Here is a 144179-nt window from a genome sequence, read left to right on the forward strand (position 1 = left end):
GTGACGTCATCCACAGACATGGGGTAAATTTCCATATGTATGCATGCGGATGACACCCAACTCTACCTCTCTGCCTCCACCCTTAACTCCAGGACTACTGTCGTCCTGACCGACTGCCTGTCCGACATCAAGTCCTGGACGAGGGCCAACTTTCTCCAACTCAACGTCAGCAAGGCCGAGTCCCTCCTGATTGGCTTGTGCCAACGCCTCCACACTTCGGGCGCTGGCAGCCTCAGCCTCCATAGCTGCACACTCAACCTCTGTAAGCCAGTCAGGAACTTGGGTGTCTTGTTTGACCCTGAACTGTCCTTTCTCCCCCACATCCGCGCCATGACTGGCACTGCCTACCACCACCTCTGCAACATTGCCAGACTCTGCTACTGCCTCACCCCTCAGGCTGCTGAAACTCACATCCACGCATTTGTCACCTCAAGGCTTGATTACGGGAACTCCCTCTTCATCAGCCTTCCCAACTCTTCCCTTCACAAGCTGCAGATCATTCAAAACTCTGTAGCTCATGTACTTTCACGCACCAGGCTTCGTGACTCCATCACTCCCACCCTCGCCTGACTCCACTGGCTCCCCATCCCCCAGAGGATCGAGTTCAAGATCCTCGTCCTCACCTTTAAGGCCTCCTACCTCTCTGACCTGCTGACTCCATACGAGCCTGCCCGCTCCCTCCGTTCATCGGGCTCCGGTCTGCTCCATGTCTCCCACCTGACCTGCCCTACGATCGGTGGCCGGGCTTTCAGCCTCTCTACCCTCACACTCTGGAACTCCATCCCATGGTCCCTTCTCATCGCTTGCTCCCTTGCCTCCTTCAAGGTCGGTCTCAAGACCTTTCTCTTCGACCGTACTTTGGTCTCCCTCCCACCTCTCTGCCTTCCCTCACCCCTTCCCAAATACGTTCCTACAAAGGGGAATGGTAGGGTATCCAAACCTCCCTGGATGACTAAGGAAATTGGGATTAAAATAAAACAGAAAATGGAGCCTTATGATAAATGTCAGTGTCCAAAATACAGAAGATAATCAAATAGAATATAGAAAGTACAGAGGAAATAAAGGAAATTAAAAAAAAGGAAATAAAAGGGGCAAAGAGATTGTATGAGAAAAGATTAGTGGGTAACATAAAAGGGAACCTTAAGGTATTTTATAAGCATATAAAGAATAAAAGGTTAGTCATAGGTAGGGTGGGGCCAATTAGGGACCAAAGAGGAAATCTCCTTGTGGAGGCAGCAGGCTGAATGAGTACTTTGCATCCGTCTTCACAAAAGAAAAGGATGCAGCCAATGCCACAGTATCGGAGAAGAGGGTAGAGAAATTGGATAAGAATAAACCAAGAGGTGGTACTGAAAAGGGTGTCGGTGCTCAAGGTAGATAAGTCACCCTGTCTGGAAGGGATACATCCTAGGTTACTGAGGGAAGTAAGGCTGGAAAAAAGGAGGCTTTGGTCACAATCTTTCAATCCTCCTTGGACACCGGGATGGTGCCAGAGAACTGGAGGGTTGCAAATTTTACTCCCCTGTACAAAAAGGGGCAGAAGGATAAACCCGGGATCTATTCACATTTTCAAGACTGAGGTGGATAGATATTTGTTAGGTCAGGGTATCAAGGGATATGGGGCAAAGGTGGGTAATTGGAGTTGAGGTAGAGATCAGCCATGATCTTATAGAATGGTGGGACAGGCTCGAGGGGCGGAATGGCCTATTCCTGTTGCTATGAGATCCCTCATCTTAATATAAACAAAATAAAGTTTTCTTATTTTTAAAACTTATTTCAAAATGGGATGAACTGTTCAGTCCATCACACGCGATTTTTTGAATATCAATGGCAGGAGTCAGTCTTTCAGAGCAGGCTGGTTCTTATACGGTCTGATGCATCGCTAATACTCACCTCATCGCAGATATAAATATTTGCTTGGTTCGTCCTCGTAAGTGACTTGTATCTTTATGAGTGACGTGCAGTGTACTTACCCTCTCCTTCCTCTGAGCTCAGCACCCAGCCTGCTACTGTGAAACGATTTGAGACATCATCCTATGTGAGGATGCTGTCTAAATGCAATATGTTGTAAACTCAGTAAATCTGCTTTGCTGCTGAGGTCTTCTGTACGATTGATGAAGACTACAATATTTGGTGATTTTCCTATCTCACATTATGCAGAGCTTGTCGGCTTTGAGAGCGTGGGAGGGACTGAGGGAGGATGATAAAGCTTTTTATATTTTAGTCGTTGAGTCAATTTATTGCTCTAATAGGATATATATACGGCAGGAGGAGAGGTGCAACACCACCACCAAAATGACATTTGTATAGTGCCTTTCACATTGGGAGGATGTCAGTGTTTCGGATCTGGGGTTCAGGATTGGGGAGGGCAGGGAGGGAAGTAGGGAGATCAAAAGCACGGTCAAAGAGGAGGGTCTTGAGAGGGTCTTGAAGGAGGCAAGGGAGGGGGCAAGGCAGATGGACAGCGGAATGGAGTTCTAGAGGGTGGGGGCGGAGTGGTAGAAGGCCCGCCCGCTAATGGTGGGACGGGCGAGGTGGGGGACGTGAAGCAGGCCAGAGCTGAGCGGAAGGGAGCAGGCAGGATGCTAGGGGGGTTAGGAGGTCACACAGGTAGGGGGGAGCAAGGCCATGGAGGGCTTTGAAGGTAAGGATCAGGATCTTAAACTGTATCCTCTGTGTGATGGGAAGCCAGTGGAGTCGGGTGAGGATGGGAGTGATGAGTCATGGAGCCTGGTGCGGAAGAGGTCTCGGGCTGCAGAGTTCTGGATGATGCCTATGGAGGGAGAAGTTTGGGAGGCCGACAAGGCTGTAATACAATCAATTTGTTCTTATGACTTCCTAAAGAGAGTAAAGTTGGATTGGGTTAAACTCAGCCCTGACCTGCAACCATTTTAAATCCTGTTATAGAAGGGATGGATTAAAACCATGCTAAATTTGTACGTGATTTGATCAGGAACCAAAGGTGCTTTGTAAGTCCAGATATGGGGCTTGAACCCACAATCTTCTGACTTACAGAGGCGAGAGCACTACCACCTCACCAGGATTGACAGCCTGCTTGGTACATCAAAGGGACTTAAAGAGGTAGACATGTCACTAGTCACTAGCCTGGGTTCCTCCCACCCGGCTTCCTGATAAACTGGCAGGACGACTGAGTTACTGAGCAGTCATGAATCAGAATCCAGAAAATAGAGAAAGTTCAAGGGGTCAAATGGTCAGAGGAACAATGGGATCATTTAAACTTTATTAAATTAAATCGCTGCCTGAAGATAATAATAATAATAATAATCCTTGCATTTGATATAGCGCTTTTCACGTCGGGAGGACGTCCCAAAGCGCTTCACAGAATAGACTTGTCAGCTTGGCTCAGTGGATCAAAAATATGTGTTTTCCAGAAGAAAGAGAATTTCTCTTGGTGTCCATTCTGACAACCCTACAGATTAACTGGTCATTTACTTCATGGATACCAGCACAAGTAACTACAATAAAAACATATTACTCTTGTATAGTGCTCTTCACATCAGAAAGACGTCCCGGGGTGCTGGACAGTCAGGGTTTTTGGACCTGAGCTGGGAGTTGGGGTCCGGAGGGATGGAGGGTAAGGGGTGGTAAGTGGCCAAAGGCATATAATAATAATAATAATAATCCTTGCATTTGATATAGCGCTTTTCACGTCGGGAGGACGTCCAAAAGCACTTCACAGAACACACTGTAAGGTGAATTGACTGTATATTTGTGGGCGAACGCGGCAGCCAATTGCGCACAGCAATGTCCCACAAACAGTCGTAGATTGAAAATGACCAATTTATTATTGTTTTTGGTTTTGGAGGGATTATTATTAGGCTCTGTGTGGAGTAAGGAAACTTGCCCAAGGTTTCGCCCTCTGCCTGGAATTGAACTCAGGTCTCTCGCTTGCAAAGTGAGTGCTCTAACCACTGAGCTACAGGACTCCATGGCATGGTCGAAGAGGAAGGACTTGAAGGAGGCAAGAGAGGGGTGAGGCAGAGGGATTGCGAGATGGAGTTCCAGATTGTGGGGGCAGAGAAACTACCACATTTGTCAATAGAAACAATAAAATTTATATTGATTCAGCACCTGTCACGTTGGGAGCAAGTCTGAAAGCACTTCCCATTGTTAGGTGGGCACCGAAGCTGGGTGTCAGACCAAGTTGGAGGGACTCTGGGATAGCCTTCCATTCCACTTGACCGCATTGGGTAATGTTGTGAGATAGCCACCAGGGGGCTCAACAACAACAACAACATTACATTTGTATAGTGCCTTTCACGTCAGGAGGATGGCCCCAGGCGCTGGACAGTGTACAGCATTTCAGACCTTAGCTGGGGTCAGGGGGGAGAGGGGAGGGGAAGGGGGCTGATCAATGGCATGGTCGAAGAGGAGGGTTTTGAGGTGGGACTTGAAGGAGGTTAAGGAGGGGGCGAGGCAGAGTGATTGGGGGATGAAGTTCCAGAGGTTGGAAGCAGAGTGGCTGAAGGCTCTCCCGCCAATGGTGGGGTGGGTGGGTTGGGGGACGTGGAGCAGGCTGAGCGGAGAGAGCGGGTGGGTTGGTAGGGGGTTAGGAGGTCACAGAGATCCTGCATCACTTTAACACTGCAAGATTGAGGTGACACCAGCATGTGGAAGTGACTGGCCACTGCTTGGTGTGACTGAGCAGATAGCTCCTGCTGCACCTCAACTGACCATGAACTCAGTGTTATCGGGGAAGTAGTTAAAATTATTATCCACCACATTGGTGTTATAGTGAGAAACAATGGTGTTATTTTGGTTTTCAAATACACACGGTCACTTAGATGTATTTTTTCTGGTTCGGAGTAATCTTAGTAAGTGTGAACTTTACAATGAAAAGGTGAACACTTTGAACACTATGAGCACTTCCACTTCCTTTCATGGTTTCTTAAAAGAGCTGTGCAAAAATGGTTTCAAAATGAACACTCATTTAAAGATTCAGCCAAAATTTCCCACTGCTAAATTTGGAGTGCTCTGGAATGCTACCCTTCATAAGGGGCGCTATATCAATTCAAGTAGTTGTAGTTGTTGTTGAAGACAATGGCCTTAAGGCTAAGAATATGCAACACCACATGCCCCAGTTTACCTTGTGTAGGAAATGGAAATACATGGTTTACAAGGTACTTGATGTAAACTTCAGGAGTACAGTACTGTTGCGGAAGCTTTACTGTAAATCAAACCTGCTTTATACCTTGGCTCGGAGCACTTGATACTGAGAAAAATTGCAAATGAATCACAAATTTCATTTCTTCATCATACAGATGCCTCATATTAACCCAAATATATGCATCAAAATACTTATTAAAACTAAGTGGAGGTGTGAGCTTGGCTCAGTTGGTACTCTCACCTCTGAATCGGAAGGCTGTGGGTTCAAACCTCATATTGAGACTCATATATAGTCTAGGCTGACACTCCAGTGAAATGCTGGGCGAGCCCTGCATTTTTGGAGGTGCTATCCTTTGGATTAGATGTCAAAACTGAGGTCCCTTCTGTTCTTGTTCAGATGGAAATCAAAGATCTCATGGCGCTATTTGAAGACATAAGTTTATCCCTGTGTTCTAGTCAATAGGCTGCCAGATAAAAATGGTCATTTACTTCATGACTGTTTGAGACATTGCTGTGTGTAAATTGGCTGCCGTGTAGTCCTGTAGCTCAGTGGTTAGAGCACTCGCTTTGCAAGTGAGAGACCTGAGTTCAATTCCAGGCAGGGGGCGAAACCTTGGGCAAGTTTCCTTACTCCACACAGAGCCTAATAATAATCCCTCCAAAAAAACAAAACAATAATAAATTGGTCATTTTCAATCCATATGACTGTTTGTGGGACATTACTGTGCGCAATTGGCTGCAGCGTTCGCCCACAAATATACAGTCAATTCACTTTACAGTGTGTTCTGTGAAGCGCTTTGGGACGTCCTCCCGACGTGTAAAGCGCTATATCAAATGCAAGGATTATTATTATTATGTTTGTCTACAAGTACAGTCATTACACTCAAAGCAGTTTGAGATGACCTCCCGAAAGACTCAGTCAAAGTTAAGAATTATTATTTATTATTATGTGGTCAGTGTGCCATGGGCTAACAAGAAAGATGTGAAAGTGGAGCTCAATCTGCAAACCAAATAAATAACCAGTCACAACCATATTTTGAATAAAAGAAATTGAATTCAAGCTTTCTGCTCAATGATTCTGTTTAACAGAAAATGCTATTTCTGCAAAGTAATTAGTAAGCCAATTATATCAGTACTTTACAGATCAAACAGCATGTCAGTAACAGAGAGCATACTAGTGTAATTCAATAGTAAAGTGGATTAGAGTGTTCTTTGTTTCACAAAGGAGTTTCTTTGCTAAAAGCGCTGAGTTTTTCACTCAAGCTTTCAGACACCTTTGTGCCCGCTCTCTAGAACTCTCTTGTGAAATCGTTCCTTCTCTTGCTTTAGAAAACAAGTATAGAGCTTCTGTGTTTGACTGCATTATCAGTCACCTCCGCACACCCGCCACCCACCCAACCACCATCTCCCACCCAGCTACTGCTCTAATAAACACTTTGAGGCATTGACCTACGTGAAGCAACATAACTGCACATTTTGCTGCACAGTATGGTTAGGATGTCGATTCAATGGTACAATTACGCATGTGCATTACAGGATTCCACTCAGGAAAAGGCTAGCTCATGCAAGTGAAACACTCACAAAACCAAGTCCAAATGATTTATTGTTCTTTTAAGCTAATGTCACATTAGCTCACTGATTTATTTTCAAGTTTATTCAAAATACTCAAAATCAAATAATAAATAGATTAAAAGCACGTACTGTTCAGAGCTCAGGAGTCTGATATTCCTTGTGGTTTTTGCCATTCTCTTCACATTTAAGACTGATGAATTTGGAAATTTCTTAAATTCTATCTTAATTTGGAAGCCAGTATTTATTAGTTCTAAAGAAATCTTCTCACCCAGCTCCTGACAAACCAGCAAATCAAAAAACTTAATGAGCAGGATCTTTGTTTGACAAGCACAAGCAGCGAGAAGCTTGTTGTATAGGAATGACAAGCTGCATAGTTTCAGCCACGTATGCAGTTTGCCGTTCAGTTAGGATCACCCTAAGCAAAAGCTGGTGTCCTCCAGAACCCCCAGGTACCGATAAGTATTAAGAATCAACAATTGGGACTTCCAATCGATACCTTCAATGTCACCTCTTGAGCCGAACGTAACCATGATTCTGCATTTGGAGGTTCCCACCATCATGTCCCACCGGGTAGCCCAGTGTGAAGATGGTGGGTGCAACGCAAGAGGTTCCCCAGGTTAGGCTGTCAGCAGCACAATATTGTCTACAAACAGAGGTGCTGCAATCCTGTCAGAGCAGCATAGAACAGAAACACCAAGGCCCTTCCCCTCGATGCATTCTAACACATAATTGACGAACATGTTGAATAGGGTGGGTGACAATGGGTGGACTTGCCTTACTCCCACCCCCATCAAGAAGGATGGGCTTATACCTTAGTCACCCGACCAAACCAGAAACTCATTCATAATGTTCTAACAGCTAACACCAGTTTTGCTTTTATGAAGGGATTTAAAACATAAAATAATGTAAACAGAACTGGTATTATACATACACCATTTGCCCTTTCTTTCACTAACCAATCTTATCAGACGCATTGGCATTCATTCAAGGCTAATACAGCTTCACGACTGAATCAGACAATTTCCATGAAGACCATCTGTAGCCTTTGAGCAGTTTTTGGATCATTATCCACTGAATTCCTTTTGGCACCAGTTGTGTAAAAGCAGCAAACGGTCAGTCTCTTCCATGCGTGTTAAGCAGATTTTATTAAGTAAATATTCTTCTTCATCCAGAAGACAGGAAGTCCCTTGACATCTTGGTATGGGGTCTCCAACAAGCTCTGGGTAGCTTCTATTCTCCATGGTGCATTTATATCACCAGGTATATTAGATGGCTCAGGAGAGTGGGGGAACTGTGATGAAGGGGTTGATATTAATTCAGGCAAAAGTGGAGGTGCTGGAAGCCCTGTTATTGAATCTGAGAGAGAGTTGGGAAGCTGAAGTGATGAAGATAGGGGATGTGACTGGGATGGTGAAAAGGTAGGTGTCAGGGGAAGACAGTATAAATTGGGAGAAAGAGCAGGTCTGTGTAACTGTGAAGAGAAAATGTGGGAAGGTGGTGGGGGAGGGGGAGGTGGCAGAGGGCATTTCCATAATTGGGAAGAGGCTGTGAAACAAAGATTTGAAGCCTGAATCTGATTGTGCAATTGGGAAGAACGTGACCCAGGAGATGAGAATGGAAACACCATTGATCCATGTGACTGGGATGGTGGTGAGGGAAGGCAGGAGGATGATGGATGGTTAAGTCCATTTTCCGGGGATAATGAGAAAAGTGAACGAGGCAGTGATGGTGAAAGGGACGATGGTGGAAGAAGTGGTGGTCGTGAAGGAAAACTAAGAGATTGTGAAAGAGATGGAGTAGGTAGTGGAGGCAATGTGGTCCATCCATGTAACGTGGAAGATGAGGGGTTAGAAGGGTTGCAGTGTGTGGTAGAACAAGAGCATACAAGCCCAGAACAATCAATCACTCTTCCTATTGATTTTGAAGGACTGGAACTAATAGTATTTGGCTGAGTAGATGTTAGAGACAGTCTTTCAAGCATTTCCATGGACACAAATGTGGTCATAGATCCTGCATTCTGCACTGGTTTACACAGTGTGTACCCTAAGTGAAAGTAGAAATATTGCTTATCGTGAGTAGTAAGATACAGAGTCTTGAACCCACGGAACTTGGCATACGCCTCTGTGGATTCCATTAACTTTCTACCATAACCTTTGCCCCGGTACTCCTTCGCAACAACCACTGTCTCCACAAATAGACCACTGGCTTGGCCAACTACACGGGAGAGCTTGCTGTGACCCACCAACTGACTTTTGGTTTTACTCCCGGTGCCGTCCGCTATCTTCAGAGGCCTAAGCAAGACAAGGCAAACTGGGAAATTGTTTGAGGATTTCTGGAGAGAGTGAATCCGAGATGCTTTACTCCTCTTCCACTCTTCATTGATGAGATCAGCACAGGTCTCCATCAGCTCGGGGCAAAGATGCAAGGGAACTATCCTCAGCTCTTCAGAAAAGGTCTTCTCACACTAGCAGCAATAAAACGTCAGAATTTAATGAACAGTGCTCATCACAGGCTCAGAAAAAGTATGTCTGCTTCAGGAGAAAGACAGATCATTTAACAACGAACAACCCAACTACATATTGTTCCACTTTTCATTAATCATATAGGCCCTGATACATCTGCCATATAACACTCTTCTATTCAACAAATAATAAATAATAATAATCCTTGCATTTGATATAATGCTTTTCACGTCTTCTAGACGTCTGAAAGCGCTTCACAGAATATACTGTAAAGTGAATTGACTGCATATATTGTGGACGAAACGCGGCAACCAATTGCGCACAGCAGTGTCCCACAAACAGTCGTGGATTGAAGTGACCAATTTATTATTGTTTTTTTTGAGGGATTATTATCAGGCGTGTGATGTAAGAAAACTTGCCCAAGGTTTCACCCTGCCGGGAATCAAACCCAGGTTTTTCGCTTGCAAAGCTGTACGATTCTATGATACTATGAGTGCTCTAACCACTGAGCTACAGGACTCCACTACAGGACTCCACAAAGGTTGAATCCTAATTCTCGCCAGGCTCCCTGTCTCTCAATGAACAAATTCAAGGTTCTCACCCTCAAGTATAAATCCCTTCATAGCCTCGTACCTCCCCATCTCTCTGATCTTTTCAAACCATTCCTCTGCTTGCCCCTCTGTTCAGCTAACACAGGTCTGCTATATTCACAGATCTCCCCCACGGTGGTCAAGTGTTCAGTCACTACGTTCCCAATGTCCAGAATTTCCTGCCTCTACTCTTCTGCCTTGCGCTCTCTCGGTCTTAAAATCTCACCTTAAAGCCTACCTGTTCAACCATACCTATGGTTATCTTCCCCTCCCCCTTGCTAGGCGAACTGCCATTGTGCAGTAATTGGACACATTTTTCTATGTAAAGGGCAGAATATAATTGCAACTTGTTGCTGAAAGTAATATAAACTGCTCCAAAATGTGCCAAGTGTGCAGTAGGATAATGGCCAACTGACTAGATTTGCTCTATTAAGTTACACCTTGGGTCTACTTTTAAATTCCCTTGTAATATATGAAACTGATGTATAGGAAGCTTTGGTGCATCAAATTGTTGTGTCATTTTATTATGTGATCACCCTCCGTTCTTTCAAAAAGTTTAATATCTTTGATTAGTTTCCTGCAACTGGTAGCCGATTGCTCAGGATTACACTCGGTATCTGGAAAGTGCTTGAAGACGTCTAGCCTATGTGAAAGGGCTCCATAAGTGCAAGTTGTTGTCACAGGTCTCTGGGTGGTCAGTTTGAGAGACACTGATTACTTTACATAAAGCATAATAGTCTGTGATTTTGCAGTGTTGTATTGACAAACACACAGTTGCTCCCGTCCCAATAAGGTTTGTAAAGTCAGTCAGTCACACAACACGGCACACACACACAAACACAGTGTAACACCTGAAACTGTCTTTCATTTCCGTACCGTGTTGTGTGACTGACTGGCTTTACAAACCTCACTGGGATGGGAGCAACCGTAAACCGACCTCATGTCAATCGAGGACAACCCTCACTGACTGTCCCCTCCCCCATTCACAAAACACCGTGTTACACCGTCAACCAACTGTTCCAGACATCTGTGCAAATTTGCACTGTAAGACTGACACCACCCGCTACATACACTAACAATACCCTTCCAGAACCACCAACCGTCCCATGGAGTCCTGTAGCTCAGTGGTTAGAGCACTCGCTTTGCAAGCGAGAGACCTGAGTTTATTTCCAGGCAGGTCAGGGCGAAACCTTGGGCAAGTTTCCTTACTCCACACGCCTAATAATAATCCCTCCAAATCCAAAAACAATAATAAATTGGTCATTTTCAATCTACGACTGTTTGTGGGACATTGCTGTGCACAATTGGCTGCCGCGTTCGCCCACAAATATACAGTCAATTCACTTTACAGTGTGTTCTGTGAAGCGCTTTGGGACGTCCTCCTGACGTGAAAAGCGCTATATCAAATGCAAGGATTATTATTATTATTATTATTAATACATGTCCACACAACGCAGCGGACTGACCTGCCACTAAAGTGAACATCTGCTGCTGTGTACAGACAGCCAGATGTGCAGGCACAAGCTTACTCACAGTGCTACAGAGTAAAAGATAAAATAAAAACTGGGTGCTTTGCAGACAATAATATTGATCAACTCCATTGAAAACACACATTATGTAATGTACAACATGGATAAGGATGAAAGGCTGAAGAGGCTGATTACAGACTATTGGAATGAAATTCCGTATTATGTGTAGTGATGTTGTCAGCTGTTAAAGGATTTCACATTTATAACTGCGATCACCAAAGGAGCTCTGCATACCTTAAAATGTCAGTCCTTGTGGTACTTCACAGGAGACCATTAAGACTGCTGATTATGTCAGCCTGGCTCAGTGGTGGAACTCTTGCTTTTGAGTCAGAAGGGTGTGGGTTTAAGCCCTATGTTGGAACGTTTCACTCACAGTCTAAGATGACACTCCAATGCAGTGTTGGGGGTGTGTTGCATTGTCAGAAGTGCCATCCTTCAGATGAGGCGTTAAACTGAGGCCCAGTTTGCCTGTTCAGGTGGACGCTAAAGATCCCGTGGCACTATTCGAAAGAGAAGTGAGTTTCTCCTGGTGTCCTAGCCAGCAATCCCCAGATAAAACTGGTTATTCGCTTCATGGCTGGTTTACAGACATTGCTGTGTGTGAATTGATTGCTTAAACAGTCACTACACTTTACAGTATATCCTTTGAAGCGCTGTGAAACATCCTCCCAACATGTAAGGCGCTGTACAGCTCGGTAGCTCAGTGGTTGGAGCACTCGCATGACAAGCGAGAGACTTGGGTTTGATTCCCGGCAGGGCGAAACCTCGGGCAAGTTTTCTTACCCCGCACGCCTGATAATAATCTCTCAAGAAAAGAAAACAATAAAAATTGGTCACATCAATCTACAACTGTTTGTGGGACACTGCTGTGCGCAATTGGCTGCCACGTTTTCGCTCACAAATATACAGTCAATTCACTTTCCAGTATATTCTGTGAAGTGCTTTGAGACGTCTAGAAGACATGAAAAACTCTACATGAAATGCAAGGATTATTATTATTACCTAATGTAAAGATTATTATTGGTATTCTGGTACTGACTGTTTCTTTCACACAGAAGGAAAATGTGGCATTTCGAAGGCTCTGAGAAAGCTGCTCTGCTCTTGGCTGACGTGATTGTTAACAATCCCATGGCACTATTCGAAGAGAACGGAATATCTACCAGAGTACTGGCCAACAATCCCCCAAATAAACAATGGTTATTCACATTGTGGCTGTTTGTGTACAAATTAGCTGCTGCATTCACCTACAAAATAGAAGTGTAAAGTGCTTTGAGACGTCCTCCCAATTTGAAAGGCGCAATAGCAAATGTAAGGATTATTATCATCATCATCATGCTCTGGTCTGCCTTTTTCCTTCAAACCTCCCAACAAAACCAATTTTACACATCATCAAATGTTTAATTAAAAAATACAAGAAACCTTACCTAAAAATGTGAATCTAAGAGTTTCAACCACTCACCCAGTCTTGAAATTCAAACGGAGCCCAGAATTCAGCAACAAAGCTGCAAAGTGTATGGTAAGCACCTCACACCACAGGCAAGAGGAAGTGAGAACTCTGGTGTAACTGTCAGGCTCGACACAGCCCTGTGCTCTCCCTCCTCCCTGCACTCTCCTTCCCCTCCTCCCCCCTTTCACCACTCTCTTTCAGTAATTCATTCTGGTTTTTGACATTGTTATACTTTAGATAATAATAAATAATAATATAGCTGATGTCCTTATCATGTCTTCCCAGCACCTTGGGACATCTTCCTGATGTGAAAGGCGCTATACAAATATAATTTTTCTTACGGCTCAAAGCGCTTCACAGATTATACTGTGAAGCAAATTGACTATATTTTGTGGGCGAAACGCGGCAGCCAATTGCACACAGCAGTGTCCCACAATCAGTCGTGGATTGAATAACCAAATTATTATATATATTTTTTTTGAAGGGATTATTACCCCCAGAAAGGCGATCCGCCAGTCGTCTAATAACAAAGTTCCTACTTACTGCTAGATAAACAGAGACATGTGGAGTAAGAAAACTTGCCCACCATTTCACCCTGCCTGGGAATCAAACCCAGATTCTGAAATGCACTTCATTGGGACCAAAAGCAATAAGTTCCCTGGGTCTTAATATTTGTAAAATTATACTGATAATCCTTACATTTGTATAGCACTTTTCACATCAGGAGGATATCTCAAAGAGCGGAATGACAGTGTATTCTGTTGGCCACAATATGTATTATTGAAAGAAACAGAAATCACTCACTTTAAAGGCTCTGCATCAAAATCCTTTAAAAAGCAAACAATCAGGACTTTGTTTCTCTTTTTCATTCCCTTTTCTACCTGCTGCGATGCGGCTCATCAAAGTGATTTGTGCTCGAGGTCTGGCAGTGAGCAATAGCAGCGTGGAAACCCAATCTCGAATACACACATATGCACACACACACACACAGTCCAGTAGGGGGTGCAGATAGTGATCGGGAGCAGGGAAGCTGGTTACATGTCCTGACCAAGGGGCGCTGAGGGCAACTGGCATCCTGATTACTGCCCCAGCTGAGGTCACACGCAAGTTTGAACCTGTGTCTGACCTCCAAGATATGCAACCTTGTTTGAATCAGCAATCTTCAGTATGAATGGCTCTTCAATTATATTTTAAAATACTTTAGTTCTGTTATTTATAGAGCTGATGATACAAGGATTTCTCGATCTGAAGACATACGTGTGATGGATTAGGAAATCATAGAAATGTAACAATAATCCTTATATTTGATACAGCGACTTATCACATCGTCAAGACGTCGCAAAGCGCTTCCCCGGATATACTGTAGAAAGTGGAGTGACTATGCTTTGTGGCTGAAATGTACAGCATAGGTCACTCACACCGCTGTGCCCAGGCTGTGAAGAGCTATCCGTTTATTTTCACTTCCTTGCTCTTTTCCCGCAGCCTTTCTACCCCACCCTCTGGAACTCCATCCCAGAGCTCCGCCGCCTCTCTCTTTCTTGCCTCATTCAAGGCCCTTCTCAAGACCTGCCTCTGTGACCGTGACTTCGGACACCCTCTCATCCCTCTTGATTCCAACCCCAGCTCGGGTGCAAATCCTTGTAGTGTTTCAATCAATGTAGGGTTTTACTTCTGGATTTGGCTTGTGCCAAAATGCTACCAGTGTAGATTTGCTATCTGTGACAACAATCACAAAGATCAATTAACTGATAATATTAATACAGATTTATTGAGATTTTTTTCTTTTGGTCAGCTGGGTGTCTCACGCAGAAAACTTTCACCATGCTTAAGAGTATCCAAAGCAGACACAGTTCTGCATATGTAAGCTTCCTTCACATGGGAATTTCCCTGCACCTCGAATGGAATGTGCATTCTCTCCCTGAAGGATTTGCACTGTGCCTACCTAACTCCGAGGACAACTTTGTCACGCTAGGACTTAGGAACTCCCTATTAGTGCGTTTTTTAGCTTGCAGGGTTATTGAGAAATAATCTACGGGGCTAGAGCAGGAAATTGTGCTATCTGCCTTTTCAGTTGAAGAGTGAGTGTTACGATTTCCTTCTTAAACAGTTCCCGAGACCATCTTAAACTTCTACATCCTCCTGTTTATTTCTGTCGTACTGTTGGCACTTTGAAAATGGGACATTGATGAGAGGCCTGGGTTCTGCTCAATGATAGACACCACGAGGGTGTGAATTTCCAGCGCAGTAATGCCCAAAATTCCACTCAGTGTTGACTTGGTAAAAGCCCTTATGTCATGAAAGTTAAAATGGCACAGAATTGTGAAGGATCCCTAACGTCGGTCTTAAATTGTAAGATAGATATTTTGAATAACTGCAGACTACGAGCATCAAATTAAGACTTAATGTACAGTAAACCCCTAGTAACTCTACCCTGGCTTAACTTAAGTAAGTCACCATGCTGTCAATATCCCGACCATGCTTATTTATGAATTTATACATGTGCCTAACTCACTACTCCTGATAACTCATCATTTAAGAACCCTTTTCCCTTTGGAGTAATGAGTTATCAGGAATTTACTGTAAGAATTTTCCACAATTTAGTTCACCCTTGTATTTTAAGATAAACCGGTCTTACAGGTTAAAACTGGGTGGAATTCTGAGCTTTTAGACATGTTTGCATTTAGAAATGTAGAGTTGGTTATATTACCTCAATCGTTTCTGTACTGGGCTCTGTGCAGTCTCCATCAGCCTGGGCAGGCTGGGCAGGCCTGGTGCCAGCCATTCCCACAGCTATAGTCAGCAAACTCTCAGCCATGGGCAAGCCTGCAGCAGGGTAAGACAAACAACTGGGCGTTAATTAACATGCCCTGCAACACAGACAGTCCACACCCTAAGACAAGAAATGTAGGAGTGCAGAGGGCCAGCATGTCACTGCCCCGTTGCTCTGATCCTGAGTTTCACATGATTGTACAGGTCACTCATTAATGCTGCACAGTCCTACATTTCTTGTTTTTCTCCATGTCACAGCAGAACAATGAAAGATTCCAGTCCTTAAAACAAAATTAGAGAAAGAGAATTCAATAATTTTAAAGAGAACAAGAATTAAGAAGGCAGACAATAAATGACTCTCCTAAAGACATATCTGGCATAAGGAAAGGAAGTCCAAACCAAGCTGAGCAAACATGAAATAGAAACAATTTCTTCACAAGGCTTATGAAACTGCAGTGCACTGTTTCATAAAGATCCCATCAGCTGATATGTTGAAGAGATAGACAGCAAAATATGGGGATTAGATTACCTGTTGGAAAAGAAGATAAATGGGGTTGATTATACGTTAGATATACCAGTAGAAATTGGTTGGGCAATTGAAATAATACATCCAGTTTTAGCCTCATTGCATACATGGAACATTGCTGTGTGCAAAAACTGCCACGTTCACCACTAATAATAGTCATGTCACATTGCAGTATATCCTGTGAAGCACTAGGAAATATGTTGACGACATGATAAGATGCTATATTAAATGCAAGGATTATCATATAGGAGGACAGTGGAGATTCACTAGGATAAGAAGTCCAAACACACTCCTTGGCAGTCTCTCTAGTTCTACCATCCATAAACTCAAGCTGATTGAAAGCTTTGCTGCCTGCATCCTCACCAGTACCAAACTCTGCATCACCCAGTTATCACCAGAGTCTACTGGCTCCCAACCTACTGGTCCTCAAACTTCAAGTATGAAGTCTTCACCCCCTAGAAACCCCCTATCTGCGACCTTCTCCTACCCCATCTTGTTGGCCTCCACCGCTCAGCGAAGCCGGGCTGTTGTGTTCCCCTGCCCCCTCTGCACCACCACTGGTGCCAAGCCTTCAACTACTCCCTCTAACCAATGGACCTCCCTCCCTCTAACCCTCCACCTCAACCCTATCCATCTATTACTAAAGCCTTGATTGTTCCTATGGTAACCTCCCCCTTGTTCAGCATCTTTATGAAGGCCTATAGGACAATATCCTACGAGTGCTATATAAATGTTATGGTTATGAAAAGTTGGATTGAAAAGTTGGATCTATGTTTATGAGGGAATATGATACAGGTTTTGGAAATAATGAATGTTTTTGATAGGTAAATATCAGAAGACAACTTTCACTGATCAGCAAGTTAAGTGAAGAGAGTACAAATTAGGGATTGGTCACCAGAAGAGAAAAAGGTCAGAAATCAGTTCAACCAGAGGCTGTTAGATCGTAGAGAGCCTCACCAAAAAGAACTGCTGTAGCCGAGTTTGTAACACCATTTACTGAGGAAAAAAACAGGGAAATGGGATTAGAGTTGAGGGAATAATAATAATCATTGTATTTGATTTAACGCTGTCTCATGCTGAGACATCTTAAAGCGCTTCACAGAATATACTGTAAAGTCGATTGACGGTATATTTTGTGGACAAAAAGTGGCAGCCAATTGTGTACAGCAATGTACCACAAACAGGGGTGGATTAAGTCACCAAACTATTATGTTTTTTTTAAAAAAGGATTACCCCCAGAAAAGCAATCTGCTATCAATTAACAACAGGGTTCCTACTTATTGCTAGGTAAACAGAAGCATGTGAACTTAGGAAACTTGCCCAACATTTCGCCTTGCCCAGGAATTGAACCCAGGTCCTCCCGCTTGTGAGGCTAATACTCTAACAATTACACTACTGAACACTAAGAAAGAGCAGGGGATTGGGATTAAAGGGGATGAACAAGCAGCAGTGCCAATACAATGAGCCAAAGGGGATCTCTCTCTGTGCTGTCACCATTCTATGATTGATTGTAACTAATGAAATGGTGAGAGCAGGATTGATGGGCTGAATGGAGCATTCCATTCCTTTATGGTTACATTGAACTTGGTTTTCTAGCAAATTAGATAAATTATTTAAATAAATATGCAAATGTTATTATTTATTTATTTAATCTATTTCCCTCCCGCTCAGTCTCCACAGCTGAACATTGTGAACGGGGATTAGCACACAGCACCTTGCAAAAGTTTCATCCACAAAGCTGCGAGTCAATATCCTGGGCAACAAAGCGGTTTATCCAGCCTAAGCCACAACACATCCGACCGAGGATTAAGAAACATCTGGATTTCAAAATGAAGCAGGTTACTGTACAGAGCAATACAGGAAGAGGAGAGGGGTGGAGCGTAAACATCGGCACGCACCAGCTAGCCCATATGGCCCGTACTTTAACTATGTAAATGGTGCATCCTGAAGGTGTCTCAGACAGACCCGCACGGGTTCCAGTCAGACTCTGATATAGGGCCAACCACAGCGGTGCCGGACTGCAGTCATCCCAGTATCTGCTGGATTGCCATTTACAAATTTATGGTGAATCTTACAAATTAGACTTCAATAGCCCTCTCGTCTTAGTTACTGAGAAAACACGAGAGAAAATAAGGCAGAGGAATAATTATCCTTAAATTGAATACAAGCACTGGGAGGGCATCTCAAAGCACTTCACAGGATTTTACTGTAGTTTAGTGACTATATTTGTAGGCAAACATGGCAGCTAATTTGCGCACAGCAAGCAGCAGTGGCAGGCCTTCTTAAAATCTTAAACCAGTTTGAAAGATTTGAGCATAACACAAAACAGTGAAAAACAGAAGCCTAAATGGCTGAAGCTTTCAATAGCTGTGAGAATGTATGAAAGGGCTGTCGGGCTTCAGGAGCGCTGTGCGCTTTCTTAGTTGCTGTTTTCAGATTTCTTTAGAAAGTCACTCACACCCTGAACAACCTGAAGCACAAACATTTAACTGCCAACCACTGTGGTCAAGTGGAGCAAACCTGTCAGTTCCAATAGTCACACCAACTTCATGGATTTTTATTTCTAAATGTTTTCACTATTTCAGTGTTAATGTACAATCAGGAATGAGATTAATAGACCTCTTACAGTGGGACCTGTTTCAACTCTCCAACACCAGCCATTTTGATGCGATTCTAAGCCTGGGATTGCTGGAGAGATACCCCCACTCCCTCACACACATACCCACAGACACCCCCCACCCGCACCACACCCGCTCCCCCCGCCCCACCACACTCCCCCCGCCCACGCCCCGGTGCCACATCCACACTCCCTCTCCCGCCCCCCGATCCACCCCCGCGCGGACTGACATGTTGAAGCTTTTACCCTGCGCCCGGCCCGCGCCCGGCCCGAGACAGTGACATCCTCCCGCGGCCAGGAGCCTCCACACACAGCGCCCTCTGTGGCCAGGAGCCTCCACACACAGCGCCCTCTGTGGCCAGGAGCCTCCACACACAGCGCCCTCTGTGGCCAGGAGCCTCCACACACAGCGCCCTCTGTGGCCAGGACATGCTATTTTTTGTCTATGCGCAGCTGTCAGTCATATTTGGGGCTGTTGAGGCGGCAGTGCTGCCGGGGCGGGGCGGCACCCGACCCCCAGCACTGAGGCTGCGCGCGGCTGAAGAGAAACGGAGACGGGCAAAGAGTCCAATGGGAGCGCGAGACGGGGTGATGGGCAGGTGGATGGTCCAATGGGATGGTCCCCGCGAGCCGTGAGGCCTCTATGGTAAGAAACTAAAATCCACCTGTTTATTGAGAGCTGCTTTTGAGCTCCTTACAATCGTAGGATCGTTCAGCTCAGAAAGAGGCCATTCGGCCAATCATGTCTGTGGCCGCTCTTTGAACAGAGCTTCCAAATCAATCCCACTCCCCCACTCTCTCAGCGAGACACGTGGGCTCAATTCCCTGCAGAGCGAGTCCTTGGGCAGTTTCCTTTCCCCACACACCTAATAATCCCTCCAAAAACAATAATAAATTGGTCATTTTCAACCCACGACTGTTTGTGGGACATTGCTGTGCGCAATTGGCTGCCGCGTTCGCCCACACATATACAGTCAATTCACTTTACAGTATATTCTGTGAAGCGCTTTGAGACGTCGAGAAGACGTGAAAAGTGCTATATCAAATGCAAGGATTATTATTATTATTTTTTTAACAGGTTTATCTACCTGTTCTGCCACCTTCAAAGATTTACTTATATGAACCTCCAAGTCTCTCTGTTCCTTCACCCCCTTTTGGATTGTAGCATCAGTTTATATTGCCTCTCCTCATTCTTCCTCCCAAAATCCATTACTTCGCATTTCTCAACCTTAAATTTCATCTGCCACGTGTCTGCCCGTTTCACCAGTGACTACTACTCTCTGCTTTCTGTCCCCCAGACAGTTTTGTATCCATCCTACCACTGTACCTTTAAAACCATGGGCAATTTTTCTAACAGATCTATTATGTGGTACTTTATGAAAAGCCTTTTGAAAATCCATATAAACTACATAAACTGCACTACCTTCATCCACGCTCTCCGTTAATTCATGAAAAACCTCTATTAGGTTTGTCAGACACAATCTGCCTTTAACAAATCCGTGTTGGATGTCCTTTATTAACCCATATTTTTCTAAGTGAAAATTAATTTTGTCCCGGATTATAGTCTCTTGAAGTTTCCCTCCTACTGATGTTAGGCTGATAGGCAACAGAATATTAATAACAAATCTTGTTATTTAATATAGTGCCTCATCACATCGTTGAGATATCCCAAAGTGCTTCAAATGATATACTGTAAAGACTGTGTATTTATATTGGCCTAATTTTGGGCTGTTGGTTGACTTTCGGTTACATATTTTAATTCTGGCAGTATTCTGACGGTAATGTTTGGGGTGTAGGTTGGGGCTGGGTTTGGGCGGTGTTGGCAGGCACTGTGATGGTTCTGACCCCAGGTTGGTTAACAGGAGCTGTACAACTGTGAACCATGTTGTGTCAACAAGCATGCAATCACACAGGGGACACGGGGTCATAACTCAGAACTCCCTCAAACACCCACTCATTCTTTCACCTTCTCTCCCTCGCTACACCATCAGCCTCAATATACTTTCAAGGTCCAGCTCACCCAAAATTCTCATCCGCATCATCCCATCCTTGCCTTCCAATGCTCCATTACTCAATACAATACAAATGTAGTCTAACCCATTTCGATAGGCTCAGCAATCAAAGCAGGCAGCAGCCTGCTTTATGCCCCCTGTCATAATCACCCACCATCGACGAGTGGGATTCCAGTCTTTCTGTCCCTACTCCATCCTGGAGGCCCACTGACTCGCTTAGGACCTGTCTCTTTAACTGTGCTTTTGGTCATCTTTCCCCTCCCCTTCACTGCATTTAGTTCCTGCCCCCAGTTCGGGTGCCCTGCCAGCAGTGAATTTTAAGAATTTCAAGATGTCCTCCCATTGTGTAAGGCACTGTGTAAGTAGAAATTGTATAAATTGCAATTTGTTGCTACGTACATTGTAAACGAAAACATTTTAATTGTAACATAATCGTGTGTTTCATTACAAGTGTCAATTCTCTATGCTGTGGCTCTCCTGGCAGTGTGTGCCCTTCCAGCCCCAATAACACTGGCATTGGAAACTGTCCTGCATTCTTTTCAGGTCCTCCTCTGCCAGGTTGCCCCACAGCAGGAAGTGGGGTCCCCCTGGTTCCAGGTTCCTCCTCACGGTGAAGGTCTCAGGGTTCAGGTGCAGATAAATTCTGGCGCCCTCATCTTTTCTCACGCACCGGCCGTGACTGGAGCACAGTGCCCGAGCGCACAGTGCCGCAGCACTTGTCACATTGACAATGTAGTGACCCAGGACACCACTGATGTACGCTTTCACCACTTCACAGGACTCCTAGAGAACAGGCAAACCGTAAATGTCACTCTTCCCATCTCCCATGTCAGGACTTTGAGCTCACAGCATGATGCTCCAGTATTCAACATAGGCCAACCAGTGTTGGTACCTTAGCCATTACTTCAAGAGCCTGACCAACTAGTCTGGCTAATCAGTAGGACTGAATGGTCACAGTGGGCAGGAACTCTTCCCACTCAGCTCCCGGTAACCCTGCAAGCCAAAGCTCTAGCAGTAGGGTAGTCCTAGGGGCAAGCTGTGTGATTTTAATTGACTAAACTCCTGCAGTACTCCAATGCACATGACCCCAAGCCTTGATTCTTGCCTACCTGCTTGTAATATATTTTTTAGGATTAGGTGAGTGGGGTGCTGAAAATGTGTATTCCATTCCAGAAAGAATTTTTCATACAAATGTGGATCTCTCAGTGTCAATTATGGTGATGGAGTGTGACCCAAAACAATCTCTGAATTGCAATTTTTTGTTTGGACTGAAACAAAATAATATTCATCCTTACATTTGGTACAGCGCACATCACACTTTCACAACAGGAGGACACCTTAAAGTGCTTCACAGAATTTACTGTGAAGTGCAGTGACTGTGGATTTGTAGGTGAATGTGGCAGCCAAATTGTACAGCAATGTCCTACAAACAGCCATGAAACAAATTACCAATTTTATTTGGGAGATTGTTGGCCAGGATACTGGGAGGGAGAAACACTTCTCTTTTCTTCATAGCACTCTCGCCTCTGAGTGAGAAAGTTGTGGGCTCAAACCCTGTGCCAGGACTTGAACTTGCACAATCTGAAGTGACACTCCAGTGTAGACCCGAGGATTAGGATTAGGGGAGCAGGCTGCTGAAATCGCTCTGGGAAGAGGATGTGTATTCCTTCAGATGAGACATTAAACCAAGGTCCTGTCTGCCTGTCCAGCGCAGGAAGTGGGGTACCCCCCGGCTATCCCCCTTAAGGATACATTAAAGATTCCCTGGCACTATTCGAAAAGATAGAGAGTTTCTCCTGGTGTCTTGGCTAACAAGTCCCCAAATAAAATTGGTCACTCAGCCTATAGTTGTTTGTGGGACATTGCTCTGCTTAATTGAGCTGCAGCATTCACCTACAAATATAGTCATTGCACTTTACAGTGAATCCTGTGAAAAGCTTTGGGATATCTTCCTGATGTGAAAGGGGTTGTACCAATTATGCAGCTTATTGTGTAATGTTAGACACTGCTGTGTGTTATCACACGGAGCACTGAATGAGGCTTTACCTGGGATCGAGCATAGTCCCCGTTCCCCCACAGGACAACCCCAGCGGCTCCCATCGCTGCACTCTCTCCAATCGTGTGCACCAGGTCAATCTGAACATTTAGTGAAAAAAACATCAAAATGGTCACAGGTTTGAACGAGCCTGACCCTGGCTCTCGATAGCCGTAATCAGGGCAGGGGCCTTTACCCTGACACAGACCCTGTCGTAATGAATATGAGGGCCGTTTAGCCATCTCCGAAATTACAAAACCAAGATTCCCCCCTCCGCTGACTGTAACCCCACCCCTGACTGTGACCCCTCCCTTGACAGTGACCCCTCCCGTGACCATGGTCTCTCTCTCAACGTGACCTCTCCCTTCCCCCAACCATGATTCCTACCTCATCTGCGCCCTGTTCTCTGACCCACACCCCCGTCTACACCAGTCTAACTCCATGGAGACTTTGACCACAGTGCATGCTGTGGGCTGACAGTTTGTGTACCTGGGTCAGGATGTCCATGGTGCTCACATACACAATGCGAGCATATGGCAGCACAGGGAGGCTGACGTTCTCTCGCACCTCTGCCAGCCGCAGGGCCTCTCCGACACGGTGATGAACATATTTCAGGGCTCTCTGCGAAGAGCGCAGTTGCTCATTCAGGTAGATGCTTGGGTACAAGGCCACACTTTCCCTCCAGAGCCAGCCCAGCCGGTCGTTCCTCTCTTTCTCCACATCGGGACACTTGCCCGTGTAATTCTCAGAAGCCATCCCATCTATGCTGTTATAGCAACAGGGAAAACCATAATAGCCCCACAGCCCACTAGGCCTCAGGCCTTTAGCTAACTTCAGTGTCTGTCCCATGAAGGCCTGGGCCTCTTGTTCAAATTCAACCTGGGCTTGCCTGGTCACCTGACTTTCAGGCCAACGTGGATGCTCCTCTCGGACCAGCTCTTCTGATTTTTGGCGGTAAATGGCCTGCTTAGCCCAGTTCCTTATCCAGGAGGGCCTCCAAGCCTCCCAGTCGATGACAGAGAGACCACTGTAGTCCGTTAATGGGATCTCTTTCTCCATGTCCGCCTGGGCCTTGGCGAGGTGTGCCTTCAGACTGCCATTCTGAGGGACACCCCCATTCACTGAGGCTCCAGCTGCAGTATAGTATGGGTAATAGCCCAGATTATCGTAGTAAAATATGGTGATGTTCTGTCCAATAAATGTAGCATTTTGGTTTGCCACAATGTCAAAAACATCCAGGCCCAGGTCTATGCCATATACTGATTTGCAGTTTGCTGTGGGAGCGTTCCACACCACAATAAAGGGTTTGTCAGATATAACAGGCCACTTTGTCTGTTTCCTTTCCCGGCCTGGAGTCAAAGGGTAGAGCCAGAGCAGGATGATCCCCGTCCTGACCAGGGTAATGGCTGCTCTGCTCATTGCATCAGAAAGTCAATGGCTCAGTTTTCAGTCTGCATAAAAGAGAGAACATGTATTTGTACAGCACTTTACATGTCAAAATGTCTACACACTTCACAGGAATTACTTTAGAGAGCAATGACGTTGCTGTGTGCAAATTGGCAGCCACATTTGCACACAGCAACGTCCCACACTGAGGTGATGAGGTGAATCACCAATTTTAACTGGAGGATTCTTGCCCAGGACCCAAGAAAAACATCTTTCTCTTTTTCCATAGACTCACAGGTTTTTCCATTCCACATTTTCTGTTGGTCAGCTGGATGTGGGATACATGCGGAAACCCATCACCATGGATAATAACAATAATAATAATATTTCTTGCATCTGATACAACTTTATCATGTGGTCGAAGCATTTCAAAGTGCTTCACATGAATTACTTCAGAGTGTAACAACAACTTGCATTTATATAGTGCCCCTCACGCAGGGTACATTTGTAGGTGAACGTGGCAGCAAAATTACACACAGCAATGCCCCACAAACAGCCATGAAGTACTCCAATGCACACGTTGGGATCCCAGAGTGCTTGACAGTGGCAGAGCACGACGCCAAGCCGGAGGGAGGGGAAGCTGACCATAGGCACTGTCGAAGAGGAAGGTCTTCAGGCATGACCTGAAGATGGAGAAGGAAGGGGCAAGGTGGAGGGATAGAGGAAGGGTATTCCAGAGTTTCGGACGTACTGGCTGAAAATGCAGCGCCCAATGGTGGAATTGAGGGCATGAAAGACATGCAGAAGGCCGGTGCCAGTCAAGCAGAGGCAGTGGGTTGTAGGTTGAGGGGGTAAGTAAGTCAGAGACGTTGGAAGGTGCTAGGGCATGAAGGGATTTGAAAACAAGTGTGAGGAACTTGAAATCGATCTGTTTGGCGATAGGGAGCCATTAGAGTCTGGCTAGAACTGGTGTGATTTGGGTATGGAGTTTAATACAGGTGAGTATTCAGGCGGCGGAGCTTTGGATCAACTGGATCCTGTGCATTGTGGAGCTGGAGGGACCGGCGAAACGGGCGTTTGAAAAGTCAAGTCAGGAGGTGACAAACGCATGGAACAGTGTTTCGGCTGCGTCTGGGGTAAGATATAGTCAGACGCAGGCAATGTGGCGGAAGTGGAGGAAGGTGGTCCTTGTCAGGGACAGGATGTGGGGAAGGAAGGACAGCTGTGGGTCGAACCAGATGCCTTGGTTGCGCACTGGTAAGTCTGAGGAATAGGCCAGGGAGGTTGAGGAGGTCAGAGCCTCAGGATAGCAGACACTGATGGGAGCCAATGTGTATGGCTTCCGTCTTGTCAATATTTAGTTGTAGGAATCGCCAAGAGAGAGTGTATAGATGAGGAAAAGGAGGGGGTCAAGGATGGAGCTCTGTGGTACACCACAGGTGACCAGGTGGGGGTGAGTGGAGAAACTGTTTGAAGAGATAAGGTGAAGCGGTTAGGTAGGATTCGAACCAGACTAGTACGGTACCACTAAGGTGTATGAGGGAGGAGAGGTGGTGGATGAGGATGGCGTGGTCGACTTGTGTCGAATGTGGCGGAGAGGTCCAGGAGGACAAGGAGGCACAGAGAGGTCACAGAGAGAAAGGACGTTGTTTGTGACCTTGACAAGTGCCATCCCTATGCTGTGTGCAGGGCGGAAACCAGACTGGGAGGGGGTGGGTGGGGGTGCTCAAGGAGGGTGTGGAGGGAGAGGTGAGAACAAAGCTGGTTAGCGACAACGCATTCCAGAGCTTTGGCAAGGAAGGGCAGGTTGGAAATGGGACAGTAATTTGTGAGGTTGGAGTGGTCAAGGGTGGGGTTTTTGAGGAGGGGAGTGATGACACCGGTTTTAATGAGAGAAGAACAGAACCTGAGGAGAGCAACTGGTTGACTGTGTCGGCCAGCAAGGGGAGAAGAGGGAGAGTTGGGTGACCAGCAACTAGGTGGGGAGGGGGTCGAGGCAGCAGGTGGTGGGCTTTATCTGGGAGATGGTGGTTGAAAAAGAGGGAGAATTAATTGACAACAACAACAAAATTATATTTGTATAGCGCCTTTCACGTCGGGAGGACGTCCCAAGGCGTTGGACAGTCAGTGTTTTGGAACCGAGCTGGGGGTCGGGATTGGGGAAAGTGGAGGGCAAGGGGGGAAACAGGGTGTTCGTAAGTACAGTTGAAGAGGAGGGTCTTGAGATGGGTCTTGAAGGGTCAGAGTGGCAGAAAGCCCACCTGCCTGGCCAATGGTGGGGTGGGTGAGGCAGGGGATGTGAAGCAGGCTGGAGCCCGCTGAGCGGAGGGAGCGGGCAGGATGGTAGGGGGTAAGGAGGTCACAGAGGAAGGGGGAAGCAAGGCCATGGAGGGCTTTTGAAAGTGAGGACCACGATCTTGAATTGTATCCTCTGATTGAAGGGAAGCCAGTGAAGGTGGGCGAGAATGGGAATGATAGAGTCACAGAGCCTGGTGAGGGAGAGGACACGGGCTGCAGAGTTCTGGATGTGGAGTCCTGTAGCTCAGTGGTTAGAACACTCGGCTCGCAAGCGAGAGACCTGGATTTGATTACCAGCAGGGCGAAACCTTGGGCAAGTTTTCTTACTCCACACACCTGATAATAATCCTTCTAGAAACAAAAATCATAAATTGGTCACTTCAATCCACGACTGTTTGTGGGACGCTGCTGTGCGCAATTGGCTGCCACGTTTCGTCCACAACTATACAGTCCATTCACTTTACAATATATTCTGTGAAGCGCTTTGAGACATCTGTGGAGTCCTGTAGCTCAGTGGTTAGAGCACTCGCTTTGCAAGTGAGAGACCTGAGTTCAATTCCAGGCAGAGGGCGAAACCTTGGGCAAGTTTCCTTACTCCACACAGAGCCTAATAATAATCCCTCCAAAACCAAAAACAATAATTAAATTGGTCATTTTCAATCTACGACTGTTTGTGGGACATTGCTGTGCGCAATTGGCTGCCGCGTTCGCCCACAAATATACAGTCAATTCACTTTACAGTGTGTTCTGTGAAGCGCTTTGGGACGTCCTCCTGACGTGAAAAGCGCTATATCAAATGCAAGGATTATTATTATTATTATTATTATCTAGAAGACGTGAAAAACGCCATATCAAATGCAAGGATTATTATTATTATGATTTGCACTCTATGGAGGGAAGAGATGCGGAGGCCGACAAGCAAGAGTTTGCATAGTCAAGTCTCGATGTTATGAATGTGCGTAGGAGGGTTTCGGTGTGAGGCAGTGGCGGAGACGGGCGATGTTGCTGAGGTGGGGGTAGGGAGAGTGGGTCATGGAACAGATGTGGTGTAGAAAGGATAGTTGAGGGTCAAACAAGATACCAAGGTTCTGGACTAGTTTAGTAAGGTGGAATGTGCATCCATGGATGGTGAATCCGCCTGAGGTGAGGAGGCGCTGACGTGAGCCGAACAGGAGGGCCTTGGTCTTGTTGACATTCAATTGAAGAAAGTTCTCGTCCAGGACTTGATATCTGACAGATTTTCTGTCAGGGAAACTGAAATGATGAACATGAAGATTATTACAATTTATATGCTCAAACCCCAAGTCTGAACTTTGAACTCATAGTCTTGAGTACTCACTGTGCTCCAATACAATGGGGAAGCACTGCATTGTCGGAGGCGTTGTCCTTTGGATAAGATTAAAAATCCCATAGCATTGTTCAAAAAGGAGTTCATCCGCTCAACGGGCTCCGGCCTGCTTCACTTCCCCCGCCTCGCCCACCCCACCAAGGAGGACGGACTTTCTGCCACTCCGCCCCCACCCTCTGGAACTCCATTCCACAGTCCCTCCTCCTCGCCCCCTCCCTTGCCTCCTTCAAGACCCATCTCAAGTCCCTCCTCTTCAACCGTGTTTTCGATCACCCTGCTTCTCCCCCTGCCCTCCGCCATCCACAATCCTGACTCCCAGCTCAGGTCCGAACCTCTGACTGTCCAACGCCTTGGAACATCCTCCCGACGTGAAAGGCTGTATACAAATGTAATATTATTGTTGTTGTTGTTCCTCTCTCCCGGTGTCCTGGGCAACAATTCCCATGATAAAAATCAGTCATTCACTTCATAGCTGTTTGTGGGACTGATCTGTGCTAACTGGTGGCCGCATTTGCTTACAAATATAGTCACTACACTCCGAAGCTCCTCACTGGTCCCCTCAGCTCAAACTACAACTGATTCAGAACCCCCCCACCTATATTCTCACCCACAATAAACTCCACACTCCCACTGCACTAGTTTTCTCTAGGCTTCACTGCTCCCTATCATAGAACGGATCAACTTCAAGATCCTCTCACTCATACAAATCGCTTCACCGCCGGTCACCTCCCTATGTTTCTGACCTGCGTTTTCCCCTCTCCACTACCCGCCACTTCTGCTCGGCTGGCTCTGCTCTGCTCTGCTGGGCTCTGCTCTGCTGGGCTCTGCTCGGCTGGCTCTGCTCTGCTCTGCTGGGCTCTGCTCTGCTGGGCTCTGCTCTGCTCTGCTGGGCTCTGCTCTGCTCTGCTGGGCTCTGCTCTGCTCTGCTGGGCTCTGCTCGGCTCAGGCTCTGCTCGGCTCTGGCTCTGCTCGGCTCTGGCTCTGCTCGGCTCTACTCGGCTCAGGCTCTGCTCGGGCTCTGGCTCTGCTCGGCTCTGGCTCTGCTCGGCTCTGCTCGGCTCAGGCTCTGCTCGGCTCTGGCTCTGCTCGGCTCAGGCTCTGGCTCTGCTCGGCTCTGGCTCTGCTCGGCTCTGGCTCTGCTCGGGCTCTGGCTCTGCTCGGGCTCTGCTCGGGCTCTGGCTCTGCTCGGGCTCTGCTCGGGCTCTGGCTCTGCTCGGGCTCTGCTCGGGCTCTGGCTCTGCTCGGGCTCTGCTCGGCTCAGGCTCTGCTCGGCTCTGCTCTGCTCGGCTCGGCTCAGGCTCTGCTCGGCTCTGGCTCTGCTCTGGCTCTTGCTCTGCTCGGCTCTGGCTCTGCTCGCTCTGCTCTGCTGGGCTCTGCTCAGCTGGCTCTGCTCTGCTGGGGCTCGGCTCTGCTCGGGCTCTGCTCTGGCTCTGCTCGGCTCGGGCTCTGCTCTGGCTCGGGCTCTGCTCGGGCTCGGCTCTGCTCGGGCTCGGCTCTGCTCGGGCTCTGGCTCTGCTCGGGCTCTGCTCGGGCTCGGGCTCTGCTCGGGCTCTGGCTCTGGCTCGGGCTCTGCTCGGGCTCTGCTCTGCTCGGGCTCGGGCTCTGCTCGGGCTCTGGCTCTGGCTCTGCTCGGGCTCTGGCTCTGCTCGGGCTCGGCTCTGCTCGGCTCAGCTCTGCTCGGCTCTGGCTCTGGCTTCCTGTGTGCCCTTCCTGTGCTGCACACCACACTTTCAGCCACTACACCCAGAAGCTTTGCAGCTCTCTCCCTCCGCCTCGCCCTTCCTTCCCCTCTTTTAGATCACGTCTCAAGACCTTTTTCTTTGACAATAACAATTTGTATTTATGAATGCGTCCCTCACGCAGGGTTGCGTCCCAGAGCGCTTGAGCGCTTACGGTCACCTCTTCTCTCCCCTTGACTCTGAGTGAAGTTCCGCCACTGTTAAGTGCTCTGAGACGCTATCCCTTGTGAAGGGCTCTGTAAACACAAGTTGTTCTTTGCAAAGTCCTCCTGACGTGAAAGGGGCCACAGTCCGAGGCCTGAGGGTGAAATCACAGCTAAGCTTAACAAAGAAAAGTGTGAAGCCAAACTCACCCACAACCCAACAAACCCACAACACCGGAATGAGGGAATGTCGGCCACACTCTGCGGTTAATCAGACACAAGGTCAGCTGATCAATCGCGGTTGGCAGAGAGGGAGGGAGTCCTGGTGTCCAGCACAGACTGAGCGCCACAGAGCGCCGCCCCGGGGGGGGGGGGGGGGGTGAGGGGCCCCGGGGGGGGGGGTGAGGGGCCGCCCCGGGGGGGGAGGGCCGCCCCGGGGGGGGGGGGAGGGGCCCCGGGGGGGGGAGGGGCCCCGGGGGGGGTGAGGGCCCGGGGGGGGGGGGTGAGGGGCCCCGGGGGGGAGGGGCCCCGGGGGGGGAGGGGCCCCCGGGGGGGGGAGGGGCCCCGGGGGGGGGAGGGGCCCCGGGGGGGGGGGGTGAGGGGCCCCGGGGGGGGAGGGGCCCCGGGGGGGGGGAGGGCCCCGGGGGGGGGGGGTGAGGGGCCCCGGGGGGGGGTGAGGGGCCCCGGGGGGGGGGGTGAGGGGCCCCGGGGGGGGGGTGAGGGGCCCGGGGGGGGGGTGAGGGCCCCGGGGGGGGGGGGTGAGGGGCCCCGGGGGGGGGGTGAGGGGCCCGGGGGGGGGGTGAGGGGCCCCGGGGGGGGGGTGAGGGGCCCCGGGGGGGGGTGAGGGGCCCGGGGGGGGGGTGAGGGCCCCGGGGGGGGGTGAGGGGCCCCGGGGGGGGGTGAGGGGCCCCGGGGGGGGGTGAGGGCCCGGGGGGGTGAGGGGCCCCGGGGGGGGTGAGGGGCCCCGGGGGGGGAGGGGCCCCGGGGGGGGGGGGGGGGGGGGGGGGGGGGGGGTGAGGGGCCCCGGGGGGGGGAGGGGCCCCGGGGGGGGAGGGGCCCCCGGGGGGGGGGGGGGGGTGAGGGGCCCCGGGGGGGGGGGTGAGGGGCCCCGGGGGGGGGGGGGTGAGGGGCCGCGGCAGCGCACGGCTCCGGCGCTCTGGTGTTTGGCTGCAGCAGTGGCCGCTGACCCGCGCGGATTGTAGTGACTGTCCCGGTACGGAGATGGAGATTAGAAACATTAGTAAAGTTCTCAGTGAGAGGCTGTGCTCCTGTGTCTGTGTGTGTCTGTCTGTGTCTGTCTGTCTCTGTGTCTGTGTCTGTCTGTGTGTGTGTGTCTGTCTGTCTGTCTGTCTGTCTGTCTGTCTGTGTCTGTCTGTCTGTCTGTCTGTGTCTGTCTGTCTGTCTCTGTGTCTGTCTGTCTGTGTCTGTCTGTCTGTGTCTGTCTCTGTCTGTCTGTGTCTGTCTCTGTTGATGTGGTTGTGTCTGTCTGTCTGTCTGTCTGTGTCTGTCTGTCTGTGTCTGTCGGTCTGTCTGTGTCTGTGTCTGTCTGTCTGTCTGTCTGTGTCTGTCTGTGTCTGTCTGTCTGTGTCTGTCTCTGTCTGTCTGTGTCTGTCTGTCTGTGTCTGTCTGTCCTGGAGGGACAGGACAGCCATTATACACACAGTAAATAGAACCCAACTTGGTGTCTGCCTGACACACAGTTATATATACACAGTTATATATACACACAGTTATATATACACAGTTATATATACACACAGTTATATATACACAGTTATATATACACACAGTTATATATACACAGTTATATATACACACAGTTATATATACACAGTTATATATACACACAGTTATATATACACAGTTATATATACACACAGTTATATATACACAGTTATATATACACACAGTTATATATACACAGTTATATATACACACAGTTATATATACACAGTTATATATACACCGTTATATATACACAGTTATATATACACAGTTATATATACACCGTTATATATACACAGTTATATATATATACACAGTTATATATACACCGTTATATATACACCGTTATAGATACACAGTTATATATACACAGTTATATATACACCGTTATATATACACAGTTATATATACACCGTTATATATACACAGTTATATATATATACACAGTTATATATATACACAGTTATATATATACACAGTTATATATATACACACTGTTATATATACACAGTTATATATACACACAGTTATATATATTCACAGTTATATATATATACACAGTTATATATATACAGTTATATATATACACACTGTTATATATACACAGTTATATATACACAGTTATATATATACACACAGTTATATATACACAGTTATATATACACACAGTTATATATATTCACAGTTATATATATATACACAGTTATATATATACAGTTATATATATACACACTGTTATATATACACAGTTATATATATACACACAGTTATATATACACAGTTATATATATACACAGTTATATATATACACAGTTATATATATACACAGTTATATATATACACAGTTATATATACACACAGTTATATATACACAGTTATATATACACAGTTATAGATACACAGTTATATATACACAGTTATATATTAATATAAGTTATATTATATACACAGTTATATATATACACAGTTATATATATACACAGTTATATAAACACAGTTATATATATACACAGTTATATATATACAGTTATATATACACAGTCATATATACACATAGTTATATATACACACAGTTATATATATACACACAGTTATATATATACACAGGTTATATATACACACGGTTATATATATACACACGGTTATATATACACACGGTTATATATACACACAGTTATATATATACACACAGTTATATATATACACACAGTTATATATATATACACACACGGTTATATATACACACGGTTATATATACACACGGTTATATATATACACACGGTTATATATACACACGGTTATATATACACACAGTTATATATATACACACAGTTATATATATACAGTTATATAAATACACAGTTATATATATACACAGTTATATATATACACACAGTTATATATACACACATATATATACACACAGTCATATATATACACACGGTTACATATATACACATGGTTACATATATACACACGGTTATATATACACACGGTTATATATAGACACGGTTATATATACACACGGTTATATATATATACACACAGTTATATATATACACACGGTTATATATATATATATACACACGGTTATATATATATACACACGGTTATATATATATACACACGGTTATATATATATACACACGGTTATATATATATATATACACACACGGTTATATATATATATACGGTTTATATATATATATACGGTTATATATATACACACGGTTATATATACACACGGTTATATATACACGTGGTTATATATATACACACGGTTATATATATATATACACACGGTTATATATACACACGGTTATATATATACACGGTTATATATACACACGGTTATATATACACACGGTTATATATACACACGGTTATATATACACACGGTTATATATACACACGGTTATATATACACACGGTTATATATACACACGGTTATATATACACACGGTTATATATACACACAGTTATATATATACACACGGTTATATATATACACACGGTTATATATATACACACGGTTATATATACACACGGTTAGATATATATACACACGGTTATATATATACACACAGTTATATATACACACGGTTATATATACACACGGTTATATATACACACGGTTATATATACACACGGTTATATATACACACGGTTATATATACACACGGTTATATATACACACGGTTATATATACACACAGTTATATATATACACACGGTTATATATATACACACGGTTATATATATACACACGGTTATATATACACACGGTTAGATATATATACACACGGTTATATACATACACACGGTTATATATATACACGGTTATATATATACACACGGTTATATATATACACACAGTTATATATACACACGGTTATATATACACACGGTTATATATATATATACACGGTTATATATATATACACGGTTATATATACATGGTTATATATATACACACAGTTATATATATACACACAGTTATATATATACACACGGTTATATATATATACACACAGTTATATATATACACAGTTATATATATACACACAGTTATATATATACACACAGTTATATATACACACGGTTATATTCTACACATTATATTCTATATACACATTTTAAACGAGTAATCCCATCAACAGAAAGGAAGAGGAATGGGTAACTATCATTCAATGTTGGGAGGAGGGGGGGGGGGGGGGAGTAGGAGAGAGTGATCCTAAACAACTGCTAATATAAACTCCTTTATTATGTGTGGAGAGAATTGGAGTGGGAGAGGCTGTGGAGGTGTGAACGGGGGATTGCCTGGGGTGGGGGAAAGCAGCTATGATCAAAAGCCCAGTAAGGTTGGTTGTCTCCCAGGTGCCAGTGTAAGGGATGTCTCCGAGTGGCTGGAAAATATCTTGAATTATATACACGATTAAAGGGCACGACCTCAAGGTTGAAAATAATATTAATAATCCTTACATTTGATCCAGCACCTTTCACATCCAGAGGATGTTTCAGATCACCTCTTGTGGGCGATTGTGCACAGCAGTGTCCCACAAACAGTAGTAGATTGAGTGATAACATTTTTTTGGTAAGGATTGTTACCCCTGGAGTTCCAGAGAGTGGGGGCAGAATGGCTGAAAGTCCACCACCAAAGGTGGGAATAGGGCTGGAGACATGAGCAGGCGGATGTTCACTGAGTGAAGGTAGGCCTAAAGGACGAGGCTAATTTCAGTTGACTGCTGCTAACTAGTCTCGGACTAATGGGCAATGTTGCACTGAGCAACGTAGCATCAACATAGAGCACCGCCTTTACCACTAGGCAGAAGGGTGCATCTGTGAACGAGTTCCAGGGCTTTCGGTGGAAACTTGTGTCAGAGAGTTTGATAATGAGTGATGATCATTCAAGTCTGAAGTGAAAATGTTCAATGAAGCTTTGGGGCAATGATTGACTAACTTAAGTTATCCCATCAGACAAGCCTAAGGAATGTCACCAACATTCACTGCATGGACAGATGGGATAAACAAGAAAAAGACATTCAAAGTTAGTCATTTATTGAAATAGTTTATTTTTTGTTAAAATAATTGTGAGCCTGAGGTTAAGGCTAAACTGAGATTTCATTTGAGGAGGTAGCAGTATTAAAATCAAAAATGCAAACATTAGAGTAAAGAAGCCTTAATTTTAACAATAAATCATGCACCCAAGAGATTCTTCTGTTCAATTTCTTGTTTGTCCTTTGAAAAATTGGTTGGCAAATGATTTTTGCAGAAATAACCTGTTCCAAGGAATTAAAGGGTTAAGGGCTTTCACTCAGGTAACACATAAATAAATATAGGAAACTCCTGATAACACAATTCTGGCTTAATTTATCATTAGCACTTAAGTCATCATGCTGTCAATATCATTTATTTTTATGTTTCAGTGCCTTGGGATATCCTCCCGACGTGAAAGGCGCTTATACAAATGCAATTTTGTTGTTATGTTTATACATGTGGCCAACTGGCCGCTATAGATAATCCTTCACTGAACTGTTTTCCCCTGGAGTGACAAGTTATCAGGACTTCACTGCATCGGGGGACAGATTCCAGGTATGGGGGTGTGCAGCTTGGGTTTTCACACACTTTTTGAAGATTTGTCAAATGTGGGTGAAAGTAGTGCTGGCGGATTTCAGTGGATAAGAGAATCACTTTTATAGCACTAAACCTATAAAGCAAAGTGCTTCACAGGCAATTGGGTGAGACTAGTGACTGCTTTTTGTAGCCAAACACAGCAGCAAAGCCCCACAAACAGCTGGGAGATTCATCACCAATTTATCTGAAGGGTTGTTGGTCAGGACCTCGGGAGAAACTCCCTTCTCCTTTCAAGTATCGTGATGCTGTTGAACCTTCTACCTGAGCCGGCAGCTGGGAGCTCATCTTAACATCCCAGCCCAAAGATTGAGTGTTCAACAATGCTTGAGACTGCTGGAATCTGAGCTCATATTATAATATGGGGCTTGACCCACAAACTTCTGATCCAGAGGCAAGCGTGCAACTCAGCCAAGTTGACTTAGTCTCGGCTTCAGCTGGCTCAGCGTGTGTCAGCCTGGCTCAACAACAATTTGCATTTATATAGTGCTCTTCATGTGGGGTTGCATTTTAGAGTACTTGATAGTGGCAGAGTCTGCCACTGAGCCAAAGGGAGAGAGGGTGGGGAGAGCTGCCCGTAAGCACGATCAAAAAGGAAGGTCTTTAGGTAGGATTTGAAAGTGGGGAAGGAGGGGGCAAGGCAGATGGATTGAGAGAGAGAATTCCAGAGTTTCGGGGTGTAGTGGCTAAAGGCATGGCCACCAATGGTGGATGGGATGAGGGACAGCTAGGAGGCCGGAGCCAGCCGAGTAGAGGCAGCGGGTGGTGGAGTGGGGGTAAGCAAGTCAGATAGTTAGGGAGGTGGGAGGACATGAAGTGATTTTAAACCGAGTGAGATGATCTTGAAATCGATCTGTTCGGTAATTGGGAGCCAGTGGAGTTTGACAGACTCGGATGATGTGGGGATAGAGTTTTGTGCGGGTGAGTATCTGTGTGTCAGCCCAGCTCAGTGTATGTCAGCCTGGTTCAGTTTGTGCCACCTGGACTCAGGGTCATCGCTGTGAAACTAGGTCCATGACTAGCAGATTGTCGGTGACAGCTTTTTACTAACCATAGCTCTGGGATGAGCTGGGATTCCTGGGAGGAGCTGATGGTATAAACCAGGCTTCATGGACAAAACGGGGAATAGTATCTTGTGAGGGTAAGGGAGAAGTGAGGGTCCTCTTGTTACTTCCAGTCCAACCAACCAAAATAGCAATGCTAAAGTTAGCATTATCCTGGAACCGGAAAGGGAGGGGATGGGGGGGGAAGAGAGAGAGAAAGATCCCAAACAAGTCAATGGGACAGAGATGGAAACAAACACTTCATCCATTGTCTGACAGGAGCCAAACAATCCACATAGAGAGTGATAGATTGGCAAAGTCAGAGAGCGGGAGATAAGAGACTTGAAAGAACAGAGGGAGCTTTATCTTCAATGTCTGTCTGGGCTGCTGAGCCCTGGTCCCAGAGAAGAAGTGTTCTAACCAAACACCATTCCATTTCCTCAATACACTTTGTAATTCAATAATAACTTTTTGAGATTGATTTGCACAGTTATTCTCACGGTAAACACACTTTTCAACGCAGTGCAGAGATGAGCTGAAGGCTTGCTACTTTGGGCTGATTTATGTGATAAGCCTGTGTGATAGACTTTGAAATTGTTGCATTTTCTCCAGAGTTTGAGGATCAAATCCTAAAATGATCCAGTGCAAAAACTGTTCCCTCTTCATCGAATACACTTCCCGAAGACAACATTTCTGAAGATTAAAACTTTGTTGTTGCATTCTAGAGAGAAAGAGAACTGGGTTATTATTACCTGTTGTTTAGTAGTTCACTTTATATACCCAACCAAGTTGCGGATAGGAAGGTAGTAGCAATGCTCTCCTGCATCTCATGTTGATCTATAATGTCAACCAGGAAGCTCAAAGTGAGTTCTTGGTACCTGCCATCCACCTAGTGAGGGCTCAAACCCATGCTTATCAGATGTCAAATGAACAACTAGTAACTATCCTCCTTGGGGAGGGGAAAGTTAGCAGGATCTCCTTGGAGCTGAACTGGCTCCAAGGTGACAGGTTTGGCAACAGAATATCAGAATCGACGCAACACTCTGTGGCAATCTCTAGTCCAATTCCTGAGCCAGGCGGGTCTGCAGTATTCCAAGCACTGCTAATGACACCATAGCCCATCCTGACTCATCGGCAGGACCTGGAAGGGCAGACAGTCACTGGGGGCAGGTCTCTTCCCACTCAGCTCCCGTAATCCCAACAAGCCAAAGCTTTAACGGGTAGGGTGGTCCTAGCTCGACAAACAGTGGGAAATTTTGCTGGGCAGTTCTCTCAATGTCAAGCTTTATGGTTTTAGCCGGTTAGGCTCCAGCAGTTACCCCAATGCACACTCCTGGATCCCCAAACCTTGGCTCTTGCCAACCTGTGCCTAATACTTTCTTGAATTAGGTAAGCAGGATGTGTCCCTCCCGGGAAAGAATGCGCATTCCATTACATCAAATATCTCTGGAATTTTCATGTGTAGGTGAGTTGCATGGAACCCTCAGTTTGGTTTAGATAATGGTAAGCATGTTGATTGGTTTCTGCACCTGTCAGACACCCGACTGACCCCAAAAAAACTTTTTTCACCACCTTTTCTCACCAGCCAGAGGGTCACAGGATTGTTGACTGACACTGACCATGCTCTGTGATAGACCAGTGTACTTACCAACGTTACACATGTGTGAAACCACACAGTGGATATCATATACAATACAGTATTACATTTGGAAAGGGTCTTTCACATTGGGAGAACGTCCCAAGGTGCTGAATAGGCAGGACCCAAGCTAGGGGGAAGTTTGAGAGCAGGGAGGGTATAGGTAGGAGGGTGGCCAAAGACACGGTCAAAGAGGAGGGTCTTGAGGCGTGCCTTGAAGGAGGCAAGGGTGGGAGAAAGGCGAAGGGAATGTGGGATGAAGTGCCAGAGGGTGGGGGTAGAGAGGCTGCAGGCCTGACTGCCGATGGTGGGAAAGGTCTGGCGGGGTACATGGAGCAGGCTGGAGCCTGCTGAGCGAACAGGTTGATCAGGGAGGTTGGAGAGGTAGGAGAGGGCAAGGCCATGAAGGTGAGGTTGAAAATTTTTAACTCAATCCTCAGGGATGGGGAGCCAGGTGAGGGTGGGTTTGATGGAGTCACGGAGCCTGGTGTGAGAGAGGAATTGAGCTGCAAAGTTCTGGATGATCTGCAGCTTGTGGAGGGAAGGATTGGAAAGGCCGACAAGCATGGTGTTGATAGTCGAGCTTGGATGTAATGAAGACACGTATGAGGGTTTCGGCAGCCGGAGGGGTGAGGCAATGTTGTGAAGGTGGGGGAAAAGCAGAGCAGGTCATGGCACGGATTTCGGGGAGAAAAGACAGTTGCGGGTCGAACAAGACATCTAGGTTCCTGACTGGCTTGGTGAGGTGGAGTGTGCATCCGTGGATGTTGATACTGTCAGTGCCTGAAGCACGATCCAATCAGGAGAGGCTTGGTTTTGCTGACGTTCAACTGTAGAAAGTTGGCTCTCGTCCAGGACTTGATTTCTGACAGGCAGTCTGTCAGGACATCAGTGCTCCTGGAGTCGAGGGTGGAGGCAGAGAGATAGAGTTGGGTGTCATCCACATACATGTGGAAGTTGACCCCATGTCTGCAGTGATTTCACCAAGAGGAAGCATATACAGGTTGAAGAGAAGAGGACCAAGGACAGAGTTGTGAGAAACACTGCACAAGATGGTCCGGAGGTAGGAGTAGAAGCCGTTTGTGGGGACAAAGTGGAGATGGTGTGAAAGATAGGATCTGAACCATTCAAGGACAGAACCTTGAAGGTTGAGGTTAGAGGAGAGGTGGTGGAGAAGGCTAGAGTGGTCCCCAGGGTCAAAGGCAACGGAGAGGTTGAGGAAGACGAGGAGACAGAGGGAGCCCTGGTCACAGGTAGACAGAATGTCATTTGTCACTTTGACCAGGGCTGTTTCTGTGCTGTACACAGAATGGAAACCCGATTGGAGGGGTTCCTAAAGGCAGTGGCAGGAGAGGAAGGAGTGAAGCTGGGAAGCAACAACTCTTTCAAGGACCTTGGAAAGGAAGGCTGGAGATCGGGTGGTAGTTAGTGAGCAACAATAAGTCCAGGGAAGGTTTATTTAGGATGGGGTGATGACAGCTGTTTTTAGGAGGGTGGGAACGGTGCCAGTTGACAGGGAGAGGATGACGAGGAAAGGGGCGAGGAGGTGGAGCTTGGAGATAAGGACAGGGGTAGGGATGGGGTCGAGGGACCCAGGTGGTGGGCTTCATGCAGGTTACAGTGGTGGTGAGAGAGGAGGGGGAAGACAGTTTCGAAGATGTGGAGGGAGGGGCTGGAGTGTGACAGAGAGGTGGGGGGGAAGGGCAGAGGTGGCTGAAAGGATCCCCTCAATTTTGGTCTCATCGCAGTTGGAGTTAGAGGAGAGGATGAGTGAGGCATAATAGGGTGGACAGAGGAGCTGGTTGGCAGTGGAGAAGAGAAGCCTGGGTTTGTCGTTGGCCTCCAAGATTAACTTGGAATAGAAAGATGATTTTAGCAGAGGCAACGGCAGAGCGGTAACTTTTTATGTGATCCAGCCAGATCTGCCAGTGGACCGTTAAATCAGATTTGAGCCAGGTGCGTTCAGTAGCAAGAACCTGACCCTTGAGTGAGCAGAGATGGCTGGTGTACCAGGGTGCGTTGCATGAGCAGGAGGTGCTTCGGGAGGTGAGCAAGGGCATCGAGAATGATGGAGAGGGAGTTGTGGAGGAGAGTGACTGAGGAGGATAAGTCGGTGCGGGAGGTAGGCCAGAGGGGGAGGAGTTCAGACAACTCCAGGGCAGCAGAGAGGGAGTACGGAGAGATTGTTTTCCAGTGGCGGTAGGAGATGGAGGTGGGTTGGATGGCAGTGGAGGGATTGAGGAGTTAAGGGAAATGAAATGATGATCTGAGATGGCTTTATCGGTGATTGTGCTGAGATCTCACAGATGGGAACTCTCCCTGGACCCATCTCTACTCTTAAATTACCACCCAATCTCCAACATCCCTTTCCTCTCCAAGGTCCTGGAATGGATTGTTGCTTCCCAGCTTCGCTCCTTCCTCTCCCGCCACTCCCTTCACAAACCCCTCCAATTGGGTTTCCGTGCCACCCACAACACAGAAACAGCCCCAGTCAAAGTGACAAATGACATTCTGTCCATCTCCAACCAGGTCTCCCTCTGCATCCTCATCCTCCTTGACCTCTCTGCTGCCTTCGACGCCGTAGACCATTCTATCCTCATCCACCATTTCTCTTCTCGCCTCAACCTTCATGGCTCTGTCCTTGACTGTACCTCTCACACCGCCTGCACTTCATCTCCACAAACTGTTTCTCCTCTAGCCCCAGCACCGTCTCGTGCGGTGTTCCTCAGGGCTGTCCTTGGTCCCCTCCTCTTCAATATCTATATGCTCCCTCTTAATGACATCATCCGCAGACATGGGGTCAACTTCCACATGTACGCAGATGACACCCAACTCTATCTCTCTGCCTCCACCCTCGACTCCAGGAACCCTGCTGTCCTGACAGAAAGTTTGTCAGACATCATGTCCTGTTTTGTACAGTTGAACGTCAACAAGACCGAGGCCCTCCTGATTGAATCCACACCTCAGGCGACAGCACCACCATCCATGTTGCATACTGCACCTTACTAAGCCAGTCCGGAACCTTGAGGTCTTGTTTGATCCTCAGCTATCCTTTCTACCCCATATCTGTGCCATGACCCACTCTGCCTTCCCCCATCTCTGCAATGTCACCCGGCTCCACCACTGTCTCACACCACAGGCCGTCGAAACCCTCATTACCCTTCATTACATCGAGGCTTGACTATGCAAACTCCTTGCTTGCCGGCCTCCACAATTCCTTCCTCCTTAGGCTTCAGATCACCCAGAACTCTGCAGCCGTGTCCTCTCCTGCACCAGGCTCCGTGAACCTACCAACCTCATCCTCGCTCGACCCCACTGATATCCCATCATACAGAGGATACAGATCATGATCCTGGTCCTCACCTTGAAAGCCCTCCATGGTCTTTCTCCCCCCATCTCTGCGACCTCCTAACTCCCTACCATCCTGCTCGCTCCCTCCACTCATCAGCCTCCAGGAGCCAGTTTCACATCCCCTGCCTCGCTTGCCCAACTATTGGTGGGCGGGCCTTCTGCCACTCAGCCCCCACCCTCTGGAACTCTGTCCCGCAGTCCCTCCGCCTCTCCCCCTTCCTTGCCTCTTCCAAGATACTCCTCTTCGACTGCTTTTTATATAATAATAATACTTGCATTTGATATAGCGCTTTTCACGTCGGGAGGACGTCCCAAAGCGCTTCACAGAACACACTGTGAAAGTGAATTGACTGTATATTTGTGGGCGAACGCGGCAGCCAATCGCGCACAGCAATGTCCCACAAACAGTCGTGAATTGAAAATGACCAATTTATTATTGTTTTTGTTTTTGGAGGGATTATTATTAGGCGTGTGGAGTAAGGAAACTTGCCCAAGGTTTCGCCCTGTCTGGAATTGAACTCAGGTCTCTCGCTTGCAAAGCGAGTGCTCTAACCACTGAGCTACAGGACTCCACATTCTCCCCCCATCTTAAATTCCACTCTTGCTTTGTTTGCATACGAGTGCGGGCACACTCAATATCGGTGCCCTTCCTCATCAGACAAATTACATTTTCTCAGTGCCTGGCATCCACAAATCTCATGGTTCTGCCCACAAATACTGCACCTCATCTCAGGGCATACTGCCACGAAATGCCCTAACCTCTCACAAAGCTTTGGAATTCCTTGGTAATACAATATACCCTCTCAGTGCTCCCCAAATAATCATACTCAGCAAGTGTATTACCGCCCCCAGTAACTGAAGATATGGAAACAAACCCAACACTTTCTTGTCCCGTTCCAAACAGAATCCTGGTCAGTAACCAGTAACCTTTATCACTGACTGTATATTTGTGGGCGAACGCGGCAGCCAATCGCGCACAGAAATGTCCCACAAACAGTCGTGAATTGAAAATGACCAATTTATTATTGTTTTCTCACCACTGAGCTACAGGACTCCACCTTATGCTTCCCTGCTTCCCCTCTGCCCTCCACCATCCCCAAACCCAACCCTCAGCTCAGACCCGAAACTCTGTTGGGACATCCTCTCAACGTGAAAGGCACTATACAAAAGTAATTTTGTTTTTGGTGTTGAGACACTGAGGCCCTGGGTAATCACCAGGTTCAGTGGGTGGCCATGAACATGGGTGGCAGAGTGGATGTGGAGGGAGAGGTTGTGAGAGGAAAGGAGAGAAAAGTCGGTGGAGATAGAGCAAGAGGGGGTGAAGTGCAGGTTGAGGTCACCTAGGATGAGGAGGCATTCAGACGAGAGGTGGAGGGAAGCTAGGAAGGCGGAGATGTCAAAGATGAAGGTGGGGGAGACTTTGGGGGATGATAAATCAGGAGAATATTGATGAAAATATTGGAGGGATGGTAGAGTGTAAAGTGCTTGAAGGAGGGGAATGACCCGAAGGGAGTAGGGGGATGGAGCAAATGAGGACCTGGTGATGAGGGCCACACCACTACCATGGTGGTCAGGATGTGGGGCATAGTGGAAGGTATCACCAAGTGGTGTAGCCTCAGTCAGGGAGAAGATGTCATCTGGGGTGATCCAGGTTTCAGTGAGGGCCATGATGTCGATGTTTTCATCAACGATGGTGTTGTTGATGCAGAGGGGACAGTTGACAGAGAAATGTGTGCAGAGGGAGCATAAATATAATGTATTTAGATTTCAGCAAGGCCTTTGACAAAGGATCATGTGAGTGGACTTCCCGGTTTCTGATTTTAATCAATAAAAATTTGTCAGGGTTCCAATTTTCTCCAAATTGAGGAAGATTACTTCCTGTCATTAAATGTTTCTTTTAAAATACTTTAATTTTTTAATCATAGAAAAATGACTGACAGATGTCATAAGGTTTCCACAGATGTCATTTCCTGCGAGCTTGATGATGAGGCTTCAACTGCCCAGCCTGCAGAAAGTGATGTCCACGGTGACCTTATAACCCAAAGGTTGGCCATTTTTAGTAAAATAAAACCAACATAAAAAATTATATTATTTGTGAGAAATTAAAAATAAATAAGAAATTAAAACCAGCAACACCTATATACGAGAGACTGCATCACAGGGCTGTAAGACACTGGATTGTGAGAGGACAGACAACAACTTCTAAATGGAATGAAAGCATTGTCTCCGTGTTGCCAGCGCCTTGGGATGTCCTCCTGGCGTGAAAGGGGCTATACAACTGTAATTTTGTTGTTGTTGCATACTGTACACTGGAGAGAAGGGAGGAATGTCACAAGTGTTCAGATTAGATATAAAAGGCTAGTTTCAGGAATTGGTGAGTCAGTAATGAGAAAGGGAAGGAAGAACTTAAAAAAGTTCCTATTTATAACTGCCTGTTTCCTAACTGTTAGAGGGTCAGAGAAAAGCAACAAGGATAATAATACAGTAATAATAATCCTTGCATTTGATGCACGGCCTTAGCACATCATTAAGATGTCTCAAAGCGCTTCACAGGATTTTATTGTGAAGTGTAGTGACTGTGCTTGTAGGCGAAGATAATAGCAGATTGCAAAGCTTTGTTGTGTGAAGAGAAGCTTGTAGAGATAACCTTGTTCTCAATAGAAAATAACAAAAGGGGAAATGATCTAGGTTGTTAAAGTGATGAGTGGCACAGATGAGGTAAAGACCAGCGCAGGCTTGTTGGCTTGTCAGGCACTGTGTCTGTGATGTGAACAGACTCCGTGATCCAACCAGTGATGGCAGAACAAGAGGACGCAGGTTTAATGTTAAAAGCCTCAGATGGAACTGGACCTTTGAGGAACAAAATGTTCTGCTCCAGAGTGGTAGATGTGTGGAAAGATTCCCAACAAAATCAGCAAATGCCTCATAGATTACATCCTTATTGTATTTGCTTCTGAACAGTGTAGGAGGGACAGTGACAGACTGAGATGAACACATACTCTATGAGGCACATTGCTGCGGCAGAGGGGACAGTGAAATATTGGCATCTACTTTGAAAGCTTCTGAATATATTTGTAATCAGCATATGCTGTCTGTGTCTCCCTGGAACTCTCACACTCTGGTCTCAGGTTTGGTTTTGTCGGCAAGACTATAGCCATACTCTTTGATTCCCGTCAATGTCCTACCGGTCTGAACTCCTCAACCTCCCCAGGCTCTCCCTCAGACTCACTGAACCTGTACGCAACTTAGGCATCAGGTTTGATCCCCAGCTTTCCTTTCTACCACACATCTGTTCCCTGAACAGGAACGTTTTTTACCACATCCGCCACATTGCCCGACTCTCTCAGTACCTCACAGCCGACTCAGCTGAAACCCTTGTTCACGCCTTCGTCAATTCGTGGCTGGATTCTTCCAAATGCCCTCCTCGCAAGTTTCTCCAGTTCCACCATACAAATCTAATTATTTGAAAACCCCGCCGCCTGGATACTCATGCGCACAAAACTCTATACCCACATCGCACCAGTCTTTGCTTGGCTCCCGATCACAGAACAGATCGATTTCAAGATCCTGTCACTCATTTTCAAATCACTGCATGTCCTCGCACTTCCCTACCTATCCAAACCCCCCATTACCCCCCATTCCACCCCCGGTGCCTCCGTTCGGCTGTCTCCAGCCTATTTGTCTCTAGGGCCCTTTGTTCCACTGTCAGTGGCTGTGCCTTCAGTCACTAAGCCCTAAAATTCTGGAACTCTCTCCCTCAATCCCTCTGCCTTGGCCTGTCCCTTCCCACCTTACTGTCACCTCCCACTTCCCCTGGCTCGTTGTCAGACTCCACTACTGTGAAGTGATCCGGGACACTACCCCACGTGAAGAGCACTATATAAATGCAAGTTGTTGTTATTGTTGTTGCTTTGTAGCTGGATTTTGGCCAAAGCACAGGCTCTTGGAGCCTGGAAAAATAAATAACTGAAAAAATACCATTTATATTTATCTTGTGGCTTTCACACTGGGAAAGTGCTTAAAACTGCTGGTCGGGCACCCGAGCTAGAGTTGGAAGCTGAGGGTTGGGGAGGAGACAGATGCCTGAAAGTGTGGTCATGAAGGTCTTGAGCCGTACCTTGAACAGGGTAGGGAGGGAACGAGTCGAGTAACTCTGGGATGGAGTTTATAGTAGCTATAAATAGAGAATCCTATTTACCTGAGGGACAGGTTCAGGTACCTGCAGGTCTCATTCGAGGCTGGAGAAGTGACTCTGAAAGAATATTCAGGAATATTCAGGTTTAGATGAATGAGATGGAGAGGGTTGGTAATGGCCCGGATAGAGTGGGCTTTGTGTGGACTGAGCAGGGAACAAACAGCCTGATAAGGCAACATAATCAAAGGTATACCAGGGGGCAATATTTCAAATACATCAACCTGATTGAAACCACCAACGTGGCATTAGTAACTGAGCATTCTCCCAGGAGAATATGTGGCATTGGTTTGTTCTATCAGGTTGATGTGTATTACAACAATACCATCTAGTGGTGGACCCCACTCTCATCCGGAATTTGGGAACAGGAAGGGGCTGTTTGACCCAGGAGCCTGCTCTACCAGATAATTCCAGAGAACTCCACTCTATGTCTTGTTGAATTAAGGTGGTATCTTTGGAACCACAAATTATTTACATTTATATTGTGTTCTTTACGCAGGGTAGCATCTCGGAGCGCTACACAATGGCAAGCATGTGGGAGAGGGAGGTGACCAGAGGCATGGTTGAAGAGGTAGGTCTTCAGGTGGGATTTAAAGAGAGATAAAGAGAGGGTGAGGCGGAGGGTTTAAGGCAGTGAGTTCCGGGGGTTAGGGGCGTACTGGCTACAGGCACGGCTACTGACAGTGGCGTGGAGGGAGGGATCAAGGCATATGCAGCAGGCCTGTGTGAGCTGAGAGGGAGTAGCCAGTGGCAGCTTGGCTGCCTTACCCAGAATTTCCATGTCTTGCAGCGAGCACTGCGAGTCCAGCGAGCGGGAGCTGAGCAAATTGGGTTAGACTGCAGGAGCAAGGCCCATGGGTGAGAGGCCAAGACACTGTGCGTGCACAAAGTGCCCATTGTCATGGTAACAAGATCCTCTGGTTAGGCAAACTCATAGATTGCCTCACCTGTCAAAAAGGTAACAAGTCACCACGGCGAGCAGCCTAAACCTAATCTACAACAACAACAGTGCATTTATAGTGTGCCTTTCATGTTGGAAGGACATCCCAAGGACTAATCTAGTATTGAGTGCTAGGCTAACTGTAGCCTAAATCTAGTTACCTAATAGCACCCCAGGTGAGATTGGAAACTCAGAGCAGAGATACAGCCTGGAAATGTGTGGTTTGTACAGCCTGGCCAGCACTGTATCCTTTACCACTGGTATATTAAAAAAACCTTCAAAAAAAAATAATTTGGTCACTCAATCCACGACTGTTTGTGGGACAATGCTGTGCGCAATTGGCTGCCGTGTTTCACCCACAAAAATAGTCAAATCACTTTACAGTATATCCTGTGAAGCGCTTTGAGACATCTCAAAGATGTGATAAGGTGCTATATAAATGCAAGGATTGTTAATATTTTATTGGAAGAAGCACTGCATGTGGGTACTTACACTGGCCTCTTGCCCTTGGTTCTGAGAGTGGGAGAGTGAAGGGTGTCCATTCTGTGAACAAGGAATCAGGTTGTCAGGAATCAGGGTTTGGGTTAAAATAATAATACTAATCCTTGCATTTGATATAGTGCCTTATCTCAAAGGGCTTCACAGAATGTAGTGACTAACCCCCACCACCCCGTCTTTTACATTCCTACATTATAAAAATGTCAACAATGTGGCTGTGAATTTATTACATTTTAAAATAAAGTACTGTATTTTCTTCCCTTCTTCAGCTCCACCTTTATCCTGACAAATCAAACCACCTTCCTGAACCCAGAGAGACAGTGCCTGCGGGCTCCATTATAGAGTGCCTGAGGTATTCATTATATAACCAAATTTAATTCAATATTTTTACCTCTAATTTTAAATCTTAATTTTAACCCTTAATTGTAATTTTAACTCTTAACTTTAAACAATACTTTTTTAATTTTAACCTAATTTTAGCTTAATTTCACCACAGTAATTTTGCAGGTGACCAAGTGTAAAGCCTCCGTTTCCAGAGCCTGGAGGAAATCTTTGGGATCCTCTCATGTTTAATGCCTTGGTGGCCAGTGACAGTTTGAAGCTGAGTGAATGAAACCTTCGCTTGGGATTGGAAGGGGATTCGTTCACTTGCAAACCGGTGGTTCCAGACCCTTTCTGTCAAGTTGATCACCCTATTTTAGGAATCTACATTCCCCCCATCTGATGAGTCCACACCGGGTGTAAGTGGTGGTGACAAACCATGAGAGCAGGCTGCTCGCTGGGGAGTTGGTGTTTCGCCAGGCAGTGGAGGACAGCATCATGCAGTGAGTGGAAGAGATGTGATTTTGTGATTGTTTTTCCAAAGAATTCTCCCTTTTCAAACTGCTGAATAATGGACCCTGGAAGAAGGCAAATTCAGATCAGACCATAACTGACACTACACAATGCATTTCACACAGATACAATACAAATACAATACAAATTTTGATTTATACAGCACCTTTCACACAGCAAGATACAATATAAACGACTCATAAGAGTTAGTGCTATCGACTGAGCCAAACTGATTATTGGGCAAGGAAGAGAGGAGAAGGAGTTTAAGGTTGTTGAGTTTTAATTTGGAGGGATAATAATGTGGGACGTGGTGTGTGCAAAATGGATGCTTTGTTTCCCTGCAAAGTAGTGACTGAATTTGACAAAATATTTACTTGTGAAGCACTTTGATATAATAATGTAAATTCGCTCTTTGTGACTGGACTTACTGAGGGGAACATGCAATGTTGCTGCATGTTGCTGGGTAGACAGGCAGCCAGCTTGTGTTGGTCTGCCTCCAATACGAGCTGTCAGTTATATCTGGTGTGAAGTGATCCAATTCATACTTACAGTGACAGCCTGACAGGTACACGTCAATCTCGATCTCAGCGAAATCCCGGAAAATCTGAAATATAAACCCAAACTGGAATTGGACAAGATACAAAGGGGCTCCCACACCATGGATATACTACAGACCATTCTCAAATTCTGTCTTCTATGTTGAAAACTTATCACCAAAGATTTATTTACATAGAAACTTGCCTTTTTATATGTCATACTATGTCAAAAGGTCGATCGCGATCTCTTAATATGGCCTTATCTTTCACTGGTGTCCTTTAACATGCAGACACTTTAATTGGATTCCCTTCAATCATCTTGTTAGGAATGCAGTAATCTCTAGTTGTAGCCTCATGCTTGCCATATCTAAGATTCACCTGCTGCTTACACAATAGGATTCAATTACACATTGGTTTAGATTACTCACTGATTAATTACACACTCGATTAGATGATTCAGTGTTACAGTGAACCATTGTAAGAATTTTGCCCACAAATGTACAGTCAATTTACTTTACAGGAGAAGCGCTTTGAGACGTCTAGAAGACATGAAAAGTGCTATATCAAATGCAAGGATTATTGTTATAAACAACAACAAAATTACATTTGTATAGCGCCTTTCACATCGGTAGGACGTCCCAAGGTGCTAGATAATCATGTTTCGGACCCGAGCTGCGGGTTGGGATCAGGGAGGGTGGAGGGCAGGGGGGGGAAGGAGGGTGATCGAAGGCATGGTCAAAGAGGAGGGTCTTGAAACGGGTCTTGAAGGAGGCAAGGGAGTGGGTGAGGCGGAGGGATTGCGGAATGGAGTTCCAGAGGGTGAGGGTAAAGTGGCTGAAAGCCAACCCGCCAATGGTGGGGCTGGCGAAGCGGGCGACATGAAGCAGGCCGGAGCCTGCTGAGCAAAGTGAGTTGGACGAGGGTGGTGGTGATAGGGTGATGGAGTCTTGTGTGGGAGAGGACATGGGCTGCAGAGTTCTGAATGATCTGCAGCCTATGGAGGGAGGAGTTGCGGAGGCTGACAAGCAAGGAGTTTACAAAGTCAAGCTTGGATGTTATGAATGTGTGTATAAGGGTCTTGGTGGCCTTCGGTATGAGACAGTTGCAGAGCTGGGCGATTTTGCATTGGTGGCGGTAGGCAGGGCGGATCATGGTACAGATATGGGGTAGAACGGATAGTTGAGGGTCAAACAAGTGACGAGTTGGAGAGCCTTGGTATGGCGGCTTACATTTTTGATGATTTTGATGCAGACGCTGTCCACAAAGTTGACGGGGCTGAAGTCGAGGATGAGGGAGTGGACATTGGGTTTCTGCAGGCCCAGTGACTCCAGTGTGTGTTTCTCTGGTCCACTGCCCGGCTGCTCCATGTCCATGTTCACACTGATGGAGCGGTTTTCTAATGTATCACTGATGGTGGTATGCTCTACCTGTTTTTCCTTGTTCAGGCTTTGTCCCTGAGGAGAGGAAACAAAACATAAAGAGCTCTAATAGAAAGCAATATCCCTGAAAATACCTCAGTAATAGGCCCTATCAGATTATACAATTATAATCTGATATATCATCTTTCATTTCAGGAGAATTCCTTAAAGCACTTCACATGATTTACACTACTATAAAGTATTTTTCAGGCAAATGCATTAGTGAATTTCCAAACCAGCCATGAAGTAAATGACAACAACTTTACACTTTTATAGCTCTTTTCACATCAGGTGGATGTCTCAAGGCGCTGGACAATTCAGAGTTTGCACCCAAGTGGGGTAGGTGGGGTGGGGGGGGGGGCGAATGACCAAAGGCACAGTCATAGAGAAAGGTCTTCAGAGGAAGACCTTAAGATTCACTTTGAAGAAGGCAAGGGAGGGGGCAAGTTCCTGAGACTGGGGGCAGAAAGGCTAAAGGCTGGACAATCGATGGTGGGTGGGGCAGGGGAAATGAAGCAGGCCATTGCCCACTTAGAGGAGGGAGCAGTGAAGTTGATAGGATTTGAGGAGGTCACAGAAGTAGGATGGTGTGAGATGATGGAGGGATTTAAAGTTTAGATTGAGGATCTTGAAATTGATCCACTGGGGGATGATGAGCCAGTGGAGCGGATGAAAATGGGGTGCCAGGCTCGTGAATTACCAATTTTATTAGGGGGAATATTGGCCAGGGCTCTGGGAGAAACTTCCTTCTTGCTTTGAATATTGCCACGGGATCTTTAACATCCACCTGAACAGGCAGACGGGACCTGGGTTTAATGAATCATCCAAAGGATAGCACTTCTGACAATGCAGTGCTATGTCATCCTAGACTATAATAATATAATAATAATAATCCTTGCATTTGATATAGCGCTTTTCACGTCGGGAGGACGTCCCAAAGCGCTTCACAGAACACACTGTAAAGTGAATTGACTGTATATTTGTGGGCGAATATACAGTCAAAGCCCAAGAGTACCACTCCCCACAAGCTTCTGACTTGGAGGTGAGAGTGCTGTAGGCTGAGGCAGACTGATCCTCGCTTCTGAGATGAGGGAAGAAAACTGGTGAAAGTTTAAAAAAACAATAAATCAAAAATCACTGGAAACAGCCCTGAGCAGAAGGACTGAGCAGAAGAAGCCCTGTCGGCCAGGGCCACGTGCTGACCTTTTGTTTTTTTTCGGCTTTCTTCTCTTTCTTTGCCATTTTTTTCTGCTTTTTCTCCAGTTTTAAGATTCGCTTCTTCTTTTTTGTAATCAAGACGGCGACATCGATTCCCATCTGAAATCAGATAAATAATGAGTCATGGTTAGTCAATGCTCAGGAGGCATTGTGTTCCCACCAATTGTATAAAAAAAAATTATAATAATCCTGGCATTTGATATGATGCCTTTCATGTAAGCAGGGGGTCTCAAAGTATGTCACAGTTTTTTGGGCGTCAGCTGTGTGTTTGAAACCCATACTGTGCTTAAGAGAATCCAAACCAACCAGAAATTCCTGTGTCTGGAATGCGTGCTCTCTCCTTGCGGGAAAGCACACCCTAATTACCTAAATCCGGAGAATAATAGGTGTAGGTTGATGAGAGCCAAGGCTTGAGGAGTGTGTGTGTGTGTTGTGACACTGCTGGAGTTTACCCAGTTAAAACCATACAGTTTACCATTGTGAGCCCTGTCTGGCAAGCTTCCCGCTCCTGGGACCACCCTACCCATTAGTTCTTTGTCACGCAGGGTTAATGGAAGCTGAGTGAGAAAAATCGCTGCTCTCAGTGATAACATTGAGAATTAACTGGAGACCTGCAAGATTACATGTTGAGGGGAATGGGCCAATTTACACGTTAAACAGAACGTGAAGAGGTGTCAGCGTGGCTCAGCCTGTATCATGCTTGCCTGTGGCTCAGAAGCTTGTCTCTTTTCCAATAGTGGCAATAAGGAGTAGTCCAGAAAAAGGAGGGATTAAACTAGGGGAGAAATACAGAGCAGACTAAGTCGATCTTGGAGTGCATGAGCGTAGATGCACAGAATAAGGCTGGTGAGCTATAAACTCAAGTTGCCACATGGGGTTATGATGTAGTGGCAATAACGGAGGCCTGGCTCAAACAAGGGCAGGAATGGAAACTGAATATTCCTGGTTACAATGTATTTAGTAGAGATAGGGAATGGAAAAAAAAGGGTGTGGTGATATTGATTAAAGCCACAGTTACAGCCCTGGAAAGGGACATTGTACTGGAGGGTCCAGAACTAGCATTTTTATTTGGTTAGAGTTAAGGAGCAGAAAAGGAGCAACAACAACAACAAAATTACATTTGTATGGCGCCTTTCACATTGGGAGGACGTCTTAAGGTGCTGGACAGACAGAGTTACGGATCCGAGCTGAGGGTTGGTGTAGGGGAGGGTGGAGGGCGGGGGGGGGGGGTGGAAGCAGGGAGATCGAAAGCAAGGTCGAAGAGGAGGGTCTTGAGATGGGTGGCAAAGAAAATCTTTTCTAACAAACCTGATAGTTTTTCGATGAAGTAACAGAGAGGGTGGATGAAGGTTGATATAGGTTATATGGATTTTGAAAAGCCGTTTGATAAAGTGAGACTTTTAGCAAAATACAAGCCCACATTATTAAAAGGACAGTGGCAGCATGGTTGGGGTCGGGGTCAAGGGAGCAGATGGTGTGTTTCATGCTGGATATGGTGGTAATGAGAGAGGAGGGGAGACAGGTTTGACGTTGTGGAAGGAGGGATGGGTAGTGGTTGGAGTGTGGGAGACAAAAGTAAGAAATGTAAGGGGTGCATTTAAAACTCATCCTTTCTGGGACTGAATGAACTATAATTTTTTCTATTGCTAGGCACAATGACATGCTGGATAGAATCATTTGGCGGGAAAAGTAGCAAACAGTGCGGAGGATAGTAGTAGACTGCAAGAGGTCATCGACACACTGGTAAAATGGGCAGACACGTGGGAGATGAGGTTTAATGTAGAGAAATGCAAAGTAATGCATTTTGGGAGGAAGAATGAGGAGAGGCAATATAAACTGATGGTACAATCTTAAAAGGGGTGAAGGAACAGAGAGACCTGGGGGTTCATATAAGTAAATCTTTGAAGGTGGCAGAACAGGTAGATAAAGTTGTTGATAAAAAGCATACGGGATACTTGGCTTTATAAATAGGGGCATAGAATACAAAAGTCAGGAAGTTATGATGAACCTTTATAAAACACTGGTTAGGCCTCAGCGAGAGACTGTGTTCAGTCCTGGGCACTGCACTTTAGGAAGGATGTCAAGGCATTTGAGAGGGTGCAAAGGAGACTTACCAGGATGGTACCAGGAATGAGGGACTTTATGAGGAGGGATTAGAGAAGCTAGGATTATTCTCCTTGGAGCAGAGAAGGTTAAGAGGAGACTTAATATAAGTTTCAAAATTATGAGGGGATTTGATAGGGTGAACAAGGAGAAACTATTTGCACTGGCGGGTGGGTCAGTAACCCAAGGACACCAATTTAAAAAGTTGTTAAAAGAAACAGAGGGGAGGTGAGGAGACATTGTTTTCTTGATTCTATGATTGAAGCAGGCAAATAGGACCTCAGGTCAATGTCTCATCTGAAGAATGGCACCACCATCCTGAGGGACCATTCAACCCACTTCACGTCTTACCTTTTTCTTGAGCGCTTCTTCATACAGCTCAGCATTGGCAAAGTATATGGTAGCAGTCGACTGGAAAATTTTGATTCCTGAAATTTCCTTGGCCTGGAAAAAATTTCAGATCATATTACAGTAAATCCTGTGAAGCACTTTTACACATCCTCCTGACATGAAAGGTGCTGTATCAAATGTAAGTATTTTGATTATATATTACACAGGACTGAAACCTAATGCAAATGCAGTTAAAATGTGGTGTAATTACTGCAGGATATTTTCTTAACTTTCAATCAGACCTTGGGTTCCAGACAGGCAAACAGTAGAAAGATATGTTCAGGGAGTGGCCAGGCCATTGATCCTTCGTCACCAACATTCAAAGCAACTTTTGTGCTTACCGTATCAAACTTAGTAATATCTCTGTAGATATCTGTCATCGGAACTTGTCCCAGGATGGAATAGGTGGGTCTGAAAAATAAACAAAGCAGAGAAAATGGTTCTCCAGGATGATATCTCTGAAGAGAGGCTGGGTAAAGTAGGGCTTTTTCCACTGAAACCGAGAGAATGAACAGCAGAGAATTATAATGGTGTTTAAGATATACCAAGTTTCTCCCTGTGTGCTGGTCCACAATTACCCATTTAAAATCATTCATTCACTTCACGGCAGTTTGTAGGACATTGCTGTGTGCAAATTAATTGCTGTGTGTGCCTATAAATACAGTCACTACACTTTGCAGTAAAATGCTTTGAGGGCTCCAGATGATGTGATAAGGTGCTATGTAAATTCAAAGATTATTATTATGTTTCTACACCAGGAATGGGTGGTTGTTTGTACAGTTGGCTTGCCTGGCCACCTGTGGGGCACCCCAGGGCTCCATCTTTGGCCCCTTTATTTTCCTCATCTATATGCCTCCTCTCGGCGGTGTCATCCGCAGACACGGGGTAAACTTCCACATGGATACGGATGATCATAGAATCATAGAATGTTACGGCACAGAAGGAGGCCATTCGGCCCATCGAGTCTGTGCCAGCTCTTTGACAGAGCAACTGACTTTTATTAACCCCACTCACCAGCTTTCTCCCCATAACCCTGCAAATCTACTTTGCCTCTTCCAGTTGCGACTCCAGGTCCGCCAATGTTCTACCAGCTTGTCCGGCAGACGTCAGGGCCTGGATGAGTGTAAACTTCTTGCAGCTAAATGTGGACAAGATGGAAGTCATACTCCTTGGCTCCCATCATCGTCTTCACTCTAGCGGATCTGACCTCCTAAAACTACCCAGCCTCATTTTCACACTCAGTGTGCAATCTAGGCATCCAGTTTGACCCTCAGCTCTCCTTCCTTCCCCACATCCAGTCACTGACCAGAATCGCCTTCTTCCACCTTCGTCAAATTGCCTACCTTGCCCCAAGTGCAGCTGAAACCCGCGTGCCTGGATTTTTGTGTTTGTCACCTCCCACCTGGATTCCTCAAATGCACTATTTGCCGGTCTTCCCAGCTCCACTATTCAAAAACTCCAGCTCATTCAGACCTCTGCCCCCCACATACTGACCCGGACCAAACTCCGTACCCATATTTCACCAGTTCTGGACAGGCTCCACTGGCTCCCCATCACTGAACGGATCAACTTCAAGATCCTCACACTCATTTTTCAATTCCTTCACTCCCTGGCACCTCTCCGACCTCCTCACTCCCCAATCTACCACCCAGGACCTCCGCTCGACTGGCACCAGCCTCCTACCTGTCCCTCGCATCCTCCGTTCCACCACTGGAGGTCGTGCCACTATGCCGCAAAACACTCTCCCTCAATCCCTTCGCCTTGCCCCCTCTCTCCTTTTTCAAATCCCGCCTGAAAACCTTCCTTTTCGACTGTGCTTATGGTCACCGCCCCAGCTCAGTCAGGCTGTGTCACTGTTGAGTGCTCTGAGATGCTACCCTGCATGGAGGGCACTATATAAATCCAGGTTGTTGTTGGGGTGAGGTTAGTCACGTGGTTTATATGTTATTGTAAAGTAATTCTACTCTTTACTAGGAATTGGCAAGATTGAGCAGTGGAGGCGAGGAGGGTTTGGGGGTGATGTGCACAGCCCTGGTTTATGGCTGAATGTTGTGATACTTACAGTTGTGTCTGGAAAATCACAGTAAGAAGCGCGAATCCAACGGAGGCGGCGAGTCCAATGTCCATCCCCAACAATACAGTGCTCAGCAGGGTGACCACCCAGATCATCTGAAACAACAACAGGAAAGGGCAGTGTCAGGGAGGGTGGGTGACAGTGCAGGAAAATATACAGAAAGATCCAGTAAACACAAAGACATGTGTTGGAAAAATATATTCTGGGATTAAAGAGCCCATAAGCACTACATTGGGGGTTAAAGGGCAAGGTTGGGGAGTGGTCAAAGACAAGATTGGGGTTAAAAGGGCATTTTTGGTGGCAGAAGTAGAGGCAAGTTTTACTCTGCTTCAAATCTGTTATCCATTGAACAGGGATACAGTGATTGAGAGAGGCAAGAGAAAGATTCCAGGTCACAACTGAAGATGTCCTGGTTGCTACATCAATAAAGTGACATTGGGAAGCCAACAAGGCTCTTACCAAATCCACCTTGTTTGTTTTCCAGAAATGACAGATGTCACGGAACTGTTTAAACATCCCCTGGAGGTTTATGATGATGATCGATGCAAGAACAGCCTGCACAAGGGAAAGAGAGCAGTCATTACACGGAGGCCCATTTCCCAACACCTTTTCCATTGAGAAAGAAAAAAAAACTCCTAGCAATACTTTCAGATACACCAAGGCAGAAGGACCAGAGGGCATAAGGCAGGCTTGTGAAGGGCAATTTCAGGAAAAAATATCTACCCATTAATGGGTCAATGGACAGGGTAGTTGCAGCCAGGACACTTGATTTGTTTAACAAGCAGTTTGATGCTGCAAAGACCAGATGATAGGCTGAGTATTCTGGAAGGATGAGATCAGATGGGCTGAAGGACTTTCTTTATCTGAAGCTCTGGTGATTAACCTTTGGATACAAACTAAGGTGCTGGTCGTCTCCAGCAATAATTCAAGGTTTGAGTTTCAGAGTTTGTCTCCAGTATAGTGTGTGTGTACACATATGTGGAGGGTGGGGTGCAGGGGATGACAGCTAACAGCAGACATCAAACCCATCCACATTCTCAGCTTCCTCAAGCATCCTGAGCCTCGAAGCCAAGGAAACTATCAATAGGTGCTTGTGGCTCACCAAAAGCAGATGATTGTTAAATATATAAACCTATACAGAATTGGGCACATCCATTACACTGGGTCCAAATTGGGTAAAGGGATTGACAAATATTAAAGCTAAAAGTACCTTGATGTGTCTCATATTGACCCCTTGGAATGCTGCTCAGATATTAATCACTTTGTTGTTGATAAGTTCATCAGGCTGCATAACAGCCTCTCGGAGATCAGAAATCAGATTAGCACTGAGTGAATCAGCCAGAGACCCATCCTGGGGATGGGGAATTCAGTCCTCCACATGATGGATCTACCTCAATTGTACGTGGGATAAAGCTGCCAATGGATGGAGCGACATACCTTGGGCAAAGCACTGAACAGTGATCCGATCTCCAGAATGACAACCAGGATAAGAATGCAGGAAACTACTGAAGCCAACTGTGAAGATTCCAATGAGCAAAGATTTCAGTGACATTCCCCCAAAATTATCCAGTACATCCCCAAATTAACCAGTACACCCCCCAAATTATTCTGCTCCATTATTCTCAGATGTACTATACCGTTAGTTAAAGCTGAAGAATTCTGTAGCCTTTGGGATGTCAAGGCTGTATTTACAGGTTCTTTTATGAATTGTGCAAGTTAGAACTCACATTTGGAGGCCTGCGTGACCAGTGTGGATATCTCACCTGTGTTTGCCCACCTGTGGATTCCTGAACCAGGGACCTCGACATTGAGCAACTAACCCCAAAGCATTGGAAAAATCCTCCCACAAAGTTACTCAAGCCCAGAGCAATCAACTCCTGGAACAAACAAACAAAATGGGAATGCATTAGAGAGGAGAGCACATTTATCCTGCACACAATCATACTATTGTCCTATGTTCTTGACTCTCAGGTGCTCACGCGATTGACGCAATTGTGAGTTTCCATCAAATTGGGTCCACACAGGTGTTCATCTGCTACAATACAGAACCCTATCACTCAGCCTGGACAAAGAGGGGCTCAAATCCACAACATTCTGATCCAGGGGCAGTTATACAAACTTGAGAGGATATATAATACAGTATATATAATTCTTGCATTTGTATATAGATGTCTCAAAGCGCTTCACAGGAATTTACTGTGAAGTGTTATGACTATGTATTTGTAACTGTTCTGGCATTGGTGGGGATATTACAATACTATATTTATATAGCACCTAATTTATATAGCAAAGAAAAATTGGTCACTCAATCCACGATTATGTGGGACAATGCAGAATTGGCTGCTGCATTTCGCCCACACAGTCAATCCATTTTACAATATAGTCTGTGAAGCGCTTTGAGACATCTCAATGATGTGATAAGGCGCTGTATCAAATGCAAGGATTATTTACGATATTCACATCAGGAGGGAGCATCAGAGTGGCTGTGGATAAGAGTGAGGCTCGGTGGTATTATGGATTCTGCTTCGGCCACTGATCTTAGTAAAGTATTTCATTCTTCAAGTTTGTAAAATGTCTGAAAGTGCTTCCCAAGATGTACTGTAGGAACTGTGGAGCCAATTTGCACACAGCAACATCCCACAAACATAGGACCAATGAAGTGAGTGACCAATTTTATCTGGAGGAATGTTGATCAGTGTAGGATATCCCTTTAAGAAGCAAAAGACAATTAAGAAAAATGAAATAAAAACAATAAGTACAAAGGGACACTGGGAATGGAACAAATTGGTGTGGTTATGGTTTGCTGATTGGAGTGTGTCTGCTGAGCCGGTGAAGGAGGGCCTGTTTCTTTGGTAAAAGGTCTGAGGAGGCCCCTGCCTTGAGGGTGTGGCTCTCTTTCCCAATGGGAAGATGGCAGGTCCATGGACAGTGAATGCAGTTTGGCTGTGTTTGAAGGCAGAAAATGGAGTGGTTTTCCTTCTAAAATTGTTCAGAAGGAACTGGGGTTTCATCCAGAGGAACTGAACTGTTTGAGCAAGGTGCTGGGAGAAGAATGTTTTGATATAAGCTTCATGAATGAACAGCAGGTCAAAGCGTTTTGGGAAAGATTTGATGCAAAGAAGCAGGGTAAGCCTCTGAGTGACTACACTGCGGAGATATTATCAGACCAGGAAGTGAAGGTGATCACTATAGTCCACAATGAGGGGATGAATGAGCACAATGCAGAAGTCTGGCTGAAGAGACACTATTGGGTGGTGGGACCAGTGATAAAGGTTACTGACCAGGATTCTGTTTGGAACGGGACAAGAAAGTGTTGGGTTTGTTTCCATATCTTCAGTTACTGGGGGCGGTAATACACTTGCTGAGTATGATTATTTGGGGAGCACTGAGAGGGTATATTGTATTACCAAGGAATTCCAAAGCTTTGTGAGAGGTTAGGGCATTTCGTGGCAGTATGCCCTGAGATGAGGTGCAGTATTTGTGGGCAGAACCATGAGATTTGTGGATGCCAGGCACTGAGAAAATGTAATTTGTCTGATGAGGAAGGGCACCGATATTGAGTGTGCCCGCACTCGTATGCAAACAAAGCAAGAGTGGAATTTAAGATGGGGGGAGAATGTGGAGTCCTGTAGCTCAGTGGTTAGAGCACTCGCTTTGCAAGCGAGAGACCTGAGTTCAATTCCAGGCAGAGGGCGAAACCTTGGGCAAGTTTCCTTACTCCACACAGAGCCTAATAATAATCCCTCCAAAACCAAAAACAATAATAAAAATTGGTCATTTTCAATCTACGACTGTTTATGGGACATTGCTGTGCACAATTGGCTGCCGCGTTCGCCCACAAATATACAGTCAATTCACTTTACAGTGTATTCTGTGAAGCGCTTTGGGACATCCTCCTGACGTGAAAAACGCTATATCAAATGCAAGTATTATTATTATTAACGTGGAAAGGAGGGGGAGCGAGGCTCTTGTACAACAGTGTCACTAAGAATTAGTGACATTGTTGTATAAGGACAAGGAAGAGAAAGAAAATGTAAACAACTGGAGACCCATAATGTTGTTAAACGTAGATTTGGAACATAAGAACAGGAGTAGCCATTCACTCCTCTAGCCTGTTCTGCCATTCTAGTAGATCATGGATGATCTGTACCTCAACTCCATTTATCCGTGTTGATCCATATCCCTTGATACCCTTATCCAACATAAATATATCCACCTCAGTCTATCGACCTCAGATTATAAGATCTTGGGAAAAATTCTGTGTAATAAGTTGAGGAAGGAGATGGGAACATCTTGGAAGAGATTCTGAAAGTCTGGAGTACGGCATGTCCCTTGTCATGCTCTGTTTGGAGCCCCAGCTGCAGGTTTTTAGGGAAGAGAATAGAATGGATGGGGATTTGGGAGCAAGGAAGAGATTAAGGTTCTCATCTATATGGATGATGGTGGTCATAGTGCGAAGAGACAATAGATCAGTAAGGAAGGTACTGGAGATTGAAAGGGAGTATGAGGAGGCATCAGGAGTAAGGGTGAATAAGGGGAACAGTGAGGTGTTGGTTTAAGTGTAGTGGGAAGACAAGTCCCTTATTAAAGAGAATTTCATGGTGAGTATGGAGTGGATCAAAGTTTATGGGGATTTGGTTCAGAGTAAGGCTAAAGCATAGGGAGAAATTGGATACATTTAATAATTAAAAGGAAGAAGGATGAGTGAGTGACGATGTCTGGGAGGATAGTGTTGGTGAAACCGGTGGTGTTGCGATATTGTTGTATGTTGAGAGTGGAAAATTGGGTGGTGGGGGGATAATTGGTGGAGGGGTGTTGGAGATCCTCTTGTTATTGTGGTCTAGTTATGCAAGGTCACAAAGGTGTGGGAGAAGAAAGGTTCGAAAGGGTTTTTCATGGAATGTTTCTGGTTTGGGCATGTGTGACAGTATTTCAAGTACAAGGAAAGGGACCACGCAATCCCTTTTGCATGGGAAAGGCCAAAAGAAATTCAGAGGGTGTATCAGTTCTTTAATTTTTTTTGCTAAGTGTGAAACCTAGATGTAACTGATAATTACTCACAACAATTCACAGAACCTAACTGAACATGTAATCTTGTTGCCTGGGCTGAAGTTGGTTTGTTTAGAGGGGATTTTGCTTGGGCTGGAAATCAAGTAAAATTGGTGTTGTGCGTTTAGTTGCTATTGTACCAGAAATTAAGGGTTGGGTGTAGTGTGGAATATACAGGGGTTTTATGTTGCTTGTGGTTAGGATAATATAGAGATGGCTTTGTTTTTAACTTGATGAAGGTAGAAAGTGTTGCCTTGAACTGTTTTGAAAAGTCATAATTTCGCAAATAGACACAGGGTTTGTATTATGCATTTTGTACCAATTTACTGAATAAATCACATTGACATTGCTATAAAGAAACTTACTGACACACCAGGACATCAGGAAAAACTCCCTCCTCTTTTTGAGTAGCACCATGGGATCTTAACATCCACCTGAACGGGCAGACGAGATCTCAGTTTAACGTCTCATACGAAGGACGGTGCCAGTACTGCGGTTTCAGCCTAGACTGAGTTCAAAGTCCTGACTCGTGGCTTGAACCCACAACCTTCTCATTCACAGGTCAGAGTGTGAGAGACAAAGCCAGGCTAATGTATAATGCACACAGTTTTGATGATGATTCTAAGCCCTCTGCCTCACTGGGCATTGAACTTGGAATCAAACCGAATTCTATCGTGACATTCACCTCAAACTTCAGGTGTGAAAAGGCTGAGAGGAAAACCATGGGACTTGGCGTGCTGAATCCCAAACCTGTTGCTTGAGGTATGACATAAATCACATTCACTTTCTGTTCCCGTGCTAATTCTCAATGAGATTTCCAGTGCACTGGTTGGTGATTGATAACTGGGAGCATGCACATTTCCGATCATTAGCAACCAAAATAGAAGAGCTTAGAAGAATTATCAGATCATACATGCCCATACATTCACAATACCTGTATTACCCTGATCACTATCAGGAAATATACAAAAGTGACTCTCAGTTACCTGATTGCTGTCCACTTGGTATCCGTGCTTAAGTCCAAAGATCTTCCCCAGAGAAATGGTAATGCCATATCCTACAATGGCCACAGCAAATGCATCTCCAATAATTGAGGAGGACATCTCGAACTCCGGCAGGACCGGAGCTTGCAAGCTGCACATCATAAAAGAGATGAGGTTACACCAAATCAACTGGTTATGTTGTAAAATCAGGGTATAAGGTCTAATTACCTTACTACCACACATCCGTTCCCTGACCAGGACCACTTTTTTCCATCTCCGTCACACTGCCTGCCTCTGTCAGTACCTCACAATTAATGTAGCTGAAACCCTTGTCCACGCCTTCGTCACTTCGCGGCTAGACTATTCCAATGCCCTCATCACTGGTCTCCCCAACTCCACTATACACAAAGTTCAATTAATTCAAAACTCCGCCAGCCAGATACTCACCCGCATAAAACTCTGTACCCCCATCACACCAGTCCTTGCCAGGCTCTACTGGCTTCCAATTACTGAATGGATTGATTTCAAGATCATCTCTTGTTTTCAAATCCCTTCCTGCCCTCGCACCTCCTTACCTATCCGATCTGCTTACCCTCCACTCCACCACACAATGCCTTCGCTCGACTGGCTTCGGCCTCCTGTTTGTTCCTTGTCCCCTCTGCTCCACATTCGGTGGCCATGCTTTCAGCCTCTACTCTCCAAAACGCTGGAATCTCTCTCTCCCCACTTTCAAACCCCGCCTAAAGATCTTCCATTTTGATCATGTTTATAAGGTCACCGCCCCCCTCCCTCTCCTCCTGGCTCAGTGTCAGACTCTGCCACTGTCAAGCACTCTGGGACACTACTCTGCATGAAGGGTGCTTATCTATCTGATCTGCCAAGTAGTTTTTATTGAATAGTGGGGGGAGGGGTACTTTGGAATGATGTGATGAAATGGGATGAATTTTAATGCTAAAAGATTATTATCACTTTAAGATATATAATGTATTTATATTATAGAAAATATATGTTAACTTAAGTTTTGTTGTTAAATGTAGATTCAGAGTATAACAGGAGTAGTTTTCTCTCACTACTTTCCCAACCATTTATCACAGGATGTCCAATAAACAAAATTCTGGTCCTTACATTTGCTTTTCATACCAGGAAGATGTCCTCAAAGCACTTCACAGCAATATCCCACAAACAGCTACGGAATGAATGACCATTTTGGAAGATTTATGGCCAGGACACTGGTAGAAACTTCTCTTTTCAAATAGTGCCATGGGATTTTAATGCCCACTTGAACAGGCACAGCCAGGACATCTCATCCAAAGAACAGCACCTCCAACAATGCAGCACACCCCAAGCACTGCATTGGAATGTCAGCCTGGACAATATGAGTTCAAAGTCCTGAGCTTGAGCCCACAACCTTCTGACTCAGAAGAGAGAGTATTACCAACTGGGCAAGGCTAACATGTAACACACACAGTGTGAGAAGTAAACTAATGAGATTAGGTTGATATTCTCCTTGAAGAAGATATATGAAAATTAACTCACCCTTTTGGAATCGATCCCACAACATCCACTCCATATTTTCCAGTTAGGTTACAATTTGCTGAAACCACTGTTGCGATCACCACCTATTTAGAGGTGATCAGAAGACATGGGTAATGTTGGGTGCATTTGAACCCTGGTATCTACCCATTTTGCCCACAAAATATTCAGTCAATTCACTTTACAGTATATTCTGAGATGTTTAGAAGATGTGAAAAGCGCTGTATCAAATGCAAGGATTATTATTATTACTATATTCTGTGAAGCGCTTTGAGATAGCTCGAAGATGTGATAAGGCACTATATTAAATGCAAGAATTATTATTATTATAAAGTCTTTGGAAGGAGGTGTGACACCATTGTGGATTAAATAGTTTCCCACTTACAATGAAAGAAGAGTCAGTGACAGAGTTCTCCAGAGATTGGTAGAGACCATAGAAAGGTGCAGGAGCACAAAAAACTCCACAGTCTAATATAGCCATCCTATTTTCAAATCCCATTGCTCCCAATTTCATTTAACTCCACTCCAACAAAAATCTAACCAATTCCCTCTCGACACTGGTCCACAATATCTGCCTTCCTGGGCAAACTCCCTTCTCTTTACAAACAGTGCTATGGGATCTGCATGAACAGGCTGACAGCAAAATGTTGGCACCTCCATCAATGCAATGATCTCCCAGCTGGAGTACCAATGATTCTTGAATGCTTGATTCTGCAACCTTCTGATTCATTTTCATCAAACATCATATTCTTCCATAAGATTCCCTCTTACACATTTTTGTTTTTGGGATGAAGCATAATAATAATAATCCTTACATTTGATATAGCGTCTTAACATGTCTTCGAGATGTCTCAAAGCACTTCATAGAATATATTGTAAAGTGAATTGATTGTATATTTTGTGGGTGAAACGCGTCAGCCAATTGCACACAGCACAAACAGTCATGGATTGAGAATCTTTGCTGATGTGAGGCGCAGAAGTGAGGCGAGACTGTGGAGGAATTTGAAAGTAACAATGAGGATCTTGGACTCGATCGGCTAGGGAATGGGGAGAAGTGGAGCTAAGCAACCACTTTGGAGAATTGCTGGCTGGGTCACAGGAAAAAACTCACTTCTCTTTTTGAGTTGTGGCATGGGATCCTTAATGTCCACCTGAACAGGGACAGATGATGCCTCGGTTTAACATCTCATCCAAAGGACTGCACTAGAATGTCAGGTTAGACTGTGAACTCAAGTGGGGCTTTAACCCACAACCTTCTCAACCTTAATCAGTTAGAAACCTATTGTTCTTACCTCAAGGAGTTCTATAGGAATTGGCAATGGCGATTTCGATTTGATGTAATCATTTAGCAGTTTCAATGCATACAGAGTGACCATGACGATAATACTGATAACCAAAGTAGCAATGTTCGTCAATGGCAGTGCTTTGCAAATGTCAATCGCACTCTGTGAGAGGACACAAGATGAAATGTGAACAGTCAAGACAACTGAAGTCTTTGACAATAAAACCATTTTGTCTTAAAATTGAAGATCACACAGAATATAATACAATTTTACATTTATAAAGTGCCTTTCATGTCGGGAGAATGTCTCAAAGCTCTTAATTGTGGAAAATTCTTAAATTTATTTGGAAGCGGGTTCTTTTTAATTGTGCAAAATTGGCTTCCACGAAGACCTTTCTCTTTCACTGTGCCTTCGGTTATCCTCCCACTCCCACCCTCCTGGCCCTCGAGTCCTCTTGATTCCAACCACCAGCTCAGGTTCAAACCCTCCACTGTCCAGCGTCTTGGGATGTCCTCCTGACATGAAAGGCACTGTATAAATGCAATTTGTTGTTGAATTAAGAATTTTTCACAGTTCAGCACTATATTAAGTGTTAAGGCAATCTTCTTAAGCCTGAGCCCATGAGATGTTTGAGGCTACAGCAAGCCAGATTTTCATTAACAGTTTTTGAGGGAGTTTTCTCAGTGATTCCTGCCCTTTGACAGCTTAAACATTGTCTGCTAATAAAATATCCCACGGACACAGCTTGACTTGAGATTCCAGTTGGCATCTTACGTCAGGAAACTGCCTGGGTTGAGTTGTTGTGTTGAGGTAACTCACATGCCTATGTCTATGGAAGAAACATGGATCAAGTGCTATTCTCTTGTTCTAACCCTTCTTATGTTTACAGTAGAGAAATTTATATTCCCCTTATTGTGGATATAAAACTAATGGGATTAATGAGTTGGTGTTCTCTCTGCTTCTCCAATTGTGAGTGTCTCTCTTTCTCTCTAACTCTCTAATACCCAGGGAGATTTCTCCACTGTTGGTTCATTGTTAGGTGTCATTCTGCTACACAGAAGCAGCGTGTATTGTACTCTATAGGGCAGTTACAGTATAAGGATTATACAGTGAATGCATAAGTTCTAAGTGGGCCCCTGTGGTAGACTAACCAGAGTACTTCACTGCCAGATTTTGTGATAGACCAAGTGGTGAGGAAGACATCCTAAAGTGTGAAGGGCATTGTTAGGACAGACACCAGGAAGTATTTATTTGGATAGAACTGGGGAATGAATGGCTGATGTCAGGACACTGAACTCATTTTAGGAAGAGCTTGATGCTATGAGGCTGACACTGAAAATCTGAGATCAAATATCACACGACTTTCTCTTGTGACCCCACTGATTGGACAGAGTGTCAGTTGTGTGAACAGGGTTATTAAGGTGGTATTCGAGAGGATCAATGGACTAAACAGTGAATTACACAGAGCGAATTTGCATGAGAGTGAGCAACTGCCAAACGGATATTTACTTAACCGAATGCGTGTCTTCACTCTGCATTGTGCAATACAATACAATTTACATTTATACAGTTTTGGGACGATATCCCAAGTGCTTCACAATGTTTGATGGGCACCCGACTTGGGGGTGGGAGCTGATTGAGTGTATGGTGGGTGGTGGAAAATACCTCGGAAATCTAATGAAAATTAACACGTTCTAGTCAGTGGATGCTGGCATGCAGAACTCCATCAGCAGATTGCAGTTCAGCACCTCTGTGCAGGGCACACTCATAGGCTACAGAAAGGGAGCTTGTTAATGACCCTATTAGTATAAGGCCTGAAAAAGAATGAGGGTCTCCCACCTTGCTCCGCCTCAGAGGCACGCTTCTGAGCATGCGCAAAACCTTAAATAATAATAATAATCCTTGCATTTGATATAGCACTTCATCCTGTCAATGAGACTTTGCAGAGTGCTTCACAGGATATACTGGAAAGTGGATTGACTGTATTTTGTGTGTGAAACGCAGCAGCCAGTTATGCATAGCAGTGTCCCACAAACACTGCTGTGCACAAGTGAGTGACCAATTTTATTTGGGGGATTGTTGGCCAGGACACCAGCTCAACCACCATAAGAGGATGTTCCAGATTCTACTAATATCCCCCTAGACACAGGCTTAATGTACACTAAGACCTGCCCTTTACTTACATAGATGAGGGATAAGGGCCCGTTGTATCTGGGGATGTTGATACCAAACACGTACTTCAGCTGTGAGATCAGCACGTGGATGGCAGCCGCGGTGGTGTAACCTCGCACCAGCGGGTCTGACAGATACGTGACCACAAACCCAAACTTTATCAGCCCAAGCACGATCTGTAGGACGGCAAAGAGACACAAGCAAGGTCAGTTTATCACTGCCAGGTACTTTATTATATCTGATTGCTGCTCTGAGAGATGTGGAGGCACTGAGGGCTGAGGCAATTAGAGAGGGAGGGAGAGAGAAAGGAAAAGAACTTCATATAAACATCTTAAACAGTTTCTCAGATAATCACCATCAAGTATAGTGACTGTTCGTTTTAGGCAAACGCAGCACCATTTGCGTCAGCCACTAATTGCCACCATGTCAATGGTCAATTAAAGGATTGTTGCCCCAAACACAGGGAGAAGCTCCCTTCTCTTTTCCAATAGTGTCTTGGCATCTTTAGGGTTCAGACTTTGATTTAACATCTCATTTGAAGGCCGGCACCTCTAACAATGAGCTCCCTGAGTACCGCACCAGAGTGTCAGGCTAGATTGCGTTTCAGTTACCTTGAGACTTTGTTTTGGTCCACTGCATGTCTGACACATGCAAAACTCATCACCATGCTTAACAATATCCAAACCAAACTGAGAATTCCATGCATCCCACCTACACATGAAAATTCCAGAGATAGATTGTTGGAATGCGCACTCTCTCCCTAGGTATCCTAGGCATCCTGCTTACCTAATTCCGGAAAACATTAGGCGGAGATTGGCTTGAGAATCTTAGCTCAGAGCAAACCTATTGGACAGTGGAGGAGCGGGTGGGGGCAGGTGGACAAGTTGTATGGTATATAATAGGAAAATATCAGGGTTTCCAGAATCCCTCTGACTCAGAGATGACAGTGCCACCAGCCAAGCCTAGCTGACACCCAGGATCTGACCTAATATACTGGTGAAACATTCTCAATGGAATGAATGGCCTCCTCTCTGTCTATAGTTCGGCTGTCACACACTCTTTTCATTTGCTTTCCAAAAGTAGTGCCCTCTTCTGCCCTTTTCTGGACAATGAATGCCCAGTACACACCTGATAAACTCCACTGAAGAAGGTAAGCAAGGTAGCCACTTTGACCCTCATCAAGTCTCTTGCCGCAATATCAATGACTAGTGTTGCATTTGTAGAATTGTCAGAGGAGATTACAAAGTCACCATCCGGTGCCAGCCTCTCAGTCACGGTGCCAATCATTACACTCAGTACTGCAAAGGTACCTAATGAAGAGACAGTAGGAAGAAGTTACATTCAGATCAACAACTTGCTTGCACTTATACAGCAGCTTCATGCAGAACAGCGTTTCAGAGCACCACACAGTGGCAGTGGCAGTGACATACCGAGCAAGGGAGAAGGGTCAGGGAGAGAGGACCAAAGGCACAGTCAAAGAGGTAGATCTTCAAGTGAGATTTAAAGATGAAGGGTGCGGGGGGGGGGGGCTGGGGGGGTGAGGTGGTAGGATTGAGGCAGGGAGTTCCAGAGTTAAGGCATGGGCAAGGATCGTGGCGCGGAGGGGTCAGGGCAGTGCGCAGCAGGCTGTGTGAAGAGTGTGGTGAATGGAATATAGCAATGCAACAGATCCTGGGTTACTCACCCACAAAATATAGAGTTAATTCACTTTACAGTATATTCTGTGAAGTGCTTTGAGACATCTCGAACAAATGATAAGGCGTTATATCAAATGTAAGGATTATTATTACTCTTTCTCTTAGTGACGTGACCTTAAAATTAAAGCAAATCTGAGAGGATTCTCTGAGAATAATAATCTTGATCGCTCAGCCATGGAAAGGGGGATGAGAAATGGATGGAGGGATTTAGAAGATGGATAAATCACAAGATCTGTCGGGATGAAGAAGGTTCTTTGGCTAGCATGATTTCATCTCTCCAGAACACCCACCCTATCATCCCCCATCGCAGAATCGAACTGTGTTTTAAATGAGTCCAGGTATCCTGGCTTCAACCACCCTTCCCGGCAACCCTGTTCCTATCAGATCAAATGCAAGGATTATTATTATTAATTCCCCTCTGAGTAAAGAAAATCTTCCTGGTGTCTGTCCTGAAATTGTTCATCACAACTCTAAACATGTGTCCTCTTGTTCTTCTGTTTTTGGTGCATCCAAAAGTATTGATCTAGGTTTACTTTTTCAATCCCATTTAAAATGTTTATACACCTCTATGATTTTCCCTCTGCATTGCCTTCTCTCAAGACTGAAAAAGCCTAGCTCCGCTAATCATTGCTCATAGCCCAAGATAAGTCAACCCTGTTTTAAGCACAGGAGCCAGCCAGCAGTGGGTTTGCGCAGTGAATGGGATTCCATACTCCATCTGTGCTATAGATAAATCTATTGAAGCACATTATAAAAGGTTTGAAATGTCACTGTGATTTTTTGGATGCTGTGCCTTGTCCTAATGCTTGTGCTGATTCTCAGAGGCAAACATACAGTATTCTGTGGTGCACCAGGATATCAGTCTACCGAGCAGCCCAAGGGGCATGAGCTTGCTGCTGCAGGTACAATTTACGTTGATATAACACTGTTCATATTGAGAGGACGTCTCAGAGCACTTAAAGGGATATTCAAGGGTGGGGGGAGAGGGGGTGGGAGGGAGAAATGGCACAAGGCACTAAAGGATACAGTAGAAGTAGAATCTTACCTATTGAGACATGCCTGGATGTCCCGAATGTAAAGTAAATCAGCACTGGATAGAATGCTGTGTAGAGTCCGAATGCAGGCGGGACCCCAGCAAGGAGAGCGTATGCCATACCTGCAAACAAATCCCAAGAGATTGGCATGGATACTGCCATATCATAACAGGTTCTCATTGAAAATGCTACTCAGCCTCAACCCCACTCCTGTTCAATCTACATTTAGCCAGCTCCCCGAACAACCTCAAAAAGGCCTTGTTAGGGACCACCGACCCATCCTGCACAAACCTAGGTCACAGAGGCTCATGAGGAGGTGAGACAGCATGACAAGCCTTTCCGACCACTTTTTAAAATAGTGGCAGATCTTTTAATCCCCTTTTCCCCATATCCCTTAACACTCATATTTTCTAGGTATCTCTCCATCTAATGGTCGGATGATTGTGCGAGACACTTTAAGCAGACAGTATGTATCTTCCGGTTCGCTGCTGACTTCAGATCAGATTTCCTTTGGGCTCTTGACTTGAATTGGTGAACAGAAAGTGATCAACAGTAATAACATTCACATTCACCAACTCTATAATAGGATTCTTCACTATACAGATTAGCACACATTTACCTCCCCCACCCCCTAACCCCCCCCCCCCCCCCCCCCCCGCCCCCAAACCCACGTAACAGTAAAAGAACCAAACATCATCTTCTGGTTGAGATGATACATAAAGCCCTTACTCTGAGGCAACTGCATGATCCCAACGCTGAGACCAGAGATGATGTCATTCAACAGCCAGTCTTTGTAAGGATACTTGGGAATCCATACGAGGATCGGGATGAATCTGAACAGCAAGGATTTTGCTTTGGATTGCGAACATCTGGAGGAGGAAAGAAAGTTCTGTTTAGGTGCAGTTTGAGCAGATGTTGGGGATAAAGGTTCAATGCAGAATATCTGGATTTGCAGACAGTTTGTATCCAGAGGATACATACTATCTGCTTAAAGTGTCTCGCACAATCAATTTAATAGGAGGAGTCCCGTAGCGTAGTTGTTAGCACCTTCGACTCACAAGTGAGAGGACCCAGGTTCGATTCCCAGGTGGGGCAACAACTTATGCAAATTTCCTTACTCATAAGCCTCTGGTTATCTAGCAGTAAACAGGATCTTAGTCAATTGTTGGATCGCTTTCCGGGGGTAATAATCCTTTCAAAAAAACATTTGGTCAATGAATCCATGACTCTTTGTGGGACACTGCTGTGCGCAAATGGCTCTCGCATTTTGCACACAAAATACCCAATCAGTTCACTTTACAATATACACTGTGAAGCGCTTTGAGATGCCTCAGCGACATAATACGTGACTATGTCAAATGCAAGGATTATTATTATTGCCAAGAGCAACTTTAACTGCCATGTAGATTGTACGTCCCAGAAAACTCGCCTCCAACATCTGTATGTAGATTCCCTATGGGTCGGGGAACCTTGTACATGCTGTTCGTACATGACATTTTCAAGCCCCAATGTCAGTCAAGACAGACAAAAGATTTCTTTAAGCCTTGAATAATTAACTCACTGAAATGACTTTCAAATCTCTTGCAAGCAAAGAGGAAAACAACAACAACAAAATTACATTTGTAAAGCACCTTTCACATCAGGAGGACGTCCCAAGGTGCTGAACAGTCGGGGATCAGGATCCGCGTGTGGGAGCGCAGGGTTGGGATGAGGGAGGTCAGAGAGGTAGGAAGGTAGCTGAAGGCATCGACAAAAAGGAGCGTCTTGATTTGTGCCTTGAAAGAGGCAAAATAGGGAGCAAGGCGAAGGGTTTGTAAGATGGAGTTTCAAAGGGTGGGGGCTGTGAGCAGCATGGAAACCCGATTGGACGGGCTCTTGAAGAGAGTGGTAGGAGAGGAAGGAGCGAAGCAACAGCTCTTTCAAGGACCTTGGAAAGAAAAGGGAGGTTGGAGATGGGCGAATAGTTAGAAAACAGGGATGGGTCCAGGGAAGGTTTTTTCAGGATGGGAGCTGTTTTTGTGGGGTTGGGAACAGTGTCAGATGATAGGGAGAGATTGATGGTGTCGGAGAGTAGAGGGGCGAGGAGGTGAAGCTGGGAGGTAAGGAGATGGGTGGGGTTCAAGGGAGCAGATGATGTGTTTTGTGGTGGATATGGTGGTAATGAGAGAGGAGGGGAGACAGGTTTGAAGTTGTGGAGGGAGGGATGGGTAGTGGTCGGAGTGTGGGAGGGGAGATGTGGAGGGAGTGGGGATTGGGATGGCGGAGGCAGCTGAACGGATCTCTTTGATGGTCCAAAGGAGCTCAGGAAATTTTACTTTTTGATGAAGGTAGTGCAGTTGATGTAGTTTATGTGGATTTTCAAAAGGCGTTTGATAAAAGTGCCACATTAGAGACTTGTAAGCAAAATAGAAGCCCACGGTATTAAAGGGACAGTGGCAGCGGATACAGAACAGACTGGGAGACAGAAAGCAGAGAGTGATGGTGAAGGGTTGTTTTTCTGACTGTGTGCAGGAAGTCTGCAGTGGTGTCCCCCAGGGATCGGTGTTGGGATCACTGCTATTTTTGATCTACTAAGCTAGGAAAAGTAATGAACAGTGAGGAGGACAGTAGCAGACTGCAGGAGGACATAGACAGACTGGTAAAATGGGCAGACAGGGGGCAGATGAAGTTTAATGTGAAGAAATGCAAAGTGATGCATTTTGGGAGGAAGAATGAGGAGAGACAATATAAGTTGATGGTACAATCTTAAAGGGGTGAAGGAACAGAGATGCCTGGGGGTTAAAGCTGTTAAAAAAGCATATGAGATACTAGGCTTTATGAATATTGGCATAGAATACAAAAGTCAGGAAGTTATGATAATCATATAATAATAATAATCCTTGAATTTGATATAGCACTTTGCACATCTTCTAGACATCACAAAGCGCTTCACAGAATATACTGTAAACTGAATTGATTGCATTTTTTGTGGGTGAAATGCAGCAGCCAATTGCACACAGCAGTGTCCCACAAACAGTAGTGGATTGAAGTGACCAAATTATTATTGATTTTTTTCTTGAGGGATTATTATCAGGCATGTGGAGTAAGTAAACTTGCCCAAGGTTTCGCCCTGCTGGGAATCAAACCCAGGTCTCTCGCTTGTGAGGCGAGTGCTCTAACCACTGAGCTACAGGACTCCACATCTTGTTGTTAAACAACATTAACAACATGATGAACTGTTATAAAACACTGGTTAGGCTTCAGTTAGAGACTGTGTTCAGTTCTGGGCACCACACTTTAGGAAGGATGTTAAGGCATTGGAGAGGGTGCAAAGGAGATTTACCAGGATGGCACCAGGAATAAGGGACTTCAGTTATCAGGAGAGGTGAGAGAATCTAGGATTAAACTCCTTGGAACAGAGAAGGTTAAGAGGAGACTTAATAGAAGTTTTCAAAATTACGAGGGGATTCGATACAGTGAACAAAGAGAAACTATTTCCACTGGTGGGTGGGTTGGTAATCTGAGGGCGCTGATTTAAAATAGTTGTAAAAAGAAGCAGAGGGGAGATGAGAATTTTTTTCACAAAGCGAGTTGTTTATTATTTAAACAGCTTGCCAAGGAGGAAACTGTAGGTGTTTAGGATATTCGCTGTCCCTAACCTCCTCCCAACAGCGTGAGATAGCAAAAGCACACTCTGGCAACACTGCCCAAGCAGAGTTGTTGATGCCAGGAGTCACCCTATGCTGGGGGCAAGTCTCGCTGCAGAACTGCGTACAGTCTGTCACTGTAACAGACAGAGAGTTCCACACTCTCATTCCATGTGAAGTAGATCCTCCTGAACCTCATTCACTTCATAGCTGTTCGTGGGACATTGCTGTGCGCAAATTGGCCTCTGCATTCGCTTACAGATGCATAGTCACTACAGTATATCCTATGAAGCGTTTTGAGACATCTTCACAACATGATAAGGTGCTAAAGCAAATACAAGGATTAATATTAATAATTATTAATAATTATGAACACATCTAATGGTAGTCTGATGGGTCATATTTTAAAAAAAAATATTGCAGATGCTGGAAATTGTTTTGACTCCCTGGTTCTTTCCTCAATCACCACCAACAATTGCTCTCCTCCCCCCGGCACCTTCCCATGCCGGCGCAGGAGATGCAATTCCTGCCCTTTCACCTCCTCCCATACCACTGTTCAGGACCCCACACACATTTTTCAAGTGAGACCACGATTTACATGTATTACCACCAATGTAGTTTACTGCATTCGGTGCTCATGATGTGGTCTCCTCCACATTGGGGAGACAAAATTATTATTATTATTAGGTCTCTCTGGTCTGCCTATTTTGTTGCAATCTCCCCTCATCCCTGTGTTTTCCATTACTAACACCTCTATTCCCCTGTTTTGTTGCAACCCCCCCCTTTGTTTTGCATCATTAACACCTCTTTACTCCATCATCCCCTGTCCTCTACCCCATTTTCTCCTTTGTTTTCCTTGCCCTGCCTCTCCCCTCTCTTAGCCCTTAAAAGCCTCTCCCTCCCAACATGCTCTGAAGAAACGTCATGGATCTGAAACGTTGACTCACTATCCTTTATCCTTAGATGCTGCCTGACCTGCTGAGTGTTCCCAGCGACTTCTGTTTTTGGATCATGTTGTAAGGTCCTCTTAGAAAGCCTGCGGTGGTACGAAGCATATTGGTGGGAGAAAGGGTAAAGGAATGAGTAGAAGTATTAAAATCGGCAAAGCAGAAATGCTGAGACACAGAATGAAGGGTTAAAGATTATGCTACACTCAAGAATTGTTCGTCAGGGTTAATCACTAACTTCTTCCAGGTGGCATCGTATCTTAGAGAATCACAGAATCATAGAATCGTACAGCACAGAAAGAGGCCATTCAGCCCATCGTGTCTGCGCCGGCTCCGAAAAGAGCAATCCAACTCAATCCCTTGGGTCCGCTCCCCGTAGCCCTGCAATCTTGTCCTCTCCAAATACCCATCTACTTCTCTCTTAAAAGTTATTATTGAATCAGCTTCAACGACCATTTCAGGTAATGCATTCCAGATCCGTATGTTTTTTTTAAAAATGTCTATAATCTTCCAAAAGTCTGTGGATACTGGAAAAGTTCCCATCGATTGGAAGATTGCAAACGTAACTCCACTATTTAAGAAAGGTAGGAGAGAAAATAGGGAAAACTATAGACCAGTTAGTTTGACGTCAGTTGTAGGGAAAATTCTTGAGTCCTTAATAAAAGATGTAGTTATGGGATACCTGGAAGACCATAAAAAGATTAGGCAGAGTCAACATGGCTTTACAAAAGGGAAGTCATGCTTAACTAATCTTTTAGAATTTTTTGAGGATGTATCCAGCAGGTTGGATAAAGGGGAACCAGTAGATGTGGTATATTTGGATTTTAGGAAGGCCATTTGACAAGGTGCCACACAAAAGGCTGTTACTCAAGATCAAGGCCCACGGGATTAATGGGAAAATATTAACATGGATAGAAGAGTGGCTATCGGGTAGAAAGCAGAGAGTAGTGATAAACGGATCATTCTCGAATTGGCAGGAGATGTAACTAGTGGAGTGCCACAAGGATCAGTGCTTGGGCCTCAGCTATTTACCATTTACATCAATGATCTGGACGAGGACATTGAATGTAATGTGTCTAAATTCGCGGATGATACTAAACTAGGTAGCAGAGTGAGCTCTCAGGATGATGCAAAAAGATTGCAACAAGATATAGATAGGGTAGGGGAGTGGGCAAGTAGGTGGCAGATGGAATTCAATGTTAGCAAGTGTGAAATTATTCACCTTGGTAGCAAGAATAAAAGAACAGATTATTTTCTGGAAGGGGAGAAGTTAGATAGTGTTAGTATTCAAAGGGATTTGGGTGTCTTTGTACACCAGTCCCAAAAAGTTAGTTTGCAGGTGCAGCAGCAACTAAGAAGGCGAACGGCATGTTAGCATTCATTTCGAAAGGTTTAGAATATAAGAGTAGGGAAGTGTTGCTACAACTGTATAGGGCTTTGGTGAGACCGCACCGAGAGTATTGTGTGCAGTTTTGGTCTCCTTATTTAAAAAACGACATACTTGCCCTCGAGGGGGTGCAGCGTAGATTCACTCGGTTAGTTCCTGGGATGAGGGGACTGACCTATGAGGTAGGCTGAATAAACTAGGGCTGTATTCTCTAGAGTACAGAAGAATTAAGGAGGATCTTATTGAAACTTATAAGATTCTTAAAGGGCTGATAAAGTAGACACTGAGGGTCTGTTTCCCCTGGTGGGAGAATCTATAACCAGTGGTCACAGTCTTAAAATTAAGGGTCAGCCTTTTAGAACAGAGTTGAGGAAACATTTCTTCACTCAGAGGGTAGTGAACTTATGGAATTCACTACCCCAGAAGGCTGTAGATGCTCAGTCCTTGAACATCTTCAAGGCTAAGACTGATAGATTCTTGAAAAAGAGGAATTAGGGGATATGGGGATAGGGCAGGTAATCAGAGTTAGAGCCCACTATGGTCCTGTTGCGTTTGCTGCCCCAATCTGCGGGATAATGCTATCCACCTGACCGCTCGCTCCCGGTCCCCGTGTGCGCACTATGGCTGCCGCTTTGACGCGAGCCCCCTCACCCCCTCCCTCCCGCCCCCCTCCTCTCTCCCCCCAAACCCTCCCCCCTCTGCATCTCTCCCGCTCTCTCCTCCTCTCTCTCCGTCCCTCTCGTCTTCTATCCCCACTTGACCCTCCCACAACCTCCCTCTGCTCCAGCCTGGGAATCCTCCGCCGGGCTCACCGCGGCACTCGGCGTTGGCTGTCCAGCAGCAGCCACACCGACTGCCCCATTCCCCACCACACTCGCCACCCACCCCGGACACAGACCCGGGGAGTCAACCTCTCCTCCCTCATCCCCATTCCCCCCACCCCTGCCTCACAACCTGGACCCCCCTCCCCTCCCACACACCCTTCTGTCAACCGCTCCCTCCACATCGGACTGCAAAATGTCCGCTCCCTCTGCAACAAGGCCCTGGTCATCAACGATCTCATCCTTGATGAGAACGTTGATATCATGGCCTTAACAGAAACCTGGCTCACCCCAGGCGACACCTTCCCCCTCACGGAGGCCACGCCACCCGGCTACACCTCCCACCACATCCCCGCCCCAACCGCCGTGGCGGTGGTGTTGCCCTTATCTCAAGGACACCACTTGCCCTATCCCCCTACTCCACTGGCTCTTTCCCCTCCTTTGAGCACCTCACCCTCTCCCACCCCTCATTCCTCTCCCTTAAAATCCTCCTCCTCTACCGGCCCCCTAAAACCTCTCCCACCTTCATCTCTGACATTTCAACACTCCTCACATCTCTTTGCCTCTGCTCCGATCGCCTCATCATCCTGGGCGACTTTAACCTACACTTCACCCCCTCCTGCTCCATCTCCACAGACTTCTCTTCCCTGCTCTCCTCACTCAACCTCTCCTTACACATAAACTCCCCCACTCACAGTCACGGCCACCCACTCGATTTGGTGATCACCCGGGGCCTCAGTGTCTCGGATGTCACTATTACCGACAAGGCCATCTCTGACCACTACTTCATCTCCTTCACCACCTCCACCCCCCTCCCCACCTCCACCAGACCCACCACCATCTTCTACCGCCCTTGGAAGAAGTTACCCCCACAATCCCTAACCGATGCCTTGGAGTCCTCTGAACTCCTCTCCCTCTGGCCTTCAACCCTCACCGACCCCTCTTCTCCTCTCTCCCTCCTCCACAATACCCTCTCCTCCACACTCGATACTCTTGCCCCCATCACTTCCCGCACTGTCTCCTACTCCCGCTCCTCCCCCTGGTACACCACCCACCTCCGCTCACTGAAAAGCCAGGTGCGGGCTGCTGAACGCACCTGTGTCAAATCTGGCCTAACGGTCCACCGACAAATCTGGCTGGACCTCCTCAAAATTTACCGCTCCACTCTAGCCTCGGCCAAGTCGTCCTTCTACTCCAGGATAATCCTGGAGGCGAAGAACAACCCCAGGCTACTGTTTTCCACCACAACCCGACTCCTCCGTCCCCCCCGCCACCCCGCGCAGGTCATCTCCTCCAACCTTCACTGCGAGGAGATGCTGGATTTCCTTGAATCCAAGATCAAGGGAATCCGCTCCGCGGTCACTTCCCCTCCAACTTCCACCCACCACCCACCCCTTCCCTCCCACACTCCGACTCCTACCCATCCTCCCCTACACACCTTCGTACCCGTTTCCCCACCCTCTGTCACTGAACTCATCCTATCCCTAAAACCAACCACCTGCTCCCTTGACCCCATCCCCACTCCACTCCTTATCTCCCAGCTCCACTTTCTTGCCCCACATATCACTGACATCATCAACCTGTCCCTCTCCTCTGGCTCTGTCCCCATTCCATTAAAAACTGCCATCATCACGCCCACCCTGAAAAAACCCTCCCTTGATGCGTCGCAGCTATCAAGCTACCGGCCCATCTCCAACCTCCCCTTTCTCTCCAAGGTCTTGGAAAGAGTTGTCGCCTCCCAACTGCGCTCTTTCCTTTCCACCCATTCTCTTTTTGAACCCCTTCAGTCAGGTTTCCGTGCTGCCCATAGCACAGAAACTGCCCTGGTCAAGGTCACCAATGATATCCTGACCATCTGTGACCAGGGCTCCCTCTGTCTCCTCGTCCTCCTCGACCTATCGGCAGCATTCGATACGGTCGACCACGCTATCCTACTCCACCGCTTGTCCTCCCACCTCAACCTTCAAGGCACTGTCCTTGAATGGTTTAGGTCGTACCTTTCTCACCGTCTTCACTTTGTCTCAACGAATGGCTTCTCCTCCACCCCCCGTACTGTCTCATGTGGTGTCCCTCAGGGCTCTGTCCTCGGTCCCCTCCTCTTCACCCTCTATATGCTCCCCCTCGGTGACATCATCCGCAGACATGGAGTTAACTTCCACATGTATGCGGATGACACCCAACTCTACCTTTCCTCCTCTACTCTCAACTCCACGACCACCGATGTCCTGACAGCTGCCTGTCCGACATCGAGTCCTGGACGAGAGACAACTTTCTTCAGCTCAACGTGCGAAAAACCGAGGCCCTCCTGATTGGCTCACGTCAGCGCCTCCGCACCTCAGGCGCTGACACCATCAGCATCCAAGGCTGCACTCTCCACCTCTCAAAGCCAGTCAGGAACCTCGGCGTTTTGTTCGACCCTGAGCTGTCCTTTCTCCCTCACATCCGCACCACAACTGGCACCGCCTTCCATCACCTTCGGAACATCGCCAGACTACGGCACTACCTCACCCCTCACGCTGCTGAAACCCTGGTCCACGCCTTTGTCACCTCAAGGCTGGACTATGGGAACTCTCTCCTCGCCGGCCTTCCCGCCACCTCCCTCCACAAGCTGCAGGTCATTCAGAACTCTGCAGCTCGTGTACTGTCCCGCACCAGGCTTCGGGACCACATCACTCCCACCCTCGCTCGCCTCCACTGGCTCCCCATCCCCCAGAGGATTGATTTCAAGATCCTCATCCTCACCTACAAGGCCATTCACGGCCTTGCTCCCTCCTACCTCTCCAACCTACTATCCCCCTACCTACCTGCCCGTACCCTCCGTTCCTCTGGCTCCGGTCTGCTCCACGTCCCCCGCCCCAACCGCCCTACCATCGGTGGTCGGGCCTTCAGCCTCTCAGCCCCCAGGCTCTGGAACTCCATCCCCCAGTGCCTTCGCCTTGCTTCCTCCCTTTCCTCCTTCAAGGCCGGTCTCAAAACCTTTCTCTTTGACCGTGCCTTCAGCTCCCCTCTCGACTCTCTTCCCCCTCCTCGCTCCCTCCCTTCCCTCCCCTCACCCTGACCATTTCCCCCCTCCTTGCTCCCTCCCTTCCCTCACCCTGACCATTTCCCCCCTGCTCGGGTCATGACCCAACTGTGCAGCGCCTTGGGACGTCCTCCTGACGTGAAAGGCGCTTTATAAATGGAATCTTGTTGTTGTTGTTGTTGTTAGGTGAGAAGATCAGCCATGATCTTATTGAATGGCGGAGCAGGCATAAAGGGCCGAATGGCCTAGTTCTGCTCCTAATTCTTATGTTCTTATATTAATATAGATCAGAAAGAGCAGTGGTCCCAATACCCACCGCTGAGGGAACACCACTACACACCTCCCTCCAGTCAGAAAAGCAACCATTTACTACCACTCTCTGTTTTCTGTCTCCCAGCCAGTTCTGGATCCATGTTGCCACAGTCCCTTTAATACCGTGGGCTTCTATTTTGTTTATAAGTCTATTTTACTTTGTCAAATCCTTTTTCAAAATCTAGATAAACTAGATCTACTGCACTATCTTCATCCACTCTCTCACTCACGTCATCAAAAAATTCTATTAGGTTTGTTAGACACAATATGCCTTTAACAAATCCGTGTTGAACCATATTTATCTAAGTGAGAATTTATATTGTCCCGATTATAGTCTCCAGAAGTTTCCCCTTCTACTGATGTTAGGCTGACTGGCCTGTAGTTCTCGGGGTTTGCCTTCTGCCCCTTTTTGTACAGGGGAGTAACATTTGCAACCTTCTCATCCTCTGGCACCAATTCCAGTGTCCAAAGAGAATTGAAAGATTGTGGCCAGAGCCTCCGCTATTTCCACCCTTGTTTCCCTCAGTAACCTAGGATGCATCCCGTCCAGACCAGGTGACTCATCTATGTTGAGCACTGATTTTTATCATATCCAATTTCTATTCAAACACCTGCGAAATTGTGGCATTGTCTTCTTTTGTGAAGACAGTTGCAAAGTACCTATTTAGTACATCAACCATGCCCTCTGCCAAAACAAGATTTGCACTAGGGTCCCTAATTGGACCCACCCTAGCTTTGACTAACCTTTTACTCTTGATATGCTTATAAAATACCTTAGGGTTCCCTTTTATGTTTCCTGCTCGTATTGGAGTGTCACCTTAGACTTTGATTCCAAGTCCCGACATGGGACACAAACCCAAAACCTTCTGACTCAGAGGTGAACCAGACTGACACAAATGATGTTTAACTCTGTGATATATGCAGACCAGTCACTGGGGGTAGACATACTTCCTGCTCCCTTTACCCTGCAAACCAAAGCCCTAATGGCTAGGGTAGTCCTAGCCAGACACGCAGCGAGAAGCTTGCCAGAGAATGCTGTTTTAGTTAGTTGGACTCTAGCAATTACCCCCAACACACACTCTACGGATGCTAAACCTTGACTCTCACCAACCTGTGCTGAATACGCCCAGAAATAGGTAGCAGGGTATGTCCCTCTGGGGAGAAAACACACATTCCTTTTTAAATCCATGAATTTCCATGTTTAGGTGGCACACACGGAACGCTATCTGGTTTGGATAATATTAAGCATTGTTAAGTGAGATGTATACATACAGACTGAGGTACACATGGGCTATTTGGTCTTCACTAAAATAGAAAAGGATTTCTCTATAGCCTTGATTATCCAAACCACGAAACACTACCCTACTCTATGTAAATGAAAGTTGTTATAGTTTATTCCATGTTTTTATGAGTAAGAAATCAACTACTCACTCCAGGTGTTTTTTCAGTCTATCTTGGATCGGCACTTCAACCTTCTCTGACCGTTTGGTCAGCACCTCCAGGGTCTCCACGCTCAGCAGCTCTCGTTCCACATGGTAGGTATTTTGGCGCAGCCGTACGGTCGGGTCGGAGCTATTTGCCGGATCGGTACGCATTGTAATGTTTTGATTTGCTGGCGATAACCTAAAAGAGCAGAAACAGAATGAACAACCCAATAAATAGCAGCAGAGCACACCCAGAAAATCCCTGAACGAGGAAATACTGAGTGTGAAAGAATTTATAACTTGTATTGAATGCGCAAACACTCCATCCATTGTCTGCTTTCTGGCACTACTTCACTTCTATTGTGTAACATGCAAATTAGAGCCGGTGCACAGGGAATGGTATCCAGGAGTTTGACAAGTCATTTCCTCTACGACGGAGGTTAACAACGGTGCCTGAATTGTGATGTCCCAGTGACCTATAACTGGTTAGCAGTGAGAAAAATCAATAGAGCAGCGCCAGACAGCAATCTGCAGGATTCTGTCCGCAATAAGCGTTTCTTTAGCCAGCCTGATGAAATTAAAATGAACAGAATTCCTTGCTGATACATAATGAGCAATGTGTAATTATTAATTATTGGTGGTAGGTATAGGTATTGACAGTGCGGGGAGGAGATGAGGCCTAGCAGAGGGTATGAAGCCTAGCCGAGGTAAGCAGTCTTATTGCTAACCACAATGCGCGCCCTCCCCACTCTTTGCCACCTCTGGCCCCCACAGCCTCCTGCAGGCTGACCATGTCCCACTAATCCACCGCCTCTCATCTCAGCGTGCGCATCTTGGCTGCCGCCCCCGACCTGCCTCCCTCAAAATGGCCCCCTCCCTGCAACTCTCCCGCTCTGTCCTTCTCTCTCTCCGACCTCCCCACCTCCTATTTCTGCTTGACACCCCCCCACCACTGCCTCCCTCTGCTCCAGCCTGGGAATCCTCTGCCGGGCTCATTGTGGCACTCAGCGTTGGCTGTCCTGCAGCAGCCACACCGACTGCCCCATTCCCCAATACCGCCGCAAGCCACCCCAGACCCAGACCCCGGGGGCTAACCTCTCCTCCCTCATTCGCATCCCCACCCTCCCTGCCAACCAATCCACTACCACCTCCCATCCTACACATCCCCTCGCAACTGTCCACTCCACATTGGCCTTCAAAATGTCCGTTCCATCTGCAATAAGTTCCTGGCCGTCAATGATCTCATCCTTGATGAGAACACTGACATTATGGCCCTCACTGAAACCTGGATCACCTCAGGCAACACCTTCCCCCTCACTGAGGCCACACCACCCAGCTACACCTACCACCAGGCCCCACACCGCAACAGCCGTGGTGGTAGTGTGTCCCTCATCTCCAGGGCATTACTTGCCATACCCCCCTACTCCTCTGTCTCATTCCCCTCTTTTGAACACCTTACCCTCTGCCAACCTTCACTAAAAATTGTCCTACTTTACCACCCCCCAAAATTATCCCACCTTCATCTCTGACATCTCCACCCTCCTAGCTTCTAGCTGCCTCTGCTCCGACCGCCTCATCATTCTGGGTGACTTCAACCTCCACTTCACCCGCTGCTGCTCCACCTCCTCAGACTTCTCCTCTCTCCTCTCCTCTCCTCTCTCAACCTCTCCCTCCACATCCACTCTGCTACCCACACCCACGGCCACCCGCTCGACCTTGTGATCACACGGGGCCTCAGCGTCTCGGATGTCACTATCACTGACAATAATAATAATCCTTGCATTTGATATAGCACTTTTCACGTCTTCTCGACGTTTCAAAGCGCTTCACAGATTAGACTGTAAAGTGAATTGACTGTATATTTGTGGGCAAAACGCGGCAGCCACTTGCCCACAGCAGTGTCCCACAAACAGTCGTGGATTGAAAATGACCAATTTATTATTGTTTTATTTTGGAGGGATTATTATTAGGCGTTTGGAGTAAAGAAACTTGCCCAAGGTTTCATGCTGCCTGGAATTGAACTCAGGTGTCTCGCTTGTAAGGCGAGTGCTCTAACCACTAAGCTACAGGACTCCACAAATACATAGAGAGACACACCTCCTCAACATTATAATAATAATAATAATCCTTGCATTTGATATAGCGCTTTTCACGTCGGGAGGACGTCCCAAAGCGCTTGCCAGACTCCGCCACATCCTTAACCCTCAACTACTCTGCAGCTCGTGTACTGTCCCGCACCAGGCTTCGGGACCACTTCACTCCCACCCTCGCTCGCCTCCACTGGCTCCCCATCCCCCAGAGGGTCGATTTCAAGATCCTCATCCTCACGTATAAGGCCATTCACGGCCTTGCTCCCTCCTACCTCTCCGACCTAATATACCCCTACCTACCTGCCCGTACCCTCCGTTCCTCTGGCTCCGGTCTCCTCCACATCCCCCGCCCTAACCGCCCTACCATCGGTGGCCGGGCCTTCAGCCTCTCAGCCCCGAGGCTCTGGAACTCTATCCCCCAGTGCCTTCGCACCTTCCTCCCTTTCCACCCTCAAGGCCGGTCTCAAGACCTTTCTCTTTGACGGTGCCTTCAGCTCCTCTCTCGAATCTCTACCCCCTCCTCGCTCCTTCCCTTCCCTCCCCTCACCCTGACCATTTCCCCCCTGCTCGGGTCCTGACCTAACTGTACAGCGCCTTGGGACGTCCTCCCGACGTGAAAGGCGCTCAATAAATGGAATCTTGTTGTTGTTGTTGTTGATAAGGCAATATGTAATATTCAAGAATTATTTTTATTTTAAACATTTACAAGAATAATCTTTGCATTAGATACAATGGCTTTAATGTGAGGAGATGTCTCAAAGCGCTTCGCAGGATATAGTATAAAGTGTACTGATTGTGTGTTTTGTGGACGAATGTAATAATAATAATCCTTGCATTTGACATATCAACTTTATCAAGACTTTGAGATGTCTGAAAGCACTTCACAGAATATACTGCATGTGGATTTATTATATATTTTGTGAGTGAAATGCGGCAGCCAATTGCGCACAGCAGTGTCCAACAGTCGTGGATTGAGTGACCAAATTATTATTATTGTTATTTTTTTGAAGGGCTTATTATCCCCAGTCCCCAAAGGGACAGTCCGAAAATGGAGCCAGGAGTAGCAATAAATAAAATTATGTAGCAAATTATCTTCAATCAGCCCACAAACAGCCACAAAGTAAGTAACCAATTTTCTTTGTGGGATTATCGACCAGGATACCGGGAGAAACTGCCTTTCTTTTCCAATAACATTGCAGGATCTCTACTGTTCATCCGAACAGGCAGCTGTGACCTCAGTTTAACATCTCATTTGAAGGATGGCATCTCTGACAATGCATCCCCCCCGCACTGCACTAGAGTATCAGTCTGGATACTTCTGTCATGGCGGCGAGAGTGCAGACTAAGGAGCCAGGTTGATCTTTTTCTATATTTACACATTTCTTAATAAGAAATAACGCAAATCACACACCATACAATATCACAGAGCACAAATGTTTGGTCCATTAGGAGGAACTAGAGGCAATTTACAAGTCAGGAGGAAATTGAGATGATACAGGAATCTTCGTGACCTGAGGATTGATTATGAATGTGATTGATTATGCAGGTTTATGAACGTTATTTACACTGAGTCAATGACAACAGGTATTAATTTATGGTCAATCACAAAACTAATTAAAAGTGAGGTTAAAAACAATTTCTTTAACACAGAGGGCAGTTGGAGGTTGGATTCTCTTTGTTCTAGAAGGGTACAACAATTTTTAAGAGGATTAGTTTGATGCTTGAAAAAGAGGTATATTAAAGGGTGCAGGTAGCGAGCGGTATAGAGGGATTAGATATCTGAGAATCCTCAAGGCGAAACACCAGCACAGACTGGAGGGCTCCAATGCTCTACGGGGTCTAATTTACCAAAGCTCTTAATGTGGAAAGTGCATTCTTCTGCTTCGGTGGGCTCAATAATTTAGAGATTTAGTAATTGCAGTAATTTCAAAATAAAACATCCAATTGTAAATACAATTTAATAATTTAAAATAAGGACTCCATTGCACTGACTCTCACTGTGCACATCACCACAGGAGCCTTTCACACTGTTTTGGTGCCTTTCACCTGAATCCACCATCAAAAATCTCACCCAGAGGAGAACCAAGATCTCAGACACTTGGCAGAAGGTAACTGGGTAATTTCCAAATCAAAAGAGCGCTCCACTGAGGCAGAAACAAAGCAGGAATTGGGTGCAGTATACACAGTGAAGCTCAGATTACAAGGAAACTCAGCAAAACCTGTCAGCACAAAGTCAGTCAACATGTTGACAATATATGGCAACAAGCATTGAACTCTAGATGTTATCAAATTCTACGAAACCTTCCCTGAAGTTTTTAAATCGTATCCAGCTACACAATAATTTTATTGTTGGGAATCAGATAATGTTTGGTCTTTGAGCTATTGACAAATACTGTCCAGCAGTGCTAGAGGCAGGAACTGATAACCATTCAGGGGGCAGAGGACAAATGGATAAGAGCTTATCTAGAACACATTGGGGGGACAGGATGATGTTCCTCTGTAACATTCTGTGATCAAAGCCACCTGTAACCAGGAGATGAGAGAGACTCTGTAATCTGCTCAGTACGTCTCTGTGATCAGCGCTTTAACAAGGTGGGAATCATGAGAAATAACAGGGGCAATTTCTTAACGGATTTCCAGCTTAAATCTATTTTCGGAGCAGAAGGTCCATGAATTGGAATGACATGAATAATGTTATCAGAGTCACCACTCGCTCTGAGATATTATAATCCTTTCATTTGATATTACCCCATGTAATATTATATGCAAACACAATTTTCACACAGCAATATCCCACCAATTTGATCTTATTGTTGACCAGGACATCAGGAGAAACTTCCTCTTCTTTTCAAATAGCGTCTGACAGACAGGACCTCGGTTTCAGCGATTGGGACATCCTCTCGGCGTGAAAGGCTCTATACAAAAACAATTTTGTTGTTGTTGAATGTCTCACCCAATAATGACACCTCCCCTAACATTGGAGTTTCAGCCTAGATCAGGAGCTCAAAGTTCTGACATAAAAATATTTCAAATTAATCACTCAGAGAGTAAGAAACTTCAACCTCAGTGAAAGACACTTTATAGTTTGCTCTAAAACTCTCTGTGTGCACTCTCAGGTTCTGCTTTTCAAATAATAATAAATAATATAATAATAATCCTTGCATTTTGATATATAGCGCTTTTCACGTCATCTAGATGTTTCAAAGCGCTTCACAGAATATTCTGTGAAGTGAATTGACTGTTTATTTGTGGGTGAAACGCAGCAGTGAATTGCGCACAGCAGTGTCCCACAAACAGTCATGGATGAGTGACCAAATTATTATCTATTTACTTTTTTTCTTGAGGAATTATTATAAGGCGTGCGGAGCAAGGAAATTTGCTTAAGCTTTTGCCCTGCCGGAAATCAAACCCAGGTCTCTCACTTGCAAGACGAGCACTCTAACCACTGAGCTACAAATCCTTCTAAAATCCTCTCTTAGTCACCTTCCTAATGCCCAATCAACAATCTCACACCCTGCTCGGGCTCCCAATCTGCCTTTGTCAAATCCTTCGCGGTATTTTCCTATGTGAAAAGCATTACTGTATGTGCATTACTCCATTCAAGGAAATTATTGAACAATTAACAAGTTTAGAATAATAAATTAATAATAAACCTTGCAATTGACATAGCATTTATTATGGCAGGACGTCTCAAAGTACTTCACAGGATTTTAATGTAAAGTGCAGTGACTATGGCAACATTAAAGTCCAGGCTGACACTGCAGTGCAGTGTTGGGGGAGCGTTGGAAGTGCTATTCTTAAGTCTAAACATTAAACTGAGGTCTCATCTGCCTGTAAAGACCACCACAAAGAGCCTGCACAGACCCAGAGGTTGGGCAGAAGTGAGCAACTAGGATCATCCCCAATGCTTCTGTAATGGGGAATTGGGAATGAATAGATTAGAATACTCTATTCTAATACTTAGGATATGGAATGCGTTGCCAGGGGCGGTGATTGAGATAGTATCCATATTAGGCTTCAAAAGGGAACTAGATAAAAGAGTAAACTACAGGACTATGGGGAAAGGGCAGGTAAATTGGAATACAGGTTTGCTCTTTAAATAACAACACAGACATGATGGGCCAAATTACCTTCTTCTGTGCTGTAAATTTGTATGGTTTGGGGATTCTAAATTGGCTGAAACATATTCTTCCTCCAGACCTTTCTTTTGAGACATTAAGAACACTGGTTAAATCTCATTCAGAGTATGGTGTTCAATTTGGATGTCACACCCAGGAAAAGATGGACAAGAAATCCTATGGGGGACTCAGCCTCTGGGGCCTGAGCAGCCCCTTATCCAGTGTGAGTCTGGCTCAGTCTGTAGCACTATTGCTTCTGAGACAAAAAGTTATGGTTTCAAGCCACACATCGGGACTTTGATCTGATATAGTCTAGGCTGATATTCCAATGCAGTGCTGCATTGTTGGAGGTGCTACCCTTCGGATGAGATGTTCCTGCAAGGCTCCTGTCTGTCTGTTGAGGTGGACATTAAAGATCCACCTCAATAGAAAACAGATTAAAGATCCACCTCAACAGACATTAGTCAACAACAACAAATTATATTTGTGGCTTTCATTTTGGGAGAGCATCCCAAAGCAAGGATTTGCACCCGAGCTGGGGATCAGGAGTGGTGGAGGGCAGTGAGGGTAGGGGGAGGAGGGTGACCGAAGGCCCAATTTTTTTATTTTTGTTTGAATAGAGGAAGGGCTTCAGACAAGCCTTAAAGGAGTCAAGGGAGGGGAGCAAAGCAAAGGGACTATGGATGGAGATAACTCAAAAAGATAAAGGAGTTTCTCGCCTAGACTATATCAGATCAAAGTCCCAATGTGGGGCTTGAAACCATAATCTTCTGCCTCAGAAGCAATAGTGCTACGATTGGCCAACAAGCTCCCAAATAAAATTGAGCATTTACTTCATAGCTGTTTGTGGGATATTGCTGCCGCTGCCCAATTTACAAATACAAGTATTATTATTATTTTTTATTTATTATTATAGACTTTCAGCATAAAGAGCTGCTGTTAACAAAGGGATCATCACCAAAAGTAACCAAAGAGAGAGCTCGGGGAGAACTATTTTTTAGACAATTTTTTTCCTGACATGACCAAAACGATGGTTATCCAACAATCAGAATCCAGAACAGCTATTAAAAGTGAATGAGATAAATATTTGAAAAGGAAACATATAAAAGGTTGTGAGGAAAAGGTTAGCGGAGTGGGACTAAAGAAATAATTCTTACAAAGAGCCGGCACATAACAGTTTAATAAAATCCACATTGTACATTATATCACTATCGTGTAGTACATTCCTAATATGAAAACTGAGGTAAAACACTTCCATAGGATTTCTGTCATTCTCTGACACTCCATCTATTATCATCTATTATCAGCCCAACCCCAACATTTACCTGATTCTTGAGGATAACGGTAATATCTCTATGACTAAGATGACACACTAATGAATAATAACAATCCTGACCTGTGTCCTTTTTAAAACAACCCAATTGGTTCTACCTCTACTGCCCACAAGGACAGTGCTTTCCACAATTTTACAATCCGTTGTGTGAAGAAATTGTCCTGATTTTGTGTCTATTCATCCTAAGATTATATTCTGAACATTAAGACACTTTCGTTCAGTGGATGTTAAATATCTCATGATGCTATTTGAAAACAAAAGGGCGTTTCTCCAAGTCTTCTGTCGAATAATCCCCTGGATAAAAATAAATTGGTCATCCAATTCCTGCTTGTTTGCTGTGCACAAATCAGCTGCCATATTTGTCAGCAAAATACACAGTAATAATAAAAATAATAATCCTTGCATTTGATATAGCGCTTTTCACGTCGGGAGGACGTCCCAAAGCGCTTCACAGAACACACACACTGTAAAGTGAATTGACTGTATATTTGTGGGCGAACGCGGCAGCCAATTGCGCACAGCAATGTCCCACAAATAGTCGTAGATTGAAAATGACCAATTTATTATTGTTTTTGGTTTTGGAGGGATTATTATTAGGCTCTGTGTGGAGTAAGGAAACTTGCCCAAGGTTTCGCCCTCTGCCTGGAATTGAACTCAGGTCTCTCGCTTGCAAAGCGAGTGCTCTAACCACTGAGCTACAGGACTCCACAGTAAATGCTATGATACACTTTGAAATATCCTCCCAACGTGAAAAGTGCTGTATCAAATGAAAATATGATTATAAGAGAGAATTGGATCAATTCAAGGTAATATGAAAGGACATGGGGAAATGATAGCGAATATGATTAGAGCAAATAGCATTTGTCAGAGATTCTGTGAGCCAAATGTCCTCCTTTTTACAGTATAAAATACTTTTAAAGTCCAGGTGGAATAACAGCAAACTGAAATATTCTGAATGAAGTTGCATGCGTCAAGTCTAAAGCACGACTGTAAGATTGCTAATCACTGCACTGCTTAGTTCACAGTCTGCTCAGCCCCTCAGCTTTCTCCTGCTATTTCATTTAACAGTGCTTCAAAAGCACAACTATGCTAACAGAACACATGAATAGCTTGAAATGTTAAAATAAAAAGTTCAGGATTTCAGGAGTTAATCCCTGTTGAAAGCTGCGATATTCACAAGGATTGTTTTCTGAGAAGGAACTAAATAATAAGGTACTATACCTGGGCTTCAGTTGGTCTCTGCTTGGACTGTTATAACCAGTTTGTTCATTGTACAGATTACAAGCAGTGTGTAACTTTCCCTTTCACTCCCACAACACACCTTCTGGCTGATGGTTGACTTAATTCTGTCCTGAACCAGAGATAAATTCTAACCTTTGAGCTGTTAATTTACTGGAATGTGTAATTGCTGATTCATGAGGTTGGAGCAGAGCTGGGCAGAAACAGGTTCAGACTGAAGGCAAGAAACTATCCAATAGGTGGCAACACAGGTGAGCTGTGGGTAATGAAGTCACGGGAATTCACTCTGTGATGGACGGGTGTAGCACTGCAGGTGAAGATAAATGCAGAATATATGCCACACTTTTAAAAATACAATTTATTTTCTCATTGAGTTGGAGAGGTTTGCAATTTCCCAACTAAGAGGCTGTGTTTATATTGCTCAGCGCCCCCTTCTCCTGGCTAACCAGTACTCAAAAAGGACCACCATATTGAAGGTTGTTTTATAATGGGCACAGAATGCACAGACTGCAGCACACAGCGGGTAGCAGACAAGTGCCCACATCACATAATGTAATAATCCTTGAATTGGATAAGTTCTCAAAATGGACTCTAAAAATTCAAAGCCCTTCAAAATTAAACGTTCCGAGATGCTTCTCTTTTGTAGTTGGTTGCTGCATTTCACCCACAACATACACATCTATTTACTTTACAGTATATTCTGTGAAGCACTTTGAGATGTCTCAAAGATATGATAATGCAAGGATTATTATTATTATCCAACGTGAATGACAACAAATTATATTTGTATAGCGCCTTGCACACGGGAGGATGTCACACGGTGCTGGACAGTCAGTTGACTTGGACCCAAACAGGATTGGGATCAGGAAGGTGGGCAGGGAGGGTAGAGGTAGGAGGTTGGCCAAAGGCGAGGTCGAAGAGGAGGGTCTTGAGACATGCCTTGAAGGAGGCAAGGAAGGGAGCAAGGCAAAAGGACTGTGGGATGGAGTTATTTAAGGGTGCTATATAAATGTAAATTGCTGTTGTTGTCAGATGCAGTGACTATGCATTTGTAGGCAAAACTTTCAGCCAATTTGGGACCTCAGCATTCAGGAACTCGATTTCCCATCTCATCTGAAGGATGATACCTCCAACAATGCAATGTGTCAGCCTGGAGTATGAGCACAAAGCCCCTAACATGGGGTTTAAACCCCCAAACTTCTGATTCGGAGGCAAGAGTGGTACCATCTGAAATAAGTTGGCACTATTTGATTAGAATTTAATAAGGAAATGTGAAGTGATCTACTTTGATAGAAAGAAATAAAGAAGCCAAAAACACCTGAAGGGAGGCTTCAGATTCAGTAGACTCTAAAAGTGGCTGCTCAAATGGACAAGGCCATAAAGAATGTAAATGGAGTCCTTGGCATTAGGTCCAGAGGAATACAATATAAAAGTATGAACATGATGAACTATTTTAGTCCACATGACAGGAAGGATATTGTAGAATTAGAGAGAGGACAGTGTAGATTTACTGTCATGTTACCAGGGACGAGTGATACAGCTATAGGGAAAGAGGGGACAGGTTGCTTTGTTCTCTGGAGTTGAGAGGATTGAGTGGGGACCTGATCAAGAGGTGGAACTCACTGTTGGATGCTGTAGTTGAAGTAAATATATTTAAATAATAAAAATAATAGTGATATTAATATTATTACACGAACAGTGGCAATAATGGAGACCGGGTTTAAACAATAATAATAATAATCCTTGCATTTGATATAGCGCTTTTCACGTCTTCTAGACGTCCCAAAGCGCTTCACAGAATATACTGTAAAGTGAATTGACTGTATATTTTGTGGGCGAACGCGGCAGCCAATTGCGCACAACAATGTCCCACAAACAGTCGTGGATTGAAAATGGCCAATTTATTATTGTTTTGGGTTTTTGGAGGGATTATTATTAGACGTGTGGAGTAAGGAAACTTCCCCAAGGTTTCGCCCTCTGCCTGGAATTGAACTCAGGTCTCTCACTTGCAAAGCGAGTGCTCTAAGCACTGAGCTACAGGACTCCAAGGGCAGGGATGGGAGCTTACCATTCCTGGCTACAATGTATTCAAGAGGGATAGGGAAGGAAAAAGAAGAGTATTGATCAAAGATACTGTTACAGCCCTGGAAAGTGATGATGTGCTAGAGGGATCAAAGATGGAATCTATTTGGTTTGAGTTAAGGAGCAGAAGAGGAGCTGTAACACTGCTGCACTTTACTATAGACCACCAAATAGTGGGAAGGAGATGAAGGAGAAAATTTGCAAGCAGATTTCATAAAGTTCAAGAAATAAACAATTAGAAGATGGATGGATGGATGGATGGATGGATGGATGGATGGATGGATGGATGGATGGATGGATGGATAGATAGCAGACTAAAATGGTTTTGGAATGCATGTGCGTAAATGCATGGCGTATGACAAACAAGTTGCTACATAGGGTTATGATGTAGTGGCAATATCGGAGACTTGGCTCAAGCAATGGCAGGAATGGGAGGTGAATATTCCTGGCTACTATGTATTCAAGATGGATAAGGAAGCAATAAAAGGAGGGGGGTGGCAATATTGATTAATGACACGATTACGACCCTGGAAAGGCACAATGTGTTAGAAGGTCCAAAAACAGAATCTATTTAATTAGAGTTAAGGAGCAGAAATGGAGCTGTTACTGTCTTAGGTGTATATTATAGACCACCAAATAGTGGGAAGGAGCAAGCAGATTTCAGAAAGATGGAAAACCAATAGAGTAATGATAATGGGGGACTTCAATTATTCTAACATAGACTGGCAAAATAATAGTGTATAGAGCAAAGAGGGGGATTCCTAAAATGTGTGCAGGATAACTTTCTGGATAACTTTCTCGATCAGTATGTTTTCAGCCCAATGAGGAAGGAAGCAGTGCTGGATCTAGTTCTGGGGAATGAAGTAGGGCAAGTGGAACAGGCTTCAGTAGGAGAGCATCTGGACAACAGTGATCACAACATCATTAGGTTTAGAGTACTTATGGAAAGGGACAAGGAACAATCAAAGGTGAAGGCAACTCATTGCTAATTTCAATGAGTTAAAAAGGGACCCAGCGAAGGTGAACTGGAAAGATAGATTGGCATGTAAAACAGATAACGAGCAATGGGAAGCCTTCAAGTGGGAGATTGTTCGGGGACAGAACAAAAATATTCCATAAATGGGAAAGGTAGGGCATCCAAACCTAAAACAGAAAAAGGAGGCTTATGATAAATGTCAGGTCCAAAATACAGAAGATAATCAAATAGAATATAGAAAGTACAGAGGAGAAATGAAAAAAGAAATAAAAGGGGCAAAGAGATTGTATGAGAAAACATTAACAGGTAACATAAAAGGGAACCTAAGGTATTTTAGAAGCATAGAAAGAATAAAAGGTTAGTCAAAGGTAGGTTGGGTCCAATTAGGGACCAAAGAGGAAATCTTCTTGTGGAGGCAAAGGGTACTGAATGAGATTGACGTACTGAAAGAGTGCTTTGCATCTGTCTTCACAAATTAAGAGTACTTATCTCAGTATCGGAGGAGAGCGCAGAGAAATTGGATAGGATAAGAATAAACAGAGAGGATGTACTAAAAAAAAAGTTGATGGTGCTCAAGGTAAGTCACCCAGTCCAAACGGGATGAGACCAAATTTGCAGACGATACTAAGCTAGGAAAAGTAGTTAACGGTGAGGAGGCTCCAAGAGGACTTAGACAGATTGGTAAAATGGGCAGAAATTTGGCAGATGAGGCTTAATGTGGAGAAATGTGAAGTGTTGCATTTTGGTAGGAAGAATGAGGAGAGGCAGTACAGGCTAGATGGTACAATCTTAAAGGGGGCAAATAAACAGAGACTTGGGGATCCACATAAGCAAATCTCTGAAGGTGGCAGGACAGGTAGATAAAGCTGCTAAAATAGCATATGGGATACTAGGTTTTATAAATAGGGGCTTAGAATTCAAAAGTCAGGAGGTCATGTTGGATATTTATAAAATGCTGGTTAGGCCTCAGTTGGAATACTGCGTTTAGTTCTGGGCACCGCACTTCAGGAAAGATGTTAGGGCACTGGAGAGGGTGCAAAGGAGGTTTACCAGAATGGTACCAGGAATGAAGGACCTTAGTTATGAGGAGAGGTTAGCAAAACTAGGATTATTCTCTCTAAAGCAGAGAAGATTAAGAGGGGATTTAATAGAGGTTTTCAAGATCATGAGAGGATTTGATAGATTAAACCGGGAAAAACTGTTTCCAATGGCATGTGGGTCAGTAACCTGAGGACACTGATTTCAGTTAGCTGTTAAAAGAAACAGAGGGGAGATTAGGAATTATTTTTTCACCCAGCGAGTTGTTCGGATCTGGAATGCATTACCTGAAAGGGCAGTGGAGGCTGATTCAATAACAACTTTTAAGAGAGAAGTAGATGGGTATTTCGGGAGGACAAGACTGCAGGGCTATGGAGAGAAAGCGGGCTAGTGGGATTGAGTTGGATTGCTCTTTTTGGAGCTGGCGCAGATACGATGGGCTGAATGGCCTCTTTCTGTGCTGTATGATTCTATGATACTGAGGGAAGTAAGGGTGGATATAACAGAGGCTTTGGTGACAAACTTTCAATCCTCCTTGGACACCGGGGTGGTGCCAGAGGACTGGAGGATTGCAAATGTTACTCCCCTGTACAAAATGGGACATAAGGATAAACCCGGGAACTACAGGCCCGTCCGCTTAACGTCAGCAGTGGGGAAACTTCTGGAGACTAATCCAGGACAAAGTAAGTTTTCACTTAGAAAAATATGGGTTAATAAAGGACAGTCAATACGGATTTGTTAAAGGCAAATCATGTTGAACAAACTTGATAGTTTTTTAATTAAGTAACGGAGAGGGTGGATGAAGGTAATGCAGTTGACATAGTTGATATGGATTTTCAAAAGGCGTTTGATAAAGTGCCACATAAGTCCTTGTCCTGTTCTGATGAAGGGTTGTGGACCCGAAACGTTGTCTCACTTTCCTTTCTCCATAGATGCGACTTGACCTGCTGAGTGTTCCCAGCGACTTCTACCACATAAGAGACTTGTGAGCAAAATAGAATCCCACGGTATTAAAGGGACAGTGGCAGCGGATACAGAACTGTCCGGGAGACAGAAAGCAGAGAGTGGTGGTGAACGGTTGTTTTTCTGACTGGAGGGAAGTGAGCAGTGATGCCCTCTAGGGATCGGTATTGGGACCACTGCTCCTTTTGATCTATATAACTGACCTGGACTTGGGTATAGGGAGTACAATTTCCAAATTTGCAGATGATGCTAAGCTAGAAAAAGTAGTAAAAGGTGAGGAGGACAGTAGCAGACTGCAGGAGGACATAGACAGACTGGTAACATGGGCAGACAGGGGGCAGATGAAGATTAATGTGGAAACATGCAAAGTGATGCATTTTGGGAGGAAGAATGAGGAGAGACGATATACGCTGATGGTACAATCTTAAAGGGGTGAAGGAACAGAGAGACCTGAGGGTTCATATAAGTAAATCTTTGAAGGTGGCAGCACAGGTAGGTAAACCTGTTTTTTTTTAAAAAAAGCATACGGGATACTTGGCTTTATAAATAGAGGCTTAGATTACAAAAGTCAGGAAGTTATGATGAACCTTTAAAAAACAGGGATTAGGCCTCAGCGAGAGACTGTGTTCAGTTCTGGGCCCCACACTTTAGGAAGGATGTCAAGGCATTGGAGAGAGTGCAAAGGAGATTTACCAGGATGGTACCAGGAATGAGGGACTTTACTTATGCGGAGAGGCTAGAGAAGCTAGGATTATTTTCCTTGAGCAGAGAAGGTTAAGGGGAGATTTAATAGAGGTGCTCAAAATTATACGGGGATTCGATAGGATGAACTGGGAGAAAGTGTTTCTACTGGTGGTGGGTCAGTAACCAGTGGACATAGATTTAAAATAGTTGTCAAAAGAATCAGAGGGGAGGTGAGGAGAAATTGTTTCACACAGCGAGTTTGGATCTGGAATGCATTGCCTGAAAGGACAATTCAATAACAACTTTCAGCGAATGCGATAACAACTTTCAAGAGAGAAGTAGATAGATATTTGGGGAGGCTAAATTTGCAGGACTTTGTGGGGAGAGCAGGGGAATGGGCTTAATTTGGACAGCTGACAAAGAGCCGGCATGGACATGATGGGCCAAATGGCCTCTTTCTCTGCTGTATAATTCTATGAAATGAAAAAGAATGACATTGCCTCCAAATTTAATTTGAAACCACAAACATTAAATGGGGAAGATCATGCAGAGTGAATTGAAGGTTTGTGTCTGACTATTTTCTTAAAAAGTGATTGATAATTCAGTTTCTCTTGTTTTTGCTCAGTTGGTTTAAATCTCCCCCCTTCCCCCACTCCTGATGTTTTCCTTCTTCGCTACCATTATCATGGTAACTTTTCTTGAAGGGAGTTGTTCGTGTGAATGGCTCCCAGCTTTTACTTGTAATGTGTGTACACATCACTATCCCTCGTGCACGCAATACAGTAGCTGGAGAGGAAGTGAAGAACATGTGCGTATGTGCAGAACACACAATATTCTAGATTTCATGCACTCGCACATTTGAAACAATAGCCAGAGTTAATACAGTCACTCAAACATATACAGAACACACACACAAGCCCATAGTTAATAGAAAAAAAGACACAGTCAATTCAGTTCTTGGGTATTTGTTACATGTAAGTCATATAAAATCCAACTTATACATAACTTTATATATGATATGATACAACATATGCAAGTTTTACATAACTCATACTTTGCATAAGTCATATTAAATGTATGGTCCCAACTGATATGACTTATGTGAGGTTTACTGTACTAATAAATATAATAATAAATATGTTTAAAAGCAATGTATCTAAGAGAAAGCTTGATGCACACATGAGGGAGAATGGAATGGAATGGAGAATGGATGTAGGACAGAGGATTAGGAGGGTGGGGGCTCGTATTGGAGTATAAACACCGGCATAGACTAGTTGGGCTGAATGGCCCATTTCCTTGTCATCCACTCTATGTAACTCACTTTATGTAACTGTATACAGTGTATTGTATTGCAGCCAATTGATGGGAGTTGTCTCTATTTACCTGATCAAAATAATTTACAATGTTGAAAACCTCTAATTGCTTTCCCTTAACCTTGTCTGCCCAACAATCTCAGCAGTACCTCCCAATGACATAGCGAGCATCCATCTCAACAATCCCTGCCAATGACATAATGAGTATCCAGGCTTCCACCTGGTTGATTGTCATTCCAATTGCTGGTGTTGGCAGGGTGGTTGAATGGCAAAGAAATCTATAATAGATCCTTATCGATAACAATACCACCACCATTACTAATACTAATCCTTGCATTTGATATACTGTACATCCAACACTCCCATTACGGCCCTCAACTCCTACCACAGCCCCCATCGTACATTCATTTACCCCATCTTTCCTTCCTCCCTCTCATCCACCATCCCATAATGAAACCCATTACCTGCTGCCTCGACTCCCTTCGCACCCAACTGCTGATCACACAGCTCCCTCTCCTCTGCCCACTACTGGCAGACACTATTAACCTGTCTCTCTCCTCAGGATCAGTCCCAACCCCTCTCAAAACCACGGTCATCACCCCGCTCCTTAAAAAACCTACCCTTGATCCGTCCAACCTCAGCCACCACCGCCCTATCTCAAACCTGCCCTTCCTAGCCAAAGCTCTGGAATGCGTTGTTGCCAATCAACTTCACACACATCCCTCCCTCCACACCCTACTCGAACCTCTCCCAGTCTGGTTTCCGCCCTGCCCACAGTACAGAGACAGCACTTGTGAAGGTCACAAACGATATCCTCTCTATCTGTGACCAGGACTCCCTCTGCCTCCTTGTCCTCCTGGACCTCTCCACTGCATTCGACACAGTCGATCATGCCATCTTCTTCCACCACCTCTCCTCCATCATCCACCATAGTGGAACCGCACTCCTTTGGTTTGAGTCCTACCTTACAAACTGCCAGCACTACATTTCTGCAAATGACTTTTCTTCTCACTTCCAGACAGTCACCTGAGGGGTACCCCAAGGATCTATCATTGGCCCCCTTCTCTTCCTCATCTATATGCTCCCTCTCAGCGATGCCATCCACAGACACGGGGTTAACTTCCACATATATGCGGATGACACTCAACTCTACTTTTCCACCTCTAGCTGCGACCTCCAGTCCCTCGATGTTCTATCAGCTTATCTGCAGGACATCAAGAGCTGGATGAGTGAAAATTTCCTGCAGTTAAACGTCAACAAGACGGAAGCCATACACTTTGGCTCCCACCGATGTCTTCTGTGCCACAGTTCTGACCTCCTCAACCTACCCGACCTGTCCTTAAAACTCTTTGAACCTGTGCCCAACTTAGGCATCAGGTTCGATTCCCAGTTATACTTCCTCATCCACGTCCAATGCCTGACCAGCAATGCTTTCTTCCACCTCCGCTACACTGCCTGTCTCCGACAATATCTCACCCCAAAAGCTGCCAAAACCCTTGTCCAAACCTTTATCACATCTCGGCTGGACTACTCTAATGCCCTCCTCGCCAGTCTCCCCTCCTCCACTATTCATACAATTCAGTTAATTCAAAATTCCGCCGCCTGGATTCTCACCCGCACCGAACTTCGTACACCGATTACTCCAGTCCTTGCCAAACTCCACTGGCTCTCTGTCACAGAGCGGATGGACTTTGAGATCCTCACTCTAGTGTTTAACTCCCTCCATTCCTTGGCACCCCCTATTTCTCCAATCTCCTCTCTCCCCACACCAGTATCCGCTGCCTCCGCTCTACTGGGTTCGGCCTCCTCCACGTCCCCCGAATCCTCTATTCCACCATCAGCGGCCGTACCTTCAGCCACTATGCCCCGAAACTTTGGAACTCCCTCCCTCAACCTCGTTGCCTCGCCCCCTCCTTCCCCATCTTAGGTCACGCCTGAAGACCTTCCACTTCGTCTGTGCCTACAACTACCTTACCCCACCTCTGATTCGGCCTGAGGCGCTGCCATTGTTAAGTACACTGAGGGGCCACCTGCGTGGAGGGCACTATATAAATGAAAGTTGTTGTTGTACGTTGCAAAGATATCTCAAAGTGCTTCACGGGATATTAATTCTTGCATTTGATATAGCGCCTTATCACATTGTTGAGATGTCTTAAAGTGTTCACAGAATATATTGTAGAATGGATTGACTATGTATTTTGTAGGTGAAATACAGCAGCCAGTTGCGAACAGGAATGTCTCACAAACAGCCATGGAGGGAGCGACCAGTTTTATTTGGGGGATTATTGGCCAGGACAATGATGCAGGAAGTGTGGAGGCCTTTTGAACCTATTTATCTACCTTGCTTCAATGCTCTTTCCTGGTAACTTATTCCACAGGTCCATTACCATTTGCATGAAAAGAAGTTCTGCATGATTTCCCTTGTTACTCTTGACTTTCTAATATTTAACTTGATTCTGTGGTATTTGACCACAGCAAAGACCACAATCTTCATAACTGACCATGCTGGGGGCTGGATTGGTCCATGGAGGGGGTAGGTGGAGGGCGGACGTGTGTTATGTGTCCATCTCTACCTGACTCAGTGGTAGTATTCCCTTTTCTTTTCCAATCTTTGATCTTAAGAACCGTCAGAGCAGGCAGACAGGACCTCAGTTTAACTCAGCTGAAAGTCACTGTGTCTAACAATGCAGTGCTCTGCCCAGCGATTGTGAGACAGTGCTTACAGTCACATCCCCCCAACCCCTGGCTCAAAGTCAGGCTCCGCCACTATTAAGCGCTCTGAGACACTACCCTGAGTGGAGGGCTCCTTCTAAGTGCAAGTTGTTGTTGTTGTAGTAGCTCTGAATGGCACGCTATGCAGTTTTAGTTAGACTCCCGTAATGCACAATGCACTATACAGCAGTGCAGAGCCATCAAGAAGTGTCCTCCCTCGCCCCGAACACTCCCAATAATCTAGGTCAGTCCGTGTTTGATCAGGTGTGCTTCCAGATTTTTCGTGATTGAATATCTTGACTTATGGCATAAGCTTCACTCGCCCCTCCCCTCTGCACACCCCCCTCCCCGCTGCGCACCCCCCTCCCCGCTGCGCACCCCCCTCCCCGCTGCGCACCCCCCTCCCCGCTGCGCACCCCGCTCCCCGCTGCGCACCCCGCTCCCCGCTGCGCACCCCGCTGCACACCCCGCTCCCCGCTGCACACCCCCCTCCCCGCTGCACCCCCCCTCCCCACTGCACACCACCCCGCGCTGCTCACACCCCTCCCCGCTGCGCACCCCCCTCCCCGCTGCGCACCCCGCTCCCCGCTGCGCACCCCGCTCCCCGCTGCGCACCCCGCTCCCCGCTGCGCACCCCGCTGCACACCCCGCTCGTCGCTGCACACCTTCCTCCCCGCTGCACGCACATCCCGCCCCACGCTGCACGTACACCCTCCCCACGCTGCACTCAGACCCCCCCATGCTGTACGCACTCCCCCTCTCCCCCACGCTGCACACGCACCCCCCGCGTTGCACGCACCCCCCCCACGCTGCACGCACACCCCCCCCTACGCTGCACGCTCAGCACCCCCACGCTGCACGCACACCCTTCCCCCACGCGCCCCCTCCCCCATGCTGCACGCACCCCCTCACACGCTGCACGCATAGCCCCCCTCAACGCTGCGCGCACTCCCCCCCCCACGTTGCATGCACACACCCCCCTCACGCTGCACGCACTCCACCCCTCTTCACACTGCACGCACTCACCTCTCACGCTGCACACACTCCCACCCCCTCACGCTGCACGCACTCCCCTCTCACACTGCACGTGTACAGCCCCCCCCTCACGCTGCACGCACCCCCCCCTCACGCTGCACGCGCACAGCCCCCACCCACACTGCACACACCCCGCCCGCCTCACACTGCTAATGGGAATCTCCTATTAACCCTTTCAGCTCTTCTTAACTTCTCAATTCACCCCTTTGTTGGTAAGATCCTGGTGAATCTGCACTCCACTCTTTCTATTGATTTTACATCTTTCCTTAAATGGTAATTAACCATTCAAGGTTAGTTACATTAGTTCAGTTCTCATGCAGCGGAATGTGCCTGGACAGAGAGCTCTGTGCATCAGTATCTCAATTCATCTCAACAACAATAAAAGGACAAAACTGTAAGAACATAAGAATTAGGAACAGGAGTAGGCCATTCGGCCCCTCGAGCCTGCCCCGCCATTCGATCAGATCATGGCTGATCTTCAGACCTAACTCTAATTACCTGCCCTATCCCCATATCCCCTAATCCCTCTATTTTTTAAAAAATCTATCATTCTCAGCCTTGAAGATGTTCAAGGACTGAGCATCTACAGCCTTCTGGGGGAGTGAATTCCATAAATTCACTACCCTATGAATGAAGAAATGTTTCCTCAACTCTGTACTAAAAGGCTGACCCTTAATTTTAAGACTGTGACCCTGGTTATAGATTCTCCTACCGGGGGAAACAGTCCCTCTGTGTCTACTTTATCCGGCCCTTTAAGAATCTTATATGTTTCGATAAGATCTCCCCTAATTCTTCTGTACTCTAGGGTATACAGCCCTAGTTTATTCAGCCTATCCTCATAGGTCAGTCCCCTCATCCCAGGAACTAACCGAGTGAATCTACGCTGCACCCCCTCTAGGGCAAGTATGTCCTTTTTTAAATAAGGAGATCAAAACTGCACACAATACTCCAGGTGCGGTCTCACCAAAGCCCTATACAGTTGCAGCAACACTTCCCTACTCTTGTACTCTAAATCTTTTGCAATGAACGCTAACATGCCGTTCGCCTTCTTAGTCACTGCTGCACCTGCAAACTAACTTTTTGAGACTGGTGTACAAGGACACCCAAATCCCTCTGAACACTAACACTATCTAATCTCTTCCCCTCTAGAAAATAATCTGTGTTTCTATTTTTGTTACCGAGGTGAATAACTTCACACTTCCCCACATTAAATTCCATCTGCCACCTACTCGTCCACTCCCCTACCCTATCTATAATCTTGTTGCAATCTTTTTGCATCATCCTCAGAGCTTACTCTCCCACCTAGTTTAGTGTCATGTAACATGAGAAACAAAATAAAGCAGGCAAAGAAAAAGGGTCATCCATCACAGACAACCCACCCCATAACAGACTTTACTCAGCCCACTCTATCTCTTGAGAAAAATTCTCAGAGATGCCCTGATTGTCAGCTGTAACCAGTGACCAACATTCCCTATCCCCAGTCTATTCACCTACAGGTTGGCTTATTTGGTTTCAAAAGTCCCAATTTCTCAGCACGCACAGCATCACAGTGCTTCACACACAACATCACAAAGATTATAGATCGACTGGGACACAGAGGGGAGCTTCTGTTAATCAGGGTGTGACTACGGGGGTGAGGGTGGGGGGGAATTCAGTCGGTTAGTGCATAACTATGGGGGGGAGCTATGTCAGTATGTCATTGTGTAAAGTTCATGTTCTGCTCAGTAGCTGTGAAATCTCTGCCCATGATTGTTTTGTCACCTCTCCCAAGACCACAATGTAACTACCCAGCAGCCTACCTCTCCTGTAGCTCCTTGCTCTGCTCTCTGTCCTTTATTGGTGCTCCATTAATAAGTGACCTTTTCTTGCCAGTGAATAGAAATTAAAAAAACTGCATAGAACTGAGATTCTTCTGTTCTCTAAGGTTCCCGGATTGCCTTTATGTTCTTTATTCTTATTGAGTAATGAGAGTTTTGACACGGTTATACAGTCTGTAACATGATGCAATTCCTGTCTCAACAATAACCACAAAGAAAACTGTGATGCAATTAGCCTTTCACAAGGAATTGGGCCACAGATATTTCGTCATAATTTCTAATAAATTGCTATGAAATCAGCAGGAAGAAACCAGAAACTAAATTAGTCAACATTTAAATTGGTTAAGAGGTGATTTTTTTAAAGCTCTTATTACTTCCTTCTAATTCAGTCTTCTTGCTTCAAGTGACTGAGCATTTTTGGCTGGGGTTTGTTGTTCAGGAAACAAGGAAACCACTCCCTTCTCTTTTCAAATAGTAATATATTAGTAATCATCGCATCTGATAAGAGCGACTTATCACATCATCGAGACCTCTCAAAGCGACCCACCGGATATACTGTAAAGTGCAATGACTGTGTATTTTGTGGGCGAAATGTAGTCGCAAATTTGCACACAGCAATGATTCACAAACAGCCATGGAGTGAGTGACCCATTTCATTTGCGGAATGTTGGCCAGGACAACCAGGAGAGAAAACACTCTTCTCTCTTTTTGAAAAATGCCAAGGATCTTTAACATCCACCAGAACAGGCAGACAGGACTTCAGTTTAATACCGCATTCAAAGGATTGCACCTCTGACAATGCAGCATTCCCCCAGAATGCCAGCCTAGCCTGAGTTTGAATTCCCGATGTGTAGCTTGAACCCACAACCTTTGGACTCCAAACAGAGCCGGATTGACACCTAACCTCTAATTCAGATGGAAGAGGGGCATGTTGAATACTCAATTAGGAGTAAATGGAAAATTGATGAGGAGCCAACGAGAGGAAGTATAAAAGTATACTGGGAGTGGGACAAAGCGTGTGTGATGTAGAGTGGTGCTTTATTGAGAGTTGGGAAAAACAAATAAAGAAACTACTAACACACTGTTGACTTTGATTGATTGATATAACAGAACATAGGTAAAAATGCTTTCCTTTCATTGGAAAATTGCTAGCAAGGAGGCCCAGGCTCAGGATTGTCAGCAAAAGAGTCAGAGGAGAGGGGAAGGAGAATGTCTTCACTCAGAGGCCTGTTAGGATTTGCAATTGATCACCACAAGTGACTATTGAGACCAATAGCAACCCAGATGAGCATTTTAGCAGTAAAGGCAAGCAGAGAACCCAGTAGAGTGAGCTGAGAATGGAGTGAGGACTGCTGGAACAGAAATTTGGTGAGAGTGGGAATTCGGTGCAACGGGGGAAGGAGGTGCTAGTCAATTAACCATAAATTAAATTGTTGTTAGAATAATAATAATAATAAATCTTGCATTTGATATAGAACCTTATCACCTCTTTGAGACGAGTCAAAGAGTTTCACAGGATATACTGTAAAATAAATTGACTATATATTTTGTGGGCAATATACATTAATATAATGTGCTCTGTTCCCAGCACTTTAGGCTCTCTTACCCCTCTGTGTTGCTCTCCTTAGCCCACCAATGCCAGTGGGCTGATCATGGCCTTGCTGATTCCCTGAACGGCTACTCCTAGTCTTGGTGGGTGCACTTTGGCTACTCCCTCTGACCCGAGCCTCTGACCCCCAAAATCCCCCCTCCTCTTTTACCATCCTCCTTACTGCCTCTCCCTTCTGGACCGTCCCACAACCTTCCTCTGTTCCAGCCTGGGAAGCTTCCATTGGACTCAGAGTGGCATGTGCCATTGGCTGTCCAACAGCAACCATTCTGACAGCTCCATACCCCATTTTCACCACAAGCCCCACTGGCCCCAGCCCCTGGGAGCAAACCTCTCCTCCACATTCTCACCCTTACTGTCAATCATCCCCCTTCTTGTCCTGCAAACCCCTCTGCTGCCTGTCCCCTCCTCATCACTCTACAAAATGTCTGTGCTCTCCAATAAAGCTCTTACCATCCATGATCTCATTGTCAATGAAAACATTGACATCCTCACCCTCATTTAAACCTGGATAACCCCAGGTGACACCTTCATCCCCACAGAGGCTATCCCACCTGGGCAGTGGTGTAGCTGTCATCTCCAGGTCTTCTCTGGGTTTTTCCCCTTCTTCAGACCCTTCCCCTCCTTTGAACACCTTACTCTTTACAATCCCTCCAATGCTTCCCTTAAAATCCTTCTAATTTATCATCACCCTAAACCCTCCTCCACTTTTCTGTCAGACCGTCCTATCTTCCTCTGCCTCTGTTCCTCTACCTCCTCATCCTGGGCGACTTCAAACTCTGGGTGGCTACAACCAAGCACTTCACCACTACTTGTTCTACTTCTGCTGACTTCTCCTCCCTTCTCTCCTCTCACACCCTGTCCCTCCACATTAACTCCATCACTCACATCCATGATCACCCCTCGACCTGGTAATTACCCAGGGCCTCTCCATCTCCATCACCGATAAAGCCATCTTGGGCCATTACTTCATCTTGCTTAACTCTTCCATCCCTCTTCCTGCCACTCAACCCACTTCTATCTCCTACCACCCCTGGAAACAAATCACCCTCCACTCCGTCTTTGCCACGCTTGAGTCATCCTAACTCCTACCCCTCTGGGCCTCTTTCCATAATGATCTTACTTTCTCAGTCACTCCACAACTCCCTCTCTGCTATCCTTGACACCAGTGCTCCCATCCCTTCCCACACCACCTCCTGCTCCTGAAAGACCCCCTGGTCCACCAGCAACCTCCACTCCCTCAAGTCACTCGAGTTTGTGCTGCTGAATGCACCTTAAAAATAGCCGTCATCCTCCGCATCCTCAAAAAACCTTCCCTTGACCTTATCTTGTCACACTACTGACCCATCTCCAACCTTCCCTTTCTTTCCAAGTCATTGCTTTCCAGCTTCGCTTTTTCTTCTCCCGCCACTCCCTGTATGAACCCCTTCAATCTTGTTTCCATGCTGCCCTTAGTAAAGAGACAGCCTTATTCAAAGTTACAAATTACATCCTGTTTATTTATGACCATGGCTACCTCTGTCTCCTCATTCTTCTGGATCCCTCTGCTGCCTTTGACACTGTTGACCATTCTATTCTTTTTCACGACCTCTCCTCTCAGCTCCATCTTCATGGCTTTGCCCATACTTGATTCCATTCTTAACTTTCCAAAAGTCTCCACTTCTTTGTGTCCACCAATGGTTTCTCCTCCAGCATTCACACCGTTGCATGTGGTGTTCCCCTGTCTATGTCCTCAGTCCTCTCCTTTTTAATATTTACATGCTCCCGCTCGGGGATATCATCAACAAACATGGGGTTAACTTTCACATGTATGCAGATGACACCCAACTCTATCCCTCTGCCTCCACCTTCAAGTCCAGAACCATTTGTCCCGAATGATTGTCAGACATCAAGTCCTGGATGAGAGCCAATTTTCTACAGTTGAATGTCTACAAGACTGGGACTCTCCAGCTTGGCTCCCGTCAGCTACCCCTCACCTCAGGTGCTGATGGCATCACTATTCATGGATGCACTCTCCACCTCATCGAGCCAGTATGGAATCTTGGTGCCTTATTTGATTCTCAACTGTCTTTTAAACCCCAGGCCCTCTACGATATTGCTCCTCCAGCTCACCCACTCCCTTGCCTCCATCCACGCTCATCTCAAGACCTTCCTTTTTGACTGTGTTCTTCAGTCATCTTCCCTCCTCCATCAACCTTGCCTTCCACCCCTCAATGATCCCAGCCTGCAACACGGGTGCAAAACCCTCATTGTCCATTGCCATGCGATGTTCTCCCATCGTGAAAGGCACTGTGTAAGTGCAATTTGTTGTTAGTTGTTAATATCTGGGGAGAAACCTAGAAGGACGATTCATATAAAAACAGGATGTATTAGAAAAAAAAGGATAGCAGTGGCACAAACAGGCTGAAAGGCCCCTTCTGTGCAGAGAAATTCTATAAATGGCAAATCTGACCTATTGTCCGACATTGAGGCAGAAATGCATTGAAGCAAATGGATAGAACTCAACCAGATTTCTGTCGGATAGCTCAGAGTGTGGAATGTCGACGGGAAAGCAGAACAGGAGCAGCCAGATTTCTGAGACGAGAAAGAAAACAGATTGGATAAACAGCAGACATCCTGGTATTTGCAATGTCTTCTGCTGAACAAACAACTTTGCAATAACATTTTTTAAAAATTATTAAAAAGTGTGTGTCCACTGAGAATATTCAAACAACAGGTGGACAGAGGGGAAATGTGTTCTCAACAATAAGGGGTTTCTCTTTGGTCACACTTATACGGCAAGATGCTACATACACCTGCTCCTGAAACCACCTATTCCTGCTATCAAACAGGCTTGAGGCAATTTGACTCCCTGTCCTGAATCCTCGAACAGAATAAGTACTTGGGTTATCCCAAACACATGCCCAGATATCCCAAATATCCCAAAAGAGAGAGTTAAAGAATGTGAAAGACAGTCAACAGAGTGAGAGAATGCAAGTGTGGCCCTCAGAACTTGCTGTGAGTAATGCACCCACCTAAAAATTGAGGCACTTTACTAAGAGCAATTATCTGTGAAGTGCTTTGATATGATGGTAACCAACAACAAAAACAAACAACAAATTGCATTTATATACATGTTAGATTATAGATGTTGTAGTTTAATGAGAATTTGTGGAGTCCTGTAGCTCAGTGGTTAGAGCACTCGCTTTGCAAGTGAGAGACCTGAGTTCAATTCCAGGCAGAGGGCGAAACCTTGGGCAAGTTTCCTTACTCCACACAGAGCCTAATAATAATCCCTCCAAAAACCCCAAACAAACAAAATAACCAGATACAGCCCTAAACACGCCTAATAATAATCCCTCCAAAAACAAAAACAATAATAAATTGGTCATTTTCAATCTACGACTGTTTGTGGGACATTGCTGTGCGCAATTTGGCTGCCGCGTTCGCCCACAAATATACAGTCAATTCACTTTACAGTGTGTTCTGTGAAGCGCTTTGGGACGTCCTCCCGACGTGAAAAGCGCTATATCAAATGCAAGGATTATTATTATTATTATTATTATTATAAACCGATCAATCTCCTATCTTAGACAGGACAAAGGGAAGACCTCATAGAGACTCAGTCAGGCTGGCACCAAACCAAATGATTGATTAACTTAAGTACGTGACTGTATCAAGAGAGGGTAGAGCGGCCCTAGGAAGGACACTTGGAAATAGGGTATAACTATCGCACAACTAGGTGAGAACAGTTAAAAGAACAGGAAGCCTCCAGAGAGAGAGAGACTAGACTCACCCTCTCCCACCCCTCATTCCTCTCCCTTAAAATCCTCCTCCTCTACCGGCCCCCTAAAACCTCTCCCACCTTCATCTCTGACATTTCAACACTCCTCACATCTCTTTGCCTCTGCTCCGATCGCCTCATCATCCTGGGCGACTTTAACCTACACTTCACCCCCTCCTGCTCCATCTCCACAGACTTCTCTTCCCTGCTCTCCTCACTCAACCTCTCCCTACACATAAACTCCCCCACTCACAGTCACGGCCACCCACTCGATTTGGTGATCACCCGGGGCCTCAGTGTCTCGGATGTCACTATTACCGACAAGGCCATCTCTGACCACCACTTCATCTCCTTCACCACCTCCACCCCCCTCCCCACCTCCACCAGACCCACCACCATCTTCTACCGCCCTTGGAAGAAGTTACCCCCACAATCCCTAACCGATGCCTTGGAGTCCTCTGAACTCCTCTCCCTCTGGCCTTCAACCCTCACCGACCCCTCTTCTCCTCTCTCCCTCCTCCACAATACCCTCTCCTCCACACTCGATACTCTTGCCCCCATCACTTCCCGCACTGTCTCCTACTCCCGCTCCTCCCCCTGGTACACCACCCACCTCCGCTCACTGAAAAGCCAGGTGCGGGCTGCTGAACGCACCTGTGTCAAATCTGGCCTAACGGTCCACCGACAAATCTGGCTGGACCTCCTCAAAATTTACCGCTCCACTCTAGCCTCGGCCAAGTCGTCCTTCTACTCCAGGATAATCCTGGAGGCGAAGAACAACCCCAGGCTACTGTTTTCCACCACAACCCGACTCCTCCGTCCCCCCCGCCACCCCGCGCAGGTCATCTCCTCCAACCTTCACTGCGAGGAGATGCTGGATTTCCTTGAATCCAAGATCAAGGGAATCCGCTCCGCGGTCACTTCCCCTCCAACTTCCACCCACCACCCACCCCTTCCCTCCCACACTCCGACTCCTACCCATCCTCCCCTACACACCTTCGTACCCGTTTCCCCACCCTCTGTCACTGAACTCATCCTATCCCTAAAACCAACCACCTGCTCCCTTGACCCCATCCCCACTCCACTCCTTATCTCCCAGCTCCACTTTCTTGCCCCACATATCACTGACATCATCAACCTGTCCCTCTCCTCTGGCTCTGTCCCCATTCCATTAAAAACTGCCATCATCACGCCCACCCTGAAAAAACCCTCCCTTGATGCGTCGCAGCTATCAAGCTACCGGCCCATCTCCAACCTCCCCTTTCTCTCCAAGGTCTTGGAAAGAGTTGTCGCCTCCCAACTGCGCTCTTTCCTTTCCACCCATTCTCTTTTTGAACCCCTTCAGTCAGGTTTCCGTGCTGCCCATAGCACAGAAACTGCCCTGGTCAAGGTCACCAATGATATCCTGACCATCTGTGACCAGGGCTCCCTCTGTCTCCTCGTCCTCCTCGACCTATCGGCAGCATTCGATACGGTCGACCACGCTATCCTACTCCACCGCTTGTCCTCCCACCTCAACCTTCAAGGCACTGTCCTTGAATGGTTTAGGTCGTACCTTTCTCACCGTCTTCACTTTGTCTCAACGAATGGCTTCTCCTCCACCCCCCGTACTGTCTCATGTGGTGTCCCTCAGGGCTCTGTCCTCGGTCCCCTCCTCTTCACCCTCTATATGCTCCCCCTCGGTGACATCATCCGCAGACATGGAGTTAACTTCCACATGTATGCGGATGACACCCAACTCTACCTTTCCTCCTCTACTCTCAACTCCACGACCACCGATGTCCTGACAGCTGCCTGTCCGACATCGAGTCCTGGACGAGAGACAACTTTCTTCAGCTCAACGTGCGAAAAACCGAGGCCCTCCTGATTGGCTCACGTCAGCGCCTCCGCACCTCAGGCGCTGACACCATCAGCATCCAAGGCTGCACTCTCCACCTCTCAAAGCCAGTCAGGAACCTCGGCGTTTTGTTCGACCCTGAGCTGTCCTTTCTCCCTCACATCCGCACCACAACTGGCACCGCCTTCCATCACCTCCGGAACATCGCCAGACTACGGCATTACCTCACCCCTCACGCTGCTGAAACCCTGGTCCACGCCTTTGTCACCTCAAGGCTGGACTATGGGAACTCTCTCCTCGCCGGCCTTCCCGCCACCTCCCTCCACAAGCTGCAGGTCATTCAGAACTCTGCAGCTCGTGTACTGTCCCGCACCAGACACCGCGACCACATCACTCCCACCCTCGCTCGCCTCCACTGGCTCCCCATCCCCCAGAGGATTGATTTCAAGATCCTCATCCTCACCTACAAGGCCATTCACGGCCTTGCTCCCTCCTACCTCTCCAACCTACTATCCCCCTACCTACCTGCCCGTACCCTCCGTTCCTCTGGCTCCGGTCTGCTCCACGTCCCCCGCCCCAACCGCCCTACCATCGGTGGTCGGGCCTTCAGCCTCTCAGCCCCCAGGCTCTGGAACTCCATCCCCCAGTGCCTTCGCCGCTTCCTCCCTTTCCTCCTTCAAGGCCGGTCTCAAAACCTTTCTCTTTGACCGTGCCTTCAGCTCCCCTCTCGACTCTCTTCCCCCTCCTCGCTCCCTCCCTTCCCTCCCCTCACCCTGACCATTTCCCCCTCCTTGCTCCCTCCCTTCCCTCACCCTGACCATTTCCCCCCTCCTCGCTCCCTCCCTTCCCTCCCCTCACCCTGACCATTTCCCCCCTCCTCGCTCCCTCCCTTCCCTCCCCTCACCCTGACCATTTCCCCCCTGCTCGGGTCATGACCCAACTGTGCAGCGCCTTGGGACGTCCTCCTGACGTGAAAGGCGCTTTATAAATGGAATCTTGTTGTTGTTGTTGTTGTAGTGTGGAGAGGCCCCTTTAAGGATTACAAGGAAGATGTTCTGTGACGTTGTGTAACTGTCTACACAGACTGGTCGTATCATTTGTTAGACATTTGTAGTAACTTGTTAATGCTTGTTGTGTTCATTCTGTTCATAATAAACCTTGCTACACTATATTTGATTGTCAAGTTATATTTCGAACTATGGGATCAGAAATCCCAACATACCGCCTTTCACGTTGGGAGGACATCCCATAATATCAAACACTTCACAGATAATTGCTCTGAAGTAGTTAATTTAAAAGATTGATTTTAGATGGTTCTTTGCTCAATTACTGCCTTTAACCTTATTCAGGTCCACGTACCTCTCTCGAGTTTCATCCATCGTTTCTACGGTTGGTGTTCCTCCCACTCTGGTTTCTCTCTTTCTCCTTCACCCTGTTTCTTTCCTCCACCTTCCCCTCGCTGCCTCAGTTCCTGTTCTGTTTCACTGAAGATCTTCCGCTTACCTTGCACATGGTTCCTGTGGTTTCCCTCAGCGTCCCCTTAGCTGCTGTTTCCTGTGAGCTGCTGTGCAAAACCTTTAACGATTAAGATTCAGCTCTTGTCAACCCCCAGTCTCTGGATGCTATGGTCTCCTTGCCAGTCACTGCACAATTGACAACAGCGACCAGGACAGCGCGAGCTGACAGGCTGTTTTTAAAATGTTTAAATTCGGGTCTTTTTAGGAACTGCAGAAAACTGGCTTCCAAATTAAGACTGAATTCATGACTTTTTCACAAATCAACCACAACTTGCATTTATCTAGCATCTTTCAATGTCTCAGATTTAAGACAAAATGGGTCCTTGTAAATGTAAGCGTCGCAGGAGTGTGGTTTGGTGCATCAACTAACAGTGTGTTTGGGGGGCGGGGGGGGAGGGAAAGGTCACAATAGATGGGTTCAAAGAGGTAGGTTTTAAGACAGGACTTAAAGGCAGAAACAGAGGGGTAGAGGGAGGGAGCTCTAGAGGTTAGGCTGTAGCAACTGAAGGCTCAGCCACCAATGGAGAGAGTAGAGGGCTGCACTACACTTTAAAGAAAAAGCATGTGAAGCACTTTGGAGTAGTTTTGGTAATGTGATGACACTATATTAAATGCAAGGATCATCATTACAATATGATACAATTAACATTAATATAGAGCTTTTCATGGTGGGAGGATATCTCAAAGCACTTCACTTTGCTTAATAAGATCGAATACCACACTCTTGGCAGTAGCTGACTGGAATATTATCATGTCAGAGGTTAATGATAATTTATAAACAACAGGCTGTAATAATAATAATAATTCTTGCATTTGATATAGCACCTTATCACGTAGTTGAGAAGTCTCAAAGCGCTTCATAGAATATACTGTAAAGTGAATTGACTGTATATTTTGTGGGCAAACGTGGCAGCCAATTGTACACAGCAGTGTCCCACAAACAGTCATGGATTCAGTGGTTATTAATATTTTTTTGAAGGGGTTATTACTCCCGGAGAGCAATCCGCCAATGACTAACAACTGGGTTCCTACTTACTGCTAGATAAATAGATGAGTAAGAAACTTGCCTGAGGTTTTGCCCTGCTAAGGAAATTGAACCCAGGTCCTCTCACTTACGAGGCGAGTGCTCTAACCAATACGCTACAGGATTCCACAATTCTATATCAACCACCCACAGAGTCAGGAAGGAGTGACAGCTCTTTCAGCATCCAGCGTACAGTTCTTCACCATTCCGGGACAGAAAAGCTTCAGTTTCCATTCAGTCTTGGCAAAGGAATTTCGGAATTGAGTCCATCTATGGTGGTTTCGTAATCCAATTCCTGAGCTCGCCACATCTGCAGCACTCCAGGGCACTGCTTATGTGAAGTCCTCCAGCTCAGTTGTTAGAGCGCTCACCTCGCAAGTGAGAGCCCTTGGTTTGATTCCCGGCAGGCAAAACGTTGGGCAAGTTTTCTTATTTCACACGCCTCTGTTTATAGTGAGTAGGAACCCGGTTGTTGGTCAGTTCTGATGTTCTGAGGCTGATATTCCAGCGCAGTACTGAGGAAGCTTTGCATTGCTGGAGGCGTTGTCCTTTGGATGAGAAAAATCAAGGGCCTGTCTGCCTGTTCAGGTGATGTTAAGGATCCCGAGATACTACAGTACTTGAAAAGAGAAGGGAGTTTCTCTCTCCCGGTGTCCTGACCAACAATCCCCGAAATAAAATTGGTTATCACTCTACAATCCAGTGAGAGACAGCCGGGTTCCTACTTACTGCTAGGTAAACAGAGGCATGTGAAGTAAAGAAACTTGCCTAAGGTTTTGCCCTGCCTGGGAATCAAACTCAGGTCCTTTCACTTGCAAGGCATACTACACTATGGGACTCCGATTTTTTTGTAAGGGTGGAAAAGTATTACCAAAAAGCATGATACAACAAGGGACAATCAAGTGACCAAAATCAGTTAAGCAATGGTTGTCAAGCAGAATATTGGCATAGGTGAGCCTAAAAATAATAAGATTCTGTGGCATTCAAAATAGAGCAAATTGGCATTGCATAATAGGATGGTCCGGGTCTTCAGGCCTTAGAGGCGTTGCAGAGCAAAGCAGCAAAGATGATCCCCAATGAAAAGTAGAGCTAAGTGTCATCCACATACACGTGGAAGTTAACCCTCTGTCTGCGGATGGCATCACTGAGAGGGAGCATATAGATGAGGAGAACGAGATGATTTTTTCCTTCCTAAGCCATAGCGTTTTCCTGTCTGTAGTCAGCTAACTCAGTACAGTCTGAGATTCAAGGTGGATGCGAAGTGAGTTTTCTAGCACATTAACTACAATGCATCGGGTAACACATATCATCACGCAAAGTTACAGGCAGAAACTTTCAGAGACAATACTGGTTGTCAATCATAAAAAAAGGATGCGATTGCGGACAAAGTAAACAGAACAAAAGCTACTTACAAGGGAAGGAAAGTTGCCATAGTATCTTTTGCTCGTCTTCCTTTCAGATGTATGTGCTACTCCTTTCATTCCACAGACGTCACTGAACTTAGGAAAACATGTTGTGACTGCTCACAAAGCCTCCCAGAACTTAGGTATGTTGCAAATCTGCAGCTGACTACTCTCCGGGTCATATGCAGCTCAAATGCTACTGAAACAAGACAGGCTCTCAGTTTTTGGCAGCAGAAGAGTAGAGAATTAAAGGATGAAGGAGATTACTGTTAAATTACTGTTCAATGTCATTAACATGTCCACAGGTTCAGTTCCCACCTCATTAAAAACAGCTGTCACCATCCCCATTCTCAAAAAAACATCCCTAGATCCATCCCTCCTCTCCAGCTACCGCCCCATCTCTAACCTCCCATTCCTCTCCAAGGACCTGAAACGAACTGTCGCATCCCAGCTCCGCTCCTTTCTCTCTCGCCATTCCCTCTTTGAACCCCTCCAATCCGGCTTCTGCGCTGCCCAGCATGGAAACAGCCCTGGTCAAAGTCACTAATGACATTCTGAACATCTGTGATCACGGCTCTCTCTGCTTCCTTGTCCTCCTCGACCTCTTTGCCGCCTTCGACACTGTCGACCATTCTATCCTCATACACCACCTCTCCTCTTAATCTTCACGGACCTTCCCTTGCCTGGATCGAATCCTATCTCCCTCACCGTCTCCACTTTGTTTCCTCTAACGGTTTCTCCTCCAGCCCCTGCACTGTCACGTCTAGCGTCCCCCAGGGCTCTGCCCTTGGCCCTCTCCTCTTTAATACCTACATGCTCCCCCTTGGTGACATCATCCACAGACATGGGGTCAATTTCCATATAATAATAATAATCCATAATAATCCCTCCAAAACAAAAATAATAAATTGGTCATTTTCAATCCACGTCTGTTTGTGAGGATGCCGCTGTGTTCAATTGGCTGCCGCGTTCGCCCACAAATATACAATCAATTCACCTTACAGTATATTCTGTGAAGCGCTTTGGGACGTCTAGAAGATGTGAAAAGCGCTATATCAAATGCAAGGATTATTATTATTATATGTATGTGGATGACATACAACTATACCTTTCTGCCTCCACCCTCAACTCCAGGACCACTGCTGTCCTGACAGACTGCCTGTCGGACATCAAGTCCTGGATGAGGGGAAATTTCCTACAGTTGAATGTGAACAAGGCTGAGGTCCTCCTGATTGGCTCACACCAGCACCTCAGGCTCTGGCAGCACCAACCTCCATGGTTGCTCACTTCAACTCACCAGTCAGTCAGGAACCTAGGTGTCCTGTTCGACCTTCAACTGTCTTTTCTTCCCCACATCCAAGCCATGACCCACTCTGTCTTCCCTCACCTCCGTAATATCATCTGTCTCTGCCACTACCTCACCCCTCAGGCCGCTGAAACTCTTGTTCATGCTTTCATCACCTCCAGGCTCGACTATGCAAACGCTCTGCTTGTCGGCCTTCCCAACTCCTCCCTCCATAGGCTGCAGATAATCCAGAACTCTGCAGTCCGTGTCCTCTCCCGCACCAAACTCTGTGATCCCATCTCCCCCACTCTCGCCCGACTCCATTGGCTCCCTATCCTTCAGAGGATCCAGTTCGAGATCCTGGTCCTCACCTACAAAACCCTCCATGGCCTCGCCCCACCCCACCTGTCTGACCTCCTAAACCCCTATCAACCTGCCCGCTCCCTCAGCTCAGCCGGCTCTGGCCTGCTCCACGTCCCCCGACCCACCCGCTTCACCATTGGCAGGAGAGTCTTCAGCCACTTTGCCCCCAACCTCTGGAATTCCATCCCCCAATCACTCTGCCTCGCCCCCTCCTTAGCCTCCTTCAAGTCCGGCCTCAAAACTCTCTTCTTCGACCAAGTCATCGATCACCCCCCCTTCCCCTCTCCTCCCTTCTCACTCCCTGACCCGAGCTCGGGTCTGAAATGCTGTACACTGTCCAGCACTTTGGGACATCCTCCCGACATGAAAGGTTCTATACAAATGTAATCTTGTCGTTTTTGTTGTTGTCGCACATCAAACTGAAGATGTAAAGCTAATTTGCTCTATTTTATCACAGAAACGAATGCCACAGAATCTTATTATTTTCAGGCTCGCCTATGCTGCTTGCCGCACTCCCTAGCTCTTCCCTTCACAGACTGCAGACTATGTAGAACTCTGCATCCCATGTCTCATATATACCAGACTCTGTGAGGCCATCACTTCCATTGTCGCTCAGCTGCACAAACTCTCCCATCCCCTAGCAGATCAAGTTCAAGCTCCTCGTTCTCCCATTCAAATCCCTCCATTGTCTCTCCTTCACCCATACCAGCCTGACCATTTGCTTGGCTAACACTGGCCAACTCCCCATCCTCCCCTCTATCTGTCCCACCATCAGCGGCAAGCTTTCAGACAGTTGGTGTCTGCTCTCTGGAACTCCATTCCAAGGTCCCTCCAACTTCTCATGACTTTGCCTTTCCTTACATTCCTTACCTTCCCTTTTTTGACTGTGCTTTTAGTCATCTTTGTCCTCCTCTCCTCTCTCTCCCAGCTCCCCCTCCAGCCTCAAACCTCAGGTGCGGTGCCCAGGTCCCCTTTTCGCTCAAGACTGAAGAGCCCTAACTTGTCTAATTTTTGCTCATAGCTCATTTCTCTGCATTTCATTCCTCTAACACTGGGGATCATCCTTGTTGCTTGGCTCTGCACGGCTTTTAAGGCCTGGGGACCTGGACTGTCCTATTATGCAAAGCTAATTAGCTCTATTTTATCACAGAAATGAATGCCACAGAGTCTTATTATATTCAGGCTCGCCTATGCCAATGTTCTGCTTGACAACCAAAATGGTATGTGGTCAAGGTAAGGTCTCACCACAGACTGTACATCCTGAATATGACATCTGGGCATCGAAACTCAACTGATTTAGCAGTACTTAGTGTCCTGTATCATAACAACAAGAACTTGCATTCGTAGTGCTTGTTTCACAAGCGAGAGGACCCGGATTCGAATCCTGGGTGGGATGAAACCTTAGGCAAGTTCCCTTACTCCACATGTCTCTGCTTACCCAGCAGTAAGCAGGAACCTGGTTGCAGCTGATTGACGGATCTCTTTCCGGGTGTAATGCAAGCAAAATTCAAGAGCATGGGATTATGGGAACAGTAGCAGCATGGATCCAAAATTGGCTGGGAGTCAGAATGCCGAGGGTAGTGGTGAACAGTTGATTTTCAGACTGGAGGGAGGTATACAATGGTGTCCCCCAAGGGTCAGTATTAGGACCTCTGCTCTTTTTAATATATATTAATGACCTGGACTTGGGTATAGAGAGCAATATTTTAAAGTTCGCAGATAACACAAAATGTAGTAAACTGTGTGGAGAATAGTACAACAACGACAACAACAAAATTACATTTATAGAACACCTTTCACGTCGGGAGGACGTCCCAAAGCGCTGAACAGTCAGGTGTCGGCGCCCGAGCATGGGGGAGGGGTGTGTAGGGGTGAGGGAAGGCAGAGAGGTGGGAGGGAGACCAAAGGCACGGTCGAAGAGAAGGGTCTTGAGACCGGCCTTGAAGGTGGCAAGGGAGGAAGCGAGGCGAAGGGACCGTGGGATGGAGTTCCAGAGTATGGGGGGCAGAGAGGCTGAAAGCCCGGCCATCGATGGTCGGGCGGGAGACATGGAGCAGGCTGGAGCCCGTTCAACGGAGAGAGCGGGCAGGTTGGTAGGGACAGCAGCAGACAGCGTGAGGACATAGACAGACTGCTGAAATGGGCAGATACATGGCAGATGAAATTTAATGCAAATAAGTGTGAAGTGCTGTAGCTTAGTGGTTAGAGAAAGTGAGAGGACCTGAGTTTGATTCCCGGCAGGGCGAAACACTGGGTAAGTTTCCTTACTCCACATGCCTCTGTTTACCTAGCAGTAAGTAGGAACCTGGTTGTTAGTTGATTGGGGGATCACTTTTCTGGGGGTAATAATTCCTTCAAAATAAAATAAAAATTAATTGGTCATTCAATCCACAACTGTTTGTAGAACACTGTTGTGCGCAATTGGTTGATGCATTTTGCCCATAACATATACGGTCAATGCACTTTACAGTATTGTGGAGTCCTGTAGCTCAGTGGTGAGAGCACTCGCTTTGCAAGTGAGAGACCTGAGTTCAATTCCAGGCAGAGGGCGAAACCTTGGGCAAGTTTCCTTACTCCACACCACTAATAATAATCCCTCCAAAACCAAAAACAATAATAAATTGGTCATTTTCAATCCACGACTGTTTGTGGGACATTGCTGTACACAATTGGCTGCCGCGTTCGCCCACAAATATACAGTCAATTCACTTTACAGTGTGTTCTGTGAAGCGCTTTGGGACGTCCTCCCGACGTGAAAAGCTCTATATCAAATGCAAGGGTTATTATTATTATACTCTGTGAAGTGCTTTGAGACAGATCAAAGACGTGATAAGGAGTTATATCAAATGCAAGGAATATTATTATTATAAGTGATGGATTTTGGGAGGAGGAATGAGGAGAGGCAAAATAAAGATAAATGGTAAGGGAGAGTGTTCCAGAGTTTTGGGGCATAGTGGCTGAAATTGCAACTTCCAATGGTGGAGCGGAGCTGCCTGGTGATGGATTGGGGAGTGAGGAGGTCAGAGAGTTAGAGGCTTGGAGACAGAAAGCAGAGAGTGGACGGTTGTTTTTCTGACTGGAGGGAGGTGTTCAGTGGTATCCCCCATGGGTCAGTATTGGGGCCACTGCTGTTTTTGATCTATATAAATGACCTGGACGTGGGTTTAGGAGTAGAATTTCCGAGTTTGCAGGTGATACTAAGTTAGGAAAAGTAGTAAACAGTGAGGAGGACAGTAGCAGACTGCAAATGGACATAGACAGACTGGTAAAATGGGCAGACACGTGGCAGATGAAGATTAATGTGGAGAAATGTGAAATGATGCATTTTGGGAGGAAGAATGAGGAGAGACAATATAAGCTGATGGTACAATCTTAAAGGGGTGAAGGAACAGTTAGACCTGGGGGTTCATATAGGTAAATCTTTGACGGTGGCAAAACAGGTAGATAAAGCTGTTAAAAATGCATATGGGATACATATGAGGTGAGGGAAGGCAGAGCGGGTCATGGTTTGGATGTGGGGAAGAAAAAACAGTAAAAGAGACTGTACAGCACTCCGAGATGCTGTTCTGCTTGAAGGGCACTATCTAAATGCAATGTTGCATGTTGCCATGATTATACACTCAACTGGCTGATCCTATTGCAACTACTCATGGATTATTTGAACTGAAAGATAAAATTTGAGTTGAAATGCTCGGTCATTTCCAGTTCAACGGGTTGAAATGTGCTTGCAAATTATTCAGTTGTTACTTCATTTTCAATCCAATTACTTGTTTCCAACAATTTGCCCTGTTTCCTTTCCTTCCGCTGAGATCACAGTTCTCTGAATGTCTTTTGATACCATTTCCTAGTGGTTATTAATGATGTGTGAGCATTGACAGTGAATGTTAGCGATTGGTTGACCACAAGGGTTCGGAAAGAGCCAAGCCCAGTCCTCATGCACACCCAGGCCCATGCACCTTCCAGCAGTGGGTTTCAGGATCAGGAATCCTGGCTAATTTCCAACTTCGTAATCCAGATATGCACAAGACAGATGACAGCTGTATCCTCTACTCTTATCAGCTAAATTAGCACAGAACCTGGATTTGTGTACCCAGATTTGTGCCATAAGATAATGCACTCTCCACTGTGCCAATGGAAAAACTATTGATTTGCTGATAAACTTTGAACTCAGTCTAGTCTCACACTTACTTACAAATCAATTTATGCTCTGGCACCTCCTACTTCTCAACCTGCTCACACCCCACTCCACCACCAGCCCCCTTGGCAGGGTGGGAGTGGAGCTGAGCGAGTGTGAGAGTGTGAGGGTTGGGGTGAGGCAGTGTGGGGGTGGGGCAGTGTAGGTGTGGGGGTGGAGCAGTGTGAGGGAGAGGCAGTATGGGGGTGGGGACGAGACTGTGTGGGGGTGGGACATTATGGGTATGAGGGCAAGGCAGTGAGAGTCTGAAGATGATTCTGGCCTCCTGCTTGTCCCTCGACCTCTTGATTATTGATTATCGATGGCAGTGCTTTCAGCCACTACACTCTGAACTTTGGAACTCTGCCTCAATCCTTCCACTTCTTTGTCAGATCGCACCTGAACACCCCTCCTTTTTCTCCATGGCTGAAGTCAGCCCTCCTCTCTCTCCGGCTCAGCATCAAGCTCTGCTACAGTTATGTGCTCTGAGATGCAAATTGTTGTTGTTGAAATGTATCTCTCTGATTTCATTAAAAATTGTTTTTTAAAATTTCATTAAAAATAAAAATTGTCTGTGAAGTAAAACAGTAAACAGATTAATGCCAATCTGAACACTGTTTACACAGCTGTGCTGAGTAAAGAGTTGAATCATTTATACATTACCCTGAGACTATCTGGCTCCTATAAATATCCATAATTACAGCTGGCACAATAATCAGCAGTGACTTGAATAGGAAGGTCAAATATTCACAGGATCACAAGATTAGTATAAAGTTTTCCCATTTCAAATTTTATACATCTCTTTTGTACATCTCCCTGAGCCCTAGTTTGTCAAATCTTTGCTCATAGCATATTTCATTCTTCTAACACTGAGGAATCATCATTGTTGCTTTGTATTCAGTGCTATAACCACTAACTTACAGGACTCCACAATTCCTGTAGCTCAGTGGTTAGAGCATTCGCTTCTCAAGAGAGAGGCCTGGGTTTGAATCCAGGCAGGGCGAAACCTTGGGCAAGTTTCCTTACTGCACACACCTAATGATAATCCCTCAAGAAAACAAAACAATAAATTGTTCACTTCAACCTATGACTGTTTGTGGGACACTGCTGTGTGCAATTTGGCTGCCGCATTTCACCCACAAATATACAGTCAATTCACTTTACAGTATATTCTGTGAAGCGCTTTGAGACATCTAGAAGATGTGAAAAGCGCTATATCAAATACAAGGATTATTATTATTATTGCCTCAGGTTAGGGCTTGGGTCAAACAAACATGAATATTCAAACAGAGAAGGGAGTTCTCTCTCCTGGCTTTCTGCCCAACATTTCCTCATATAAAACCAATTACTCACTTCATGACTGTTTGTGGGACATTGTTGGTTGCAAAAGCTCAACAGGAAGATAACAAGTTGGGCCATGCTTGCCTATGAATCAATAAGATATATGGAAAGCAGCACAACCCTACAGGGAATTTGTCAAGCATAATACAACCTGATGCAAGCTTCCTGGAGTATTGCAAGATACATTGAAGCTGGCTCTTGATTAAGAAAGTACTTAACAAGCTGAATACAATCTGAATGCAATTTACTGGGAACTGGACTCCAAGGCAGATGCAAATATAATAATAATTCAAATATAATAATAATTTAAATATAATAAGTACCTTATCACGTTGGTGACACACCTCAAAGCGCTTCACAGAATATACTATAAAGTGAATTGACTGTATATTTTGCGGTCAAAATGCAGTAGCCAATTGCGCACAGCAGTTTGCCACAAACAGTTGTGGACCAAATTATTTATTTTTGTTTGAAGGGATTATTACCCCAGAAAGCGATCTGCCTGATTGATTAGAAGTGCCATCCTTTGAAGGACATGTTACATCGAGGTCCTGTCTGCCTGTTCAGGTGGATGTTAAAGATCCCAAGGTACTATTCAAAAAGAGTTGGGAATTTCTCCCAATATCCTAGTCAACAATCCCCACCCAACAACAAAATATTTGTGGGCAAATTGGCTGTTATCTTCACTAACAAATTGCACAGTCGGTACATTTTAGAGCTTTGAGATGTCCTTCCGGCAAGAAAAGCGCTATACCATACACAAGGATTATTATTATATTACTATTTAACCACTGGAGCATTGAAGGGACCTTAAGGGAGCGTCTTTAAATATTTGTGTAGTTGATTTCAGCCAGTTTCCTCCACACCACACAATTCAAAAGTAAAACATGAAAATAATTCATGTCTGTTCAATGCATAGTGTGTTAGATCCTTTTCAGACAGAGTAAGATTTGATTTTGGATCAAACAAGAAACTGTGGTTTACTTGCAAAACACTTTCAATTTAGTCATTAAACTGCCCTAAATAAAAACAATATGTTTCACCATATTGAGACAGTGGCAAATCTGGAAAGTTTCCCAATGTCTTTCCACAATTAACCAAGACATGAATTTTGTAAGTTTACTTACTCCACATTCCTCTGTTTACCTTGTAATAATTAGTTAACCCGGTTGATGGTCGATTGGCGAATCGCTTTCCGAGGGCTATATCAAATGCAGAATTTTTATTATCTATATCTATATATTACTAATAAAACGATAATGTCTGTCTGCACTTCAAGAAGGATCTCAATAACTTGAGACATGATTTATACCTCATCAGAAATATCTTGCAACTAGGAGTGACTTGGGCATATTTGTTTTGGGGTATCTCCTATTAGTAGTTAGTAAGTTAAGCATCATTTTAAGACAGAACTTGAACAAGATTTTGAAATATTTGTGATAGTTTAAAATTTTATTCAATTCTATTATGTTCCTAAATGTGGAGGTGGAAGAGGCAAGAGAGAACTTTGCAACTCTGGAGAGTGATGTGATGTGAGATTGATTGGAAACATAGAAACAGAAGTAGGCCATTCAGCCTCTCAAGCCTCTTCCACTATTCTATAAGATCATGGCTGTTCTGTAGCACAAGGCCAATTACCCGCCCTTGCCCCGTATCCCTTAATGCCCTGACCTAACAAATTGCTTTCGTTCTCAGTGTTGAAGATGTGAATAGATCCAGCATCCAGAGTCTTTCGGGGGAGAGAATTCCATATTTCCACTACCCTTTGGGTGAAAAACTGCCTCCTAATTTCACTGCTAAATACCTAGCTCTAATTTTAAATTATACCCCCTTGTTCAGGATTCCCCTACCAGAGGAAATGGTTTCTCTGTATCTACCCTATCAAATTTGTTTATTATTTTAAAAACCTCAATCAGATCACCCCTCAAACTTCTAAACTTCTTGAATATACCAATACCAAGACCACATAATGGTATCATTCTGGTGAATCTGCATTGCACCCCCGCCCCCAAGGGTGAATATATACTTTCAGAGGTGCAGTGCCCAAAACTGAACACAGTTTCCAGACGGGATCTGACCAAGACTCTATATAGTTGAAGCATCATAGTAGATGGCTTATGTTTGATCTTCCAATATCCTCTGGATTCTGGAATGGTTCCCATTGATTGGAAGATTGCAAACGTAACACCACTATTTAAGAAGGGTGGGAGAGAAAAGATGGGGATCTATAGACCAGTTAGTCTGACATCAGTGGTAGGGAAAATTCTTGAGTCCTTAATTAAAGATGTCGTTATGGGATTCCTAGAAGACCATAAGAAGATTAGGCAGAGTCAACATGGCTTTACAAAAGGGAAGTCATGCTTAACTATTCTTTTAAGAGTTTTTTGAAGATGTATCTAGCAGGTTAGATAGGGGGGAACCAGTAGATGTAGTACATTTAGATTTTAAAAAGGCATTTGACAAAGTGCCACCCAAAAGGCTATTGCACAAGGTTAAGGCCCACGGGATTAATGGGAACATATTAGCATGGATTGAAGAGTGGCTAACGGGTAGAAAACAGAGAGTAGGGATAAACGGGTCATTCTCGAATTGGCAGGATGTGACTAGTGGAGTGCCACAAGGATCAGTGCTTGGGCCTCAGCTATTTACAATTTACATCAATGATCTAGACGAGGACATTGAATGTAACGTATCTAAATTCGCGGATGACACTAAACTAGGTGGGAGAGTAAGCTCTGAGGATGATGCAAAAAGATTGCAACGGGATATAGATAGGGTAGGGGAGTGGGCGAGTAGGTGGCAGATGGAATTTAATGTGGGGAAGTGTGAAGTTATTCACCTAGGTAGAAAAAATAGAAAAAACGATTATTTTCTAGAGGGGGAGAGATTAGATAGTGTTAGTGTGCAGAGAGATTTGGGTGTCCTTGTACACCAGTCTCAAAAAGTTAGTTTGCAGGTGCAGCAGCGACTAAGAAGGCGAACGGCATGTTAGTGTTCATTGCAAAAGGTTTAGAGTACAAGTTTAGGGAAGTGTTGCTGCAACTGTATAGGGCTTTGGTGAGACCGCACCTGGAGTATTGTGTGCAGTTTTGGTCTCTTATTTAAAAAAGGACATACTTGCCCTCGAGGGGGTGCAGCGTAGATTCACTCGGTTAGTTCCTGGGATGAGGGGACTGACCTATGAGGATAGGCTGAATAAACTAGGGCTGTATTCTCAAGAGTACAGAAGAATTAGGGAAGATCTTATTGAAACATAAGATTCTTAAAGGGCCGGATAAAGTAGACACAGGGTCTCGTTTCCCCTGGTAAAAGAATCTATAACCAGGGGTTACAGTCTTAAAATTAAGAACAGAGTTGAGGAAACATTTCTTCACTCAGAGGGTAGCGAATTTATGGAATTCACTACCCCAGAAGGCTGTAGATGCTCAGTCCTTGAACATCTTCAAGGCTGAGACTGATAGATTTTTTAAAAATAGAGGGATTAGGGGATATGGGGATAGGGCAGGTAATTAGAGCTAGGTCTGAAGATCAGCCATGATCTTATCAAATGGCGGGGCAGGCTCGAGGGGCCGAATGGCCAATCCTGCTACTAATTCTTATGTTCTTATGTTAATATGCAACAAGCTCTTGAAACGCTCTTGAGACTTTAAAGCTGCAAAAAGCTTAACAAATAACTGTGGAGGAAATGTTCAAAACACACGAGAGACACTGAGAGTCACAGAAATTGATATGGAAACTGATAAACTGACTCGTACTTTCAGCCACTATGCCCCCAAACTCTGGAACATTCTCCCTCAATCTCTTTGCCTTGCCTCCACTCTCTCCTTTTTCAAGTCCCGCCTGAAAACCTTTCTCTTAAACCATGTTTATGGCCACTTCCCCCCCCCCGCCTCGGAATCAGGCTCCACACCTGATAAGCGCTCTGTGATGCTACCCTGCGTGGAGGGCGTGATATACGTGCAAGTTGTTTTTGTCTAACAGAAGGAGTGTTGTGTGTGAAAGCAGGACGGGCATTATGCAAGACAATGCAAGAGCTGACAACAATTGTTCTGTATAAGGAGCTACGGCAAAGGAACACAGGATAAAAGGCTTACAGGACGCAAAGGTTACAAAAGGCCAAGTAAGCCATGGAGATGAGAATAAAGCAAATATGGTGCAGAGAGGGTTTCAGGAGCAGAGAGCCCAGCAGAGCGAGGACGTACCTGAGTGAGGACAGAACAGAGTTTGAATTCTGTGCAGGAATTTGGTGAGAGTAAGAATTCAGTGCAGAGGGGGAAAGTGGTGCATAATTATAAAATATAATATATAATATTTATATTAAAATAATTAAAACCTGTCTGGGAATATGGCAGGGCAGTTGAGTCCCATTGCATGCACAATGAGCGCCATGTGGGAACTCCAGGGTGATTTGTGTGTCCTGGACAATCATGTGTGTAGGAAGTGCTGCTGGCTGCTCAAGCTTGAACTCAAACACATCCCCTACCCACTTTGGCTCTTATCCACAGCTCTGGTGCTCAGCCAGCTGTGCAGTTAGTAATCCTGATTTGAAAGGAGTTTATATGAATGTGTTCAATTTCTCGGATTCAGACTACCAACGGGATCAGTTCAGAACACAAAAGAAAGGGTCATGAAGTTCAAAAGCAGGTTCATCAATTCAAGGGCATGATCATAGAGGTGAGAAGCAGAGTCACAGAGCACAATGGCAGGGTCACAAAGCTCAAAAGGCGGTTCGTAGGGTTGAAAGGTTGGATTATGGACCTTCTCGAAGACAGTACAGAGCAAGAAGATGAGATTACAGAGCTCGAAATAGGAAAAAGGAATCCCAGAAAGACATCCACAGAACGAGAAGCTGGATTAAAGGATTTAACAGCCAGGATGATTCAGGTCAGCGACAGCATCAAGGTGCTCAAAGATAGAGACTCACAGAGTGAAGTTGAGCTCAGAAACCTAGAAGATGGGATCAATGAGCTTGAAGGTACTGCCTCAGAGGTGGAAGCGAGCATCTCATCATTTGAGGGTGGGGTTCAGAAATTCAAAAGCAGGGTTATGGAGGTTGAAGGTGGGGTAGTAAAACTGGAAGAAGGGATGGCACAGCTCGAAAGCAAGATGTCAAAACTCGAAGACAGAATAAAATAGAGCTGCGCATTAATCTGACAGCATCCATGCCACGCAAGGTTATGATATTAGCTCCTCTGGTGACCCACAAAGCTTTGAACATAGTATGAATCAGCTGAGTGCTAGTTTCAGTACATGAATACTTCTGAACTGCCTGCACTATGACCCCAGTCACAGATCACATTCAAATACCACCAAGTTCAGCCAACAAGATCAAAATAAAACATAGAAAAGCATTACTTTTTGAATATTGTCTTATGAATAAATACAAGGTTCTAAATTTCATACTAAACAACTGTACACTCCATAGTCATGTGATGTTTTTGCAGCTGATTATTGGAGATATCAGTGGTCCCATGAAAAAACACTGAAGGGTCTTTGTTTTGCATGATTTTAAACCTGGTTCTCTGGAACTCAGAAATAGGGTCAAGTTTTGCAGCATCAGCAGGAATGTATGTTTACTGCTCTTTCTAACCCCATCTAACAACACTATGTTGCTGGGGAGCTCATAAGAATCTCTGAGAAATATATTTGTCTTAGAAATATTTATATGCAGAACAAATAATCGTTTAAAGACATGTTCATGTCAAAAAATAGTAATTAATCATTTAACATGGCAGCCCCATTTGTGCATAAAATTCCACAACAGACAGAAAGTGAATGACCAATTTTATTTGGCGAAGAATTAATGTCTCCATTATACTGGTTCCATTGCTGAGGATACATACAACATGTGCATATGTTTGAAATAGATAATCCAATCATCAGTTTGGAGCTCCCGACAAGACTTTCCCACCCATTCCTCACCTCCTGAACTTCCTAGTTCCACCATCCATCTGTAAGCTCCAGCTGAAACTCCACTGTCTGCAGCCTCACCAAACTCCGCATCTCTGTCACCTGTCCTTACCAGACTCCACTTTGTCCCCGAGGTGGACAGTGTTTAAATATGTCCACCCTGTACTCCACGCTGGGTGGGTCCAACACTTCAGATCATTATGCAACTTGGACAAATATGGAGGGGGAATCTGTTGCGAAGGAGATGGGTAATGCCATATTCTCCCTTACTTGTGAATTAACAGGGGAAGAAATATGTGGTGGCTTTTAAAGAACAGCATAATGATTTGAGATATTGGAACATGTTTGTCCATCAAGTAAGTGGAATAAATAAGATGACTTGATGGAAAGCAGTACGTGCCATTCTCTGTATTGTAAGAGATTTGGATGGAGACGACCAATACGATGGTGTAATAATCCAAGGTTTATTAAGTAATACAAATAGCTTAACTTATTCTTAAAACTGAGACCATAATCAATATCGATTCCACTGAGAGGTGCACTGACCCGCTACACAACTCCAACAATTTGAAAGTTATCTCTTTCATTTATACCCCAATTACAACCAAAAATAATGATAGTAAATAATAATCCTTGCATTTGATATAGCGCTTTTCACGTCTTCTATACGTCTCAAAGCACTTCACAGAATAGAATGTAAAGTGAATTGACTGTATATTTGTGGGCGAAACGCGGCAGCCGAATTGAACCCAGGTGTCTCGCTTGCAACGCGAGTGCTCTAACCACTGAGCTGCAGGTCTCCAAAATGGAATTCAAAGGTTGTTTTATCCAATCAAATCCAAAATTCAATTAGCCAATCATACCCCAAGACTGGTTCAACCAATCACGTTTCCTTCTCAGGTTCATAAATTATCAAGGTTTAATCTCAGGAATTTGGGAGTTCTCGAAGTCTCTGATACCCAGTGTGAAAAGTTCACTTTGGCAGTTAATGGTCTTAATTGACACCTTATAGTCATAATTTTTTTCCCAACTAGACTGTAAGGCAACAAGAGGTCAATTAATAAGGACAATGTCCTATCCAAGAGATATCACACGTTATTGTAAGACCCCAATCTTCCAAATACGAAAAGGAACATCCATTCATACCAAACGTGTCACAGAACCCAAACACACAGACCTCAACTCTCCTTTCTGGTCCAAGTTTTAAAACACATCCCTTTAAATCAATCAAGATATTTCTCCCAGTCCATACACACACCCTGGATATCAAACAATGATCTTAACCATAATCTTACAGTATAAATTCTGATCCTTTGAAGACTTTTGATGACAACATTTTTGGAGCTGTGCAGAAGGGCCGATATGACAGTCAGAACAGTAGTGTGCAGGACTGTGGAGTCCTGTAGCACAGTGGTTAGAGTACTCGCTTTGCAAGTCAGAGACCTGAGTTCAATTCCAGGCAGAGGGCGAAACCTTGGGCAAGTTTCCTTACTCCACACAGAGCCTAATAATAATCCCTCCAAAAAAAACCCAAACAATAATAAATTGGTCATTTTCAATCTACGACTGTTTGTGTGACATTGCTGTGCGCAATTGGCTGCCGCGTTCGCCCACAAATAAACAATCAATTCACTTTGCAGTGTGTTCTGTGAAGCGCTTTGGGACGTCCTCCCGACGTGAAAAGCGCTATATCAAATGCAAGGATTATTATTATTATAGAGTAACATAACCATATTTAAATAATACATTAAAAACACTCAATTTGATTTCTTCCAATCTTGTTTCAAAAATGAGTTGCAAAAATTAAAAAAGTGAATCCTCCAAAAGCTAGTTTGTTGAAAAATTTAAAAACATGTAAGGAAGCACATTTCTTTTTCATTTATTGATTTATTTCCACTCTACATCCAGTGTCAGCATCAAACACAATCAGGTCAGGGATGGCATCTATGTACCTTAATCACACCACATAAGAGAGCACCATTTGTCTTGATGGCAAATTGGGTTTGGGTTTCCATGCTGGGGGCTCACATTCTAATGGCTTCAGAATTCACCACAACACATTCCATTGGGATCCTTGACAGAGAGGTACGAGATCCCAGGGGTGACAATGGACAGTGCTTAAGACACCCAAAACCCACACTCTTTTAATCTTGTTTGTAACTGAAATATCTGTCTGAGCTGAGAGTGCTCTAATTGATTACCCTGTAACAGTAGTACTGGTATTACCTTGTGAGTAAACCCAACAGTTAAAAATTATTTATTTGGTGCTCCAAAGTTATGGCAGTCCCGACAGGCTAGCAGCACATTGTGGGTTGCTAAGGCTCAACCTGACTGAGCAGGTAGTGCTCGAGCTGACTGGACAGCAATGGATTTTTAATCGTTTGACAAAGTTTCTTCAGCATTACTTGCTGCACCTGAACACACACAAATTGTCAAGCTTCAGTAACACAAGACAGCTTCAAGTAATTTTTTTTTGCATCGATAAATTAAGGAAACAAACGCTGAAATGCTTTATCACAATAACTTAAAACAGTAAAAAATAATAAGATAAAAATTTTCATCTCTGAATTACAAAGATACAAAATGTATAAAAAAGTTTTTCAGATTTTTTTCACCAAGGTGTTGGATATGTTTAAAGAGAAAATCCTAGTTAACTTCTCTGTTATAAATGAGGAAGAAAATAATAACTCACCTGTTTCTGGTGTTCCAACATCATAAAGGCCTGAAGAGGTTTACTGACCTCAAGGCTGTGGCACTGTTAATAGCTCATACTTCAGAAGGAAATGATGGAAGCACTGGCAGGAGAGACGTTTTCCAGTTTACGACCACATCCTTTTAATAAAAAGATTCCAGCAGAGAAAGTAGCCGGGATAAGAAGCCTTTCACAGATATCTCAGATTTGTTAGAACAGAATCTGTAAGCCATGCTCTCTGTTATTTAAACCAAAGCTTAACACTTAATTTTGACCTCCATGTAATGTATAATATATCTTTAAATACAACTTACAGTAATTACTAGTTAGCACTGAGAAGAATTTTAGGTTGTAATGATTCTTCGGTTATTTAGCATGGATGTGTGTTGAATCGAAGTTTAGCAGTTGAATCAAGAGCAATATGTGCTCATCTCCAAACAATGTGCTGAGAAGGGTTTCTGGCTATTATATTGAACATTAAAATGTTAAGTTGGAATCTATGCTTCCCAACCATTCATTCTAATTCCCAAAATACATTTTAACTTTGCTGAGTAATGTGGAGCGCCATATTATAGCACAAATGCCAACCATGACTTGCTCAACTATCACCATGGTAAAATAAAATTGAATTAAAACAAATATTGTGCTCCCACATATAATTAGATACAAGAGGGCTTTGCTTTGCCCCCAAGCCATTACTGCTGCTAGTTTGCTCCACGCGCCTATCACAGTTTTGCGAAGAAAAAATTTATTACCACCAGCCTATCACTCAAAAAACGGCCTGCGATTGAACAACAACAACTTGGATTTATATAGTGTCTTCCATGCCGGGCGGCGTCTCAGAGCGCTTAAATTTAGAAGTGCTTAGATTGAAGGGGTAAATTCAGAACGAATCTGCGAAAACACTACTTCAGTGAGCGAATAGTAAACATATGGAACAGGCGATCCAGGGAGAAGATGGAAACAGAAAGTGTCAATTCTTTTAACAAATTAGATAGATTTCTGTTAGAAAATAGTATCTTGAGTTACAATATATAGTTTGGGACATGTCATGCGACTGCCAGGATGGTGGAAGGCGAACAAATGGACCTTGGTCTTCTTTTGCCTAGCAAATTCTTATGTTCTTATGTAAAGCATTTTCTATTCTCTTTTGTTGCCATATTTGCACAATAGGACCCCGTGTGCTGTAATTTTTTTTACACTGCAGAAAACTTGACCTAAATCCAAATTTTCCAACTGCTTCCTAATATTAAACCTGATCTTTTCATGAGTCAGTCTGGGTTGGCCAGGTTATGGGATTAATCTGTGCACATCTCCAACAACTGAGTATCCTTTTTGAAACAGGATATCCAAGAAAGCCATAAAAGCATGGTCTCTGCTTGAATTGGTGGTAATAAACGGTATTGCACCCTTCAAGTGCTGTCTATCCGATGTGCAGTTTCTCCCCCTTCTTCTCTTTTTTCATTTCCTCCCTTTTCTCCTCTCCCTTCTTCACAAAGTGGGAGTTGCCAGTGCAGAAATATAGTATTTTGTCTTTTTTGGTGAGAGAAAATATAAGATTGCTACATAAACTGGGTTATTTCAGAACTCATAGTGCAAGAGGAACTACAACACCTCCACCTGCACCAGGAATGCTGGGAGCCTCTTTGCTTAGAAAAGAGAAAATGGTTCAAACTGCAAACCTAGAATTTCTGATGCGGAATATCAATTCCACTGTCTTCCCATTACTGTTTCTTAAATAAGTCTAATATCTTATCCTCAACCACTATTCCGAGCAAACCCATTCCAGTTGTTGATTTTCCTCTATGCAAACGTCTGTCCTAAAATCGTCCTTCACTTATTCTGCTGCTTTAGTGCATCTGAAACTCTGCTTTTATGTTTGCAATTCCACATGGCATCTTAGAATTCCTCAATAAAGTGCTCTCAGAGAGGTCTCTTTTGAAGGTTGAAGAGCCCTAGTTTATCTAGTTATTTCTCATAACACAGGCCTGTAATGAGAATGGGGATCATCCTTGGTTCATTTGTCACATCGACCTTATTTTTCAGTTAAAATATTTGGATAGCTCAACTGCTGCAGTAATGTAGATACCAGAATAACGTTCAAGATGCTGATACATCAGTCAGTACACACTTCAGCATGACTGAGCGGGGGGTTTAGTTTGTGTGATGGAGGGGAAAGCTCACTTTAGTTATAATATTCAATAAAAGTTTATGTGATGCAGTTTGACACAATGGCATAAACTGGGAAACTCCAACCAGCCATTTCACCATTTCATCTTGAATCGGGTATTACCACAACATGGCTAACTAAACCTCCAATTTTGCAGTAAAGAACCCACTTGCTTTTTGTTGCTGTTTTGAAAAAGCTAACTACAAGAAGGAAAAACAAACGTTAACCAGTCCCCATTGTTACTGGATTATAATTAACCAGTTTTGCTTGAGCCTAGCATCAATCACACAGGAATGATTGGTGAGGATCTGGAGGAAGTGATGGGCTGTGGGGCTATGTGTTCCTGAACACCAGAAAACTAAAGGAGTTTTCTTCCTCATCTAACCAGTCTACTCTGTTTGTTGTGTTTGCAGAGTAAAATCGAAGATCTTGATTACAGAGAAGACGGCAGCTCATTGGAGAGGTGTGAACATGCAATAATCTCCTCATCTGGAATGTTGAGTATTCTTTGCTCCTCCAGCACCTGTACTGGTGTCCAAATCAGAGTCGATACTCTGTCCTCCATTTGGACCTATTTTTTGAATGATGGAAATCCTGTTCTTTGCAGTGCAGTGACCTTTTGGCCCAATGGCTCTCCAGGCTGTGGCCGGCCCTTTGTCCTATTCCTCCCTTAATTTTCTCCATGTGCCGTTAGGTTGACTGATGCGTTCTACTTCTCCATCTCTGTTCAGTCTTAGAGCCACTTGTACCTTCGACGTCGAGAGAGACTTAGCCTCAAACATAGCAAGCCAGTGCTGTCTCAAGATTGCGTGTCACCTCTTGCCATTCTGTTAAAAAATATTAATTTCAAGAGTGAGCTTCAGTTCACATCACAAATTGCTGCACGTTACTTAGCTTCAATTCCATCACACCTCATTCGCTTTCTGGAATTTCATGCATTCCTATTGTCCACTTGTTTATTTAACTCAACTTTTATTTAAATAATTTCTCAATTAAATTGAAACAGTGAAAGCCAGAAACATTAAAGAACACAAGTATCTCAGTAATGCTAAATGGTATTCTACACCTGTAATTGCAATACATACAGTATTGATCCTACCAGCAAGATACAGAAAATCATTCAGGGACACGCAGAATCCATAGAAAATACCAAAGCTCATAAAACTCTATAAGGTAGCAATCAGCACGAATAATGGGTGTTTAAGCATCAAAGAAACTAAAAATTGACTCATGTACAGTTTAGCTCTTGCATCCAGTTCTGATTGCTGCAACATGAAGGGGCTACCCAGACTCTAGAGGCAGTGCAATCATTAGGCAAGCTAGAATTCCTCACCCTTGAACAGGAACATCTCAGAGAGGACCTCATAGAGGTATACGATTTTAAATAGGATTGATAAACCCAGAACAAGTTTCAGGTACACCTCGGGGGGTGGGAGTGGTCACGGAAGAGGTGATGGATGGTGGGGAACAGTGCTTTTGGGTTGTTTTTGGCTTCCAAATGGTTTAGGAGTAAAAGGCAGTTTTGGCCTTCGAGAGGGAGAAGTGATCCTCAAGCCACAGGTGGTAGTGGATGGTGAGGCCAGATTTGTGCTATCTGTACTCGAAATTCCAGGTTGAACTATAATTGAGTTACTAATTTCTGTGTACAATTGGCTGCCACGTTTCGCCCACACATTTACAGTCAATTCACTTTACAGTATATTCTGTGAAACGCTTTGAGATGTCTTGAAGATGTGATAAAGGGCTATATCAAATGCAAAGATTATTATTAACTGATTTTTTTTTTTCACAAATCTGTATTAAAGCTGTAAAATTTTCTTTGGGGTATAGAGTTGCATTTTACAGCATCCAGTGAAGATGGTACTATCCCTTATTCTCTTCCTTTTGTCCCTCTCCTCTTGAAAATGGAAGCTCACATACGGTTCTACAGACGTCAGCAGCCAGCCAGCACCTTAAGAACTAACAATGAGTTATAACCATTACAATTCAAAAGACGAAGAAAGTTTTAGATAAGAATTCACTTGCTTTGTGATGTATCCTCATGTCGCAAAATATGGTTACTTTGAGGAGTCAAAGGAAAAACAAATTGAGGTCTATCTGATGTAATGTATTGACAGAGCAGCCTCATTACTGACCTGGCTTTTAAAACAAGTTAGGATCATAGAGCATTTATAGCTCAGAAGGCTATTTGATCCATTGTGTCTGTATCGGTGTTCCCCCATTGGAGCTATCTGCTCTTATCCCATTTTTCCTAATCTTTCCACTCTTTCATTATTTTTCCTTAAATTTGTGGGAAAGCATTGTCCCACAAATAGTCAAGGATTGAGTGATCAAATTATTATTAGTTTTTAATTTAATTTATTTTTGAAACGATTATTACCCCCGGAAAAGCGATCCGCCAATCATCTAAGAACCAAGTTTCTACTTACTGCTAAGTGAACAGAGGCGTGTAAGGAAATTTGTCTAAGGTTTCACCCTGTCTGGGAATCTTTACCAACAGATTATGCTGCTATTCTTTGGGATCAAATTGTGAATCCAATGACTAATGCTGCAATTCATGAGGGTCTCAAAGCACTTAACAGAAATTTTAGGGAGTGCTGAGCAGGAACTGGGTGGCAGGAAATAAAAGAGTGAAGTGAAGTGGGCTAATATGCTGTTGTTGTTGAGCCCATTTAAAACAAAATTGGATAAATACTTGAAGAAAGATCATTTTGAAAGAAATGGGAGATAAGAGTGGGGAATGGGATTGTATCAGCAAAGATGGGTCAATTGGCCTTCGGTGCTGCAAATGTTCCACAAATCAATGTTATTCTCAGGAACAAAGTACTTTTTAGCACTCACTGTTAAGCACAAGACATCCCTATTTTATAGTGTTAATATAGATCAGATATAGAGTATTAATCTCTTTATCCTTGTTTTAAAACCATGCCTTAGACCTAATCACTGATTGTGAAACTATGGAAGTTTTCGGTGTCAACTCCTACTAAAACTGAGTTTTAAACTGTTAAATGTAATTCACTCTGGACTGGAATCAAACCAAGGCCTTGGAAGGGTTAAAAAAAAGTGTTTCACGCCATTGGCTTAGTCACTTCAACAACATCTTCGAAGTCAGTGCAAATGAGATCAAGATGTCAGAATGTGGAATTGCTATATCCGTATGCTACAGTGCAGTGAATTTAATTAGAAACTCAATAGACTGCCATGTATTACACTCGTCTGCAGATATATTATCAGAATAAGAAATACTTTGTCACAAGTGGCTATTAAAGCTATGCCCATTTAAAAGGGTATTGGACAAATATTTGAAGCGGAACAATATAAAAGGGTTTTTGCAGGAAATTGGGATTAGGGTAAATAACTCCAGTGGAGATTTAGCAGAAGATTAGACCACTGAGTAGCCTCCTTCAGGACTGCCATTTTTATATTGTTAGATTGTTCTAATTGGCATATCTGTTTGATACTGGTGTGAATGTAGTACCAATATTGATAAAAATCAATAATCAAACTAATTTACTATTCTACAGATGTACTTACTCTGAATCTGGTGAGATCTCTGAGATACTGTGTGATGTTGCGGAATGTGGGGTTGAAGGACATGGGGCTGAGGTCATTGAGGAGGTCTGTGCCCCAGAGGGAGTACATGTCGTCTGGGGGGCAGAAGGAGTTGTAGTGGAAGGTGCTGAAGAAAGGATGGAAGAATTAAAAGAGGCAAGGATGGAAGACAGTACATCCAACTGCTCTGTAGAAGGCTGCCGCGTAGGTAAGGGTCCTAATTGTTCTGTGGAAGGCTGTCTTCTAGGAAATGGGCCCAGTTGTTCTCTGGAGAGATGCCTGCTAGGCATTGCATCCAGACGCTCTCTGGATAAATACCTCCTAGACAACAAGTGGAGTTGTTCTCGAGAAGGTTGTCGGCCTATTATACCTAGTTGCTCCCTAGAAGCTTGTCTTCTAGACAATATATCTAGATGTTCTTGAGAGGGATGTTTACTTGAGAGAGCTTCCAAATGCTCCCTAGATGCATGCTGACTGGGTTCAGTGTCCATCTGATCTCCAGGCGTCCGTCTGTTGGGTACTGTGTTTAACCATTCCCTGGACATCTGTTTAACAGGTAAGGCATCCAAATGTTCTCTGGAATCATGCCTGGTTGGGATTGTGTCAAGCTGTTCTCTGGACCCATGTCTGCTGGGAACAGTCTCCAGCCGTTCTCTGGATGCTTGCCTGCTGGACAGTGCATCCAGCTGTTCCCGTGACATCTGTCTCCTAACCAGCATATCCAACTGTTCTCGGGATGAATATCTGCTGGCTGGTTGAGACAGACTTCCAGTGCCTGAGTACATTCGGCCATAGGAGGCTGCTGGAACAATCCTGGGACCTAACGTTGAAGTATTGTACCAGGGCAACTCAATTTGCATTCTATTGATGGAAGTTAAACTTTCATTCTTCAATGTAGAGGATGGATAATGCATTCTGTTTTTTAGAATACCTAGAAAAAATAGATAAGATTACATTGTTAATGTGTCCCAGTCTCAGGGATTTATTTATCCTGATAATCAAAGTTTTACTAATATTCACTGAGGTTTTCCCCCGACCTGAAAAGCGCTACAGAAATGAAATTTGTTGTTGTTTTTGTAGTAAATGTAATTTTGCATTGTTGCCCTTATCCAAATTACGACTAATTCTACTTATTTTCACTCAGCATTTAAACTTCACAAAGAGTTGGGATCTTCGGCCTTTCATTTGAGTCCAATACAGAAACACTAAAGAATGGAAGACCATTGCTGTAACCTGCTCATTTATAGAGCCTCCACATGCTACAATGACAGGCATATTTTACAAATCTATTTGTAGATACTGTGAAAAATCCCCATTTTGAGCTGCCAATTTAAAGCTGATCTAGCTCTTGTGAGAGTCTTGGAACTTGTTCCCAAGAATCAAATAATAATAATAATCTTTACATTTGATATAGCGCCTTATCACATTTTTGAGAAGTCTCAAAGCGCTTCACAAAATATACTGCAAAGTGAATTTACTGTATATTTTGTGGGCGAAATGCGCCAGCCAATTGCGCACAGCGGTATCCCACAAACAGTTGTGGATTGAAGTGAGCAATTTATTATTATTTTTTTGGAAGAATTATTACTCCTGGAAAAGTGATCTGCTAATCGACTAACAACAGGATTCCTACTTACTGCTTGGTAAACAGATACGTGCAGAGTAAGGAAACTTGCCCAACAATGCATATATTAATAGTAATCCTTGCATTTGATGTAGCGCCTTATCACATCTTCGAGACGTCTCAAAGTGCAGCACACAGTATACTCCAAAGAGAATTGACTATATATTTTGTGGGCGAAATGCGGCAGCAAATTGTTGCAATAGTCTACGTAATTCAGTGTGTTTTACCTGAATGTGAAAACTTTATGGAGCAAATTACCAAAATTACACACAATTTCAAATCAATTCAGCATCACAAAATCCACACTTGTTTAACACTTTTTTCCGGACATAAATTGTACTGCACAAAAAGAGGCCATTCGGCCCATCGAGTTTGTGCCGGCTCTTTGAATAGAGCAATGTAATGTCAATCCCACTCCCCAGCCCTTTCCCCATAACCCTGCAAACCCGTCCTCCTCAAATACCCATCCACCGCGTTTTTAAAAGTTGTTATTGAATCGGCCTCGACCGCCCTTTCAGGCAATGCGTTCCAGATTCGAACAACTCGTTGCGTGAAAACATTTCTTCTCACCTCCCCTCTGCTTCTGTTAGAGACTATTTTGAATCTGTGACCTCGAGTCACCGACACACCCACCAATGGAAACAGTTTTTCCCTTTCTAACCTATCAAATCCCCTCATGATTTTGAAGATCTCTGTTAGGTCTCCTCATAACCTTCTCTGCTTCAATGAGAATAATCCTCTCCTCTCTACCCTCTCCTCATAATCAAGGTCCCTCATTCCTGGTACCATTCTTGTAAAGCGAGAAAAAGGAGTATGAGGGTAAGCTAGCCAGGAACATTAAGTCTGATTGTAAAAGTTTTTACAAACATATTAAGAGGAATAGGCTAGTGACGGTAAATGTAGGTCCACTTCAGTCAGAGACGGGAGAAGTTATAATGGGGGACAAGGACATGGCAGAATCCCTAAATGGGTACTTTGCATCTGTCTTCACCCTAGAAGACACAACAAGTCTGCCAACAATAGAGATGCACCAAGAGGATAAGGACAGGGAGCAACTTAGGGAAATTTTCATTAGTAGAGAATTGGTGCTCGGGAAACTGTTAGCACTAAAAAGTGACAAATCCCCTGGTCCGGATGGCTTGCATCCCAGGGTTTTAAAAGAGGTAGCTTATGAGATAGTGGAGGCCTTGTGTCTGATCTTCCAAAATTTCTTGGATTCTGGAACAGTCCTCATGGATTGGAAGATCGCAAATGTCACACCACTATTTAAAAAGGGTGGAAAGGAAAAGATGGGGAACTATAGGCCAGTTAAAATTTTAGAATCATTGATTAAGGATGTGGTAGAGCGGTATTTAGGGGAGCACAATATAATTAGGCCAAGTCAACATGGCTTTACAAAAGGGAAATCATGTTTGACAAATCTCATAGAGTTTTTTGAGGATATTTCGAGTAAACTAGATAAGGGTGAATCAGTGGATGTGGTCTATTTGGACTTCCAGAAGGCATTCGATAAGGTGCCGCATAAAAGGTTAGTCCAAAAGATAAGGGCCCATGGAATTGGGGGGAGCATATTAACGTGGATTGGGGAATGGTTAACGGGTAGGAAACAAAGAGTAGGGATAAACGGGTCCTTTTCAGATTGGCGGGATGTGACTAGTGGAGTGCCACAAGGATCAGTCCTTGGGCCTCAGCTATTTACCATCTACATCAACGATCTAGATGAGGACATCGAAGTTAATATATCTAAATTCGCGGATGACACAAAACTAGGAGGAAGTGTCAACACAGAGGACGACATTAAAAAAATGCAGCGAGACATAGATAGGTTAGGTGATTGGGCAGGTAGGTGGCAGATGAAGTATAATGTAGGGAAGTGCGAAGTCATCCACCTAGGTAGCAAAAACAGTAGAGCGGGTTATTTTTTAGAAGGGGAGAGATTAGAATGTGTTAGCGTCCAGAATGTGTTAGCGTCACAGAAAGTTAGTCTGCAGGTGCAGCAGCAATTAGGAAGGCGAATGGTATGTTAGCATTCATTATGAAAGGATTAGAGTATAAGAGTAGGGAAGTCTTGCTGCAACTGTATAGGGCCCTGGTGAGACCACACCTGGAATACTCTGTGCAGTTTTGGTCTCCTTATTTAAGGAAGGATGTACTTGCCTTGGAGGGGGTGCAGCGTAGATTTACTAGGTTAGTGCCAGGGATGAAGGGGATGAGTTACGAGGATAGGCTGACCAATTTGGGCCTATATTCTCCAGAATATAGAAGAATTAGAGGGGATCTTATAGAAACCTATAAGATCATCAAAGGGCATGATAGAGTAGATAGTGGGAGATTGTTTCCCCTGGTTGGAGAAACTAAAACCAGGGGTCACAACCTTAAAATCAGAGGCCAGCCCTTTCGCACTGAATTGAGGAAGAACTTCTTCACTCAAAGGGTGGTGAATGTATGGAACTCATTACCCCAAAGGGCTGTTGATGCTCAGTCCTTGAACATATTCAAGACTGAGATAGATAGATTTCTTATTGCAAAAGGTATTAAGGGGTATGGGGATAAGGCAGGGTTAGGTTATTAGCTGGAGTTAGATTAGAAGATCAGCCTTGATTGAATGGCGAGGCAGGCTCGAAGGGCCGAATGGCCTACTCCTGCTCCTACATGTTATGTTATGTAAATCTCCTCTGCGTCCTTTCCAATGCCTTAACATCCTTCCTATAGTGTGGTGCCCAGAACTAGGCGCAGTATTCTAACTCATTTATGTATATTAAATTAGTTCAGAATATGTCCTGTTTTATATTCAGAAACTCCACTCTATCACCAGTGGATGTTACAAACAAAAGAAAGCACTTTATAATAAGGGAGGGAGGGTTCAGTTGCGATTTAATTCATGTTCCCCCCTTCCCCACTTTTATTCTTTCCTGAACGTAATCTTTTATGTTACTCATGGTGCTGGCACTCATGGTTACTGTATATACAGAAACATTATACTCATCTTATACATAGCATATTTACATAGATACTGTATATCCTCCCCAACATGCAATCAAATAAAGTTTGACATTTCTGAAGTTCAAATGATGCGAACCTACGTGATTTACTCCACCATTCTCTGGTAGGAAACAAGACACTGAAAATCGAAAAAATCAAAAAAACTCCTTTCCCAGTAGAGTATTCATCTGTATACAGTATATGAAGCAACACAGGATGGAGGCTGATTCAAGGGTTTAATGCACTCCAGCCTATATGTTATCCTAGATATAATAATAATAATAATCGTTTTCATATCAGGAGAATATCTCAAAGATTGTCATACTATATCGAATAAAGTGCCTGTATTTTGTAGGAAAACATCTACGTACATATTAAAAATATATACCAAAGTTATACCAAACTGCTACGCACCCTCAATATATAATACTCTTTCTTGCATTTGATACAGTGCCTCATCATGTGCTTCGCCTCATTGAAGCGCATTTACTATTAGTACAGTACTTGTGCACAGCATTGACCCATAGACAGCTAGAATGATTAATTTTATTGTAAGATTTGTAAATAGAGACATAGAGTACAAAAGCAAGGAAGTTATGCAAAACCTTTAAAAACTACTAAAATACACAGTGACTTCACTTCACAGTATATTCTGTCAAGCGATTTGAGACATCTTGAAGACATGATAAGGCGCTATATCAAATGCAAGGATTATGATTATTATTATCACTGGTTAGGCAGGTGGAGTGTATTGTCTAATTCTAGGCAACACACATTAGGAAGGATGTCAGGCCTTGGAGATTTACCAGAATGATGCTAGGGATGAGGGACTTCAGTTATGAGGAGAGACTAGAAAAAATGGGATTATTCTCCTTAGCCCACAAAATACAGTCACTGCACTTTACAGTATATCCTGTGAAGCACTTTGAGACGTCTCAAGGACGTGATGAGGCACTATATCAAATGAAAGGATTATTATTATTATTATTTTATTATTATTATATTAGACTAGAGAAGGTTAAGGGGAGATTTAATAGAGGTGTTCAAGATTATGAGGGGTTTTGATACAGTAAATAAGAAGAAACTGTTTCCATTGGCAGGTGGGTCGGTAACCAGAGGACACAGATTTAGGATAATTCGCAAAAGAACCAGAAGGGAGATGAGGAGAAAATGTTTTATGCAGCGAGTTATTGGAATGTATTACCTGAAATGTGTGGAGGAAGCAGATTCAATAATAACTTTCAAAACGAATTGGATATATATTTGAAAAAAAATTGCAAGGCTATGGGGAAAGAGCGGGCGAATGCAACTAATTGGATAGCTCCTTCAAAGAGCCGGCACAGGCACAATTGACTGAATGGCCTCCATCTGCACTATAAGATTCTATGATTCTATTTGATGGTCAGGATACTAAAACTTCCTTCCCTTTTCAAATCACGCCACCCGAACTTGTAGACCTTGGTTTATCGTCTCATCTAGAGAGATGGCCCCACAATTCTTTTCTAACACTTCACCGGAATGTCAGCTTAAACCATAAAACCATAAGATATAGGAGCAGGAATAGGCCATTTGGCCCCTCGAGCCTGCCCCGCCATTTAATAAGATCATGGCTGATCTTCTACCCTAATTCCATTTACCCGCCCTATCCCCATATCCCTTAATCCCTCTATTCTTTAGAAATCTATCAAGTTTAGTCTTGAATATGTTCAAGGACTGAGCATCCACAGCCTTCTGAGATAGAGAATTTCACAAATTCACTACCCTCTGGTGAAGAAATGTTTCCTCAACTCAGTTCGAAAAGGCTGACCTTTAATCCTGAGACTATGACCCCTAGTTTTAGATTCTCCAACCAGGGGAAACAGTCTCACGGCATCTACCCTGTCAAGACCCTTAAGAATCTTATAGGTTCCTATAAGATCACCTCTAATTCTTCTATATTCTAGAGAATATAGGCCTAGTTTACTCAACCTATCCTCATAGGTCAACCCCCTCATCCCAGGAACAACCCAGTTAATGTACGCTGCATTGAATGTACGCTAAGGCGAGTATGTACTTTCTTAAATAAGGAGACCAAAATTGCACACAATATTCTAGGTGTGGTTTCACCAAGGCCTTATACCATACCCAATTTACCTTTCCTCTGTCGCTCTTGTTTGAAGTGATGGGTTGATGTGTTCTCATCACCGCTCGCAATGGACATATCGGGCTGGTTGTTATTTGTGGCATCCTTGCTGAAATCAAGGCCCAGTTTTCTCTCAGAGCCCCACTTCTGCAGTGAACAGGCGTGAACTTCACACTCTCCCAGTGTTGGCCAGTAGGATATTAAATCATTGCCATCACAGTCTGTAATATATGATGAAACATTTTACAGCCATTAATGTCCTTAAATTGTGACTTTTTGGCATGATTCACAGCAATTAAAAATCTGGTGGTGTAAAATTCCACCTAGGTCTACATTTACTCCATTACTGTAGCATTTTATACTGCCCAGAATCTAGTAAATTATTGAATTTAATTCCGATTTAATTTTGAATTGGTTTGGTGTAAAAGAACTTACATAACTTCAACATTAAGATTGCATAGGCTTCAACATTAAGATTGCATTTAAGAATTTGGCAAAATTCTGTATGTTTGAAATCCTATGTTAATAGCGTAAATCTAGACACATAGTAAGTTCTAATCTGAAATATGCCCCACCCCCACCAACATGAAGGATTCGTAAAATAATCTTTCTTGATATTTTCCACTCTTTGATATTCGCTTTCCTCTTCCTCTGTAATAAATCAGAATATGAGATGCCATGGAAGTATTTTGCTCCATAATAAAGGCTCTTGCATTAGAAAATGGACTGGATTGCACTAGAAAAGAAGAACTTATATTTTCATAATGTTTTATCACATCAAAATGCTGCACAGTTCAAACCGCTCCACAGATAATTATTTAGTCACTATTTTGCGGGTAAACGTAGCACCTTGAAATGTCTCAAAGTGCTGCACAGGTAATTATCGTCAAACCTACTGTTTTTGTAGGCAAACATTTATACCTTGTATAATCCCAAATAGCAAACTCTTATGCAAAACTCCACAAATAGCAATGAATAGCATGTCTGGAAAATTGGAACAATGAGCAATGCGGAGCTCCCCTAGATCTGCACTGAAGGGTCAGCTTGGCCTATGAGCTCAAGCCCTGATATTGGGCTTGATTCCATAGCATTCAGAGGGTCAGAGATGAAGCCAAGTGAGCTGTGTTGACTCCTAAAATATGTGAGTCAAGCCTATTTCTCCTCTGCCCCCATCCACTATCCTAATAACCAGAAGATAGAGTCATGAGGGTCTCATCCATCTTTTTTAGACACGTACAAGTCTGATAAATATCTGTAGTTAATCTTCTATCAGAGATACAAATCTCAGAGAATCTCACTCGAGAAACCTATTAAAAACTCACAAAATTGTTAATGCTTTATTAAGTACAGTATTGTCCTTTGGGACCATTAGTATCCAGACATTGACTATCTTTTGAAGAATGAATTTTACAGCCACATTTCAGGGCCTGAGCTTGATTTCTTCATCATTTGACATCTATTAAAAAGGTCAATAAAATATCCAGGTTGACAATGAATGATCAGGGGACTGATGCTCATAGAAAGCCAATGGAATGAGTGTAGGTTTCTGCTGAATGCGAAGAACAAAATATTTTCTTACCTGAAGCCCCCCAATTGTAGTAAACCCTGGGCGTGTGTACCTGAGGCCCGAGTCTGGCTCATGGTCTTAGGCTCGACTGGCTTAAAGTTTAAGACTGGGCAAATGTAAGGTTTTTGAAATTCTTCAATTCATTGTTAATATAGACGCCATGTCTGTGTGTGTGTCTCTATGTGTCTGTGAGTGTCTGTGTGTGTGAGTGTATCTGTGTGCCTCGCTCTCTGTGTTTGCGAGTGTTTTTGTGTGTCTCTCTATGTGTTTATGAGTGTCTGTGTGTATCTCTCTGTGTTTGTGGGTGTATGGTGTGTTTCTCGCTCTCTGTATCTGTGTGTCTCTTTCTGTGTTTGTGTCTGTGTGTGTGTCTCTCTCTGTGTGTGTGAATGTATGTGTGTTTCTCGCTCTCCGTGTTTGTGTGCTTCTCTAAGTGTGTTTGTGAGTGTCTGTGAGTGTCTCTCTGTGTTTGCGGGTTTATGTGTGTGTGTGAGTGTATGTGTGTTTCTCACTCTCTGTGTCTATGTGTGTCTCTCTGTGTGTTTGTGAGTGGGACGTCCTCCCGACGTGAAAGACATTACACAAATGTATTCTTGTTGTTGTTGTTGTCTGTGCGTGTGTCTCTCTATGAATGAGAGTGTCTGTGTGTGTTTCTATGTGTTTGTGAGTGTCTCTGTGTGTCTCTCTATGTGTTTGTGAGTGTCTGTGTGTTTCTCTCTATGTGTTTGTGAGTGTCTCCATGTGAGTGTCTGTGTGTGTGTGTGTGAGTGTATGTGTGTATCTCGCTCTGTGTCTGTCCCTCTCTGTATTTGTGAGTATCTGTGTCTCTCTCTGTGAGTGTGAATGTCGTGTGTCTGTGTGTGTCT

The 144179-nt window shown here is 44.9% G+C and overlaps 4 protein-coding genes and 1 non-coding gene across 11 annotated transcripts in view; all 5 read right to left on the bottom strand.

Moving 5' to 3' along the window:
* Positions 1-7825: 7825 nt before the first annotated feature.
* Positions 7826-18960, bottom strand: LOC103176597 (wiskott-Aldrich syndrome protein family member 2-like). 3 transcript variants are annotated; one of them, XM_007890235.2, is made up of 3 exons: positions 18886-18960; positions 15435-15550; positions 7826-9163 (listed from the first exon to the last, which is right to left on the bottom strand). In XM_007890235.2, exons 2-3 carry the CDS (start codon positions 15540-15542, stop codon positions 7832-7834), a joined length of 1440 nt encoding a protein of 479 aa, XP_007888426.1. In that variant the 5' UTR covers positions 15543-15550; positions 18886-18960; the 3' UTR covers positions 7826-7831. The 3 variants fall into 3 exon arrangements, with proteins under 3 accessions (XP_007888426.1, XP_042195532.1, XP_042195533.1); XM_042339598.1 differs by having other exon boundaries at positions 18870-18960; XM_042339599.1 differs by lacking the exon at positions 18886-18960 and adding an exon at positions 18649-18758.
* Positions 18961-21054: 2094 nt separating this feature from the next.
* Positions 21055-28478, bottom strand: LOC103176598 (hyaluronidase-1). Of its 2 annotated transcripts, none has more exons than XM_042339758.1 (4): positions 28462-28478; positions 23176-24137; positions 22698-22787; positions 21055-21434 (listed from the first exon to the last, which is right to left on the bottom strand). In XM_042339758.1, exons 2-4 carry the CDS (start codon positions 24103-24105, stop codon positions 21105-21107), a joined length of 1350 nt encoding a protein of 449 aa, XP_042195692.1. In that variant the 5' UTR covers positions 24106-24137; positions 28462-28478; the 3' UTR covers positions 21055-21104. The 2 variants fall into 2 exon arrangements, with proteins under 2 accessions (XP_042195692.1, XP_007888428.1); XM_007890237.2 differs by lacking the exon at positions 28462-28478 and adding an exon at positions 27452-27566.
* Positions 28479-34875: 6397 nt separating this feature from the next.
* Positions 34876-111223, bottom strand: LOC103176599 (solute carrier family 26 member 6). 4 transcript variants are annotated; one of them, XM_007890238.2, is made up of 21 exons: positions 110947-111223; positions 80986-81177; positions 70169-70308; positions 69451-69561; positions 67837-68018; positions 66720-66884; positions 64546-64698; positions 63257-63339; positions 61724-61871; positions 57452-57565; positions 57126-57203; positions 56148-56243; positions 55677-55783; positions 53956-54025; positions 53576-53668; positions 51107-51220; positions 49715-49939; positions 48499-48553; positions 47875-48014; positions 47110-47160; positions 34876-37219 (listed from the first exon to the last, which is right to left on the bottom strand). In XM_007890238.2, exons 1-21 carry the CDS (start codon positions 110964-110966, stop codon positions 37199-37201), a joined length of 2358 nt encoding a protein of 785 aa, XP_007888429.1. In that variant the 5' UTR covers positions 110967-111223; the 3' UTR covers positions 34876-37198. The 4 variants fall into 4 exon arrangements, with proteins under 4 accessions (XP_007888429.1, XP_007888430.1, XP_007888433.1 ...); XM_007890239.2 differs by lacking the exon at positions 110947-111223 and adding an exon at positions 89741-89844; XM_007890242.2 differs by lacking the exon at positions 64546-64698.
* On the bottom strand, positions 72544-72615 carry trnav-cac. The gene has a single exon. It is a non-coding gene; the product is annotated as a tRNA-Val (tRNA).
* A 20576-nt stretch (positions 111224-131799) lies between the features above and the next one.
* Positions 131800-144179, bottom strand: part of celsr3 (cadherin, EGF LAG seven-pass G-type receptor 3) — a 208750-nt gene continuing 196370 nt past the window's right edge. Inside the window, 3 exon segments of the mRNA XM_007890243.2 lie at positions 131800-132293; positions 135001-135949; positions 141758-141967. Of these exon segments, the coding sequence (XP_007888434.2) occupies positions 132266-132293; positions 135001-135949; positions 141758-141967 (1187 nt within the window). The 3' untranslated portion in view covers positions 131800-132265.

Source organism: Callorhinchus milii, unplaced genomic scaffold, assembly GCF_018977255.1.
Source record: "Callorhinchus milii isolate IMCB2004 unplaced genomic scaffold, IMCB_Cmil_1.0 Scaffold12, whole genome shotgun sequence".
NCBI lineage: Eukaryota > Metazoa > Chordata > Chondrichthyes > Chimaeriformes > Callorhinchidae > Callorhinchus > Callorhinchus milii.

What these genes read in the sequence shown, in the direction of transcription:
- LOC103176598 (XM_042339758.1), bottom strand. Translation starts at nt 24,105, where the DNA reads ATGAGCAGAGCAGCCATTACCCTGGTCAGGACGGGGATCATCCTGCTC. An exon ending in CCATGGACATCCTGACCCAG is followed by an intron (nt 22,788 to 23,175) that starts GTACACAAACTG and finishes CTAAATGTTCAG; the next exon opens with ATTGACCTGGTGCACACGAT. An exon ending in GGGACTATGCTCGATCCCAG is followed by an intron (nt 21,435 to 22,697) that starts GTAAAGCCTCAT and finishes CCTGTTCTCTAG; the next exon opens with GAGTCCTGTGAAGTGGTGAA.
- LOC103176597 (XM_007890235.2), bottom strand. Translation starts at nt 15,542, where the DNA reads ATGGCTGAGAGTTTGCTGACTATAGCTGTGGGAATGGCTGGCACCAGG. An exon ending in CCAGTACAGAAACGATTGAG is followed by an intron (nt 9,164 to 15,434) that starts GTAATATAACCA and finishes TATTGCTGCTAG; the next exon opens with TGTGAGAAGACCTTTTCTGA.
- LOC103176599 (XM_007890238.2), bottom strand. Translation starts at nt 110,966, where the DNA reads ATGGATGAAACTCGAGAGAG. An exon ending in AGACTGAAAAAACACCTGGA is followed by an intron (nt 70,309 to 80,985) that starts GTGAGTAGTTGA and finishes TTCCTCCTCCAG; the next exon opens with ATGTTCGCAATCCAAAGCAA. An exon ending in GCGAGCAGCCTGCTCTCATG is followed by an intron (nt 47,161 to 47,874) that starts GTTTGTCACCAC and finishes CCTTGTTCACAG; the next exon opens with AATGGACACCCTTCACTCTC.